Source organism: Dipteris shenzhenensis, chromosome 32, assembly GCF_047967505.1.
Source record: "Dipteris shenzhenensis isolate YYH24624 ecotype China chromosome 32, Dip_SZ_1.0, whole genome shotgun sequence".
Taxonomy (NCBI): domain Eukaryota; kingdom Viridiplantae; phylum Streptophyta; class Polypodiopsida; order Gleicheniales; family Dipteridaceae; genus Dipteris; species Dipteris shenzhenensis.
This window is the reverse complement of record NC_141627.1, coordinates 1,502,606-1,646,784: the sequence shown is the minus strand read 5'-3', so window position 1 is coordinate 1,646,784 and position 144,179 is coordinate 1,502,606. Positions and strand designations below refer to the sequence as shown.

Below are 144,179 nucleotides of genomic sequence, written 5' to 3'. Positions count from 1 at the left end.
GATTGCTTGTTTTTTCACAATCTTCTTTGATTGATCTTGTATAGAGAGCTTTATATTAGACTCATCCTTCTCGTCTCTATCTCATAAAAGTGATGCATTCTTTGATTATATAATTAGTGGCAAAGAATATATAACTAGTGTTACCTCATGGAAGCATGGACACAAAGTTAGATAGAGAGATTCCATGTAAGATTTGCAAGTGTTATCGACTCAAGAGACCATGATGTACGTTAGGCCTAGTGCGAATGATTTTTGCAAGTACTAGAGCTTTTCCTTTGACCATGCATCCTTGTGATTATATCATGTTATTGCATTCTTAGTGTGATTGGAAATGTTATCGTGTGATACCATATGGAGTGTAGCACCTTGCATTTGTGTTGTGATAATTTAGGTATGATTCTGTCATCTTTTGATAAAATACTTGCACGTATCTTTATTACATTGTTTCTTTTCTCATTTGTTCTGCGGACATGACAGTTGCAATTGTAGCTTCCATTATGAGGTCAATGTTTTCCATGATCATGCTTTTTGCTCCAATTGCAATTTGTATTGAGTGAAATTTTGGATCATTTATTCAATCTTGCAACTTTGGGATGTGATTTAGATTGAATATTACATTGGCACTTTTTATTTGTTGCACATTAAATTGTTTGTTAGAATGAGCTCATTGTAGTAGATGTGTGTCATTCCGATGGGTACATAGTATAGTTGTGTCCCATGACAATGAGCTAAGTTACTTTAATTTCACTTATGGCTTCTATATCCATATGATGTTCAAGAATTTGGTGTATATTGAAGCTTCTAGGTGATGTAGAAATGTGTGGAGGAATGAGAAAGCAACAACAATTGCCTAGAAAACTGAGTTACTAATGTGGCATTCCTATAAGAATTATTTCTCTGGCGCCTTGCATTTGCAAATTGAGGAAATTGTGCCATATTTTGGAATAGGAGCATCTTTTTTTTTCCAAATAATTGGAAAATTGCTTATTTGCAAGTTTCGTGGAATCGTTTGATGACTATCATCATCATCATTGAGATTTCATCAATTATCATGATTTCGTCTTTTTCAATTCCAATTATCATCATTTGTTACTAGTAGGGATGCACGAAACATGTTGTGCCGCTTTGGTAGACAAACTAATGATGGGTATTCTCGGGGCATTCACTATGTAAAACCCCTTTACATCATGAGCATTCAATAGAAGAGGTTTTAAGTACCGCTTATGTATGTGTATATTACATAACTCCATAAGAAAATAAAGCCCAATCTGTTGAACTCACATGCTATACAACAAGAAATCAAATGTTTCTTTGAGTTTAATAGAAGCAAAATATAGAGTTGTCACAATACGTGCATGTGAGACTATATGGCTTAGAAAACTATTGTTAGAAATAGATTTTTTAAACCAATAACTAGATACTATGATATCGGTCCAAGACTTATCTAAGAATCTAGTATATTATTCAAGGATGAATGTTACTTGGTGACACCATATTACAAAATTTTGACATCAATAATAATGTTGATGACATATTTACCAAGCACTTGGAAAAGAGATTTTCAGTAAATACCAACAAGCTCTTGGTTTGACTTAGAGCACGGACATTCCCATTAAGGGGGTGTGATGGAATGTAATGTTCATTCCTTCTTCATTCCCCAAAAATCTTCATCTTGAGGGACAACTACTTCATGGTGTTGATCTCAAGGGAAACTATTGAGGATCATTTCAACATTATGTTTTTATTGTGAATAGCAGTCACACAAAAGAGTGCTAAAAAATGAAAAAAGGATTGGAGAACTTAACCTAATCATGTATATACTCATTCTCTACAAGTAATCTAGTGGGCAATTAGTCCTTTGTGGTCTGCTCTCTAAATATTCCCTCTCTCCTCACCTCCACTTTTCTCCTCTCCCTCTTCATATTTTATCATACTCATCAAATAGCATTGATGTGTGCACCATCTTCTCATACTCACTATTTTAGACAATCATTCTCACACCAGAAGTATTTTCCCCATCCCATATCAATCCTCCAAGGTTTGCATTGGCTTCATCTATGGTTGGATGGTCAATGCCAAGGATCTCAAATGAGTACACCATCTTAATGGGTTTCCCAACTTTGTTTTGTAACTGATGTTAATAGCTGGGCCACTTTTCATGCAAGAGGTATGCAAAATCTCCATCATCTTCATATATTTTCCCCATTATGTAAGAAAAAACCACATTGTCTTATAATAGCAATAGAATAGAAAAGAAACCAAATGAAAAAAACCACATCATCTTATAATAGCTCAATAGAATAGAAAAGCAGCCAAATGCGAGTCTAAGTAGCCCCTCCTTATGCCATATCTCCTAGACGTGCTCCTCCAACTTATGAGTGTGTGAGAGTGGACAACATCACTTGACTCCTTTATTACTGCAAGGCTGCTATGACATTTTGGATTTGCATTTTAATTGACCTATCACCTTCTCATAAACTTTGTATGCATCGATTCTTAATGCACCAAATGCTTCCTCCTTTCCCAAATGATGTATTGTAGTACATCATTAAATATTTTTTGGTAAAGCATCTCTAATGTGCTTTGTTGTATAGCATACAATGTTTTTGAGGTGCTTTCATGTGCTCATTACACATTTTCTCCTATATTTGTTTGGCTTAAATCCTATTTTTATGTAAATCTTCATGGAATATAATAAAATCTCCATGATTTTTCCATCTATTAAAGGAAATTTGATTTTAGGTATTTATCTATGTCTTTTCACTTCATGTTGCTCTTTCTTAAGCTCCGTACTTTTAAATCAATCAAAATCGAATCCACAACAACACACAAAAATAGGGTAGAGCAAGAAGAGCTCGTATTGAATCAAGAAATCTTTACGGTAGATCAGAGAAGGAGCACTCCTTGTGTGGAGCTCGAAAAACCCAACCACCGTCGAGCAATCTCACACTCATGCTCACTATCACTCTCATAAAAATGGCACAAGCTCAATGAATCTCACACTCTCACCCTTGAACTTTTTGCCTTCTATGATCTTCTTATCTTCTCCATCTATCTATTCCAGCCTTCGACCCTCTACCTTCTTCTGAAGGTCCCCAAATATGCCTGCTTTTTCTTTCCATTCCATTGGAAAACTAGATTGTGTTGCATGATTTAAAAGCATGTCATACATTCATGTGTACTCATTGGACCATGTAGGCAAATCCATTCAGTGGTTTGGCCAATATCCAAATGGTCATTTCATGATATGGAGGGCATAAAAAGAAGACTCTTTAAAAAGGTTTCAACACGAGTCAGTAAGGAAGATTTCATGTTGAAACTTGATTGAGTCAAGTAGAAAGCTCTAGAGTTAGTGCATGACTTTGCCACCTAAATGACGGTGCTCACCAATCACCATTGACAGTTGAAGACGAAACAATGCTTAACGTGTGGTTGCTGATGAGTAGAGGCAATGGTGCAGAGTTGGGGAACATGGAGAGCATGAATCCAATAATGGCGTATGATAATTGATACACAATGAAATTGCGATTGAGAAGGGGGTCATCCGTGAGCCCAAAAGAAGTGAAAATGCAACCTTCCATGATGTGGATAGCAAAGAGGATGAAGGCAACCTGATGGTAAAAAAAGAAACAACAAAGATAGAAAAAGAGGAGTTGAAAAATCTTCTCAATCTTGGTGCATTAAGGGAATTTCAACTCATATTGAGGCTAGTGTGATCGCCAAATCGCAAGAAACTGCCAAGGATTTGGTGGAAAGAAGAGAAAAAGATAACTACTGAGATCACCAGGGCATTGATAGAAAGTGCCTTTGGTGGAGATAACAAACAAGCCCCAATAGCAATCAAAACAGATCAGAATACAAGGAAGGCACAATGTAATCATACCCATCACCAAAGTAAAGAAATGCTAGACAACAATCACGAAAGAGAAGACATATCAGTGGAGCAAAATAAAGATCAATGTAGCTTGTTATAAATTTTGTGAATTGGATACAATGATTTAATAGGCCAATCATTAGAAATTACTCCCCCCACTGCATAAATTTCTTCCAAGATCCGAGGAGGGTGATCACCCTCTAAAAACAAAATTAAAACACATGAAAGCAAGCACACATTGAAAATACCCCTCTATTGAAATTTTCCATAATTGTTTAGTCCTCTTTTAAACGTATACATGTTTTAATTTTCAATTCAAAAGTCCCTCGTACATTTATATACAATAACTATATTAGATATGTATCTAGAAACCCCCTCCCATTCTAAGTTGCCAAAAGGTCCCCCAAATTGAAAAGAACCCTTCCATTAATAATTTATAAACCTACAATGCTACATGTTATACAGAGTAACCATGGCATTTTCCAAGATCACCCAAAAGCAAGCGACCAATGATAGAGACTCTAATCACCAAAATAGAAGTGACCAAGACAAACATCTATGACTAAGAAGTTCCACAAGCAAGCAACCAATGGTAGATCCAAGATCACCCACAGGCAAGCAACCAGTGGTAGAGACTCTAATCACCCACAAGCAAGACGTTCCCATGACTAATAAGGTCCACAAGCAAGCAACCAATGGTAGATCCAAGATCACCCACAGGCAATCAACCAGTGGTAGAGACTCTAATCATCCACAAGCAAGAAGTTCCAATGACTAAGAAGTTCCACAAGAAAGCAACCAATGGTAGATCCATGATTAAGAAGTTCCACAAGCAAGCAAGCAATGGTAGATCCATGATCATCCACAAGCAAGCAACCAGAAAGTAGAGACTCTAATCACCATAGTAGAAATGACCAAGACAAAGCTCTACAACTAATAATTTCCAATGATCAACATAGTCCTCTTTGATGGAGGCTCCAAAGTCAACATCATCTTATAAGACGTCCAACAAGGGCTCAAGTTGAAGAAGTTGAAACTGTAACCTTTCAAAATTTGTAGGGCAAATAATTGATTGGCGATGTCAAAGGGGATGCTCAAGGATGTATGCATTCAAATAAGTGGTGCTTACTTCACGGTCACATTCATTGTGGTTAAATGAAGAATGAGCATAAGTACCCCGTGCTATTTTATAATCCATTGTTAAATAATGCAAAAAAAACTATTGTAGATGAAGTGAGAACTATTTTATAGAAACGAGAACTAAATGGGACATTTTTTTTATACTGTCAAAAATTGCCATTTTTTACTCATTTTTGAAAAACTAGCTTCTTATCATACATCCCAACAAAAAAACACTGGAAAAATGGAATTCTTGACTTGACTGGATTTGCATGAATACATTAAATTGAGCATGTTCTCCACTAAACCGTTGTACACACAAGGAAGAAAATTAACATGATTGCAATTTATCATATCAAAATAAAAGAAGAAGCTACCCATCATACTCTTTGCATATTTTTCTATCCTCATCAAGCACATATTTTGTAATTCTTGGATGATGCCATCCATCATGCATTGCATCATCATCTATTTGTGAAAGTTAAAATTTGATTTCCATCCTATGACAAAGGCATCTATCATCAGGAAAGTTGATGCTATTATGACTCATAGCTCATGATAGAAGTTGATGATGTTATCAAGTTATGTCGTAAGTTGGAAAACATAGCAATGAGCCATAATATGACTTGAACATGGGCAACTAGATCTATATTTATGCTAGGATTATTGCTTGGTGCTTGTACGATATATGTGTTTGGTTGGATGGAATTTCCTTCTATAAGGAATTTTGTAGTAGATAATGACCCCCTTGCCCAATGTTGAAGTGCATTCAACTACAAATTATAACAAAGTGCCAAAACATCATTGTCGAGCCACTCGTGATCTAAATGTTGAGCTAGAAAGCTCCCAGAATGGAACCTTGTTCAAAAGTTATCGTCATTTTATTATTTCTATATTTGTTATGATGAAATTTGATGATGTTATCGAATTCTATCATAACGTATGACAAAGTTCGATGATATCATTGAGTTTTGTCACAACTTATGACAAAACTCAATGATATCATCAAGTTCTATCACAATTATTCGAAATTTTGATGAGATCATCGACTTTCATCGTAACATTCGCTACAACTTGATGTTGTCATTGAATTTAGGGTTAAATTTATGACAAAATAATTTTTGTCATAAATTTAACCCTAAATTCAATGACAACATCAAGTTGTAGCGAATGTTACGATGATTTGTGATTTTTTAAAGGGTTCAGGGTACTTTTTGGGAGAAAAGCGGACTATGAGACCATGTTCAAAATTAGGAATTTTCAAGTTTTTCTCTAATCGCCTCTCTTTTTTGCAAGATTTTCCCCTAGTCGCCTCTCTTAGAGAGTCGCCTACGATCTTCCAAGCTTGATTTTTTATCTTAGTCACATAAAATTGCCTATGATCTTCCAAGCCTCTCCTAGAGAGTCGCCTGTGATCTTCCAAGCTTGATTTTTTATCTCAACCACATAAAAATTGTAGTTGATAATGATCGAGTGCAAGCATTGTCATCAAAGCCTCAACCTCCCCTTCATGATGAGGTTGGTGAATTTGTTGAGCTGCATGAAGCTATTGAGTAAACTAGAATAGGTTCAACTATTGTACAAGAAGAGACATTACTACCGTTGTTGATAAGACAGGCATAGATTGTATTGATGTTTAGTTAGACATTTGGTTTTTCATATAAATTTTGATATATGGACATATTTTAAGATATTTAAATGATTTGGTTTCTATTTGTCATATGGAATTCCCATTTGGTACATATTTCACACGCACTTCATTTGGTTTCTTGTTATAATATAAATAACAATATCTTTCATGTTCCTTTGATTTGAATTAAATGATGAAATGTTAGGGTGACTTTGTGGATGTAAGATATTTCTTGCAACCTTAAAAATAAAATTCATAATCTAGCATGTGTTTTGAAGATGGTATTCATGTGTAGTAAAGTGTAAAAGCCTAAGTATATGTATCTAGTTCATCTTAAAAAGTTGTGTTGCATAAATTTGTGCCCTTTTGTAGAATCGATTGTTTTTGGAGATGGGCCAATGATAAAATAAAATACTTTTAAAAAGTGGCCAATAATCCTAGGATTTTGAACGGAATATTCTTTTGAGAAGCCATGCAATGTTCTCACTTCATCTGCAAATAGTGATAAAAGTGGTTCACAACTGAGGGGGTGATTTGATTGGAATTTAAAACAAAGGCAAGGAAGTGTAGATACATTCATAATAATGAAGGAATGCATGCCCGAATATCTAGAAGTAGAGAAAGTGTTCACGACGACATTGATGATGACAAGCGACTTACCATGAAGATTTGTCAATAGCAACCATTAATATCAGAGTAGCAACATAGCTACTTTTTGAACCCGAGTCAACAAGGAAGCAGAACCAAGTACCAGGAAACCACGTACCCTAGTTGGCTCAACGACGAGCAAACAAGCGCCAAGAGGTGGATCTCTAATCAACAAGGATAGGCAACAAGTCACCGAAAATATGGTCCAATTAGAGATAGCAGTCTCGAAAGGTTCCCAGGTAGGATCTTAGCAGGAGGTCCATTGTTGCTAGAACCGCTTGGTAGAATAGGAAACACTTTATAAGAGTCGTGATGTAATCAGAGGATCTTAACAGATAGAACCGCCTGGTAGAATAGGAACCACTCTATAAGAGTCGTGATGTAATCAGAGGACGAGCTTCCTGGCTTGGAAGTGTCTTGTACGAGTGGCAAGTTTGAGTGGATTCCTACATTCATGTTTGTAGGAGAGTGAGTGGTCCGCATGAGCCAAGGTGATTGTCTATGTAGACCCTGGCTATTTATATAAGCTAAGGCCTTTGATGAATATAAGTACTTTTGCAATTAGTTACTTTTCTGTTATTTGTTTACTCATCTACGTGTCTTCATACAGTTTCACTCACGCTGGGTTAAGATGGAGTATAATATATGTAGATGCTGCAAGGCAAAAGGTGTGATGTATGCCAACAAGTGGGTGGGCCAAATTTCAAAGGTCAGATGCCACTTAATGCCACCTATCCATGGAAACCCTTTGCAAAATGGTGGTTAAGGTCAATTCAAGGTCATCACACAACCAAGATGCATGGTTGAAGATGCATGGTTGTGGCAACCGATTATCACTAAATGGGATGAAGTGAAAGCCTTGAGGACATCAGGGTTTCTATAAGAGAACACCATATTTAGATTTGAAGGACCAATCGTTACCATGTCATATCAAGAAATTCAGTTCGTCGACTTAGTGATACAAATCATGGTGAAGGAATTTGTCATTCAGCATAAGAAGTCAACAACCTACTACCAAAGGGTGAAGGGATACAAACAAAGTGCGGAAAATATTCTTTGCAAGATCGTGAACGAGCCAATTACCGATTGGGATTATAAACTCCAAATTGTGATTATCACGCACAAGGTTCAAGGTGACCATGAAACAAACCTCATTCCAATTGGCAATGGTTATGGAGGCAATATACTGGTGGGATTCCTTGTTCTATGGTAGTCGTCGAGCATACGAATGGTCAAGAGGAAGCCTTGCAAAAAAGGCTAAACAAATTTTCAAAGATTGATGAATTTCGATTGAGGGAAGCCGATAACAAAGCATAATTCAAAGGGTAAGGAAGGCATAACACGACCATGAAATCAAGAAATGAAAATTTATAGAAGGCATGCTCATTTTGCTTTACAATGCCAAATTTGGGGTAGAAAAGTAGGGCCGTACAAAAACAAGCACTCCTATGGTTCTAGGCTATTGAAGATGTAAAAGACGACGAATTGCCAAAACCAGTCAATGGAATGAAGATCAAAGAATTTTGCCCCCAAAGCGATGGAGGGATCCATGGTACTTCACCAAATGGGCAAAGTTGGGAGCTAGCTGAATGTCAAATCAAGATTAACGACACAAGCGGACGTGATCATGGATGTAAGAGGCACCAAAACTGACCAAGATGGACATGGTGAGTTTAAGACGTGGTGAATTATAAATGAATGGGCAAACATGAAAGTGTAACCTAAGCTCTCCAATAGTTTCTCTCTCCACATATGCATGCATTCTTTTTCACATTCGAAGAAGACAACCTTCATTCACATTTGCATTTGCTCACGTTTGCTCTCGATTTTCTCTTCATTTCCTAATCTTACACAAGCTAAGCCAAATTTGATAGCATAGCGAGCATCTTTTTCAAAAAGCAACAAAAGAGAGAAGACATTGCCGACACCTAAGAAAGCCAAAATGACGAAGAAAATGAAGACAATCAACATTCAACCACCACCAAAATGGAACTAGCCAACCAAACGAGACTACAAGCGTTCAAAGAGATTCTATGGACACAAGATTTTGACCAAACCATGGCAAAAGAGATCATAAGCAAGGCAAAAAAAACATCAAGCCAACAATTTCTATCAGAAGAAATCTTGCTCAAAACACTAGATACATGTGTGCCAAAGCAAGTAGTCCAAAAGGGCTAGAGGAGCACAAGTGAACTGTGGGAAGCTACTAACCATGCACATCAACGATCAGGTCATGAATCTAAAGACAAGCAAACAAAAGCATGCCAAGTTGGGGTCCATCAATACCTACTCACGCCACCAAGAGGAGAAGCTATCACCATTGAGCTGCCAACTACAACAAAGAGTCACCTAGAGAGTAGGTAGTTTGTCCAAAGAATAGAGATCAAAGGACAAGGGGAAATAGCCTTATCTGTCACCTGGACCGATGCCCAGTGAGGGCCACATCGCGAGGAAGGCACTGCACCAGACAAAAGACACACACGGAGTCACGCGCCAACTTTTGGCGGAAGTTCAGCCCAAAGTCCCCGCGGATTCATTCACAAAGGAGTAAGAGCAACATTACACCTGAGATGCCTGGCATGGATTTCACACCAAAGATCAAGGGCGCGAAGTATATGAGTAGTAGACCATTGTAGAAGGGTTGTTATTATTCTGAGTTAAAAAATTGAGTTGTGAGTTTGTGGATTGTTGAGTAGGTATTGACATTGCTAGTTATGTGAGTGGTGGCATTGGCTCAAATGACTAAGGATAGGCGTGTGGTACTTAGTAGATGATGAGTTGGGAGCGTGGGTCTGTAAAAGGTATGGGTGTGCAGAGTTCAACTTACACCGTTTTAGTTAATGGAATGAATAGAACACCCTTTTCTTCAAGAATTGTGTAATCTCCGAGTTACTGATACATAGTTTACTTGCATTCCAATTCGCATTAATCCATTACTCTCCTTGCCTACTGAACAAGCAAACTTCATGCACACCAAGTCTAATTTGCACTAAGTGAATGCTTCCTTAGGCAATCTGGAAATAGGTATATTGCTTCCGTAGAAGTGCAAATCATAGACATTCCGAATGCACGTCCAAACAAATGCAGCCTACATGTTAGCAGCACATGATTCGTAGCTAACAGAGATTCATGTTGCATGACAAGGGAGTAAATTACAGTTTTGTTCTTCCAAGAACGCTATTGACACTACGTCCCAACCACAAGGTGGATTATGACCAGCACCAATTCAACACATGTCATTTTTTTGAAGAGCAGGATACCAAGTGATGCTCATATGTTTCAGATCTGCATGATCATTGATGCCTCCACTCCATTTGACAGAGCTTGATGGTAGCCACATTGACAAAGCACCCACATGCAATTGAATTTGACGATCAGGTTTCTTTGCCTCCATCACAAGACTAATGTTCACCCCACGAGTGAGGCGACAGGTCAAGGTAGCAAAGAAGCCGCGCTGAGTTGTCAAGCATCAATAGGATGCACATGCGCAACCCAGTTCAAATTACTATCTTTAATGGGCTTGTGAAATAAACAAAGACTGCTGAGTGGTTGTCCATTCCTGGGACTGGCTCTGGATGAAGGAAGGGAAGAGATCCCACGTAACTTGTAAGAAGTACATATGGAGGGGGCTGAGGAAATGTATAGGATGCTAAGAGGGTTAAGCCTGAGGGTCAATTCTGATTTTTTAACTTTTTTGTTCCCCCTGCTGTTTATTGACCTATTTTGTCCAAATATATGATCTAGATCTATGAATGGATAACACTGATCAGCTAAGGCTGTGTGGCTTCCCTGGCATGCCCTGACTCGGATGAAGTATAGGCGATGTCCATGGGCTTGTAGCATGCCCATGACACATGGAAGCCATCTTGCTGCCCAAGTGGTAGTGCATTCAAATAATAGATTTGCAATATTTCTCCTAAATCTGCCCAGGTGGAATATATGCAACATGCCTACACGGCAGCCCCAACAAAGCCCATCATGTTGCAGGTGTCCTACCCCTATTTGCTCCTCATATGTGGGCTCAGACGTGGGGCAATACCCTTTTATTCCACCCCCTCTCAATGACCAATATGGTCAAAGAGAAGCCCCATCTACTCCCGTAAAGATCTCTGCATTGTACAAAACAAAGAGAACCGGCCCAGATCACAGGTATAAACACACATTACCTGTCTGTGCTAATGCCACAAAACTGCCAGAATCTTCAAGATACCCCAAGTACAATTGTTAGGACATCCATAGAGTCACAAGCTCAGGCATGCCACACGAGTAATCCATCCTCCAACTAACAGATGATCATCTAGCTGTCCTTTGAGGCTTGGAAATAGCCATCCTCCAACTAACAGATGATCATCTAGCTGTCCTTTGAGGCTTGGAAATACCAACATCCTGCCAAGTACCTCGCATCCTGGTTCTATTTCATCCCGTTGGTACCATCTACAATCTCGATCCTCAAAACCTATACAATGCCATCTCTATAGCTGCTCCAGATAGATTGTCCCCGAAGGACATCCTTCCAAGAACTCTGTAAACTACTCCCAACATCTCCAGGACCAAAAACCATTTACATCGGTGAGGGGCACCCAAGCTGCTACATACTTATTTGCACATTATTTGAGCCCAAAAGCTCTATGATGAATTTGTATAGAAATGTTCCATAAGATAAACACTAAATGCCACAAATTGTGGTGCCATTGGTGATAAGTTCAAAGAAGTGGAAGGTTAACAATTGTATAGTTTCAAAAATAGACATCCACGGTCAACACAACACAAAGGAAGCATGCTTTAACAATTCGTATAGTTCAGATGCCAAATGATGTCCAACTGCTGCCAATTATTTGAGCCTTTTACTTTTTCCAGAGCTGCTTGTCTCCTACAAACTGCAGGAGAGCTTTGAACAGTGCTTTCATCACCTGATGGAATCTTCACTGAGGATGTTCTTTTTGATATATTTTTCCACTTCCACTCAAATTGGCAAGCTGCTACAAGTCCAATGACAGTTTACAAGCTTATCAATTAAAAATCCAGAAAGGGGAGGAATTTGTGCCTTAGGAATTCCAACACATAAACACACACACACACATACACACACAGAGAAGAGACTATAATATATTCAAATCTTACAAGTTAATGTTTTTTAAAAGCGGAAGAAAAAAGGAAGAAGGGAGTTTCTTAAGCGAAAATAAATAACTGCCATCTGGGTTTTGAAAGATACCAGAATCTCTTAGCTGAACCTAGTGCTCACTAAGCTTTGAAATCCCAACTCAAACAACAAACTTTGATAACATAAAGGACAAGACAAAGCGGAAAATAAGAAAAAGAAATGTGTGAGAGAGAGAGAGAGAGAGAGAGAGTCTATTAACGTCCACGGGAGACCAAGAGGTCTATGGTCAATCTTACTTGCTTTTGTGTCCACTTTCACAATCACTTCCTTCTTAATTGTTTGAACTTCGGTATGCACTAAATCCTTGACTATCGAGACCAACTGGGGGGTAGCGGGAGAAGCCTTACATGCCTTTACAGCTTCATCTATATCAATAATTGATTGTCCGGCCCTTCAAGGACCCGAGGTTTAGCTTTCACCTCTTCCAGAATGGCAACTGAGAAGTAGAGAGGTCTGCTCATGCTGGTAGGAAGTGTTTGTTTTGGGGTGGAGGCAGAGGGGGATTTGGAAGAGAGGATAGGCCACTCCATCTTGGCCATGTCTACTTGTACCCCTTGGCTGAAGCTAACCCCTTTGCTGGGCTGGAGGTTCAAACCCAACTCGAGGTGAGGGGAGCGAAGAAAGGTGTTGCTGCTGTTGTCGATGAAATCAGGAGGTGGAGGAGGTGGAGGTTGCTGACTACTGCTGGTAGTGGTTACTGCTAGTGGCGGGTGCTGCTGGCAGCTGGTGGTGGTTGCTACTACTGGCGGCTGCCGACAGCTCTCTAAAAGAAACCAAAGGGACGATTTGCGAGGGCAACAGGAAGGTATGAGCGACGGGCGAACCAGTACGGTGATGGGCGACAAGCGACGAGAGACGGGCGACAGGCGAAGACAGAGAGAGAGAGAGAGAGAGAGAGAGAGAGAGAGAGAGAGAGAGAGAGAGAATCAAATTAAGTTAAATATCAAAAACTAAAGAAACACTAATGTTAATACAAGGAAGTAGAGATACACCAATGCACATACAAGAAAACAAATGAAACACCGACGTAAACACAAGGAGACCTTCACAATCATTTTTTTTAAATTAGTAGTTAGTTATTTATTCATTTTAATCTTAAAATAATAAATATAATAAAATACGACAGTAGTAAAAATCAAAACTAAACAGGCACCTAAGAGCATATGACATCCTAAAATAGAACAAACCTATGTACTAAAAGAAAACGGACTCTGAAGCTCTCCACGTTGGATTTTGATTCGTGTTCAAGGATCCTAAACATATCCAAAGCTGAAATTCCAAAGATATAATGACTAAACGTAGGATAGAGAAAAGTTTCTTAAAACTCTTTCTCTATGGCTTTTAACAGACACAAATCCTTGGAAGAAGAAAGTCGAGGCTTTGTGCCCCTTAAGAAAAGCTCCCTTAGAGCAGTAGTAGGAAGGACAGAAGTATCAATAGTAGCACCAAGTCCTAAATACCACTACAGATTGATGCCTTCTTCCATAAGGTAGCATATCTCCATAGGGTAGGAGTGGGGGCCTTGCCTATAACTGAAGACTACAGACGATGGCACTAGAGTCATTCTAGACGACTAGCCGAGAGAGAGGTTCGCATGGCCTTGTACGCATGCATATCTCAATGGTTAGGGTATCCAGATGGACCACCTATCCCCCTTCCAGTACAGCTTGGATGCCCTATCCCTCCATATCTCACGCGATGAGATCAACCGTATCATATGTTTGGATCTACTCCAACTCTACACATCGCAGACTTGGGGGGGGGGGGGGGAGTTCCCCATACTATTTCCTGAGAGCACCAGAGAATAAAGTGATTATCAGAGCCCAGTTTCTGGAGGACATAAAGGTCTCACATATGCTGAGGATTGCCATCGGATAGATGTGGGCTCATCCCATCAGCTGCCTAATGATTGAGGCTGGGAGCGCCACAGGCATGCCCAGGCAGCAGAGGATATGCAGGCTATGCACACTGGCAGAGGTAAATACAGAGGAGCACTTCTTATGCACTTGCTCAGCTTATTGTGAGATCCAAGAGCGGTACCACTGTCTCTTTCCAGAGGGGCACGGTTTTTGGCCACTCTCCCAATCGATCCACTTTCCCAACCACGTTTGTGTTAGCCTGTATCTAATGAAGATGCGGTGGCACAGAGAGACTTTATTGCAGCAAATAGAGGTGACAGTGCCGCAGGAGACTGATTGTGCACAGCAACATGTCACATACTTCTATGCTTTCGAATCAGCCCCTCGATATAGTGGACTAGAGGAGTGAGCTGACATGAGGACAACATGGATCAACGGAAAAAGACAGCACAAAGCGGTGGAGCCAGGGATACGGAGACCACACATGATGCTGAGGTTAACCAGAGAAGGCACGATGGAGGTCCAGCCTATCCTATCTCTACTCACAGGGGATCATCCGAGCCGAGGCGTTACTCTTGATATGGCCTACTGGATCTACAGAGGTCAAGGAGACCACCTCCCCCCCACAGCGAGAGAGGACTCAACAAACACAGATACAAGACATTTTCGCAGCCCACGGGAGAGCCACCATGGTGCCAGACTATGCATTTTAAGTACTTTAAGTACTAGCTTTGAGTTTTGACCTTTCGCAACATAGCATTCAGCAAGGGCCTTGGCAAGCAACTTTGCCTCAACGCACAATGGCTGGTATGAGTTGCCTTTGGATTGTATTTTGTCTCTTTGCACTCTCTGGGAGTTGCCATGTGCCCTCCCCAAGCAGATGTACCAGAGAGGCTTTTTTGCTATCCCATAGACCTGTTGGTCTTCCGTGGATGTTAATAGAATTTCTTTCTCTCTCATAGGCCTGTCAGGCTTCCCAAAGATGGAAATGTGTATCTCCCTCCCTCTCTCTCTCTCTCTCTCTCTCTCTCTCTCTCGCATTTCTTTTCCTTGTTTTCTGCTTTGTTTCTTCCTTTTTGTTATCGATGTTTTTGTTGTTTGGCTTGGGATTTCAAAGCTTAGTATTTACCCAGGTGCTTAACCCAAGAGACTTTGGACCTCTCAAAACCTAATTGGCAGCATATGCTTCGGTAATGATGAGAACATAAACGTAGCTTTGCTTACTATGTTTTTCTTTTCTCATCTACCCATAATTTTGTTTAAAGTCACTTACAAACTTCTTTTAAAATTATGTTTGTAAGTAACTTAAATTTTAAAAGAAGAGTAAGAATTAAGTTGTAAGATTGGATATGTTCTAGTCCTATGAAGGTATTATTTTTTGTTACCTTAGTGGACATGCAAGTCTATAAGAATTTTTGGGCAGCTGCTGTGCTTCATTGATTTATCTTTTGAGGGTACGTATGCCCCGACAGCTAGCTTATCAAACATGTGTATGAGTCCTTACATATGTTGAGCAGCATGCTTGCCAAGTCTCTTTTGCTTATTTTAAACTACTTCAATGATTTTCACTCTTTTGTCATGCTCTTACACACCCTTCTTGTTAAGTTAGTGGATGTTCCCTCTAGTCTGGCTAGTTTCTTATGTGGATGTATGTTATTTTTCTTAGTCTGGCTAGTTTCTTATGTGGATGTATGTTATTTTTCTTGGGTTGCTAAGCTTTTCCCTTCTCAACCTTTCTTTCTTTTTTGTTCCTTGTCTCTCTTCTTGTTCTTCTTTGCGGTTTATTAGGCCCTTCTTTGACCAAGGGATTCTTGTGCAATTTCTTGAAAGGTTCTTGGTGTGAGGGGGACCTAATAAGAACTTGTGGGTACTTGATTGCACGCTATTGTCGATGGTCTCTAAGTGTATCAAGCAGGCTCTTTAGGGTCCATTGCTCGGCGGTAGCCCTACTAAAAAAAGACAGGAGTATGGTCAACACCGCCCTTTTGCACCTTGGATCATTCACCTCAAGTGGGCCTTGCCTTCAACACCGTCGCGGCTGCTGAAAATTTAAATATTTGCGAATTTCGACTTTCATGACCTACATTCTTCTTATTCTTCCACCCATTGCTTTGCTTTCTGAGAAACTTGTATAGAGATAGATTTGATATTTTAGCTGGATCCGATTTGAATAAATCTCATGATTTTGGGGAAGGTTCTATCAGATGTTCTAATTTTAAGTCAATATTGATTAGTACACAGTATACAAATCAGTATGCAAATAACAATATTATGATCCTCAATAAATTAAGACGTCTTCCGGGGGGAAGAGAGAGAGAGAAAGAGAGAGAGAGAGAGAGAGAGAGAGAGAGAGAGAGAGAGAGGATTAGGTTAAATATCAAAAAGAAAAGAAACACTAATGCTAACACAAGGAAACACGATAAAAAAACAAATGAAACACTAACACAAACACAAACACAAGGAAACCATTATTTTCATTAATGTTTAATCATTACTTAGTTATTTATGTATTTTACTCTAAAAATAATAATAAATTGGGCAAAAGCCAAAATTAAATAGGTACCTAAGAGCAAATGACCTCCAAAAATAGAACAAACCTAAGAACTAAAAATTCAACAATGAAAAATCGAGCAAGAAACATATTTACCCTCACTGTGTGTTGTGAAACCTTGAATAGTACAAATGATCCTCCACGGTCTTCCAGCTCTGGCTGCTTTTGCACCACCTGAAATCTCTCCATTGTGTTGTCTAATTCTGCATGCAACACAGAATCAACACCACACCTAAAATCAATGCTCAATCACTTTATACCAAGGCCCAAATGCCACATAGTTGAGTCATTGCTGGACCAATGACAAGAATTTAATAGTTGTGACTAGTATTCTGAAGTCCAAGACAAAGGCACTAAAGCCAATATTCTTGCTATAAATTGCTTACCTCCATGATAAATATAGCATAATTTTCCATGACTATACTATAACACACGTCCATTGGAACATCCCCATTTAAGGCTCTACATGGATGCAAGTGCATCTATCATTTAGTGTAATTGACAAGAACCTACTTGTGAGTCCTCCAAATCAGGAGAACATAGGGCTGTCATGTGGGCACAAGGAGTAGGTGCCACATGGGAGGATCTGAGGGCAGTTGGCTGCTGATTTGTAGCACTATGCCGTGCATGAAGGATAGCCATGTGGGCAGTTCCATAGGCTGCCATGTGGCTATGGGTGGCCCAACCACATGCATGGGGCCTGGAAAGCCTTGCAAGGGGGGAGGGGGGGATGCGTGGCAAGAGGGACTTAATAGGCCCGAATCTGGTGAGCCAAAAGAAGCAAATCGGCTAGGACAAAGCCACACTCAGTGGGGTCATCCGTGCCAACAACTAGTCAGCAGTTGCAACTGACCAAGCAGACCTAGTGGGGCTCATAACAAACCCATGTGTGGTCGATTACAGACCTGATTGGGTTTGTAGAAACGTGAAAGCCCAATTACCCAATATAGAAAGGGGGGGGGGAGGGAACTAGCCCTCACCCTATAAATAGATAGTTCATGTAGTCACAACCAATAGAGCCACAGAAGCCCAATTGAAAGGCACGCAACCATGGGGAGGGAGACAGCACCAAGAGCACCATGCAGCCCACTTTTGCTACCAGATAGAGCAGCCCTTGGCTGCACATGTGTGGTACACAAAGAGTGCCATCTATACATGGAATTTCGCTTGTCTATTTGGCTGTGCATACTTAGATCTGTGTGTATTCTTTGGGTTTACTTGTGTGCATGAAACCGGCCTTCGATAAACAAAAGGGCAGTGATCTTCTTCTACTCAGTCATAAACTTCATAAATAGCCACAATGCAAGCTTCAGTCACTTAAATCACTTAGCACAACTTAGAAACAAGCTTCAACAACAACAAAGGTGAGGCTAGAATGCCCCTGCTCAATGAAAATAATACACAGTGCACCCACTGGCCCCAAATGCCTTGGCGCCCCTTACGGTATTTATTTAATGCTTCTGAATGGAAATGCTTTACAACAAGGGTTCAACCTTGCATTGTTCCTCTCTGCAAATCCTCTACTTGTCTTCAAGGCATCTAATCCCAATGCACCACTAGAATTCCCACTGGCCAGACATACTCATGCATTCACTTCTGATCTGACACAACTTAGAGGCATTCAGGCATCCAAACCACTGGCAAACTGAGCTCAAGGCAGCCTCAAGGCTATCACATGCATCCACACCGTCCTTAGGCCTTCCACAGGATCACCCTTGCCTTTGGGTGCTTCCTAGAACCTGTTGGAGTCCTGAAAGGACTGCACACAACACGCATGCACTGCAAAAAGCTACAAAGCAAGAAAGAACAAGGAAAAACCAAACCTGGAACCAACTGCTGCTGACTGTGGCAAAGGGGCGAGCTCCTTCCTCGCACCTATCCTCTATCCAAGCTCCCCGCAGGGTGCAAGTGTCTTCTAGCAATCAGGAGAAGAGAGAAATGAAGGTAGAGAGCGGAGGGTGAACAAGAAAGAGCTGTAGAGGAAAGATGGTTCACAGATCTGCCCCAAAATGATTGCCTTGGGATTTGTGCCTGAGTTCTCCTAAGAGAAGGTGCCAAAAGCAATAGGGAAAGTTCCTCCTGCAGCCTGCACTGGTCTAGAACAGCTCCAGAACAGCTCCAGAAGCCACCACGCAGCCAAAAACATGTGCACAAAGGTCCAGCACAGCAAAAGACAACTCCGAACACCTGCTAGAGGCAGCTGAACACGTCTGTACGGATGTCCGTACAGTCCGTATGAAAATTTCCTGAAAGTCCAAAAATGAGTTCTGGCACTTCCTAGAAGTGCGTACTAGCCTTGGAAGAGTCAAAACAGTGTTAAAACTGAAAACAAGCTTGAAACAGCTCAAACAGCTCAAAAACTGCACAAGAACAACTGAAAACGTCCAACACCTCTGGGAGAGTGAGGGGCGAGAGATGGAAGGTGGGGGGAAGGGCATGCATACACATCCTTGACAAATGGCACCTCCTCCTTGCCATTTGCCCCTTCATTAAAGTCCTAACCCCCATACCAAGGACAACGTTGGTTGTCCTTGGGCCCAACTTTTAGACCCCTCTTTTAAAGCCTTTGCCTTGCCCCTAGGACCTAGTGGTGCACCTAGACTTTGCCCTTAGGAACTTCTAGGAAGTGTGCACTTCCTCTAGCCAGTCCCTCACGGCCAAACCATTACAACACTTAACCATGGTTCACCCCGGGTTAAGCGTTGGTTGAGTTACGAAGATACTTTACATCACTTTTCACGTCCTCGTGACATACCCTCCTCTTAAAACGGCAAACTACCTAGGTTGCTGTTGAAAAAGTACAAATAGGCAGAAATAGCCCATACTAGAATATACATCATATGTAAGATACAAACTGCAATGATAATATGGGCTAGGAGAGCTCGAGAGTCCATCCATACATCAATGCATCCTCTATGTCGAGTGTCGCGAACACCCATCATGGAGACCTCACGGCAAAAATATTGTTAGCAAGCAACATCTCGAGTGAGACAATCGGTGCCACCAAGCGATCTCCAGATATATGAGCAGTCTGAATCAAGGAAGGGGAGGTGCTACCCTCCTCTTGAGCACCAGGCAATGCTCCAAATCTCTGCTCTGCTGAACCTATAGGAGCCTGTACCGTAGTTGACGCAAGCTGAAACGCGTCGAGGTAGAGCTGCAAAATCTAAGGTGAGTCTGCCAGGTCACCCTCCTCCATCCACCTCGCATCCAGTGTAGGATAATTCCTGAACTTCACCAGATAGCGACGGGAAACTCTACCTTTTACTTTCTTTCCATATGTGCCAAAATCTGTTCCGGAACCAAGATTTCATCCAACTCTTCCACCTCGGGCTGATCCTCATGTAGCAGGTCAACAGGCACATCACCCTGGAAAGGTTTCAATAAACTCACATAAAAGGCATTGTATATGGTCCAAGTGGCAGGTAGCTTCAGCCTGTAAGCTACGTCATTACCGCGTTCAAAAATCTGAAAAGGACCATAATACCGCATCTTCAGCTTTGTGTACACTTTCATCGTGCCTTTCATCTTCCTGAGTCATGCTTTTTGAAAACGCAGCAGCACCCAATCACCCTCTTTCAAGAGCAACTCGCGGCGATGCTTATCGGCTGCTCGTTTGTGCTTCTCTTGGCTTTTCTGGGGGGCTGTTTTGACCTTCTGGTAAGCAACATCCAAACTTTCCACAAATCGCTTCAAAAATCTTCTCTTTCGTATGCAGAATGGGAGGTACCTTCCGTTCTCCTGCCACAATTTCAAAGGGGGCTTTCCCCGTGGATGAGTGTACAATGTTGTTGTACGCGAACTCAACAAGTGGCAGAAATTGCTCCCATTTCGATTGCTGATCCGAAACATAGCATTTGAGAAGATCAAGGGCAGTGGAATTGGCTTCTTCGGACTGCCCATCAGATTCAGGATGGAAAGAGGATGAGAAATTCAGCGTGGTACCCATATTCTCAAATATACCTCTCCAGAAAAAACTTGTCATCCGCGGGTCTCTATCACTGACAATTGATTGAGGCATCCCGTGATGTTTAAACACATGAGACATAAAGAGTCTCGCCATCTGGTCTGCTGTAATTTTCTTTCTGACGGAAATGAAGTGGGCCTGCTTGCTGAATCTGCAAATAATGGTCCATATCCCATCATGTCCAGATGGTGTACGAGGAAGATCAAAGATAAAATCCATGGCAATACTCTGCCAAGGTTGATCGGGAATAGGTAGAGGCTGCAGCAGTCCAGCCGGCTTCTGCCTGTCATATTTCACCTTTTGGCAGATGATGCATGTCCTGACATATGCCTCAACATCTTTCCTCAATGATGGCCAAAAGAAGTAGTGCTCCACAGCTTTGATGGTGGCATCAATGCCTCTGTGTCCTACATAGGGTGGAGCATGACTCTCTGTCAACACTTTGGGCCTCAACTGTTTCGTGACACACAATCTGCCATGCATCATTAGAAATCCATCTTTGAGAGTATAGTGCTCATGCCTCTGTCCATCAACCAAGTGATCATAAATCCGTGAAAAATCAGCATCATTAGCATATTGATCCTTCATGGCATCAAGCTCATCATGATATGCAATGGTCACTGCTGAAACTTGTGGCTTAACACACACTGCATCTGGAGTGGGCTTGCGTGAGTGCATCTGCAACAACATTCTTCTTCCCATGCACATGCACAATCTGAAAATGAAACATAGAAAGAAAATTTGCCCACCTCATATGCTTCTCAGACAACTTTCTCTGAGTGAGAAAGTACCGCAGTGATTGATGATCGGACTGAACATGAAAATCAGCACCCAAAAGATAATGCTTTCAGTGCTTCCAGGTCGAAAGAGCATGTATGACAGCCAACATCTCTTTCTCATAGATGCCAAAATTCATTTCAGCATCGTGGAGCACTCTACTCTCATATGCCACAACTCTTCCATCCTGCATAAGTACCCCTCTTACGCTGTTCCCACATGCATCTGCTTGGACAGCGAACGGTTTGCGAAGATCTGGCAAAATAATCACAGGATCTGAGCAAAGTCGCTCCTTTAGTAGGTCAAAAGCTGCAATTTCTTTGGGACCCCATCTGAAAGTGACCCCTTTCTTCTGTAAGGCATGTAAAGGAGATGCAATCTCTGCAAAATACCGAATGAACCTCCTGTAGTACGAGCACAAGCCCAGAAAGCTACGTACTTCATGGATGCTCTTCAGGTATGGCCAATTCCTGATGGCCTCTACCTTGGCAGGGTCCATCCTAACTCCATCCTTGGAAACAATGTGCCCGAGAAAATGGATCTCATGCATGAAGAATTCACTTTTCTTGGCATTGACAAGCAACTTATGCTTCCGTAGCTCCTCGAGAACAATTGCCAGGTGCTTCCTATGTTCAGCCTCATGCTGTGAGAACACAATGATATCATCGAAGAAAGTGCCAACAAAGGTTCAGTGCTCTCTAAAAATCCTGTCCATCATTCTGTTGAAGGTGGCAAGAGCATTAGTTAACCCAAATGGCATGACAAGAAACTCATACAGACCAAATGTGGTACGAAATGCTGTTTTGTGAACATCCTCTCACTGAATTCTGATCTGGTGATAACCACTCTTCATATCAATGCGGCTGAACATTCCAAACCCCTGTAACCTATCCAAAATATCATCTATCCGAGGTATAGGGAATCTGTTCTTAATGGTAATCTTATTGAGGGCTCTATAGTCAATCCACATCCGCCAGGATCCATCCTTCTTCTGGACCAAGAGTACGGGTGAGCAGTAAGGTGAAGAGCTGGGCTGAATCAGCCCCTTCTCCAGCAGGTCCTTGACCTGGTTCATAATTTCCTCTTGCTGGGCTGCACTGACCCTGTAAGGAGGTCGGTGAGGAGGACTGCTACCAGGGATTATATCTATCGTGTGGTCTTCTGGCCTTTTAGGGGGCAACTCCGGTGGGAGTTAGAAAAACAGTCCCTAAACTGAAAAAGAAAATCTGTCCGCTGTTTTTCCAGCTTAGAAAAATGAGACTCTTCTTCTACTGACTTCTTTTCAGATGCAAACACTAAGTACGCTGAAAGATGCTTTTTCATTACGTTGCCAATGGCAGAAGCAGATACAATAGGGATGGATTCTCCCTTCAATTTAGCATCCAGAACGTGGGTCTTGCCACGGTGAGTGATTGTGATTGTTTTATTCTTTGTATCCAAAACAGCCCCAACACGAAAGTGCCAAGGTATCCCCAGTAACACATCACAACCATTCAACGGCATAATATAGAACTCTTCTGTGTCCACGTAGCTCTGAATATGCATCTGCAGCTTGCCTATCACCGGAGTAACTGACTGGCTGAGTCCCAGACACGCCATATTTGCATCACACAAAGGACCCATCTCTACTTCATTGGACCCTGTGAGCAGTAAGTCATCGACATAAAGAAGGATGACTAAAATTTCCCCCCCATCCATCTTGATGTAGAGGGTGCTCTCAGTAGGACTATAGTGCAGCCCCTTGCTGGTCAAAAAGGCATGAATCTTGGCATACCATGCACGAGGGGCCTGTTTCAGCCCATACAAAGCTTTGTTTAGCTTGCATACCTGAAGTGCATTTGCTGTAATTTCAAAGCCTGGAGTTTGTTTGACATGAACCTCTTCCAGCAAGTCTCCATTTAAGAAGGCTATTTTTATGTCCACCTGATGAACATTCCACTCAAAATGTGCAGCCATTGCAATAACAGATCGGATGGTGGTCATCCGAGATGTAGGAGCAAAAGTCTTTTCATAATCTATGCCCTTTTTCTGAGCATAGCCTTTAGCAACCAGCCTTGCCTTGTATCTGTCAATGGAGCCATCTAGCTTCCGTTTCACCTTGAAAACCCATCGTGTGCCAATGGCACGTTTACCTGGTGGCAAGTCTACAACATCCCAAGTCTGATTTTTCTTAATGGACTGCAACTCATCGTGCATGGCATTCATCCAATGCACATTGTCCTTTGCTTCTTCGAATGTTGCAGGGTCCTCTTCATCAAGAAGAGTACCTGCATGTGCTGATTCCACTAAATTAGCACCTTCCATGTGCCTTGCTGCACTGCGAGTTCTGTCAGGTAATGGAGCATCAATCTTACTCTCCCTGAGAGTCTGTAACAGCCAGTTTGGGACTGTTTTTGCTGCATGTATGTCTGCAAGTTCTTGCTGCACCACCTGTTCCACTGCCTGTGGAGGTGGCAAGACATCCTGTGGCTGAACTGAAGCATCGGGAGGTGGCTGTAAATTCTGATTTGCATCAGAAATATCAGCAGGGGAACCCAAGGCAATGGGTAGCAACCCCTCAAAAACATCCTCTGAAGAAGAAGGCATATGAAATTGTGAGCTGAATTTTCTGCAAATAACACATCTCTATTGACAATGATTTTGCGTGTAGCAAGACTGTAGAGACGGTACCCCTTGCTTTCTGCACTGTACCCAACAAATATGCACTTAATTGCCTTATCTGACAACTTGTGCCTAAATTCAACTGGCACATGAGCATATGCAAGGCATCCAAAGACTCGGAAATGATCCACTGAAGGCTTTCTCCCATTCCAGACCTCATAGGGAGTTTTTGTTTTCAAAGCCTTAGTGGGAGCCCGATTTAAAATGTAGTTGGCACACATCAGACCTTCAAGCCAAAATTTGTGAGGCATGTGTTTGCTTTTCAGCATACATCTGTCCATCTCCATAAGAGTTCTATTTTTCCTCTCAGCTTTGCCATTTTGCTGAGGGGTCAGCCTCACTGTGAGCTGATGCACAATACCCTTGCCTTTCAGAAAAGCATCAAAATCTGCAGGCAAGTATTCCCCACCTCTATCTGTGCGCAATGTCTGTATCTTGAGTCCAATTTCATTTTCAACCATGGCTGAAAAGTGTTTAAACACCATGAACACTTCTGATTTGCACTTCAGCCCAAAGACCCAAGTGAAATTGGAGTAATCATCAATAAAGATAACAAAGTAGAGATGACCACCCAATGATGGAGTCCTCATGGGACCACAGACATCACTGTGTATAAGCTATAATTTGCGGACAGCTCTAACTGAACCATCCTTTTTGAAGGGAAATCTATGCATCTTGCCTAAAATGCACCCTTCACAGGCATGTGGAGGAGGTATCTCAAGAGGTGGCAATGCATCAACCATAGAGTGCTTCTGAAGTGTCATCAAGCTATTGTAATGCATGTGGCCATATCGGGCATGCCATAATTCTGCATTCTGAATGGCAGCAGTAGGGGTAGAAACTGCAAGAGCATGGGCTGCTCTTTTCTCAAAAAGATCAAGCTGAAAAAGCCCACGCAGCAGAGTACCAGATAATCTTAAGGCATCATCATTTTCCCTGTCTCGGACAGCATATTTGTCATCCTCAAAGATGACCTGAAGTCCAGCTCTGTTAAGAGTGGACACTGAAAGAAGATTCTTGGTGATACTAGGCACATATAAGACATCCGAAAGTCTGAAAACTGAGCCATCAATGGCAGTAAGCTCAACTTCTCTTGTGCCACGTACTGAATATGACGAGTTATTGGCACAAGTGACTTTCTTACCAACGGGAGGTGGATGCATGGAAGTAAAAAGACACTTCCTAGAAGTGATATGCTTGGATGCAACGCTGTCAAAATACCAAGTGTTCAGTGTTTCATTGACACTGAAAGCAGATGCATCCGTAGAAGAGCCATAACTTCAAGTCAAAAATGCATATGTATCATCATTACAAGTGGCTGTACTATCCCGAGAATCAGGAGCAGCCAGCCTAGAATCTGAAATGCAAGATAAAAAGGCATAATCATGTCCAACAAAGTTGGCTATAGCATCCCCACTGTCAGATGCATGAGGAGCTAAATCTGAAACAGCCATACCGGAGCTGTTTTTCTTTTCTTTTGCAAGCCTTTTCCTGCAGTAATGACCTGGCTTTTTGCAGTAATGACAAAAACCCTTCTTTTTGGGCTTACTTGCATCATTTTTAGCCTTTTGTGAAGGCTGTCCTGACCCACTTTACTGATGTCTTTGCCTGTCCCTTTGTTTTTTACTTAAACTTTGAGAGCATAGCTTGTTCACCTGCACGTGAAGCCAAGTTTTTCCTAGTCTGCTCTTCCTGAAGCAGAAGTCCTATCAACTCATGAAAAGTGAGAGGATTTGCACCCCCCCTCAATGATAAGTTCAGCGAGGTATGAAAGCTGAGATAAGACTCAGGAAGAGAATTCAGAGTGGTAGTAATCATCTCTGAATCAGGAATAATCTCATCTATGTTCAATAATTGCTCTCTGAGATCCTGTAGCTTTGTGAGGTGGACTGACATGGAGTCACCCTCTTCCATATGTGTATTACTTAACTCTCTTTTCAAGAAAGATACCCTTGCATCATTCCAAGCGGCATACATGCTTTCTAAGATATCCCACGCTGCCTTCGAGGTCTTACACGACCAGATATAAAGAGCTCGCAGGAGCTAGAGTCTGGGAGCAGAGCGCAGGTCCTCGAGCACGATCTGCTCTGATACCAAATGTGAGTGTTTGGGGAGTGAGCGAGAGAGCAAGAGAGAGTGAGCTTGAGAGCTGAAAGCTTGATAGCTTGGTTGCAATAGAAGAGTGTGTGAGTGTACAACTGAAAGAGTTAGAGATAAGGTTTTGTCCTAGTGACAAAACCTTAGTAGTCACTAACCATAGTTAGTGAACTAACTGCGGTTAAGGGGAAAAACCTCTTAAAGAGGGAAAAGTGCCCCTAACTAGCTTATTAAATTACATTGGTCACTGCTGAATTATATCTATAATTCTAACAATTCTCAACCAACTGAGACATATTGGAAACCCTTGTCTTCGTGCAATAGTCCCGAATCTCCTTTGGCAACCCGCAGCAATATCTTTCAATTGCTCGGACAGTGGCACATGTCTGTAAGAATTCACTGGCAGTAGGGCTTCCCAAAACTTCTTATTGTAGTCCTCCAAATTTCTGCAATTTGCAGCATCCAACCTGTACCAGGCGGTCATGATATCCACCTCAAAAGTGGTAGTGAGCCATGCTGCTGAGAAGACCTGCTTGAATTCGACCCAAGTGGTAGGTGCTCTGCCTTGCAAGAGGAGGTTGGTCCACCATTGGAGCGCATTGCCCTTCAAAAAGGTGGCTGCCTTTCGAACTTTGGAGGATTCTGTGAAGTGTCCACCTGAGTAGGCAGCATCAAACTGTTGCACGAATGTCAAAGCCTTCAATCTATCCTGCATCCCATTGAAAGTCTCAAACTTGACAGTTGCCCCTCCCTCCTTGTAATCTTTCAATTTGCCTTTAGGGGTGAGATTGTCCTAAACGGGGGCTTGTAAAAACGGTGGGGGCATCACTGCTCCCGCATTCTGAGCCATTCCAACCGTACCCATGGTGGGGTTTCCAGGTCCCACTCCCTGCATCTGTGGCATATTCTAAGTATTGCCCATTGTCCCAGGCATTCCTATCTGCATTCTAGGCTGCATTCCAATGTTTGAGTACATCATATTGGCATTTGCAAGGGGCATTCCAGCCATCATAGGTTGCTGGAAATTCTGCATTCCCGGCTGCGTGCTGCCCATAGAGCTACCTGGCATTCCGGGTGCCTCTGCGGATGGTGCCACCATTGCCTGAAAAACTGATCCCCCTCTGAAATATCCTGGATGCATCGTGGGCTGAGGAAGGGCTTGCTGTCCCTGATTGACTGAATGGAAGTTATTGGCATGACCCGCTACAGGGGTGATCAAGGGCATCTCTGACGGCTGTCCACCGAAAGAAACATGCCTAGGGGTCTTCTTATGCTTCTTATGTTTCTTTTGAGATGACTTTTTGCTTCCAGGGGAAGCAACCATAGGGGGAGGAGCTTGCATAATCTCCGTGACAGCATGTTACAACTGCGACAGGGCTCCCGCTACACTTTGCATCCGTAGCTGAAAAAGTGCATTGGGATCAAGCTCCTCTGTCACATCTACCTCATCCTGTGAGTCCTCCGTGGCATGCTCATGAGAGACAGGATGAGTCCCACTGTCTGCTGGTCATCACCCCCGCTGGTACTGTGCTCCTCTTCAAAGCTCTCTGATGCTTTGTCTTCGTCCTGCCCCTCCTGCTCTGAAATGGTCAATGACCTCTCACGGTGTGACATGCTTGCTAAGATTGATGGCTATAGCAACAATTGCACTGAAGGTGTCCTTCACCCAACACTACGAGGGCCCACCTTTGTAGGAAGATGGTGACGATCCCGGCAATGGAACCACTGAAACCGGCCTTGGATAAACAAAAGGGCAGTGATCTTCTTCTACTCAGTCATAAAATTCATAAATAGCCACAATGCAAGCTTCAGTCACTTAAATCACTTAGCACAACTTAGAAACAAGCTTCAACAACAACAAAGGTGAGGCTAGAATGCCCCTGCTCAATGAAAATAATACACAGTGCACCCACTGGCCCCAAATGCCTTGGCGCCCCTTACATATTTATTTAATGCTTCTGAATGGAAATGCTTTACAACAAGGGTTCAACCTTGCACTGTTCCTCTCTACCAATCCTCTACTTGTCTTCAAGGCATCTAATCCCAGTGCACCACTAGAATTCCCACTGGCCAGACATACTCAGGCATTCACTTCTGATCTGACACAACTTAGAGGCATTCAGGCATCCAAACCACTGGCAAACTGAGCTCAAGGCAGCCTCAAGGCTATCACATGCATCCACACCGTCCTTAGGCCTTCCATAGGATCACCCTTGCCTTTGGGTGCTTCCTAGAACCTATTGGAGTCCTGAAAGGACTGCACACAACACGCATGCATTGCAAAAAGCTGCAAAGCAAGAAAGAACAAGGAAAAACCGAACCTGGAACCAACTCCTGCTGATTGTGGCAGAGGGGCGAGCTCCTTCCTCACACCTATCCTCTATCCAAGCTCCCCGCAAGGTGCAGGTTCTTCTAGCAATCAGGGGAAGAGAGAAATGAAGGTAGAGAGCAGAGGGTGAACAAGAAAGAGCTGTAGAGGAAAGATGGTTCACAGATCTACCCTGAAATGATCGCCTCGGGATCTATGCCTGAGTTCTCCTAAGAGAAGGTGCCAAAAGCAACAGGGAAAGTTCCTCCTGCAGCCTGCACTGGTCCAAAACAGCTCCGGAACAGCTCCAAAAGCCACCACGCAGCCAAAAACATGTGAACAAAGGTCCAGCACAGCAAAAGACAACTCCGGGCACCTGCTGGAGGCAACTGAACACGTATGTACGGATTCCGTACTACAGTCCGTATAAAAATTTCTTGAAAGTCCAAAAATGAGTTCTGGCACTTCCTAGAAGTGCGTACTAGCCTTGGAATAGTCAAAACAGTGTTAAAACGGCTGAAAACAGGCTTGAAACAGTTCAAACAGCTCAAAAACTGCACAAGAACAACTGAAAACGTCCAACACCTCTGGGAGAGTGAGGGGAGAGAGATGGAAGGTGGGGGAAGGGCATGCATACACATGCTTGACAAATGGCACCTCCTCCTTGCCATTTTCCCCTTCATTAAAGTCCTAACCCCCATACCAAGAACAACGTTGGTTCTTGGGCCCAACTTTTAGACCCCTCTTTTAAAGCCTTTGCCTTGCCCCTAGGACCTAGTGGTGCACCTAGACTTTGCCCTTAGGAACTTCTAGGAAGTGTGCACTTCCTCTAGCCAGTCCCTCACGGCCAAACCATTACAACACTTAACCATGGTTCACCCTGGGTTAAGCGTTGGTTGAGTTACGAAGATACTTTACATCACTTTTCACGTCCTCGTGATAGTGCACATATCACTATAAATGTGATCTTGGGTGTCGATGATCCTAAGAACATTCCACCATGGAGTTTAGGCTGTAAGAAGCTAGACTCCATTATTTTGCCATAGTATCAGAGCTAGGGAAATGAGAATCTTGGAAGTCATAGCCCAAAAGACCAGCATTAGTGATCCACTGAGGAAGGATACCTTTGCCTGAAGTGAGGAAGGTGACTAGATTAGTTAGGTGTGCTATCTGTCAAGAAATCGGGGACTCTTCTAATAGTGAGAGCAAGAAAAAAATGCTACTATTATGAACAACTTGGATAACTTGTGCAGGATTGCAAGAAGAACAAGGCAAATTAGAAGGACGAGGAGGACTCAGACTCGAAAAAGGAAAACGTGGTAAGGGAATGACAGGAAGGGTGGCTTAAATATTGAAACTAACGACAAGGCCATCTTCACCAGGATGCACGAGGATGAGACTAGCTACTTAGAGCTTTAATGTGAGGAGGTTTGTAATACCGATTGGATCATCAGCTCAAAGTTACACATAGAGATGTTGATTTGGTGGGTACTTCAACGACATGGCTTGCTATAATGGCACACAATGGGAAGATGAGCCAAGATACATTTGCTCTCTGCACCTTATCATAGATATCCTTTTTTTGCTTTGGGATATTTGTTTGTCTTGTAGTTTCAGGAGATAGACAATGGAGGATCAAGACCTTTTAGACAGTCAGAAGGGAAGATCTCACGGTAGAGTCTTTCGGTAATTGTTGTATTTTGGTTGTGGATGTTTGTGCCAATGGACTCTAATGGGAAAATGTGTTGCTTGTTGAATCCAAGTTATTCCTAGCTTGAGAGGTGGATAACGGGATAGCCATATCAATTAGTGTATAGCTTACTCATCAGTGATGTTCACGAGGTGGTCATTCACTATATGGACTCTACAATAGTCATGCCAAGTGCTTCTCGTTCCATAATGTTGAAAGACACTTGGCTGGATTGAGTGAAATCATTGTAGTTTGGCAACACTAACTACCTTCTGTAGGCAAGCGGGTTGTTCTACCCAATGGTGTAGATATAGAATTATCTAGGAATATGGCCAAGAGTTTGGTGTGAAAACTTTGAAAACTATCCATTACAAATCGGTTAAGGTTGATGGACATTTTGCAATACAAATGGCATCACATACAAGCATAACCAGCACATTCAATAGTGAAAGAAATTTTCAGTTGATCTTCCAAGGCGAGCAAGATCTGATATGGCCCTATACCCATCCATGTCTTGCTCCCTATCCAAGATGCTTGTGAAGGCTGCCGTTTAGGCATTCAACTCTAGAAGTGAAAATAGATATAGAGTTTACCATTCTTCTTTCATCCATTGCATAAATAAAACCATCATGTATGAGTCAATCCAATACTTGTTTCACCCTCTTCGCATAGTTTGAATTCATGTGGTACCTCGGTGTCAAATTGGCTCAACGAAGAATCAATGGTTTGCAGTGTTGGCATATATGCCCTGCACCTCCTGTGAGGCCTCAGCTCACTGCATTCTATTTTGTTTCTATGTTTGCACATTTTTGGGGTATTTTGTCATCAGAATATTTACATTAGCCCTTTTTGAAAGGCAAAAAAGTATGGAAAGACAATTCGTTGGAAAAAGTTTGTATGAGAGAGTTGTAGACTTTTCAGCACGCTACAGTTTTAATACACTGCAATTTACATGGTTCAATATTTTCGGTAGTGAAATAATGGTCAGAAGATCTTGGAAAAGCACTTTGGACTGGTTTTTCTGCTCGGATTTCTGTCAAATTCTAAAACGCAGATTTGAGGCCTAGAATAACGGATTTTGGCAGAATGATATCAAGACAAAGTTGTAGGGAATTGAGAGACGGGCAAAAAGTTGTCTTATTGATTATTTCTGGATTCCTCACCGTTTGAGAGACATATGGGTCGCCAAGTAGGGCTGATTATCCAGTGTATTTAAAAAAGTAAGAACAGAAAAAGAAAAAGGAAAAAATGCCAAATCAAGGCTATGACGTTTTCCTGAAAAGCGCGTCTAGATTTGGAAATGCTGATTCGCAATTTAAAAATACAAATTTTCGGAGAAGAAGAGCACATAGATTTAGGAAGAAGCTTTCATGTGCGTTGATTTCGAGGCGAATTGAAAGAGATTCAAATTTTGGAACCAAATCAAGATCGAGATCGAGGTTCCAGGTGCAGATCTCAAGATCGAGATTGAGATTGAGATCGTGACTAAGATTGTGATTAAGATTCGTATTCTACCTTCAACGGAGTTTGACATTGAGATTGTTATTGAGATTGTGATTGAGATACGAGAGGTAGAGCACGGGTGTGGCAGGGCAGTTCCAACAAAGAGTGTTTCCTTTGTAAAGGACTCTTTTGGAAAACTCCATTTCAAATAGTTAATTTATGTGAAATCTCAACTTCTATGACTGGCACCTCACAACTTCTTTATCTTGATGCAATCCCAAGTGTACACTTCTCAGTACAAAGAGGAAAGAGCCTTCATATACTGAAAAAGATCAATAGTTAAGTTAGTGCATATGAGATTTATCAATGGTCGATCGATCTTGTTAAGATGCATTTCTTGAACTTACCACTAGTACAATCAGTTACTACCTAAAACAAATGCTTTTCCCCACTAGAAATCCTCAAGCTCCAATATTTCATTTTCCATATCTTGGAGAAAATGATCCTCCTAGTAGCTCGCAACTTGGGAAAATGTGAGATCTATTGGTATACAGAACTTGGCATTGCTTTCTAGAATTATTACTCCTGCATGCCAGTCATGCGATCCTTATGCATTATTTCAGTTAACTATAGGCAGCATGCCTTTTCCTCCATGGCAATTCAATATCAGAGAGATGGCAAAGAGCTTCCACTGATGTTAATTTAGACATCTTTAAGCATCTCCTTCAGAAATGTTGGCCTCTCATGTGCGCTTGAAACTCAAAAGGGCAATAGTTTAAGTGCTTTAATTGGGGACTTAGCAAAAGTTCGTCAAAGATGATGCTCACACCTGATCCTCCGTGAGCTATGACTTCCTTCATGGTAGCATCAGCAAGATCACTTGTACGGAGTTCTCAACCAATGTTGTGTTGTCTACTGGTATAGCTTAGTACCATGACTTTGAGCATCGTAATTGTCTTTTAAAAATTAATATGGCACAATTGCAATATAAGTAGCATTTGTTAATTCTAGGTATGCACATCAGATTTCTGGACCTTTCTCGGCCACATTACCCATTTATCATTAGGTGTTTCTGGCATCACTTCCTAATCTCTGAGTTCTAGGCTTGGTTGCTATTACAAATACCTAGATGAATCCAGGAACATTCCCAAACTCTTTCTCTAAAAACACAACATAGTGCAGTTTCAATCTCACGATAGTACGGCAGAAGCATATACCTAGATGAATCTAGGAACATTCCCAAACTCATCCTTGAGTGAATTGTTCTTAACTATCTCCATTATCTCGATCACTGGGTGCTAGTGTTCTGCATACCATTTTGTGCCAGCTCAAACCCACTTTGGCCCTCTCAAAACACTTAGTTGGTTTCCCATCCTTTAATACCAGTGATGACAATCCTCAGTGGAGTGTCCCAATCTGTCATAGTATCACACTACCTTGTTCTATAGTGCTCGTATTCAGCTGGCAAGGTCTTGTACCAAGCACGACAGTTGAAGAAAAAGCCTAGAAGGCAATTTTACAACAAGAATAGGAGCCATGTAGGGGATGCATCTGAGAACTCTATGTGATGGATGAATAATAAGATGCCCCTTACACCACAAGTGCAAAGCTATGCAGGTGTTACCAATAGAAGGGTTTTGCACGTAAGTAATTATGTGGGTGAATGGTGGAAATGGCACCTGAAAGTCGGATTTCCCTGAGAAAGCTCTAATGTTGGGAACACGACTATCTGTGTGTGCCTCCCTTATTCTTCATCCATTCAGTCACTCTCACCTACCAGGCATCAGCCGTAGCTCTACTCTATGTAAACTCTAATTCGTTTTTTCTCTTGGGCCTTGGCTGCATGTATTCTAGCACACCCTTGTCTTGAAAACTTTCTGCATGCTGAACTGCATCTGCTTCACTACGGGATTCTTGTGCTTCTACCCGTGTGCTGGCCGATCTGAAGCAAAACCGCACCTAGACGTGTCACATGCTGTAGGTGTGCCGTGGATAAGGGCCTAGCTCTGTTATGTCAGTCTCTATGTTGTCTAGTGACAGCTGACACTGAGAGATGGCACCAGAGCTTTTGCACCTGTGACAAAGAACATTTGCTACTGTTGTCCATACAGAAAAACAGCTTCTGAAAATAGCCCCCTTTCTCTCTGTATTTGCTGAAGATGCCACTAACTGAGTTCTGAGTTGAATGACTGTGTGTTTATTGGAATAAATGGCTCATTGGCCTATGTACAAGCCCCAATGACGAGAGAACAGGGACATGGTACCTGGATAGGATTGGAGGGGCATGAAAGGGGGCTATGTGTGCATCACATATGAATGCCACATGGGCATATCTGGGTGGAGAGGATCATCCATGAGGGCTGTAATGTGGTCAGTATGTGAGCTGAAACATAGGCAGCATGAAAGACTACTGGCATGGCTGTATGCAATAGCATATAGAGCAATAAATGAAACTGCCACGTGGGCAGCAAACAGAGCCTGAAGGAGATGGAGATGGAGATGAGGTCCACTTGAAAAGCGTATCTGCTGCAGACATGGCAGAGATCTGGAGCCATCCACAGTTGACAATTCTAGGGCCCATGTGTGGATAGAATATGGCGCCACATGGACACGATTTCAGGCTAAATAGGGTCCAATAGGATCTTCAGCAGGTCAGTAGACAACAGCACCAGGGTCGGCCAGGCTGGTAAGGTGGCCGTACAGGTCAGTACAGTTCGTCACATAGATAGCAGCATCGGGACAGGATCAGGGCAAGGCCAGCCTGCCCCTGGTCACTTGCTGCAGGGGCCTGGCCGGCCCCTATACAAAGCCTCCAGTAGGGGAGCCTAGGCAATTCACAAGAGCCTCACTAGTGGCTGCAGGTCTTCACCGAGGAAGAAGAGCAGCAGGAGGTCTATGGAAGCAGCATCAGAGCCAACCACTCTATGAAGGATGACCTGTGAAGCTTATATCTGACAAGTATGGAGCATAGTTTGTACCTTTTCTTTATATTGTGCCATGACCAAATGAGAGAATAAAGAGGGTAGATGTTTTCCCAGATCACTAATGTCATATCTGACAAACAAGCAGCTATGCTCTCAATACAAGGCGTTAGACGTAAAGAGTAAAGAGCAGGCTCGAAATGAAGAAATTAACAAGTTCGGAAGAAACATATAGACCTGGATGAGTTCTCAAACTTACCCTGTGAAAAGGAAATGTTTAAGTCCAAGAAATTTTTTTTGACAGTGTGAATTATAAACGTAAGCTATCCAAGATGACAACCCCCTAGACATTGTGGGTTCTCCAAATGAAGAAATAAACAAGTTCAAAGAAATGTATTTACTTGGATGAGTGATCAAACTTATCCTGTATAGAGGAAAATTAAAAAGTCCCAAAAACATTTTGATAGTGCGAATTATAATCGTATTCTATCTAAGGATGAAAATCCCCCTAGACATTGTGGGGTTGAAATCATTGACAATTCTCGTTAAGAAGGGGAATGCAGATCTGGAAAAGGTGAGGGATGAGACATGAGAGTAGGAAGAAGAGAGTGAAAGGTTGGGTACTAAGGGAGATGAGATGGCTCAGCAAGCCCAGGGACTGCTTGAGACCCAGAAATTTGCCAAGGGAACCACTCCTGGGAAATTTTTTAACGTCTGATAATGGTCATTTGCAATTCGCTTACCCTGTTTTCAAGGAAAGAAAAACGTAGGACTTGCAGCACAATACACAACTCACAGTCTATTGCTACTAATGTAGCAGCTATCAAGCAACCACACAAGGCATCTATAAAATTATCAAATGCGTCAACGGCATGTGTTGAAATTCTTGGAAAGCCACGAAAAAAATAACACCGTACAGACAGCACAATGACATAGGAGAATTCGATGAACTCTGGTTTGGAACGTGGGCTATGTGATCTCCCAGTTTTGACAGTTCGACAGAAAGCACGACAGACAAAGGAATCGTGTAATTTGCAAGGCAATGATCACCAAATTGGGGACAATATAGGGCTATACTCAATTTGAATGAACAACCGAGGTGAGGCTAAAAAGATTGGGGAAGTATTCTACCTGCGACGCAAGTTAGAAGTGACACCAACATAGGTTCTGTCAAACCTTGATGATATGAGGCAATAGACGCACCAACTTGCTTCTACGAGGCAAGAGGCGGGGACGACGTCAGACTTGGCAATATCTTGCGCAAGTTGTTGAAAAGTATGTCGAGCCCGATTATCTAGAGTGGGCAATTCATAAGGAAGGCGATCAGGATGCTGAGATAGCGACTGTTTGCTGCGACTGCTGTTGCTCCGAGGAAGGGCAGCCATCGTGGAGTTTCCGAGGATGAGGTGGTATGCTGAAATTCGGCTACGGATCATCGTCACTTTCAACCAACGCTTAGACCGAAGTACGGTGTCATAGAACATGACCATCTCCACACCAATACAACGTGGTAAGCTGCCACGTGGCGCTCCATGCCCACGTGGCACCTCCTCTCTTGGTGCCTTGCTTACGAGGGGTTTCACACCCATAGGCACCCACCGATCTATGAACATCGTACCCTGTCACCAATGAGAATACCTGCCAGTTGTACCATGCTTTCACATGCGCTCGGACGTCGTATAACAGCAACAAGATGAATAGGTTTCATTAGGCCTGCCCCAAATTTTGGGGAAATGTATTAATCAACATAGTTTGTTTCACTAGTCATGTTTCTCCATTTGTTGTTTGTCCCACATGTGATCAATTGTTGATCCGTAAATGGTGGTTGATTCATTTATGATTTGTTCTAGTTTTTTAGAGAGCATGTCTCTTGTAGTATGTTTTTTGGTCTTGATTCGTTGTTGTAATCAATGTTAAGGTTACCCATGATGTACTTGATTGTTTTATCTGGAATTAGCTGGAGCACCTTGTCTATTGATTTTATTAATGATGTTGTCTTTGTTTGTGGTGGTTTGTAAGTGTTTGCTACTGCGATATTATGGTTGTTTGTGGTTTTGAATATAGTTAGTAGGCATTGACATCCGTTGGTATAGACTTCCTTTATGTTTGTTGTTGTCACCGTGTGTTTGAAGTATGTTGAGATTCCCACTCCTGTCGAGCATGCAATGGAATGAAATGTTAGGAGGTTCAGCTTGTTTGATTCTTGGAAGTGTGTTTCTTCTAGACAAATTATGGTCACATTTAATAAGCTTTCAGAAGCAAGCAAATCTTGTGCATGAGACGTTGCAAACCTTGTGGTTAAGCATTGTATGTTGAAAGTGTTAGGTTCTTCTGTGCCGAATTGCCTATGGTCTACTTTCCATTGTGCCTATGTTTGTAATCCTTGTATTTCATCTAGTATAATTTTATCAACTTTGATGTGCTTGTGCTCTAGTGCTGATAATAGATAAAGGTTTGTTGGGTTACGTATACGTGATAATGCAGTGTAAGCCAAGCCATGGTTTCTTATTTTACTTGAGTCGAAGGCAAGTGAGTCCATTGTCAGTCCTTGGGCACGATGTATAGTTCTTGTTGTTGTTGGTTGTATGGGAAATTGTTTTCTACAAACTGTATTCAAGTGGTTTTTTCCGATTCGGAATTCCTTATTAATCTGCAGAATTGGTGTCCATTGTTCTTAAATCCCTTTTCGATAAAGTCTTCTATTTTGTGCTCTTGCATGTGAGCCAATTTTATTCCATTGAATTGCACCCATACAACTAGTGGTTCACTTTCCATGCTCGAATCCTTGAAGACTCCATCTGCTCCATTTACGATACCGTCTGCAACATCCAAGTTCCCTGCACATACCTCCACTATCATGCCTGGTTTTAATCTGAGTTCCCCATGCAAGCCTGCTGTTTTTTTTGGGTCAGTGGGGATCGCTATGTTCCTACTACAAGTTTTATGCTTTATATCAATTGCTTTGATAATGTGAGATTTTGTATTGAGTATCCAGAAGACATAATTGTTGTGGATATCCTTCACCGCATTTGTATAAAAGAGGTGTGGTATTTCTTGTTTGTTTTGTTGCTCCCTCAAGAACATACTATTTAGTAATTGAAGATCTTCTGTTGTTTGTTCGCCAATTTGAATCTTGTTCAATATTTTGAGGAAGTGGTTATTTGTGTAGTCTCGGCGGTGACTCACGTGTCGTGGGGATGTTGAAGGGATGCCGTTGGAGCCTCCACTCCAAGCTACTTGCTTGTGAGAGCAATGCAAGCACACTTGTGTCACGCAAGCGTGTCTTCCGGATTATTGAAGTGTGTTTCTACGAGAAAAAGAGGGAAAGGGGAGAGGGAAGAAGAGAGGGGAGAAGGGGAAGGGCAAGAGAGAGTGAAGGGGGATGGAGTGGCAAACACAAAGGCACTACGAAGGAGACAAGATAACACCCAAAGACACTCTTGAAGAGAAGAGGGAGCTTGTATTCCAAACTTGTGCATATAGCAATGAAGACCAAGGTCAACCATTTGGCCTTTTATACATGTCACCTTTTGAAGGGAGGGCCAACCCTTTTCCTTTTAGCATTCTCCCTTTCTTTACATTAAAAGGCTGTTGGGCCCGTAGGGTGCCAAGGCATATTGTTATCCTTTCTATCTCTCCCTACTAGCGAAAATAGCACTTGTGTTAACCATATAAGAGCGCTTGGGACAAGCCTAGCGTTAGGAGGTGCTCCTAATCAGCTCCCAAATAGCGCTTGTGATAGCCTCGTGCCTGCAAGCCCTAAGCTATTTGGGGCTCAAACTCCCTGAGCTTGTACTGTACTCCTTCCATGGCTACAACTGTTGAAGTAAATCATGAAGCCTAATCACCTCTAATCACTGACTACCCTGCATTCGGCGACTGTACTCCATGGATGTTAACATGCCCCCTTCCTGTTGCCCTCGAATCAACCACGTTGGAGGAGGTGTGTGGAGAGGAGTGTCTAGAGGACTGCATAGCGGTCTAGATGGCATGGAGTTAGCCAAGTTAGGTACGAGCGATACTTCCAAAAGTGGGTGGCGTGCATATCCTCGTACGTGTGGATGTGGTGGCCATGGAGATTGCGGACACAAAGGTAGAGGCGGAGGTCCTGAAACTACGTAGGACCGATGTTGGGGTTGAAGACAATTTGATTGGTCAGATTGTGGAGGTGGTCGTCGATGGGGCGACTGTGGGGGGGGAGGTCACAGAGAAGTAAGAGGAGGAGGCAGTTGAAGTGGACCATTGCTACGATGGTGGGATCGGGTACCGAGCCGTACGTGTCATTGAATCACTAGAGGCGGAAGCAAAATGCCTCCTGAGTCATTTCTTTGGGAAAGTTGTACTTTGGAAAATTGAACAACAAATTAGGGTCCTGCTGCTGCTGGAGCTCTCGAAATTTTGCCAAATTCGATCGTCATTCCATTGGCATGTACAGCGGGTGGATCCGGCGATCGACGTGGCCACTGTGGTAGTATCACCAAAACTGCTCCATTTTGAGGAAGGGAACACACCAGCGAGGCTGTAGACCAACATTGGCATCGGTCCGTGGGACTGCAGCATCAGGGCCGATGTGGTATCCTCCTCTTGTGCGCTTTGGATGTGCGCGTCGCCAGTCATCGAAAGACTAGGTGATGAATCGCGTGAGGGGGCGCACCTCCAAGATTTCATAGAGGTGGAGGTGGGAGCCCTCGAGTTGGCGCTTCCAATGGTGCATAATTGCACTATGTGGCAGTTCTTGGAATGACTGCAAGTTGGGGCGCCGCTGTACATTTTTGGGCGGGGAGGAGGGAGGAGCTTGAGGAACCTCATCATCTTCAATGGGCATGGGCTCCTCCTCTGTATCATCGACCGTCTATACAAAATTGGCTGCCTTGAACAACGTATTAAGAGCCTCTTTAGGGAGGTCGACCAGAGCCGTAGATGAGATGGACAGGGAGGTCTCGTGTTGTGCGATGGTGGTGTTAGAGCCGTTGGAAGAATATTCGGGCAGATTGGTGCGAGAAAGGGGAGGCGGGAGAGGGTGGGTGGCTTGATGGGTGGGCTGTGCGGGATCCAGAGGATGTGGTTGTGGGATTTCGGTAGGGGGGGCGGTAGAATTAAATATTGAGATGGCTTCTTGGCCTTCCTCCTAGACTATTTCCTTGGGATATGCTACATGTATTGTTCCGAAATTGCTCACCAAGGACTCAAGTGAGTCTTGGAGAGCTTGTAACACTCGGTTAAAGAGGATTATAATGCCAAGGGGATTGTAGGTGGTGGAGTGGTAAGCCACAAGAAGCCTTTAGATTGTATTGCGGAGACTCATCCATAGGTCTGCATCCAATTAATGTCGGCTTGCAGACTTTCGGGGGTGCAGACACACGGGCTGAGTTCCTCAGGCTTTGCTAATCACATCATCCTCCATCGAATAACTAGTGGACTCCATGATGATCTGGCACTAGGCTTGGAAATTCAGTAAAATGGGATGGGCGGCAAGAGTTTTGAGGTCAGAGGGGCAGAGAAGAGAGAGACTAGATGGTTGAAGATCTAATGAAAAATAGGACATTGCGAGAATGGGATGGCGGTGATTGGGATTGCGACGACGGAGGATTGTTTGGAGGGCATTAGGAGGGAGTGGGGCTGTGAGATCTAGGTGGAATATAAGATTTTGTGCACGGAGTGCATTTGGAGTGTTTAGGGGATAGTGCATGGTGTGGGTGTGTATGTGGCTAATTGTGCAAAGACCTCCCTGTACATCCAGAATTCTTGTTGCTCACGGTCTTCCAACCCTGTTTTGGGTGATCGAGGGTATGTTGCCGCTCGTTCTGCTCCTGAAGGGACACCGTCAGTGCCCATTCCTGCACCAAGAGATCCTGTAATGTTTGGAGCTGGCATTCGTAGTTCTCCGAAGTCCTGACATGCTGTGCCTCTACCTGCACCTTTTGTTGTAATGCTGTTCTGAGGCCGGGCTCTGCTTTGTTGACCTGGTCCATAAGCGTTTGGACCAGGGATTTGCTAGAGGAGAGCTCATCCTTGAGCTTTGTGACTGCCAACTCTAGCTCTTCAACCTTTGTTCGATACTCCTCTGCTCTGTCTAGGGCTGTTTGCCCTATGGCTTGGGCAACAACCATCATGGTGTGGCTATCGCGCGTAAAGAGTTGTGCCTAGAGGAGGGTTGCTGAGAGTTGTGAGGCCTGTTCTTGCCTCCTTTGGAGAATTGTCTATGCCACCTGTGGGATCTGTGCCATTGCTTTGAATAAATTTTGCTCCATCTGGTCGGCACTAGAGAGTTGTTCGGCTGTCATGTGGTTGTAGCCACTTGGTGCCCGATAGTGGGACACATTGCAAAATTGTAGAGCCTCTATGAGGCTCGCCCATGGAGAGGAGGAGGTGCCGAGACGAAGGAAGTGGTCTCTTCAGGATGGGCTATTGCTGAAGCCGAGACCTGGGGCGCAGCGAGGGTTTGCCGAAATAGCTTGGGCTCCTGGGTGGAGGCCAATCGTGACCGTTTCATCACCAGGTTGGTCATCGACCAAGATGGGCTCTTGTTGTACCCTTTTTCCCTTGTCCTAAGGATGCGCTCGCTGGAATCGTAGTTGACGGCTTAAGAATTATTTCATTTGTCGATCCTCGTACTATGCGAGCAACTGACTTGGGTCCGATTGCGCAAGACGACCGAACAGAGTGACACTAGGCTCTGTTCTTGCTCGCTTGGGCTTGACCTCTGCTTCTTCTGCTCTATTTGTGCCAATCCCATGGCAGACTTTTCGGCCAACTGGTAGGCAGATGCTGCTACAGCATGTGGTAGAGAATTAGCATGTAGAGCATCGGGTTGCCGATGACCTCTCCATGTGTTTTGAGGTCCTCCCTCATTTGATTGCAGAAGTAATCTGCCCAATTCATGACCTGGGGGTCTACCAGCTGCACAACAAAATATTCATCTCGATTGACTGGTGGTGGTCGGTGTGCCTTACTTGCATCAACCTCTGCAAGGCCCTTGTGGGTCTTTTCACCTCTGGCTTGATAATTTCTATGAAATAGATGCGCCCTTTGCTTTTCTTGTGGTCGTAGTGACAGATTTTGCTGAGGGTCGCCTCGGGCATCTTCTTCTTCGTTGCATACTTGTTTCTGACGACCGGCGTGCCTAGGGCGGCTTATACCACGTCCTGATTGAGGTGGTAGAAGTGGGGAGTGCTCGTTGCACCTACTGTTGGCCTAGCTGATTTAGCAAATTGGAGGCCAACTCACCCATATCCAAGCCCTTGGGCTCGTTGGTCTCCTTCTTGATCGTTTCCACACTGGAAGACCTAACTGATGGTGCTACTTCTGATGGAATCGGGGTTTTATCTGAATTATCCTTGTCCATCATATTGTCACTTATACGGATAGCCACCTTGTCACATAGATCGAAGGAGGTAGGATTCATTACCATCCGATGAGAAAGCGGGGCAACAATTGTTTGTCTCTCATCCACTCGTATGGTTCACAACGGGAATTGAGGTGCTTGATTTTGGCTATGTAATCCCGAAGGGATTCCTTGTCGTTTTTCTTCACCTCATATAACTGGTTAATTGGGCTCCATTTATGTCCACTAGGGGCGAACCCCACGATGAAGGCTTTTCTCAGCATCTCCCAGTTGACTTTTTCTTCCGGGGTGAGAACCCTATGCCATTGGCCTGCATTGGTATCCAAGTTGAGACCAAACGCAGTAGCCATTTCTAGATCTCCGGGAGCTCCAAAGGCTTCACATATCTACTTAAATTTCTCCACGTGGGAGATCGGGTCTCCTTCCCCAAGGAATTTGGTCATTAACTTGGAGATGGCTATGGGTCGGCTCCTTGACAGATTTGTGATCCCTACAGGAACACTGGGGTGGGTGGAGGTGGTGTGGCCCCCCTTCCTAGGTCATTCACCAAGATGCGCATTGCCTCATCAGTTAGCACTATTTGGGCAGCTGGCGGAGGCGGTGCCATTGTGGGCCTAACGTGACATAAGGGTGGCCTTAAGCCTGGCCCTGGTGGTGGAATCCATTGAGTTGCTAGTAATGGATGCGCCAAGGCCTACATTCATTAGTGCAATAGGTACAGATGGAAACGGTCAAACTGCTGGAGGGGGTGGGTCATGGGGCATACGCACAGTGGTTCCATGCAATGGACGATAGGGTGGAACTTGTAGAGCCACATAGTTGATGAAAGTCGGTGGCACATGGATGGTTGGGGGTTCATAAGACGCCCCTCCTCGAGAGCCTCTCGCATCTCCTTGGTTGGGGTCTTGTCCTCGAAAGTCCCTCATCCATGGATCTTCATCATCCATGCGTTCCCGTTGAGGGTGCCTTGCGAAGGAGGAGGGTCTTGGGTCCACAAAGGTGGTTTCCGTCCCTGTCTGCATTTCAGGAGCTGGTTGTTGCTGACCTTCCCTTCCCATGGACATGCCGGCGAAGGGGTTCTCCGTGTCTGTCAACTCTATTCGGCCTAAACGTCCGAACATGTTGGAGAATGTACCTCTTAACCTGGATGCTACATAAGGTGTTGGAGAGGTGGGAGAGGCCACACTAGTGAAGGGGGCTTCGAAAGCCCTTGGACACGAGGGGTCTTAAATTACCTTATCCAAGCTCTCCATCTCGTCGCGGAGCTGGATGGATCCTCCTATCGAGGTCCTATTATGGACTGGGAGCTAGGAATCGAGCTTCTGGAGCGAACTGATCCCCAACTAGGGCGAAAGGTGGACTGAGCGTAGCTTGAAGCACTGTCTTCAGGCATGGGATGCTTGGACAAAATTCTTCCAAACCGCAAGTGCATGTATGAGACTTCTAACAGGGCACACTCGAGCTAAACTGTAGTGTAATTTTTATTTTGGACTACCCCAAAGGTATCCCCACAATCATAGGGATAGCTCTATGGCGACGGTCGTAGGGATAGGTTCTCACACTGATCGGTGGGATACCAGTATAGCAACGGGCAGATAGTGCCTCACACACTAGTCGACGGGATAGGTAGTGCCACATGTTCGGCGGGATGAGACGCAGGTCGTATCCCCACAGACGTAGGGATGAGCTTAAGACAAGAGGGATAATGGGGTCGGTGGGATAATGCCTAATGTGCCGTTCAGCGGAATAATTATAGCGACGGGCATGGGGATAGCAAGATGGCAACGATTGCGGGGATGAGCTTACCGCACCGGTCAGCGGAATATATGGATCGGCGGGCATGGGGATAACTAAAGGCACCACCGATGGGATACTGTTATAGCGACGATCGTGGGGATAGGCGCTATGGCGATGAGTCAATGGCTGTCAGATCGGTAGGATAATTAATTCTGACACATTTAATTAGGGCGACGGGTTAGACCGTGGTCAGAAGTTGGGTCGTGGGGATATCGCTATGGCGATGAGTCAACAAAGTTTGACCGACGGGATACGGCTATGGCGATGGTCATAGCGATAGCTCTAAGCCGCCGACCCATGGGGATAGAATAGCGCTATGTCATCGACTAGTTTTTGATGATTTTTGAAGGATTTTGAGTTTCTGTTTAGGTTTTTTGTGCTAGGGGGATGCTATACTACCTAGTCTACCTACTCAATGAAAAGAACTTGAAAGAAAAACAACATTTGAATGCCAAAATGCAAGATTTCTTGAGGGGTGAGTGTTAACACACAAAACAACTTTGAAATTCAGCATGATTCATCATTCTTGGTTGTTTTTTATGAGTTTTGACATCAAAGACTCAGCAATCTTTCAAATTATCTTCCTACCAACTCAAAACACTTAAAAACATAAAAAAACAAGCTTCAAATGATCAACAAGACTTTCCAACGGAAAATGACAATTTTTCTCACTTTTCCATCCAAACTCACACTTCCTCACTCTTTCCTCTCCTAAAACTCCACTATCAAAGCTCCAAGTTAAGCTTGAAGCCTTGGGCAATGGGTAGATTATGGAAGAAAGCAAGTGCAATGCAAAAGCATACCTCCATTCCCCGGCAGTGGTGCCAAAAATGTGTAGTCTCGACGATGACTCACGTGGCATGGGGATGTTGAAGGAATGCTATTGGAGCCTCCACTCCAAGCTACTTCCTTGTGAAAGCAATGCAAGCACGAGCCGTCCACTTGTGTCACACAAGTGGCTTCTGAATTGTCATAGTGTGTTTCCACGAGAGAAAGAGGGAAAGGGGAGAGGGAAGAAGAGGGGGGAAAAGGGAGGGAGAAGGGGAAGGGGAAGAGAGAGTGAAGGGGGATGGAGTGGCAAACAAAAAGGCACTACGAAGGAGACAAGATAACACCCAAAGACACTCTTGAAGAGGAGGGAGCTTGTTTTCCATACTTGTGCATACAGCAATGAAAACCAAAGTCAACCATTTGGCCTTTAATACATGTCACCTTTTGAAGGGAGGGCTAACCCTTTTCCTTTGAGAACTCTCCCTTTCTTTACATTAAAAGCTTCTTGGGCCCGTAGGGTGCCAAGGCATATTGCTATCCTTTCCATCTCTCCCTACTAGCAGAAATAGCACTTGTGTTAACCATATAAGAGGGCTTGGGACAAGTCTGGCGTTAGGAGGTGCTCCTAACTGGCTCCTAAATAGCGCTTGTGTTAGCTTCACACCTCCAAGCCCTAAGCTATTTGGGGCTCAAACTCCCTATGCTTGTACTATACTCCTTCCATGGCTACAGCTGTTGAAGTAAATCATGAAGCCTAATCACCTCTAATCACTGACTACCCTGCATTCGACGACTATACTCTGTGGATGTTAACATTATTTCTTGGTGCATTGGTTGTTGTAGCTCATAATATTTGACGTACTCCTTCCAGAAGGTTGTCATCAAGGTGAATGATGACGTTTGTTGAAGGAATATCCATGAGTATTTTGTAGGGCTTGCTTGGCAAAGGTCACCACAAAGAATAACGTCGACCCGTCCAAATGGCTCTGGGTGGTTGTGCTTAATTTCCCTCATTCGCATGTCTACTACAATGAAAGTATTTAATCCGATGAGGGATACTTTGTCTAGCACTATCAGCTCACCATCTTTGTACTGTATTGATAACTATTGCATCTTTTTTGCTGAAAGGTTCGTGTAGTTGGATGTCAGTAGTGGTAGATGTAGGGCTGTGTGGATCGTTCTTCCACCTATTTGATATGCCTCTCTTCCCGTTTATGCTAGTAATAGCACCCTCGGTGCCTCTATGTTCGTTGCTTGTCTGTGGAAGTGTGAAGCATCGCTTTAACTCCTAGGAAGTAGCCCTAGAGGTATTTGATTAGGGTGAGCTCACGTAGGCCAGGCAGTCTAGATGGGCCTTAGGGTGGAGTCTAGGATGGGGATCATGAATGTGTATGCTCTTGCTTGCAAGAAGCATCACCCTACTTTTTGGAGATGATATTGATGAAGTTTTTTTCAGATGTTGAATCCTAGATTGTTGGAGGTGACTTCAACAATCTAGAGTTTACAAAGGACAAGCAGGCTATTTTCTATGCTCTCATGCGATTAGCCTCCTAGGGATAAGGTTGTTAATCTGAGAGGAGAAGAAGCTACTAGACTCAAAGCTTGCAGACAATACAACCTTGTATGTCAAGGGATCAAGAGTAAGCCTTGAGGCATTCAAGGGGGACTTGTCTATCTACTGTGAGGCCTCCAGTTCTAGCATCAATTGGGCCAAATCTATTGGCTTCTTCATGGGCATAGAGGAGGTTCCAAACAAGGGGGCTGATTTTGGCTTTCATTGGATCATGTGGGGATAGATTGCGAGATACCTTGGCTGCTAGGGTGGCATGGATATCTCAACATAGCATCAGGTTTCCCCAGTTCTAGAAATCGTTTGGAGCAAGCTCTTGTATTGGAGCTTGGCCAAACTCTCCTTGGCAGAAAGAGCACTAGTATAACCAAGTCCTTGCCACAGCCTAGCATATAGCCTCCTACTAGTGTTGAGATGGTTGGTGTGCAACTTCCTTTGGGCAGGATCGAATGGCACTAGAGCCCAAGTGGCATGGCAGACTAAGATCACGCTGCAAGCATGGGGAGGTTTGGGCATCATCGATTAAGAAATGCATAGTAGAGCCCTCTTGGGCAAGTTGGTGGTATGTGGTCTCACCCCAAGTGCAGAGCCCTAGAAGTACCTCCTCTAGTAGGGGCTCCTTGGGAACACTCCTTGCACAGGTGGATAGTGGTAGCAACCCCACGGGTGGATAGTGGTAGCAGCCCCACGAGTGGATTTGTTTAGTAGCACCCCTCACACGGAAGGGATTCCCCCTTATGAGAAGCCTTTTTAGGGTCTAGTAGAGGCTAGCTAGGTGCTCATTTGGACCAACCCCTATTGCAAGGAGGAATTCAAGGTAGTCGATCCTAGAGGTTCAAGACTTAGAAGGGCATGTGATAGGCCAACGAACGCATATTGGATGGGTGCAGTGGGACAGTGGCCTGGCCAGATCCTTTGGGGTGTGGAGACAACTCCCTAGGGACATAGAGACTAGAGGCTAGGCTCTTTTGTTTTTGACAGGGATAGGTATGTAGATAGTAGAGATTGATGCAGTGATCCTCGCCTCTTGTTGGGAAGGGATACGCAGTCCCTAGACCCCTCACTATTGGTCTAGGCAATTATTACGGACAAAGGTAGGCTCTTAGGGTTTCTTTTTTGCGGGATTCCTTGGACTCGTTCATCGCAAATTTATAGGATAGGTCCTAAAGGGATGTTGTAGGCTGAGACAGGGACGGATGGTTCGGATGAGGCAACCTTGGATGGTTTGGAGTGGCAATGGATCAAGATAGTGGGTCCCTTAGGCAAGAGTTGGCACATTGATCCTGACATAATCATGTTAGCCTTGGAGGGAGTAATTTGTCTCTTGTGGCTTTGGGAGGGCCGCTGCCTCCATGATATTGAGTTCGACCCAAGAGAATGGTTTTGGCTAGCTTGAGTAGGGCACTCAAACATGGTAGAGGAGGTGCCCTTTTCTCGTATACGACTCGCCTCAATCAATGCCTTTAATAGTAGGTAGCCACTTGGACACCTAGAGGAAGCGCCACTTGGCTGAAAAGGAGGTTCATCAGGAGGTGATCTCTCATTTTTTGCCTCATATTTGTACTAGCATGAGACCACGGAAGATCTCCTATTTCTTTAGCTACTGGCCCATGGGGGATTGTCTATTAGCCCTTGGCTACATCAGATGCAGGTAGATGGTAGATCATTTTGTTACACAGAGAGAGTCCTGAAGATGATCCCCCATTGCCTATGAGGATGTCCCTTAGCTTAGAGGATCTAGCTAGTAGGCTTTAGGATTGTGGCTTGCATGCAGTGATTTAGCAGGACTTCACTTCGATGGCTCATGAAGGGAGGGCATGCCTTCTTGATTGACCTAGTCTCGCTAGCATACACGGTCTATGGCCAACAGGTATTCTAGTTAGAGATATATGATGCATTCTAAGATCTCTGACACATCATTGTTGGCCAGTTGGGCCACCAGTGCAGCAAGTTGTTGATCGGGCATCGTCTGTTGTGATGGCAAAACGATGGCAAATTTGGCGTTGATGGAGGAGGTGACGATGGCAGCTGGGATAGAGCGGCCCGATTGCATGCATGTATAGCTCTATTAGTGTGTTGGCATCCATGGGGACTTCCTCTGTTGCTTGCAGAGGATCTCTAGCATGCGGACATGCTCTTGTTTGGCATGTTGCTACATGTGTTTGAGGCTTTCCACCTTGTGTGACAGCTAGGAGACCCTAGTCATGAATTCTTGGCGCAGACGTGCCATATGTTGTTCCTACTGGTGCCATATTTTGTTGGCCTATGCTAACTCTTAGTAAAGGTGCTCCGTCTGGTCGACGGCCAGGTATTTGATAAGGTACTGGGTGCAGTGTCGAGCCACCTCAACATTATCAAGCGGGAGCAGATGTGGGAAGTCGACTAGCTCTCAAACCTACCTACCTCTATTGATTAGGATTGCATGGTAAACCTTGCCTCCCTTCCTTTGATTTCATCAATATGCTCTATTTGTAATCATTCACTGTCACTTCCACCTCAAAGCATGTCCATATTCTTGGGGAAATTGTAAATCTGAACCTCATCTCACTGGTCTCCACCTCTTCCTGATCTCCCAAGCCTTCCTCTTTGGAGAGACTTTCAGGTGGCACTCCTACCTCCACATGACATGAAAGAGGATTCTACAATGATATAAGAAGCTAGGATTCATGATCAAATTCCTCCTGCCTCTCTAACCTGGGTGGAGAGAGGAGTTTGTGCTCATAGGTGGGTGGAGCTGAAGGTGTTCCCACCAAAGGTTTTCTCTATATAATCTTCCACCTACTCGAACTGGAGGAGGAGGGAATGGCATCTCATCTTGTCAATATTGATGATGAAAATTGACCTTGTCAATTTGAAGGCCTAGCTTGCACTGGCTGCCTTGACTCAAGAGCTATCCCAACTCTTTGGGGAGTTAGTCCAAACTTGATACCAACTGGGAGTAGTTAGAAGTCTTTATGACTCTTTGAGTTTGAACATCCTAGCCTTTGAAACTTGCCATGTACCTTTTGGGGGTGCTTTTTTCCAACTATCTGTATATGGTTACAAAGACTGAGCTCATCCCTATATTGTTGGCTTTTTTTGTTTGCACCACATTTAGCTATATGCAACATTTTGTTACTAGGTTCATGTAATTCTATCACCATCCTACCTTTCTCTATTGCTACAACCTAATCGCCTTAACACTCACATAGCCTATGCTTTGCCATCCCACCACCCTATTGGTGGGTATTGGGCATGAAACCACCAAGCGACAACATCCGGCACTCATAGTAGCAAAGTTCCCTCAGAAAACAGGTCATTTTTGCTTCCCATGGTTGAAAACCAGTGTAGCACAAGCTGAAAAAGACTCCACGCAACAACTACATGCGAAGATAGCCCTTCCCTAGCTGGAAACAAGCAAAAAACAAGCTTTGGGAAGTATGCAACGAGATGGAAATCACTACTGCAGCAAGAAAAACGAGATTCCTTCCTCTGTTTTGAAGCCACAAGCAACTAGAAGCTCTTTAACAAGCTTCCACATCAACAAGAAAGCAGAGGGCGGCAAGTGGGCAAGGCTTTGACACTAGTTGTGAGCGCACAATGGAAACCTATGGGAAGGGAGAGAAGGAGAAAAACAAGAGCCAATAGTTTTGTGTGGGTGCAGAACACCCTAATCTTCTATGTCATCCATATATATATGTGTTTGAGTATTGTACATAATCGGGGTTAAGGCACAGTGGCCTAACCCCCACACCCAAGCCAAGGCTATGAGCAAGGAACTCTAGAAACAGGCCAAGAAAGATAAAGCGATCATAGCCCAACTTAACGACAAGGGCCGTACGGGTGTGATAAAAGTAGGGAATGGATCAGACAAAGTTATTATCTAGAGCAAGTCCGATGAGGACACGGCTACCGTATCCATGTCCGTATCTTCAGGACGCACCCAGTCGGCACCAGATCCTACACACCCTTGGCTTGAGGAAAAGGTAATGCAAGAGGAGTACCATCGCACAAGTAGAACTCAAACCCAGTGGTTCTTAATGAAATACCCCGACCCTGCTATTGAAAAGCACTGCCTCACAGAGGCACAACAATTTAATGGCTTGTGATTGTCAAGAGATATTTAACATGGATACTATTCACTAACTACCAAGCCCTAAACAGATCCCCTAAAGCCTCTCCCACCCTGAAAATGGTGGATGAGGAAGGTTCGAGAGGCACATCGGTGGGACGGTCTCTCTTCAAGCACAAGATGTTTGGGGAGGGCCGCATCAGGTTGGAGAAGAGGACCCTATGTCCTTCTATGATTTTGAAGGGTTGTAGCCAAAAGGCCAAGAGCGTATCACCCAACCTCGAGATGTGGTAGGGCTAGCTGCATTCTTGTCCATGAAGTAAAATTGCCTATAGCAGCACTATTAAGAGGGAATCCCATCCTTTGGAGAGATCTCTCAGATTGGATGAATGGAAAAATGGTCACTCCTGAAGAAGTGGCCACGGATGTAGCTGAAGCCCCCGCTAAAACCAAACCTTTTAAAGATACAGGTCAAAAACTAGGCCAGTACTTTGAAAGCAACGACACTAATGCTGTACTTTTGATCACCTACCAATACAAGAGTGCTACAGCAATCTTGGATTGAGAAGCGAGTGTTAGCATTGTCACCAAATAGTGCTAGGTCAAGTGGGGAAGGCTTGAACTTGAATCTACCAATCCGATTGTCAAGCTAGCGAGTGGGGCAACAACCCAACCAGTAAGAGTCTTAAGGGATATCAAGATTAAAACTTTCAACCTCACCTATCACGTTTGGTTCGTCGTGATGGATTTCCATGGACAGTCGGAGGGATATGACATCATTTTAGGAAGACCCTTTATGAGTGTAGCAGGTCTAGTCCATGACTGGTCCTCCAATAGAATCTATCTATGCAAGGATACGAATTGTGAGGTTCAACCTTCAGACTTGGAAGGAACACCCTATGATCGATAATCTATTAGCACCTGAGTCCAATACCACACAACGGACTGCCTCTATAAAGGTGTTCCAAGCCTGCAACAATGAGAGGGACGCAGGAGAGGACCGGGATGAATACTGGTATGCTTTGCTTCCAGAACCGGAGTCCTCATAGAATTGGATGCATGTCCTTGCAAGACCATAGACACAGTCGAGAAGCTTGGACATGAATGGCAGTGTATCATTCCAAGGTGCCCTGAGGCTATAGCCGCCTTAAATATGATTAACATCTTGAGGACACACGAATAAAGAAATAAAGAAATACCAAAAGGGGCTCAAGGTTTGGGCACGATTGGGTGTATGTTTCTGAGTAGGAGCAATCTAGCTCCCCTTCTCTTTGTGTTGCTAAAATTGTTTTCTAAGTGGCTAAAATAATGGTACTTGCTTGTTAATAATTATTCACTGCCCTTTAGTTTATCTGAAGGCCGGTTTCAATGTCTCGGAGAATCAACAAGATACTATAATGGTAGTAGCAAATACAACGAACACTGAGAAAGTAATGGCAGAGATTAGGAGGATTGTAGTTGAAGCCGAGCAAGAGACCAAGTGTAAATCCTATCATCGAGGCGCTAGGCATGAGCATTGGCCTTGTGCCTGTGCAAGATATAGAGCTATTGTGGCTCAAGTGGATCACAAGGGAAAAGACATTATTGATGAGTCAACTAGTCCTAGTGACAGTAGGTCCCCGAGTCAAGATGTCGTGCAACAGGACAACGTGTGCTACAAGATTCTGCAAAGTGTTTAAACACTTAAAAACGTGCTAGAAAGTATCAAAAGTATAAACAAGTATCAAAAAGTGCCAAACGTGATAAAAAGTGCTAAAACATGATGAAAAGTGCTAAAATGTGCTCAGAAGTGATTAAACAATACTTACAAGTGCAGTAAAAGTGCTAAAGAGTACTAGGAAATGCCAAAAGAGTACTGAGAACTTACAAGTGCTAAAAAGTGCCAAGAAGCCTCAAATCCTTAGTATTGTTAAGAAGTTCCAAGTGCTCAAGTGTGGCCAAAAAGTGCTTCCAACAAGAGTGTTCCCAGTGTTAAGGGAGTCTTTAAAGACTATATTGCCTTAAAGTGTCTAAAAGTGCAGAAAAGATGCTAAAACTGCTCTGAAAGTGTTATAACAAAGCTTGAAACCAAGTCCAGGATAGCAAAAGGCAAAAGACAAATTAGGAGCACAAATATGTTCAACAAAGTGAGAATACATTATATATCTAACTATTGAATCAATGTTTTTAATATCATATCCTTTGATTGTTTGATAGAGGAATCAACATGGCACCCCAACACCATCTCCTTTGTAGCATCGGTAATAGTCTATGTGCGGCCATGATGCAACATTCATCCTTTCTCAAACACAAGCTTGCAAAACACATTAGGTGGCCAGGTTGTGCGTTACTCAAGGATAGGCCACATGCAACGCGAGCCTTGTCAAGCCTTGCCTATTTTATTTAGAGCCACTATTTCTACCTCTAACTTGCACATGTATCCGCACTTCAAAAGATTGTTTATTGTTGTTTTTAGACTTTCCTTTTTTTGTTTTGGGAGCATGAACATGTGATAGCCCTTCATGTTTGATGTTTTCTTTTACTTTGCATCCTCCAATGCAATAGCTACGTTCTGTGGAGCTTGCTTCTTTTCATTCAATACAACGCTTACCGCATTGGGCATTGTTACTGCCGTATTTAATTTTGCTCTACCCTCTAAACTCTGTAGATGATATTGTCGTCTCATGCTAGACGTATTGCTATGAGAAACAATGTTCAATACATAGTTGTCCTACCTCCAACGAGCCATCTCTCCATACTTTTCACAACACTCTACAAAGTTTGCCCACACCCCCATGTAGTTTTCCTTCTTGAAAGGACTCCAAGTCATTCTACATTGCTCCAAAACGAAACCATGTGCAAAAGCAATGGAGGTTTCATTATTTGAGGGTGGGCACTAAGGTGGGCATTAGTGCCCACCCAATGTCAACTAAGCTATAAGTTCGCAATGGCCAACTCATCATTAACATAGATGTCAACAAGCATACTTGAGGTTACCAAAAATGTCTTCCAAGAAGCCCAAATCCCTTTGAATCACTAAGCAAAACAGTTGTATAGTTCTACACTCTTGTTCGAATGCTCCTTCACTAACAAAACACTCGTATATCTATTTTTGGGAAGAAAAACCCCTCCCTTTTTCGAAGTAAAAAGACAATAAAATTTAGATAAAGTTTCCATGCAACAGACCAAGATTCACCCCAAAAGAAGAAACATAATTGTCTAATAGGAAATTGAAGTGGTATCACAAATTTATTGCTTTTTGAATACACTCTTGTTCGAATACTCCTTCACTAACAAAACACTCTTATATCTATTTTTTGGAAGAAAAACCCCTCCCTTTTTCAGAGCAAAAAGACAAGAAAATTTAGATAAGATTTCCATGCAAGAGACCAAGATTCACCCCCAAAGAAGAAACATACTTTTGAAATAGGAAATTGAAGTGGTATCACAAATTTATTACTTTTTGAAAAGTGAAAATATTGTCATGCTCAAACAATCTCAAAGAAACTTACTCGTAATCTAGTCCATACCAAGAATCAACACAAAAAACACGCATTTTTCCAACCTTTTCTAATATATCCAGTAGACATAACACCTCTCCTTGTCCCTTAGATTACACAATGATGCCACTTTCCCATGCACAAACTGAAGTTCTTTCTTAACAAGCCTCTTATGCGTTACCACATCCCAAACTTGGTGGATTTATGCCCTGGTGGCTAAACTCTTGTTCCTTTAAAATAGCCTTTATTATTTGTAAAGCCTAAAGTGCTTCTCTTACAAACCTCTAAATTACATCCTTGGCCAAACTTAGCACTCTTACATTGCTTATTCAATTATCTATTCCTATTTATTGCTTTTTGAAAAGTGAAAATATTGTCATGCTCAAACAATCTCAAAGAAACTTACTCGTAATCTAGTCCATACCAAGAATCAACACAAAAAACACGCATTTTTCCAACCTTTTCTAATATATCGAGTAGACATAACACCTCTCCTTGTCCCTTAGATTACACAATGATGCCACTTTCCCATGCACAAACTGAAGTTCTTTCTTAACAAGCCTCTTATGCGTTACCACATCCCAAACTTGGTGGATTTATGCCCTGGTGGCTAAACTCTTGTTCCTTTAAAATAGCCTTTATTATTTGTAAAGCCTAAAGTGCTTCTCTTACAAACCTCTAAATTACATCCTTGGCCAAACTTAGCACTCTTACATTGCTTATTCAATTATCTATTCCTATTTGGCGTGCAATATGCCCTCCTTGCAAGTTTTGCAACTTCATAGCCCCACTCTCTTCACTATTTTATTACACAACATTTACCACATCTGGAAAGGCTACTCTAACCATCCATCAACTTCTTGCCTACATCACGCTATTTACAAAAGTGCCACAACAACAATGTAAATCCTCTTGCATGTTGGGGCTTTTATCGGAACAGTGAGAACCCTTCCAACGTTCAAACTCATATAAAACTTATAGGGAAGGGGATCACCAAAGCAAGCCTACCCTCAAGTTCAAAGAAGCTTTTTGCTAAAAGTCACAACACCCTTCAACCATTGAAATGCTAAGAACAAGTCCTCGTCCAAGAAACGAAACCTCCTAGATAATTGCACATGCCTCTTCATTTATCCAAAGAGTCAATCTTGCAAAGGTATCCATAATGAAAAAGATCAACGTGACCGCCTCACTGAATTCAATCTTATCCAAAGCACACATGACCCTCAATTAGTGCGTCCCTGCTATTCTCCTTGCTACCGGCACACCCCCTCACCCTCTTGTTACATGCTCTCTTGCAACCCACCCCACCCATATATAGTGATCCAAGTGTAAAGGAGAGTTTCAAATGAGAGTGGACATTGGGGGGGGGGGAGTCGTTGGCGTAAGAAATAATAAGATAATAAAAGTTTGAAAGAGTGAATGTGGACAAATAGAGCTATGCGTCCTACCAGATCTAGATAAAAATTTATGAAGCGGCACAATTTAATGCCAGTAAAAATAATAGATAGCTATCATATGAAAATATATAATAAGTCTAACTAGCACAGCATATTCATTCAAAAGTACTTCCGACGTCTCGCGCTTAAGGAACTTGAACTTGTATGTGCGGAGCATTTTCAAGGCTGTTAGAAACACCACATGCACAAGAGGATTGCAGATAAAACCGCAATTCCTTACACTCTTTCGGTACTTCCACTTGAAACACATAGAAAGCCCTGACCATGGCCACACCTAGGTGCTCCCAATCTTCATTGTTGTCGAAACGTTTACTGACATAAATGTGGTGCTGTACAAGCTGAGCACCCTTACAGTCTTCTATGACCCAAGTGAGCATTAGACTTACAACACTCTTTCCGCAGGATTCATCCCACAAAACCTTAGAGCATTTTAAGGAGGCCTTTTTGAAGATCCCGTGGTCATGATCGCTGCTGATAGATATGTGACCAAGAAAAGCATTGTATAATAAGCGGCTTGCAGTTACCTCTGACTGGGCCATTCCCGATTTCGCATTAGCAGAATCGGTAAATTTACGAAGATCATAAATTTTATCAAGGTTCATCTTGTGAAAATAACTTACAGCAAAGATGCCTTCTAGCTTTCCAGTTACTTCTATGTTATATTCTCTAAAACTCCATTCCTGGTTGCCTTGGACTTGATATGCTCTGCTTGGAAACTTGAAGGCAATCTCTGGGTTGATATTTCCACAGATTTCTTGATTGTCCTTTTCATCTGGGTCTACCAAGAAGATACAGGTTTCCCCTTTCTGATCATGTACTTTGAGAAGAAGAGAAAAGCCAGAACAGCTTGTTCGCCTCACCTGCAAGTACCAGATTTTCTTTTAAAAATGCACCTACCCATGCTTGCAGAAAGCAAGCCATATTGTGAAGCTTCATATGTACTCTAATATGTTAAAGTAACTTGTGCCATTCCATACGAGGAGAGGATGTTTTTCCATTAAAAAGGGTATCTAAGTGTAACAGTTGACCACAAAACCTTCTCTTCATACTCATCTAAGTTGGTTTCACTTAAAGCCTCTACCCACAATCTTAGAAAACTGGTTTTGAATGTTAGAACAGACAATTCAAAACACGAATGGATTTTCCAGTCTTTGAATCCAAGCAGTTTGCACAATCGAATGCCATCAAACCTGTCACTGGTTTTGAATGTTAGAACAGACAATTCAAAACACGAATGGATTTTCCAGTCTTTGAATCCAAGCAGTTTGCACAATCGAATGCCAATTCAAGAGAAGCAACTGTTGTGCTTCTGTACAACAAAGATTACATCTCTTACGTCACTAGAGAAAAAGATAGTATTCCCATGCAGTGTATGATTGTCACACGCACAGAAGAAGTGACGTGTTTGAGAGTTTGACATGTCTCTGTTAGTTATGAGTTCTGAGATAATTTCTGAAGCGTGAGTATCTAGCTGCTAATTGAAATTGTGGTCATCCAGATGATTGTATGTGTAGCCATGAGGTGAGAACCGTTTCTGAACGTAGTATGTGTAGCCATGACGTGAGAACAGTCGCATGTGTAGCCATGAGGTGAGAACAGTTTCTGATCTACAACGTGATCAATTGCATCCTTTACAAAGAGGGACTTGAGAAAGATGTTGACTGGAGCTCAAATGCAAACGACAGTTTGCTCTTCGTTTCCTGCTACCTCCCACGTCAAGATTAAGAGGGAGATTTTTGTTACACACTTTAAAGTTTAATTCAGTGTTGCTTGATCAAATTCATGGCTGTTAGTCCTGTCAATAGGTTTTATGCCATGCAGAAATGCAAAGCTGTACACAAAAGATAATTTCAAGAATCAAGGTGCATAGCCACAGGGATATTCCCATACTACAGTATATGAGGGATCATGGCACAGTGTTGGCACAAGATGATCATCATCAATTTGTTTGAGAAGAAAAAGAAAGAAAGATATATTAACGTCTGCAGGAGGCCTTCACTGACAGAATAGAATGCTGGCTATATTTTGAAATACCCTTATTTTGCGAGCTATCAGAATTATTTCTTATCAGCTTGTACAACAATTATTCTTGATCTTTGTTAAAATTATGCAGTTCATAAAGGGTGGCAATTCCATCAGATTGCACGAAGCTCCTTATTGCATGCAACTCATTGTCTACACTAAAGCATATCCAGCATCTCATCTCTTTAAGCTGGCAGTCATTTCTTTCTCCCTACCATTGCCCAGCAAGCACAGTCTCTCGTTGATGCATGTGGGCCTAGCCTCCTTGTAATCTTCATCATCCGTACTATCGGATTCGTTTCATGCTTATTTTTATCATTTCCAGGTGTTTTCTATTGAAGCACTTTCAAAATGTAAAATCCAAAATCCAGATGTTTGATAGAGTTCTGAAAAGAAGATGTTCCAAAATGTCTAAAATTATTCATCCATCTCCATCTATGCTACTGCTCACGGATTCTCGTTTGGGGGGCTTAGAGGTGAGCATCAAATCTAGGTGGATGTCCAAAGGGTGGTGTATTGATTCTTCAACTCCTTTACCTCATAAGAGCATCAAAGAGCAAGCCTTAGCTTACTCCAGGAGAAAAGGGTAACTGTAAGCCCCCGTGGGGGAGGGGGGATTTGTTAAGTCTTCCTCAGTCTCAAATTAAGTGTGGCCTTCTTGCTTAGTTGTTGAAGAGCACATGTGTGAGTAGTTTGGTAAAGATTTTGATTCTCATTCATGCACTTTGCCCATGTTTGGCCATTTTTTAGGCACGTCCCTATGTGGGAGCCATAGGTTAGTTGGGCTTATCACAAGGAAGAAAATCAAAGTCCTTTCTATGAAAAAGGATCAACTGCCCTTTTCTTTAGGTTAATTAAGTAAGAAGAGATTAACCTAAGCATGAAGAATAGGTTAATTAGCTTAGATGTCTACACGTACTTTTAGAATTAAGCTTGGAATCAGGAAACAAAATCAGAAAACCCAAATATCTTTCGAATGATAAAATATTCAAGTACAATTTAATATGAGACTGTGTCCAAGACCCGAAGTATAACTAATTGCCCAATGCCCAATGTTCAATGGCAAAACAAACTTCAAAGTACAGATCAACGAACTCCGCCTTTGGGGGTGCCAAGCGAATGGCTCAAAATGGCCTATGGAATGCATAAATGATAATTATATCCCACACCAAACTGCACACCCATGGAGTCTCCAATCACCAGGCTAGAAGTTTTTGATGTACTTACAATGTCAAAGGGTCAATTTAAATTATGATGCTTGGGTCAGATGAAAGAGCAGCCCCCCTCACCACAACGATCCCCCCTCCCGCCTCTTCCCCTAAAACTCCTCCCCTGCCTTTCCTGCTTAGCATAGTCATTTTTTTTCAATTCCTCGCCTCATCCGAAGGAACTCATTTAATTCTGACCTTCAGAAATCTTTGGGACATACTCAGCTCATGATAGTTGACCTGAAATATGTATGAGAGCAGCGTGGTTGTATGTCTGACCTTTAGCTCTTCAAAAGTTGGGACATTGCTTTACTGTTTTGTTGCAGCAGGTAATATTTTATACATTTGATTCTTTTTTTTAGAATTCTTGCTACATTTGGAATTTGTAGCAGAAAATATCCAACATATCAAAATGTTTGAAATTTAAAATGTTCAAATCTTTCAAACGTCTGCTTATAATTACATATCGCCAGATTTTCTGCACTTTTGTGAACAATTCAAGGGAGTGCTTCATGTATGGGGAAGGGACAACGGTAGGTAGGGTGGCTGGCTGACACTATATCTTAAAACAAAAAGTCAAAGCAGGATGATACACGCTCAAAAAATGAATTAAGATAAATTTATTTTGATGATTATTCTCATAGATCAATAAGTAGACTAATCATAGGACTAGCTAGCTTGGAGAGGATTGAACTCCACAACCCTTGCTCCAAAATTCCCAATTAGCCCCTAATGGCATCAATCCCGATGGAACCCGTCATCCGTATTCATTTCATACAAACTGATACCAGCTGGATAGATTCACTCTTGTTGAGTCACTTGGCAGATTGCCGGAAGATTTGGGTTATTGATTGAGGCCAATTGCACATAGATGCACACACATGCCACCTTGTAAGGTCACCAGTTGACTAATTGGCATTGGTTCCACGATAGTCTTTACCCATCTAACATGCTTTCCCTGTCTGTACTTCTTTATGTCTCTTATTTGAGCATAGACAAGAAATCATGACAAAAATGCATAAGAACTGAACCCTCTGATCTTGCTAGGTCCCATGGGTCATGTCTCACTGGCCTCCCAAGGACACTAGCGTATCATCAATCATCATCATCCCCTAAAGGGAAGATGTGTACTGAGATCCTCTAATGTTTATCTACATGCTGAGCATGTCTCATATGCCGGATGCAAAACAAGGGTGAAGGAGGGAGAGAACCATATCCAAAAGCTGCATACATGTATATCCCAAAAAATTGTACATAAGAACCACCACGTCCAGCCTCTCTGATCACCTCGCTCCCTCTAGAGAAATCTCTCCCCAACTCTCATCCTCCAAATACTTCTCAAGGTCCTATTTACACCAACTCTCACATTCCTTAATCAAACAACTCTAACCCCCCTCCCTCGACCATGCACACCCACAGTTAATTACATATCCATAACGGAGGTGGACTTACAAAACAACCCAACGCATCCTCTTACACAATGTCACTAAAACCCACTAACCACCCCCAGTAGCAACAAAATGAGATTTCACATAACAGTACCTAGAGAGGAGGAAAGAACAAACTAAAAATAGACTGAAGAAGTTTACACACACTATTTTGGTTATGCTGATGATGCTCACTCTGCTCTTCATAAATTGGTGGACGAAACACAGAAAGAAGAACGGCACGAACGTAGTCAGAGTGCTACTGGGGGTCCTGGCAGCTGCAAACGCAGGGGGGCAGCGAAGATGCCATGCTGCCGCGAGAGCCATGGAAGGGAAAAGGATAGGAGGGAACAGGTTTGCTAGGATAGTGGAGAGGAAGGAGACAAGGAAGGGGGGAGCGAAGAGTAAGGGACAGGAGGGAAGTAAGAAAGGGAGAGGTCTCGTTGCAGAATGTGAAGTGTTGCAAAAGCCATGTGAGATAGTTCCTTTGATTTGCCAAGGTTACCAGAAAAGAAAGTATGGCCTGGCTTGAAGTAGCTCAGTTAGGATCTAATCTGCTCAAGTCGAAGGAACATCAATGTTATGCAACAGGTCCCAAAAGGTGCCACAAATGTGCTTTAGAATATTATCAAAGTGTAAAACCATTAATCCTACAGCAATAAACTGGCACTGATACAACAGAATGTCCTTCAACCACACAACATAATGTCTTTGGTGCACAGGACAGATGCATAATTTAAGTCCTACTTTCTGCATTGTTCAGTCAATATCCTTCTGAAGCCTGCAAATTTGCATGCAGTATCTTTTTCCAGGTTTATTAGATCCAAGAATATCGGTGCTTCCAAAAACAGATAAGCACATGCACATGGTAATAATGATTTAATAAGTTCTATTTTCTGCATTGTTCAATCAAAATTCTGCTAAAGCCTTAAATTTCCATTCACTATCTTTTTCCAGGTTTACTAGATCCAAGAAAATCTGTGCTTTGAAAAACAGATAAGCATATGCACATCGTAATAATGATTTGACAAACCTACCAGAACTTATCAATGCTCATTCCTTTCAAAATTACAAACTACCTCGTAGCTCAGAATAGAACACTTCCTGAAGTAGAAGAGATAAGAGGAAATATAGATTGGTTACCGTATAGGAGATCAGTAGAGGTGCACTCGTGATGATAACATCGGTTTCATACAAGACTGTGAGACAATAGGTTTGCTGTTCCATCTCACCATAAAATTTCACACAAGCCCCTCCACTGTACACAGGTTGCTCAATACTGCCAGCAAACAGCATTAGTTTCCCACATAGTTTAAAAGGGATGACCTTTTTACTGATTTATGTTACTTTTCAAGGACTTCAGAAAGAAATTAAATAAGTCGATGATCCAGCCTTCCTTTACCTTACAACGCTTTCAAAGTGTCCTTCATTTGAACCTGTCTCAATACGAAGAAGAGGCTGCAATTATAAATACATAATGAGCGCATGATATTGTTTACAAGGACTAAATAAGATGTCAATAACCTAAAAACTCATGTTGAAAGGGTGCAGATTCAAACTGCTTCTGCTTACAATCTTCTGCGATTAAGCATCGATTAACATGCATATTTGGTCTCTTCACAATCACAAACTTACAGTTTACGTGAAGAACATGTGCAATACCCAATAATTAAGCTAAAAAGGGAAACATCATGAAACATTTTGCAAATTAGGTCAGTCTCTATCCTGAGCTACATGTAAACAGAACCAATCTCCTGCTATATACAATGAGTCAAACCCGGATCCTGAGAACAGTCTCTGCTGTCTATGGCTGCCTCAGTTTGTGAATGATCCAGAACCAAACCCTCAGTTTGTCTCTGGCTACTTCAGTTTGTGAATGAACCTATAACCTCCCGATCATCGCGTATGATCCTATAACCTCCCGATCATCGCGTATGGCATGATCGCGATGAGTACATACCAACGATAGAGGATGGTGGATCTCAGCGGAGTTAATGAGTGAACCATATCACTGAAGCACTTGTTGGAGATATCATAGTCAAAGAGTGTGTTGGTGTGAAGTGTTGGTGTGTAGTTCTAGGTGATCTAGTACTAGTCTATGTGTGTGAATCATGTGTGAGTGCCACATGTCATCATGGGACTTATCCCATATGCACTAGGTGCTAGTGTGTGAGTGAGTAGCCTATATAAGGCTTGTACTTCACTTGTCTTGATATACTTGATGAATGAATGAGAGCCTTTCATTATGTCTTCATTTGTTCCTCACACCCTAACCTTCTCTCTCTCTCTCTTCACCATGTTTCTAACATGGTATCAGAGTAGGTTCAACCTTCCATAGCTGCCACGTCACCCTTGCCATCTCACCCTGTTTTACCTCCTCCATAGCTACTCCACCTCCGTTTTCTGTCCTTGCAGCCAGCCACCTTCATTGCTTGCTGGTCGGCACTTCCTGCAACAGGCGCCTACACGTGTGGTTCCTCCAAGTCGTTTTGAAGCCTTCTATCGCCAAATTTAGGGATTCATGTGCTGCTGCTGCATAGCAGCCTTCAACAGAGCCACTTCCGAGCAATTTCCAGCACTCCAGCATACAAATACCAGCCGAATTTCAGCTTGGTGATCTGCTGCAGCAATTCGGAGTCCCTTGCTGAGCAGCCTTACAGATTTCGAGACTTACCTTCGCACTTGGAGCATCCTACAGCTACCGCTTTGCAGATTTCGGACCTGCTGTTGCCCTTTGGAACACCTACACACATCGACTAGTTGCTGAGCGCCCAAAAGAGCACTTCAACAGGTCGACTATTCAGAATATTTCGAAGCATGACAGAGTTTGGGGTTTCAGTTCAGCTGCTCCAACCTGTTTTGAGGACATTTGGAGCTGTCCTAAGCCGTTCTTTCATGGATTACACTGGGTTTTCTGACCTACAGCAGAAAACCCTAATTTTTGCAAGCCTTAAATTTCAGAAATTAGGGCTTTCCTGGTTTTCATCTTCTCTTGGTACAATTGAAGACAAATCTCTGTCCTATCAGGTCTTTGCTGTTTTCAGTGCTCGAGAGACCTCAAATCATGGAAAGACAACCATCTATATTGATGAAAACCATTACAGTCTGCACCATTATGACTGGAATTCTTGGGCTTTCTAGGCCCCTATGCTATGAGTGTTTGTGTTGAGTCAAATAAAGGTTCTCAGCCTTGAGTTCTAAATTGAATGTATTGGGAGTCAATAAGAGGTACTCTGTCCTAGGTTGTCCCCCAAAAATGAATGTATTGTCTTTTACTTTGGTTGATGGTATTGACCACCCAGTTCAGAGTAAGGGGGGATGACGAGTGATGGTTTGCCCTTGCCGGTCGCAAGCTGACTAAGAAGTCACTATCACATGGGAGGTGTTGGATAGTTGGACTTGCTCTTTGCAGTATTGCGGTGGAGGGGGTGTGTGTTGGTGTGAAGTGTTGGTGTGTAGTACTAGGTGATCTAGTACTAGTCTATGTGTGTGAGTCATGTGTGAGTGCCACGTGTCATCATGGGACTTATCCCATATGCACTAGGTGCTAGTGTGTGAGTGAGTAGCCTATATAAGGCTTGTACTTCACTTGTCTTGATATACTTGATGAATGAATGAGAGCCTTTCATTATGTCTTCATTTGTGCATCATTTCCTCACACCCTAACCTTCTCTCTCTCTCTCTCTCTCTCTCTCTCTCTCTCTCCACCATGTTAGAAATCACACGGGAGGTGTTGGATAGTTGGACTTGCTCTTTGCAGTATTGCCGTGGACGGGGGATCGGTCTACTCTTTGCATGTTGGGTCTCACACTCTTTGCTCTGAAGGGGGATGTTGGAGATATCACAGTCAAAGAGTGTGTTGGTGTGAAGTGTTGGTGTGTAGTACTAGGTGATCTAGTACTAGTCTATGTGTGTGAGTCATGTGTGAGTGTCACGAGTCATCATGGGACCTATCCCATATGCACTAGGTGCTAGTGTGTGAGTGAGTAGCCTATATAAGGCTTCTTGTACTTCACTTGTCTTGATATACTTGATGAATGAATGAGAGCCTTTCATTATGTCTTCATTTGTGCATCATTTCCTCACACCCTAACCTTCTCTCTCTCTCTCTCTTCACCATGTTTCTAACAACACTGAGTCAAAGTCTAAAGTGACGTAAATGACAAAGCAGGCAGGAATTTCACTCATGTGGTTCAGCCTGATAATATAACGATTACCAAAGATTACATGCCACAAGAAAATGAAAGAACCCAACCACAAATACCTCAACTGAGCTGAAAATACAGAGAAAGTAGAGTTTACAATAAACCCAAAAAGGTGAAGACATGGCACACACAACATCACCCATAGCTTAGCCAAATATGATGTCTTCAGTTCACTCCTAATGGAAACAAGATGAATTCTATTGGGCCTACCCGACATGAAGGCAAGAAACAAGAAGGGAAGAACAAGACAAATGGGCAAGCGAGATGGAAGCTGAAACCTCAACTTGCTCTTGCAAGGCGACGTTCTGCATGAGGATGCAGCAAGAAAAAGTAAAGATTATGGAAGAGACCGGATACACCAGCACTTGGAGGCTCACAAGCATGCCAAAGCTCGGCAGACTAATGTAGTTGCATTCACCCAGCTTCTCGCAAATGATTGAATGAATCTGTCCGTGCTGGAGTCAGGAATTGAGAGTGAAGCTGAGGAAGCAAGAGGAAGAGTACAGGTGGGCTGAAATGGAGAAAAAGAGAAGGGAAGAGCTTAAGGTGCACTCCTGGATCTAGGTATGATGCATGATCTCATTCTATAATGGTCTTGAGAGGTGGCCCTCCTCCAATGGCTTCACCTACTTTCCACATGGAGCGGGTTCAAGCATGGTTGATTATATCTTGGGATCCCATGCCTTCACATTACACATCACGGACTTCTCTATTTCACCACTCCCCTTGGGCATATCTCTACTTTAGTATCACCACTCCTCGTCTTGCTACACCACCCATTTACACTACTTATCACAACATACACTTCGATTACAGCCTCACACCAAGATATTCCGCATGACTCTACACCCTAGTCACTTATACTGATCACGTATCTCTCTTATAGGACCGGGCCGCTTTGATTAACCAATCACTACACGAGGCTGCCCTTCACACCTTCCCACCAGCTCTAGGGTCCGTGCCATGTAATAGCCGGTACGATGACGAGTGTAAGGCCCTTTCCCAACAACTCTGTCCAAGAATGGCCTACCGAGCCAACCGGACACGTTACACGAGTATCGTCGCCTAGTTCACCAAAAGAAACAAAACTTTATTTGCCAAAACGAGGAGAAATTACTGAACATCTTGTTTACTAATAACTCCAAAGACTTTTGGCGACGGTTTCTTGAACAACGGTCCCTCTCACCACTCATAAATATTCAAGTCTGGCACAACTACGCCTGTACATTATATGACATCCCCGACCAGCTTCACAATGGTCGAGCGAAGGATCATGAGGGTTTATGCACCAACTTTGTTGCATACGGGATTGATATCCTAGCAAAGCTATTCAATGAAGCAGTTTGTCTCGGTTTCCCACGCACATGGACCCTCAACACTATCACACCTATCACAAGGCAAGGAATCCTATGAGTCCAAGTAACTGCACGACCATTATGATTGGGCGTGTCATGTCCAAAATATAAGCCTCAGCACTTGATTTGGAGGTCGGCCACTATGCAAAGATGCAAGGACTCAGAGCCAAGAGACAGGTAGGCTTTCAACGCGATCGTGGGACTATGGACCACATACTTACACTGAGGAGTGTTATGGAGGAGGCCAGAGCACAGAAACAGGGTCTATTGCTGCTTTGTCGATTTTCGCAAAGCCTTCTACACAGTACCACAAGCACGTCTCATCAAGCGGTGCAAGAGCTGCGCTGTGCCCAGGAGATAGTTTAGGCTGTTATGGCACTTTACAAGAGGGTTTCCAGCAAAGTTCGTACGGATGGGGGATGGACAGATGAGATCATGAGCACCATTGGGGTCAAACAAGATTGATCGCTGTCACTGACCTTGTTTGGTCTTTACATCGACAAGCTTGAGTCTTTATGAGAACGCTAGGAGGAGCTGGTTGCTCTCTCGCCAGCTTCATGCTCCAATTCTGTTGTATGCTGATGTTGTGATACTCTTATCGTCGCCTGCTGAGGGGCTCTAGAGACATCTAGATGCGTTACTGGCTTTGTTGCGGGTCCCATGGTTTGAAGATCAACCTTGGTAAAACCAAGGTTATGATCTTGAACACCTCCACGGCAGCCGCACACACATAGCAATTCATGCTTGACAGAGCATCAATTGAGATTGTCTCAGCATACACTTACCTAGGGGTTCTATTCTTTGGACCTATCTTCACGATAAGGCCGGCACTGTAGGCCTGTCTGAGTAGAGGATATGCTTCCCTTGCCCAATTGGAGAGACAGTGCTTCCATTCACATTTTCAGGACTGACAGACCAAGGTTCTTCTCTTTTACTCCTTGGTCCAACCTATGGTCATATACGGCAACACTTGCTGGGGGGCATATCTATCCAACACAGAGTGGACCCAAGTGGAGAGATTACATGTTCTCTTGTAGTCACGGATGATTCAAGCTGAGTTTGGGGCTTTCCCATTGCAGCTAGATGCGGCATTTCAGACCATCATTTCTCTATACCGCATGCGAGCATTGGCTCCTATACTACAGGGGATCAGGGATGCTCGTATGTACACACATGCTGATGGTTTGAGAGATTGGGTTTCCATATAGACATACTGCCTCCCTTTCCGTACAACATTGATGCCTCGTTTGGACCATTTCAAGGCAACGAGTTCAACCCGGTCTGGGAGGATCTCTTACAGCTACACACATTCAGGACTTGGTTCAGGTTGGCACAAACAGAGCTTCTTGTGAAGCTCAGTTTCTATCAGGACCACTACCTGCACATTTCTGAGGAGGGTCTCATTATCCCACCAGGGTACACCTTCACTCACCACACTCACTCAAGATTGCCATTGGATAGTTCCGCGTGTCATGGCACCGACTCCGTATCGAGAGTGGACGATCAAATGGGATCCCCGGAGAGAGCCATATCTGCACACACTGTGATCGGCATGAGGTAGAATCAGAGGAGCACTTCATCTTCTGTTGCCCAGTCTCCTATGAGATCCGTGGACAACACCGCTGTCTTTTCAGAGACGGATTCGAGGGCCTCTCCAAACTCCTTTCATACCCAAACCAGAGATGCTTGGCTGCTTTCATTCACGAGGCGGTCCGACACAGCGAGTGGCTCATCAAATCACGGAGACTGGAGCGGGGGGCCTTACTGTAGAATCCCGTAGGATAGAATAGATGCATCTTGCAAGAGGTGTGAGAGCACAATGAAAGAAAGATGGTAGTTCTCTATTATGATTGTGAGAGAGAGATCTCTCTCTTATAGAAAGGGGGAGAAGGTAATACCTTCCCTACATAAGTGGCAATCAGCCCCTACATCAGTGGGAATCAATCCCTACATCAGTGGGATTGCCTTTGTCTTACATCATCACTTAGGTCACACACTAGACACATCATAGCACTTGATGTGCCTTTACAACACACACAAACACACATGTGACTCCCCTAGATGCACACATGCACCATAGAGCAAGCCCTTGATCATACTTATCCCAACATACCCTCCCTCAAGGGTTTGCCTCTTGCAGTGTCAAGGATACATCTAGTCTCATAGTTTCTCATGCCATCTCATGGTGGCATGAGAAACTATGATAAATCTATGGCTAGGATCTCATGCTAGCAAGGGTTCCCAAGGGTGTGAGGTTCACAGAAATGGAATAAACAAAACACATATCACATAGCCTACATCATATGGTGACCAGAGGTGATTTACATAACATATTCTTTTTGGAGTACTACTCCAGGCAGAGAACCTCAAAATTTGACCAAGTGATGATAAACAAAAAAGTGCTTAAAGAGCATAGTCTTCATAGGAGGCCTCATCTTGTGGAGGCACATCAACTGAAAGTAGATTGGCAGTTTCTGACTTTGTAGTTGCTTCCTTTTTGGCTTTACAATACTTTTCATGGTGATTGTTTTTGCCACAATGTTTGCGAGGATTGATCTTGAAGCAATCTTTTGAGAGGTGATTAGTCTTCCCACAATGTTTGCAAGGTGAAAACTTCCCCTTTTGAGTTTTTATGGCAAGATTTTTCAAAGTGGTAACAACATGATCATAATCTTCAGGCATACTTTTGAGCAACACTGCCATTGCATCATCTGTAGTGATTGGAGAGTTGATAGAAGCAAGTTGAGTCATGAGACTCCGCATATAATTGACATGGGCAGCCAAAGAAGTGCCACTAGCCATCTTCAATTCAAAGAAAACAATCTTAAGTGACAATTTTGAGATGTGAGAGCTAGCACCAAAAATAATGTCAAGCTTCTGCCAAGCTTCAGAAGGAGACTCTAAATCAAAAATATGATGAATATAGTGATCTCCTAAGCCAAGAGCAATGATGCCATAGGCTTTCTCCTCTCTAGCAGGATCTCTTGCCGGATGTGTCGGAGCTGAGGATTCTCCAACATTAGAGACTGTTGAAGAAGTAGCTGAAGCAGGTTTGACAAGCCCCCAGAGGTTTTCCCTCATCAGTGCAAACTTAACCTTCATCTGCCATGTGTGAAAGCCTTTATCATTGAACTTATCCATATTCAAGATGATAGCCATGAGAGGGTCTAACCCAAAATGGGCAGTGTCTACTCTCTTACAAGGCTAGAAAGAGTTGAAGAGCTTCAAAATACAAGCATTTAGAGTAGCAAAGACTTGTAACCAAATTCCATACTACAAAACATAATGGAAATGATGCTTCCACTTGCATGCTTCATACAGGTGGCTAAATGAAAGTATTCCAAGCAAATCCAGGTATAGCAACTTAAAGGAAAGTTGTAGCCACAGTTGTACTAATGCTATTCAACATTTTAAAATATCAGAAATGCTAAAGTAGCATCTAATGTAGCATCAAACTCACAACATTGTCAAAACTGTCCAAAACAGAGACCAGAACTTGGAGGGTGCAATTCTCACAGCTCATAGCTCTATTCAAGGGGATTTTTACGCAGGAAGAAGGGCCTTATACCAGAGAAGGGCTACCAGCAAGGAAAGTCGCAATGTTGTGTCAGGTCGCCATAGCCAAGCTTGAGAAGACCGACTGGTTTTTCGTCGTTTTCTCCTCCATCTGTTGTCCAAATGAGCTCAGATTTCAGCAGCAGCTTGCCCTCAGTGTCGTCCAGCACGGGCTCAGAGGAATTTGCAGATAGGTAGGTATAGAGGCGGAATTGCACGAATGTTCGTCGAGGAGTGTGAGTGTTGGCATTGCGCATACAGACGAAATTTCACCAAATGCTTGCAGCTGGAATTTCGCCCATACGTGAGGAGTTTGCAGCTCAAAGGGTTTGGGCAATGGTCATTTGTAGTCAGAGAACAGAGCTCTCAAAGATTTTGGAAAGGAGGAGGAAAATGGCGAAGATGAAGAAACTTGTAGTTTATGCTTGAGATAGCATCTAATGCTAGGCTAGGCTAGATCTAGATCTAGAACCTAAAGCTCTGATACCAAGTGTAGAATCCCGTAGGATAGAATAGATGCATCTTGCAAGAGGTGTGAGAGCACAATGAAAGAAAGATGGTAGTTCTCTATTATGATTGTGAGAGAGACGTCTCTCTCTTATAGAAAGGAGGAGAAGGTAATACCTTCCCTACATAAGAGGCAATCAGCCCCTACATCAGTGGGAATCAATCCCTACATCAATGGGATTGCCTTTGTCTTACATCATCACTTAGGTCACACAACACTAGACACATCATAGCACTTGATGTGCCTTTACAACACACACAAACACACATGTGACTCCCCTAGATGCACACATGCACCATAGAGCAAGCCCTTGATCATACTTATCCCAACACTTACCTAGTCCATCCCATAGTATGATCATTGAGTTCTTCCGGTCAAAGCATGTTACCTCCCCGGCCATAGATAGTAGGAGAGACAAGCGCCCCGAGATCGAGATGCGGCACACTCGACAGAGGACAGACAAACTGAGCACACTCACCAATTATTCTTCCATTTTCAAACCTAGGGTACGGCCAACGGGGGTTACCATGGCCGTTGGATAACTACCAGGAGGGCACGATGGACCTCTCATCCAAATAGCAGACAGTGATCTATCATGGGCTTCTTGCCTATACTACCTAGTTCATCAACGGGTGTATCTTAACGTTTGATCAGACTACATCTTCCATGGGGATGTTGATGCCAAGCATGTTTTTTTATAACTAGGGTGACATGTATGATGATATTTTCGACTAGCATGGGTCAGGATGCTCACTTCGTAGCTCCATCCCTTTACTCACTGTATTAGGTTTTCTATCAGTCTCATAGACCCATCGGTCTTTAGCAGACTTTAATAAACTTTCTTTTTTTCTCTCTGTCTTTCTTTCTTTCTTTCTCCATCGATCTGCAAGATAAATAGGAATACGAGACCCTCAAGATCAAAATATGGAATGTGGAGGGATGGAATCTAGACAAGGTCATTGCATTAGAAGATGAAGTGTTGGAGACAGACATACTCATAGTGTTGGAAACATGGGACCACGAGGGAAATGAATCCCCAAAAATCAAGGGGTTCTTGAAGACATCAATGTGGAATACAAAAACACACATGGGGGGAAGAGGTTTTGGTGGGATTGCATGCTACATTAGCATGACATGGCAGAAATCAGCGAGAGTGATAAAGAAGGAACCACATGTGATTAGAACTAGCAGCAAAAGAGGGAAATATAAAGTTGGCAGCGTGCTATTTTGCACCCCTGCAATCACCCATATACAAACAAAACAGCCATCTATCCCGAGAGGACCCTCTTATGCACTTGAGAGAAGACATAGCTCAGTTCTCTAAAGAGCAGGTAATTATCCTCGCCGGAGACTTCAACGCAAGGACAGGATCATTACAAGGGATCGTTACAGTGGAAGGGAAAGATCCCATTTGGATGGAGGAAATGGAAGAGGACAATGCAGAAAGAAAAGGCTGGAAAAGGACATCCAGAGATACGGGGAAATCACCCAAATGGGAAGGCAACTCCTCGCCCTATGTGGATGCTTTGGAATGCAAATTTGCAATGGCACCCCGTACTTCAAAGAAACGGAGATATACACATGCAAAACTCCTCAAGGGTGGAGCGTAGTTGATTATGTGATCATGAACCCGCATGAAAGACACATACTTGAGCACTTCAAGATTGAAGAGGAGTCTATCGATTCTGATCACAGAGCATTATCTATGGGCATCGTAGGGACAAAGCATATAGTAAAAAAACAGGAAATTCCTGCACAACCCAGGCTGAGATTGGATTATAAAAAGGCACACATATATGAACAGAAACTAGAAGAAGAAATATCACGTTGTCAGACACCTTCCACATGCCAAGAAATGAGTGAATGCATGACAGACTTACTGCAGAAAATAGCTCATGAATGCTTTACAAAAAGCAAGGGGAGGAGCAAAGGCATGCCCTGCAACCACTGGTATGATCAGGAATGCAGAGTAGCAAAAAAAGCATGGACAACAGCAGACACAACCGAGAAGGAGGACAAAGCTAGAGCCTACAGAAAGTTGGTAAGAAACAAAAAAAGAGAGTTTCTCAAGAGCAAACAAATTGAGAGCTTTGATGAGCTTAAGCAAAATTTTTCCAAAAGCTACATGGCAGCATATCCCAAGAGAGGAAAGCATCATGGGAAGACATGATAGATTTCGTCAAAGGCCTCTATGAGAGAGAGGGAGAAGAGAGGGTCAATAATAACTTTTCCATTAAAGCTGTAAATGCTGTCATAATAGAGTAAGATGTGGGAAAGGGTCTGAAAAAGCTCTCAAATGGAAAGGCTCCAGACACACAAGGGCTAGTTGCTGAAATGCTGAAATGGATTAAATTTTTATTGGGAGATCCAGTTTATACAAGACAAGCGTGGCATCGTTATGTCTCAATCCAAGTATGTGCAGAAGATCTTGGATAGGTTCAACATGCATGATTGTAAGTCTATAGCCACTCCCATGGAGCCGGGGCTGAAGCTTACTATGTATGATGCAAGTGAATCAGTGAATGTCACACTTTACAGCCAGGCGTTGGATGCCTCATCGATTTGTGCAATACACGGCCCGATATTCAGTATGCAGTATCTCAGGTGAGCAGATATATGCACAGCCCAAAGACAACACAATGGCAGGCTGTAAAACGCATCTTCCGTTATTTGCAAGGCACAAAGTCTTATGGCTTGATGTTTCCCAGGGGAGGTGACTTGCAGATGCATGCTTACACTGATTCAGATTGGGCTAGAGACTATTATACCAGGTAGTCCAGTGGTAATTGTTTCTTTTTGGGTAAAGCTTGCATTTCTTGGCCGAGCAAGAAGCAATCTACAGTGGCTACTTCCTCATGTGAAGCTGAGTACAGGGCAGCTTTCACAGGACAGTTGAATGTGTGTGGCCGCGACGTTTGTTCGCTGATCTTCGTCTCTTATTGGAGGGTCCTTCTCCAATTCTCATTGATAGTTAGAGTGCTATAGCAAAGGCAAAGAATCCTATGTTTCATGCTCGCACGAAGCACATTGAGGTTCATTATCATTATGTCAGAGAGAAGTTGCATGCAGGGGAGATCAGTATGATCTATGTGTCAATACATGACAATGTTGCAGACATCTTCACCAAAGCACTTCCCCGCGAGAAGTTTGAGACATTTTGCAGTGCCCTAAACTATCTCCTTTTGGTGATTGATCACTACCTTGTACACCACATTGGACTGCAGGGGGGTGTTGGAATTATTATTATATTCTAGGTAGTGGCCAATGTATTGTAATAAGTAGGTTAGGGGCACTTTTCCCTCTATGAGGTTTTCCCCCCTAACCATAGTCTAATCCCTAACTACAGTTAGTGGATAAGATAGGGTTTTTTCACTTAGACAAAACCTCTCACTTACAGTCCACTATTCAGTACACTTACATTCAGCTCACTCTCTCTCTCACTCTTGCTCTCCTTTTGTTCACAATACTCTCATTGGCTTCTTTAATTCAGAATGGGGAGGAGGTCTAGACGCATCAAGATCTTCTTCAGGAAGTTGTTCATGCTAGTAGGTAGCTATATATCTTTACTGATCAGCAAGCAACCTACGGTCTCTTTGATGCAGGCCAAATATTGGGCTGCTTGCTGCTATACATCTTCTTAAGTACATTCGAGGTAGTTAAGATTATGGCTTCAGGTCTAGCTCTCATTGGCTTTTGTGATTCAGAATGGGGAGGAGCTCTAAATGCATGGAGGTCTTCTTTAGGAAGTTGTTTCATGCTGTTAGGTAGCTATATTTCTTACCGAGCAACAAGCAACCTATGGTCTATTTGATGGAGGGGAAATATTGGGCTGCTTGCATTGCAACTAGGTAGCTATATTTCTTATTGAGCAACAAGCAACCTATGGTCTCTTTGATGGAGGCGAAATATTGGGCTGCTTGCATTGCAACCTGCGAAGTGAGTATGGCTAGGGTATGTTTCAACCCGTCCTCCATCTGGCAAAGTTTGCAACCAAATAACAATCTTGAGGAGTCAAATCCTAACAATAACTCTAGATTACTTGGACCATAAGCTCACAATGAGCTCTCAGCTTCCATGTGTAGTCTTGTAATGTCCTCTCCTTAGCTGCGGCCTCCATCTGACTCTAAATCTATAGGTCGTGTTGAGGAATCCTCCTTCAGGTTACTATTGCCAGCCAAGTGCCTAGAGGAATCCAAGCACTCACCGCTGTCATTCACGTTCACAAAAGTTTTCGATGCCTCATGTGACCACATCTCAATGTCAGATTTCCTTACTGTGACACCAAGGTCTGCATATCTCACTTGGAGATGTCACCAAGAAAATCTCACCACTGACCACCACATTAGCCGTATTCTTTGACTCCTTTGAATTTGAGTCGGACCCCTTCTTGTTCTTCTAATTCGCATTCTTCTTTCTGTAATCCCTTTGCAAAATGACCTGTGTATCACAATAGAAGCACTTCTTCTTCTTTCTTTTCTTCACGTTTTCTTCATTTGAAGAGTCCTCTCCATCATCTACTTTGTCCTTCTTGGGCTTGCCTTTGCCAGGCTTTGTTAGAAATGACTCAACAAAGGGTACGCACAGCGGAAGACTGATAGTATGGCCCAGGAGCTCACATAGTGTGGTGTGGGGTGTGGAATCACAAACTTCTTAAACTTACGTGCATAGATGTGCAATCCAGTAAATAGACAATGCTCAGAGACAAATATAGAAGCAACACTTCATATTTCCATCCGTCCACAAAGTAGGACAGGATACAATACCAAAAGGGTCTCCTACTAGATGTCAAGCACTTCTAGATCTCTGAGCCCGCGTGCTCCACCTCGAGCAAATGTAGACTTTGTCTAGAGTGATCCTCTCCACTTTGCTGTCCGGAACCTCAGCCTAGGTGGGCAAGCCCTTCTCAACTTAGTCTGCAGGTTCTCTGTACCTCCTTCACCTCCTGGATATAGGCTTAAGGTAGGTCTAGTGCTGCTCCTATCTGTTGGCTGAAGTGCTGCTCCAGAAGATGTATATTGATGATCACAACACCTCGCTGCCCTAGAGGACAGCCAAGGTCCAGCGTCTAGGGAACTCAGTCCGCAGCACACCTTCCACTCTCCTTCACCCCTAGTGTGAGGCCCAAGGGAGTGGCTTCTGGCAGCTCCTGTCTCTTGCTGAATAGTTGGATGATTTATGAGGCCCAAGGCCTCTCCTTTTATAGGGCACAAGGCCCTTTCAAATGGACCAACCAGCCAGCCCTAACTGGGCCGACTGGACCGACCTGGTTGGTGACCCAACCGACCTGGTTCACTCAGCCCAGCCCCATTAGGGCCCTTTGCTGGCCCCTTCCAGTGCGGGGTCCAGCCCATAGGCCCCGCCCTTCTGCAGGTCGCAATCCTGCCCACAAGGCACGCCTCTGCTCTTGCTATACTGCGCCATGTGCCAGCTCTGCTTGCAGGTCGTGTCCTTGCCTGAAGAACAACACCTGGAAACCAGAGCATAAAACTAGCGCAATATCTCTCAACCACCTACCAATCCTTGTAGAAGCGATAACTTTTGATATGAAAGTCGGATTGATACAATGTTTAAACAAAACTTGTAGCTCTCGATTTGCTCTACAACATTCCTTCAGAAAGCACGCCAAAATTCTGTGTGTAGCTCTATATATGGTCTCTACACTGCTCGGCTATCTTTGAAGACTAAGTAGCCTCCGTGGCTCTCTTGTGCGAGGATCTCATCGAAAAAAAACCCTGAGACCTCCCAAATCATTTTGTCCATTTAAAACACGACCTCCATAGCTTTTTGGCACAACTCCCTCTAAAATCCACTCTTCATGCAAAAAACAACCTCAGATCTATTTGAGCTGACATGCACTCTGTTTTTCAGTTTTTTCTAAAGATGTTTCTAGAGTCTAAGTAAACCACATGACTACATGTAGCTAACCCACACTGCCTAGATTTGCACCTGGCAGTGCTAATCCCACCTACCTACTGGTTCTCCCACGTGTGATATCTATATCATGTACCATATCTACTGTGATTTCTTGAGCTCCAAAAATAGGCCCATCACTGGTGCAGTCACTGTCGGTGTAGTCGTTGTGGCTAGAGTTACAGTGAGTTGAGGCATTAACTCTCTGCACGTCGCAATCTCCCATCTCCCTCAACACCAAATGGCTATGGACTTTCATCTTCCACAATGGGTAATTGGTCCATCCAACTTGCTTGTTTCTCCAAAATTAGGAATAGCATATCTTGTGGCCATGACAATGGACTGAAAAGAGAGATTTAGAAAGTCGTAGACCATGATTGAACTTGAGCCTCCCTTGCAAGGGTACCGTCCTTCAGATGTTGAAGATGATTCCCCCAAGCTGTGAATCAAGGTTGTCCTTTTGCAAGCTCCTTGCCCTCAAGCTCCACTTCTTGTAAACTTCCGTGAGGGCTCTGATACCATGTTAGAAAACAAAGGGTATGTGCGACGGAAAGACTAACAAAGCGCCCACACAGGGGTGTTAACATAGAATCCAAACTTCATTACTTATGTGTACTTAACAGACATGAACAGTCAGTGCACAAGAGAGATAGGGAACCAACAAAGCTTATATTTACGTCGACGGACACAATACAAAATGTATGCCCAGTGTCTGACCCTCTAGTAGCAGAGCGCTACCTGGATGTGGACCCCTTTGCACAAGTAACAATTGTTCTGCTACCTCCATGGCACTCTCAAAACACTTAGCCTGGATGAGCTTAGGTGGGCCTCGTTGCCATGCCCTACAAAACACACCTTCAGGCTGATCCTCTCGGACAGGCACTAGTAGTGCTTCACCTTGGTTGCTTGATCTCCTTGCTGCTCTGGAACGCAGCCAATGATGAGGCCCAAGCTCCCCCTATGATCCATCCTTGCTGCCTTGAATGTCAGCCTATGATGAGGTCTCCTTCTGTGTCTGCAGCAATCAGCCTCCTTCTGTGCTCTTCTAAGTACCTTGAATGAAGGCCGTAGTATCTGGCAAGCCCCCATGTACATCCATCATGGATGAAGGGGATGGTCGAACATGGCATTGGTCCACTCGTCTGTCTGATGTGGCCTTGCCAAGTGTCACACAGGCATGCACTGACCATGTCACTCACTCTAGGGCAGCCTGTCAAATGCAGGTATTGCATCTATGGTGTGTGTTTGATGCATTTTTATTGGGCAAAATGTGTCCGGTGCTAGGTTTGGCTTCTTCTGCAGATCGTTTTCTCTACATTGACACATAATTATTTCTTTAAGTCATCTATAATTCTCAGCTAAAGCTTTGTAGTTTCCATACTATTCTTCTCTGCAATTGTTACAAAGGTTTACCTTTGCCAACATCTTACAGGGAAGCCTCAAGGACTCAAATACTCACACTCAGATTTGAGTGTGCACTTCTTGAAAGAAGACTAAGGTAGAGGTCTTCTAGATTGAATTGCACTCCACACACAAACATAGGTGGGATAGATGCGCGCGCACGCGCAAACACACATGCATGTGAATTGTGCAATGAAAATGCTAGCACTAGCTAGAATGAAAGCATACAAATGAATGTGTAGGAATTGATTGCAAAATACACAATGAACCTTAGCAAATCCTAGCTGACGAAGTGAGGAGATGAGAGGGAGAAGCTTCTAGTGGCTTCTCACGAAAGCCAAGGCTTAAGCTCTCCTCTTTCTCTCTTTCTCTTTCCATGCTTTGTTTCTCTCTTTCCTTTGATTCTTCCTCTCCCCTATGACATGATATGATATGATACGACATGTTTTGTATTCGATTTTGCTTGAGCTATTGAGCTCTTTATTTCAGCATAGTATAGTACTCAGCAAGGGCCTTAGCGTGCCCTTTGCTCCAACCCTTTGTGGCTTGTATGAGTTTTTTCCTTTTATGGTGTTTTTCGCACTTTGTCCCATAGGCCCGCGAGGCCGCCTCCTGTGGACATTAATATATCTTTCTTTTCTTTCTCTCTCCTTCTCCACCAAGCAGCCCAAGCTTCCACGTCCCCTCTTTCTCCCTCTCCCTCTTCAACAAGCTCCCTCCATATCTCTCCCCCTCCATCTCCCTCTCCCTCTGTACTATGACCATTTCTTGAGAGTATCGGAGGTTGGCCTCATAATCAGACCCTAGTATCTTGAGGATAGAGGAGTCTCACATGCACTGAGGATTGCCATTGGATAGATGCGAGTCTTCTCCCATCAATTGAGGATTGAGGCAAGGAGAGCTGCAGGCATACCCAAAGAGCAGCCGACTTGTATGCTATGCACGATGGGTCAGGTCAAGACGGAGGAGCACTTTCTTTGTATGTGTCCCGCCTACTACGAGATCCGAGGGCGCTACCATTGCCTTTTTCAAGAGGGACACGGGTTTGGCCCACTCTCACCACTGATCCACTTCCAAGATCAGGTTTGTATTGGGCTCTACCTGATGGAGATGCGGAGACACAGAGACACTATTACGACGGATCAGAGAGCAGCATGATGCGACCACCACGTCACAGGTCACTGAGGTGGATCGAGTGCAGAGGCAGGTCATCGACTTCTATGCATTTGAGTTAGCTCCAGGGCACTCGAAAGTAGAGGAGGAGCCAGCTGACGTGAGAGATAGATGGGTCAATAGAGGGAGTCGACACGACACCACTACTAGACGAGGGACACGGGGATCCCACATGTGACAGGAGACCAGAGCACACACGATTGAGGCTCGACCTATCTCAGCTCTCCTTAGACAGAGACGTGGCATTACACTTGACATAGCCCATCGGATCCAGAGATCGAGGAGACCATGTCTCCCACCACTGCGCCAGACAGCTCGACAGATGCAGATACGTGAGCTCTTTGTGTCACACCAGAGAGCTATCACGGAGAGTGGATACATGGAGCCAGATCATGTTCTTGGAGCATTAGCCCTGAGCGCTTGACATGCCTCACTCATGTTACACACTATTTGGCTTTTCTGGCCTGACTTGATATGATGCACTACATTAGTATTTCAGTTTATGTGTTTTCTAGTACTCAGCGAGGGCCTTAGCGAGCCCTTCGTCCCAGTCCACAGTGGCTTGTATGAGTTTACTTTGTTTCCGCACTTTTGTCCCATAGGCCCGCGAGACCTCCCACGGACGTTAATATATCTTTCTTTCTTTCTTTCTCCCTCTCCCTCTCACTCTCCATCTCTCCCTCTCTATTAAGCTTCCTCCCTCTCCATCAAGCTCCCGCTCCATCTCCATCAAGCTCCCTCTCCATCTCTTCTCTTCTCCATTAAGCTCCCTCTCCCTCTTCATCAAGCTCTCCCTCCATCTCCATCAAGCTCCCTCTTCATCTCTCTCTCCATCAATCTCCCTCTTCACCTATAATAACTTTGTGAGTGTTATATACACTCACAAGAGACTCTCACTCTATAACTGATGTTTTGGTGTTCACCTTTTGGTGTGTGTTTGTCCCATAGGCCCGTGAGGTCTCCCAAGGATGTTAATATATATTTCTTTATTTCTTTTCTTTCTCCATCTCTTCTCCATAAAGCTCTCTCTTCTTGAGGGACATAACAGACTGGCTGATTTGCTACATAAGGCGTCACCCTCAGCTTTAGGAACATTTGTATCTAAGCTTTTCAAGCACAGAAACTCACCTAGACATAAAGGTAGTTTCTCTTATTACCCTCCCGTTTGAGGGAGGAGTCTTTATGTATGTAAGGTTTTGTATTGTTTCAGGTCCCATAGGCCGATTTTTGGTCTTCAGAGGACGATAATATATTCTTCTTCTTCTTCTTCTTCTTCATCTCCCTCGGGTCGCTCCATCAAGCTCCCCCTCCATCTCCATATTCCTCTCCATCAAGCTCCTCCTCCATCAAGCTCTCTCTCCCTCTCTCTCTCTCTCCCTCTTCCTTACTCTCCATCTGTCTCCATCTCCATCTCCATCTCCATCCCTCTCTTTCTCCATCTTCATCTCTCTCCGATCACACCAGCTGCAAATAGAAACAGGGGGATGGAAAAAGATGCCAAGGGAGAGTAGAATATGCCAACTATGTGATCAAGGTATGGTTGAAACAGAAGAACACATGGTAATGATATGCCCTCACTATGCACACATTAGGGAAGAGTTCAATCACCTCCTTGAGGGACATAACAAACTGGCTGATTTGCTGCATAAAGGGTCACCTTCAGCTTTAGGAACATTTGTGTATAAGCTCTTCAAGCATAGGAATCCACCTGAATCCTAGAAGGTGGTTTCTCTTTCCACCCTCCCATCTTCGGGAGGAGCTTTCATGTACTTGTGATATTGTATTGCTCAGGTCCCATAGGCCGGTTTTGGTCTTCAGAGGACGATAATATATTCTTCTTCTTCTTCTTCTCCCTTTCACCAAGTATCAATATTCAAGCCTCTCTCTCTCTCTTCCCCACCATACCGCCAACTATTCATGAAGCCTTTGCCTTGCATTGTGCCTACTTTGAGAGAATTAAAGAAAAAACCAATGTTTGCAAGTGGCATTGTAAGTATTGTCCCAAGGTCCAAATTAATAGTGTGACTCACCTTCTTATCCATTTGTGTAAGGTAGGTAGGCAATCTGGACCTTGCAAGGGAATTCCCAATGATATTTATAAAGAATGTTGTAAGACGTATCTACCCTTGAGGAAAAGGAAGAACACCTCTACGGTACAAGAGGAGATGGTGTGTCTGGACATTTCTTCATCCAAAGCAGAGGAAGAGGTCTCTCAATCCATATCCGTTGCCTCCATCAAGGTTGCTACCTTCTCCGTCACGACATTAAAGAGAACAAAGATAAGTGACATTCCAAGCAGAAGGCAATTCACTCTTTCCCAAGCCACAAGTAGCCTCTCCAGTCCATTGTCATTTCTCAAGGAGTGGTAAAGACAAGCTGAAATAGAGATTAGCCGCATTGGCATTGAGTGTAATCTCTCTTTCTATGTGCTTCGATGCGACTGGTGGCGAAGAATGGTGAAAGTCATAACCTCGGTTAGTCCATGTGAACGGTGGGGATAGAGTTAGCTACAATGGCATGCGCACCAAGAAGCTTGATCAAGCGATGGAGAAACAAGTCTCTCGAGCTTGTGCGTGTCGGGTGTGCTAAGTATGGATGCTCCATTCTCTTTCATGGATGGTGTCATACAAAGAAGAGAAGCATCATCAACATTCTTGTTTCTTGTCCGCTTGGCACATACTTCTTGCGGGTTGTAGATGCGGGAGGGAAGAGAGGAAGAACTATCGGTTGCTTTATCTATCGCCATATTTAGGATGCTGTACTTGAGGTAAATTTTAAGAGCCATGTAACTTGTTTAAATTCTTTGATCTCCAAAAGCCATCTACTTTTTCTTCTTGAATCTTACAAGTTGAAACTTGTCATGTAGGTCAGCTCCACAATGTGGTGCAAGTCGTGGTGGAAAATGCCTCCAATTGGAGGTCCCTGGGTCGCATACTTGAAAAAGAGTTTGCCTCAATAGTGTGGACTCCATGTGCAAGTCATTGCCTTGACCTTCTCATGGAGGCATAGTCACAAGAAACGTTTCGTCCATTTCGTTGTTTCGAGGTTTCGACAGGTTTTGTTTCGTTTTGTTTCGAATCTTCGGACGAAACGGATAGGTTTCGAAATTATACTTGATAAATACAAGGATAGGGGCAGATAAGACATGTTATATTCAAGTTTAGAGTGAACAAAGAGAAATACAAGTGTCAAGTGACAAGTCCTTAGTCAAGACACCCAGTGTCTAGCCTCTAGGTAATCCAAAACACAAACACATTCAGAAGTCAAGTCTCCTTTCTCAAGTTTCAAATTTAGACCAATTAATATTTATGGAGTCAAAACTTAAAAGCATATTGACATTGGACATTGGATTCTAGATCTAGAGATATGAACATCATTGATTCATTGAAATTTGAATCTAGATATATGAGTACTTTCCAAAATGTCAAGTAAATATAAGTTCCCAAAATAGACATATGAAATAATAAGTTCCCAAAGTGACGAGTTGTAAGCTCAAACTTCAAAGTTCCAAAAATGAGTAGCATGAGTGATGACAAATCATAATTTGAAACTACTCAGTGCTCACTACTCTCTCTACCAAGTTCACTATCACTATCTGCATCTTCATCTGTGGATTCTGTGCCATCGGAACTCTCTTCCTCCTCTACCCTTGCTAACATCTCCTCAAAGGAATCACTACTATGACCACTAGTAGCAAGGGTACGACCACGATCTCGTCGGCGTCTATAACAACGTGGTGAAGATGAAGTGCCAATGCTTGCAATCAAGGGTGGTGCACTAGTAGATGCTTGTGCAATAACCCTTGATTGCGAACGTGTGACGCGTCGAAAGCGTGCCTCATCCTCTCGAAGGAAATCATATGCTATATCCTCATCGCTACGCCTTTGGATGAATGATATATCAATATTCTCCCCTCGAGCCAAGCCTTGCTCAAGCTTTCTTAGAACTTCAAGATCAACCTCTTTCACCTTCCAATGTAACACTTCAGCCCCTTCAGCCCCACTGGTACTTTCTTTGTCTTTGAACCGCTCCAAGAGACGAAGGTTGGCATTTACATATACCAACCTATCAAGCTGTGATGTGCTCAATCTGTAACATGATACATCACATAAAACGTAAATATTTGAACTAAAACAAGATTGAAAATGCATCTAGAATCTAGATTCTAATTAGTCATGATTCGTAAAATTGGAGAAGACTCAAGACTCAAGAAATGCATCCAACCATTCATAACTTATAAGTTGGATTACCTATTTCTTTTCTTAGTATGGATGTCCGCACATATGCTCCATATGCGCTCAGCTGATCCACTAGTACAATCCTGTGATAAAACTCGAAGAGCTAATCTTTGCAAAGTGGGAGTAAATCGCCCATTTATCTCCCACCATGATACAGCAAATTTCCTTTGCTCTAGACTCATAGCCAAATCTCGCCTAAATTGACTACGGTCATGAACATAGAGGACAGACTCTCTTTCAATCCTATAAGATGAGTCATGGACATTGCTTTAGTGTTAGATAGGAATTAGGATAATGATTCATGAAGTAGACTTTAAAGGCATGCATGCCAGAGTCAAAAGAGGTTGCAAGTAAAAGCTAATTGATCGTACAATATACTAGAGTCTAGAATCAAGAATCAAGATACTTAGAGGTTAGTACTCACATTCCTTGCTCTTCAGAGGGGATAACTGTATCCACATAGGATGTCCATCCATTCATAAGAACAATATCGGACCAATGACTTTCCTGCTTGTACAATGGATGCACCATGTAGGAAACAATATGGATTGGTTTATGAAACCAGTTCCATCTTTTTGTCCATATGGCACGAAGATCATCCACCCTGTAAATTGCAATATATTAAATTTCAATACTATGTATAAATAAACATTCTCTAAATTCTATGTAGCAACTCATGAGTCATGATAGAATCACTAAAGAGTTTGCATACCTATGACTTGAGAGAGATCTACAATTGAGCATACTCTCTTTAAGCTTTTGCATGTAGTGATAAAGATGACTCATTGTACTTCCCTCATGGTCAAATAATCTTAAAATGAAGTACAAAGGTGCAATGGCAGCCTTTATGGCTGCAGCTTCTTGTCCAAGATGTATGAAGTGATTGTACATGCCTCCGCTTTGCAGCTTCCTCTCCAAGCTTCCCACTCTTCACTACAAACGAGACGCCTAAGCGCATCTTTCGTTTGTGTCATCCTACAAGCGCATCTTTCGTTTGAATACATAAGTATTAAGAATTGAAAATTGAAATTAACTCTCAATTGGCTAGCTAAAAAAGGATGTTGACTTACCTTTGAAGAACAAGAAAGAGATAGCCAAATCTTGTCTTAGATGGCTTCACAAGATCATACTTGCATACTGCTCCGAAAAGAGCTAATGCAATGCTCTTTCTTGTTATGAACTTGATGATTTGGCTCGCTTTATTAAGAGTAGATTGCAACCAATCCAACTTGGCAATGTCCTCCATCATCAAGTCCATCGAGTGAGAAGCACATGGAGTCCAAACAATGCTTTTAGAATCTCTCTCAACCAATTCTCCCATCTTGGCACAATTGGAGCCATTGTCAGTAATAATTTGGACCACATTTTGTGGCCCAACCTCCTCAATGGCATTTTTAATGTGTCCATAAATCCATTCCCCAGTGATACTCAAGCCAGGGGTGGAGGCATCAACTACACGAAGTAATGTAGTGCCAGCACAAGATGAGACCAAGATATTTATCATGTGGCGCCGCCGCTGGCCACATATGGCAAGTCACAAGAATCAAGATCCATAAGTAAATCATACATTTGTTGTTAATACTAAAATCAGCCACCACAAATCTTACCAAAGAGTCAAGAGTGAAGGGTTGTACTTATAACTTACAGTGTCACTCCATCCATCTGACACGATGCTACAACCATATCGCTCCCAAAAAGCTCTCAAACCCACAAGCTCCTCTTGAATCTGCCTCACTTGGTTTGTCAAGTGGGTAGTTCTCAAGGACTCAGAATTTGCTGGTTGTAGACCTGTAGCTCCTGCTGCGACTGCTGCCACAAGTGCACGATGGAACTTTTGGTATGCTGGACATCGAGCTATGTTGAAAGCAAGGTTGCATTGATAGAAGTAACGATGCTCAGCTATTTGAGCCTCTTGCTTCAACTTTGGAGCAAAGCTAGCATCAAGGGTGATTTGGCGCCTTGGCAGCTCTCTTCCCCTCTTTCTTGTTGTTACAGCCTTGAGATGAATATGGGAGGATGTTGGGATCCTCTCATGACCCACAGCAACACTAACAAAGCTTGATGAATGTGGAGAAGCCACAACATGCGAGGGAGCTTCATCTGCATTGACATTGGGTAAAGACTCACCAATGTTAGAAGACTCCGGGGTGATATGAACTTGGGAAGAAGCCCCAGTATTACTTTGAGAAGACACTTGAACTGAGGTTCTTGTTGAAGTAGAGGCCCCTCTTTTCAGGGCTTCACTTTCCTTGGCTTCTTGCACCTTCCCATCAATTATCTCCGAAGGCAAAGGTAGAAGGAGCAAAGACCGGACCTCTTCAAACTTTGATGGCAATCCACCATGGGCCAAAAAAATACCTTCTGGAACATGAGTGCAGCCATGTGTTCCTTGTGCTCTCTCCCAAATGTAATGTGCCTTCACCCGGTTTGATGCTCCTCGAATTGTTTCCCCACGATACTTGCAAACCACACATTTTGTGCCAGAAGTACCATATTTGCTAATGAGAACTGAATCTTGCCAAACATCACGCTGAGTGGGAGACTTGCAAGGAGGCATGATGAAAAAGGCCTTGAAATTTGGGAAGAAACAGAGAATTGAGGCAAATTGGGCTGTTGCTCCTTGATCCAGGACCCAGGTGCTGCTCCTTGAGCAGTACCAAAAAACAGCAGCAACAAAGGGGATGGTGGGCAGGACTGTCGATGGCAGCAAGTTGCAGGCCCTAGGCGTGGACGGTGGGAGTCGATTGCAGGTCGTTGATGGCGTCAGAGCGTGGGAGTCGATTGCAAGCCTTGTGTTAGTGGTGGCTAGCAGCAGCCTGCAGGTCAACAGAGCAGCGGCAGTGCAACATGCTAGGCTCTAGCACATATGCTAGCCCACGGGCCACGAGCCACAAGCTCACGTGAGCGTAGGAAGCATAGGGAGCAGAAGCGGGCTGCGGACTGGAGAGGATGCTGAGCAACGAAATCAGGCCGGGAGGATCGCAATCGATTCGCGAAGGGCATAAACGGAAAAACGGGCAAAAACGCCTTTTTGAGATTTGGGCGAAACATGCGTTTCGTTGGGAGCATTTCGTATTGTTTCGAAACGTTTCGGCACGAAACGTTTCGTCCTGTTTCGACAAGACGAAACGCGTTTTCATGTGACACTGCATGGAGGACACATGTGAAGACCATTGTGAGTGATGCTTGCTCTATTGTGAGCTTCATCAACTCAAAAGACACAAGCTTCTTGCCATTTTTTGTACCTACTCCGAGTTGGAGTTGAAGAAGCTATCAAAGACACGCTTTTTCATGATGTCGAAAACAAGCTTTAAAAGACGGTTGTGTCCGATGCGTTTAAAGAATGGTTGGAAAGAGAGCCAAGTGCCACTGAAGAACATGCTAAAAACATTCAACGGCTTTGCTTGAAAGTTAAAAGAGACTTTTTGACAAGTGGTGAAGGCCATTGTTACTATTATTACGTCTTGGTATAAAAGTATTGTGTATGACGGACATGAACGGAGCTACTTTAGGGTTCTTCCATCACTTCATGAAAGAGGCGATTATGAGATTAGGTCTCTACCATTCTAGATACGGATGTTAGTCCATCATGGTAAGTTCATAACCTACAATGCTAATGTCGATTCTATAAATGTAAATGCTAATTATTAATCCTTAGAGTCTTTATTTTCTTTGAACATTAGTGATATCTTGGATATCACACCAAAGCATGATGACATCCTCTTTGATGTCAACAATCCGCCGACTCATATGTGGTTTTACTGCCCTCATACAGATTTTGTCAGGCCCTTGCCCATGACCACCCGCAAAAAGAAGTATCTTTTGGTAGCCACTCAGTATGTCACTAAGTGGGCTGAAGCTATCGCCCTCCCCGCTGCAAATGGTAAGGCAGTTTCAAATTTCATATTTGAACGTATCTACACAAGGTTTGGGACACCCATGGAAATTGTCTCTGACCATGGGAGTCCATTCTTAAATGAAGCAGTGGAGTTACTCATGGATCGCATGGATATTAATCATCACACTTCTAGCATCTATTATCCGGCATCCATGGGTCAAACAGAGTGGACCAATGGCCTCCTTTGTAAAACCATGGGAAAAATGGCTGCAGGGAATAGGAGCCAGTGGGATCAGAAGGTCACTGAAGCCGTGTGGGCTTACGCTTTCAAGGCTCCATCTCTCTTTACAGATGGGGACTTGTACTCCGATAGAGATGCATATCTTTCAAAAGCATTGCAGGGGTTTTTTCTTCAAGAACTCATAAACTATAATGACCAAAGAGGAACCACATTTGCTTCCATTGAATGTCTTGAAAGAGAGACTCCTTGGTGAAACCTCTTTTTTGGTGAGAGTCTTTTAGCTATCAATTGCCCTACTTGCAAAAAGTCGCCATGAGGATTATTGCATAGGTAATTAGAAATCTAAAGCTCTAAACTAAATTATATCTCTAGTAACTCGTTTACTTAACATTAATGTGGGATGTTTGCAAATACATTAGGATTGCTCGTTGGGTGCGTATTGGTCCGCTTACTCTCTCAAACACATAAAAATACACAATAAACTTAGCACGAAATAATTGGAGCGACTTATTATTGTTGCTCTAACTTGTGTATGTTGTGCAACATGCAAGAGATGCATATGATTAGACCGATAGACTTTTCAAATTCCTATCTTGTGACTCTAGATTGCTCTCTATAGTATATACTTGAGCACAATGGTACTTATTACTTGTTGTTGTAAGTCCTAAGTTCTAACTACAACACACATCTCAAATATTTTGGTAAATGTGGATGAGTACAAGCTATAGGTAAATAAGCTTAGGAGGGTCACCAGAGAGCGCGATCCAACAGGATCGGATTTTCATGGACCTCAACTTGGAGTTGGAAGACCTCTATCAAAATTCATAATTTATGTCAAAAGAACTGAAGATATATCATTATAAAAAGTAGTTATGACATAAAGTAGTGAGTACAAAAAGCGAGACCAAGATTCAGTATTGATGCAAAAAGTTTTACTAGAGATAGAGTCTAGGACCCTAGACTCAGGTCCTAAGTACTCGTATCACTGTCGAATCCAAAACTATTATCATGATTTATAATTCATGTCAAAAGAACTGAAGATGCATCATTATAAAAAGTAGTTATGACATAAAGTAGTGAGTACAAAAAGGGAGACCAAGACATGTCGAATCCAGAACTATGATCATTTCACCAGAGGATGATGAGGATCCATGAGACCTGTCACCATAGTCACTCTCATTAAGAGCATTGCCCTCCTCATCATACTCCGGCTTTATAGCCACAGGGATTTCCTCAGCAACACTCTGATGAGGACCCATGAGACCTCTCACTAAGAAAATTGCCCTCCTCATCATACTCCAGCTCTCTAGCCAAAGGGGTATGCTCAGCAAAACACGGATGTGGTCGATGTGCTTCCGGAGCTGCGTCTCCAAATGATGATAAGGATCCATGAGGCCCCTCACCATAGTCACCTTCATTAAGAATATTGTCCTCCTCATCATACTCCGGCTCTCTAGTCACAGGGGTTTCCTCAGCAACACTCCAAAGGAGAATGATGACTCATGAGACCTCTTACTATAGTCACCCTAACTAAGAAAATTACCGTTCTCATCATACTCTGGCTCTCTAGCCACAGGGTTTTTTCTTTCCGATATGTGACATCTGTCTTTTCTTAAGCTCATGTTGTGGAGTTCTCATGTGACTGTCATTTAGCATAGTGCACTCATACATCGCTATTCACTGCAGTACATCCTATGACATCCACACACCACTGCACGGTGCACTCCGTGCGATTCACTGCACTAGAACATTGCAACACTCATGCTTCTCACACCAGTGGGCTTTGACCTCTGATAACACCTCCGGAAGGATAGGAACCCCTCCCCTCAGACAGTTTATGGCGATCATGGTGGGACACTGCTTGTGTTGAGTAGCAAGAGGGAAGTGGAGTTCTAGGATCCTAGAGGAGAGAGTTCTTATGCCGAGTAGTTTTGATACCCTTGAAGAAGTGAGTGAGAGAAATCTTGGGACAGCTTCAGAGACACTCTTTGGAGAGTTACACCCTTCTCTTGCGAAGAAATAGACAGTTTTGTGAAATGAATCCATACTAGATGAGCATGGCAGATCACTGGCCGTGTCACATTATATGCAGTGGTCTAGATGGGAGGTGGGACCTGCTTCCACTGTAGTTCCTGGAAGGCTTTTAGGCACCTTTCAAAAGATCAGAGACTCTTATCAGTTGGCCACCTCAGAGGGAGTGCAGCTAGCATACAGCAGATAAAGGCATCCATACCAACAGAGTGGATAGATACAAATGACTTACCGATCACAGAGTCCACTTGGTTGGGAGCTTTCGGGGACGGGTGTCCCTTTACAGATCATTGCCTTGCAAGATGCACATGAGGAGACCCTTGTCTTTGATGTTTAGTTGAGAGGCAGACTTCTCCGATCCTTAGATGATATTCTTTTGGAGGTTGCCTTCCAGCCTATTAGGATTGCAGGGTACATGGAGTGGGGCACGGATTCACAGTGGTATCTTGATCCTGATCCCGTTCTCCTAGAACTTGGGTCTTGGAGACTCTAGTTATATGGTGTTTCTCCCATACAGATGATGATGAGGATCCATGGGACTCCTCACCATAGTCACCCTCACTAAGAACATCGCCCTCCTCATCATACTCCGGCTCTCTAGCCACATGGGTTTCGTCAACAACACTCCAAAGGATGATAAGGACCCATGAGACCCCTTACTATAGTCACCCTCACTAAGAACATTTTCCTTCTCATCATATTGCGACTCTCTAGCTACAAAAGTGTCCTCAGCAACAACAGATGTGATTGATGTGCTCTCGTAGCTATGTCTCACATAGGTTAGGGACCTGGGTAGTCCGGATGTCCTAACACGGGCTGCAAATGCTCCGTCCCCATGAGTGCAAACAGTGAACCCTTTTTCCAATATAAGTGCGTGACACTCGTTGAGCTATCTCCTCCAGCTCCAAGTATAGTTTTTTAAAAATTTAGTCCTGCTCTGGATCGCGCTCATAGGTGGCACGCCTAAGCTTATTCGTCGATAGCTTGCACTCATCCACATTTACTTGAAAATTTAAGATATGGGTTGTAGTTAGAACTTAGGACTTACAACTTACAAATGTCAAGTACCGTTGTGCTTAAGTATATACTATCAAAAGCAATCATGAGTCACAAGATAAGAATTTGAAAAGTCTACCTCTCTAGCCAAATGCATCTTATCTATGTTATGCAACATATGCAAGTTAGAGCGACAATAACATGTCGCTACAATTGTTTCGTGCTAAGTTTGTTGCGTATCTTTGTGTGTATGAGAGAGTAAGTGGACCAACGAGTAATCCTAATGTTTATGCAACATCCCACATTAATGTTAAGTAAACGAGTTACGAAAGATATGAATTTAAAATTTCGATTTAGTCTTAGAGCTTTAGATTTCTAATTACTTATGCAAGAAGCCTAATGGCTACTCTTTGTAAGTGGGACAATTGATAGCCAAAAGACTCCCACAAAAAAAGAGGTTTGACTAAAGACTCCAACCACACAATGAAAGTAAATGCGGTTCCTCTTTGGTTATTATAGTTTAGAGCTTTAGATTTCTAATTACTTCTACAAGAAGCCTCATGGCTACTTTTTGTAAGTGGGGCAATTGATAGCCAAAAGACTCCCACAGAAAAAGAGATTTGATTAAAGACTCCAAGCATACAATGGAAGTAAATGCGGCTCCTCTTTGGTCATTATAGTTTATGAGTTCTTGAAGAAAAGACCCATGCAATGCTTTTGGAAGATATGCATCTCTACCGGAGTATGTAAAGAGAGATGGGGCCTTGAAAGCGGGATGCATGAGGATAGCAAAACCACGGATGGGTCTATAGTTATGAGTTCTTGAAGAAAAGACCCATGCAATGCTTTTGGAAGATATGCATCTCTACCGGAGTACAAGTCCCCATCTGTAAAGAGAGATGGGGCCTTGAAAGTGAGATGCATGAGGGTAGCAAAACCACGGATGGGTCGGGTCGTTTCATCCACTTCCACCTCTTGTTGACATGAAAGAGGATGTCATCACGCTTTGGTGTGATATCCAAGATATCACTAATGTTTAAAGAAAATAAAGATAAATTAGACTTTAGAGATTATTAAGTAACATTCACAATCAAATAATTGACATTAGCACTGTAGGTTATGAACTTACCATGATGGACTAATATGCGTATCTAGAATGATAGAGGCGTTAATCTTCGCAATGGCCTCTTTAATGAAGTGATAGAGAAGTCCTCAAGTAGCTCCCTCCATGTCCATCGTGCGCAATACTTTGTACAAGGGCGTAATGACAGTGACAATCGTCTTCCCCGCTTGCCAAAATGTCTCTTTCAAGCAAAGCCATTGAATGTTTATAGCTTCTTGTTGAGTGGCACTTGACTCTCCTTTCAACCATTCTTTGAACTCATTGGAAACAATTGTCTTTTGAAGCTTGTTTTGGACATCATAAAGCCGTAGAGGAGTAGCCATATAGCGACAAAACGTGTCTTTGATGGCTAGGTATGAAAGATGAGAAGAAGTTTGTTATTTGAGTTGATGGAGCTCATAATGAAGCAAGCTTCTCTCACAATGGTCTTCACCCATATTTACCTATGTCTTTTATGAGAAGGTGACGATAGATAAAGCAGCCGATAGTTCTTCCTCCCTTCCTGTCCACATCTATAACCCGCAAGAACTATGTGCCAAGAGGGCAATAAACAAGAATGTTGATGATGCCCATCTTCTTTCTATCAAACGATCGGTAAGAAAGAATGGAGCATCCATGCTTGGCCTACTTGGCACACATGAGCTCGAGAGACTATTGATTCTCTCTCTCTCTTCATTAAGCTTCTTGGTATGCAATCATTGTAGCTAACTCTATCCCACCCTTGACATGGACCAACCAAGGCTATGACATTAATTAATCTTCGCCACCGGTTACATCTAAGTACATGAAAAGAGAGATTACACTCAATGACGATGCGGGAAGTCTCTATTTCAGCTTGTCTTTGTCACTCCTTAAGGAATGACAATGGATCGGAGAGGCAACCCATGGCTTGGGAAAGAGTGGATCGTCTCCTTCTGGGTATGTCACTAGTCTTTGTTTTCTTGATGGAGGCAACGGATATGGATTGAGAGACCTCTTCCTCCACTTTGGATGAAGAAATGTCCGGGCATATCATCTTCTCTTGTGCCGTAGAGGCGTTCTTCCTTTTCCTAAGGGTAGGTACTTCTTCATAACATTCTTTATAAATGTTTGTGGGAATGACCTTGCATGATCCGGGTTACCTACCCAACTGACACAAATGGATAAGAAGCCGGTTACACTAGTAGTTTAGACCTTGGAGCAATACTTCCAATACTACTTGTAAACATTGGACTTTTCTTCATTCCCTCATAGTAGGCACAATGCAAGGCAAAGGCTTCATGAATAGTCGAAGAGAGAGAGAGAGAGAGAGAGAGGCTTGAATCTTGATGCTTGGTGGAAGAAAGAGAGAGATGGAGATGAAGATGGAGAAGGAGAGAGATGGAGATGGAGATGAAGATATGATATGATATGATATGATATGATTGTATTAACGTCCTCGTGAGACCCTTCAGGATCTATGGGACAGTGATCACTATCAACAAGTAGTGATTGTTTACATCCATTGAAAGAAAATAGCATAAATAAAAGCATAAATGTGCTATGCAGTGAGTACTTGTTGTGCTAGCCTATGTGCTAGACCAAGTACTTTGTTGCAATTTTCTAAATTTTCCTTTATGTAGTTGCCTAGCTCTTTGGCTGGCCACTCCAGTAGGGATTTCAGGTTGCTTCTATTGCCTCTATAACATTCTCTGATTTGCGCATATGCTTGACACGTTAGGAGTACATGCTGCTCATTTTCTACTTCTCGTGCGGGGCAGATTTTACATACTCTTTCCTCTCTTGGTACCCTAGGTCTTGCCCATCTTCCTCTCTCCACCTCGAGATCATGTGAGCTGGTTCTGATTTTGCAGATTAAATGTCTTTTAAATATTGATATGTCTTCCCCGATGTATTTCTGCATTCCATAGCTGTCCATCGGATTCATTTCCTGCTTATAAAATTGCATTTTTGCAACCTGTTCTTGCCATAGCTTCTGTAGCATTCTCTGCGTCACTATTCTTGATTTCCCATGCATCTTCGGGGATATCAGCAGCGGTTATACCCCATAATTCCATCCATTTTGTGCCATCCAGCAATTCGCGTAGCTTCCATTGCTTTGAGTGGTATCCTATTGGCATCCATCTTTCCAACTTTGTTGAGGTATGCCATGAATTGGCACAATGCCTCTCCTTCGAGAGGTATCATATCTGTCTCAGCCAACAAGATGGGGTACGGTGTTTGTGCTTTCGCCCCTAACTCCCCTATGAGAAATCGTTTATGCAAAGTCTCTATTCGGTTCCAGTAGGCCCTAGAGAGCCCAAGTGCCCAGGCTGAGCACCTGTAAAGGACCACTGTTTGTACGAGCATGGTATACAAAAACTCTCATTTCCCAATTCCATAGGTGTGCCTTTCTGCACTTGTTTTGGAAGCTATATAAAGCTTTCAAACCTCCCAGGATTCTTCTTTCCACACATGCATTCCACTTGTAAGTGTCTGCGAATTCCAGCCCCAAATATTTGTATGTAGTGACACCGTCCAGAGACTCCCTCTCAAAAGTGCAATCAACTTGTTTATTATGAGTCCCAATCACCATCACTTTTGTCTTGATATGTTGACTTGCATTCTTGAGTGTTTGCAGAATTTTCCCAGTGTATCCAAATGTGTTTGCATCTCTTTCTTGCTTTTTCCGAAGAAGGCTACATCATCTGCGTAAATAAGCAATAAGAGGGCATAGCCTGCAATCTGGACACCTTTGCCGGTGTGTGTTCTCATCCACTCTTCCAATTCATCGACGAACAGACCAAAGAGAGTTGGTGAGAGGGGGCAGCCTTTGTCATTGCTTATGATGACTTTTCCTTCAGAGTATGAGCCATCTACAAGTGGTTGCGCTAATTCAGCTAATACTCTCTCATATAACCTGTATGTGGCTTCTTTGATCTCCTGAGGGACTTCGAGCTTTACCAGTCTTAACCATAGCTTTTTGCGTGGAACTGTGTCAAATGCTTTCTTAAAGTCTACAAAGCAACAATAGACTACTTCTTTCTTATTCTTGACCCCCTCCGTTGCAGCCCGTATGGCAACCAAGTGGTCTATTGTCGAATGTTTAGGACGAAACCCTGCCTAGGATGGTGCCCTGGCTCCTTGCTCTTCCGCCCATTTGCTGAGTTTTTGTTCAATTATTGTGCCATATAACTTGGCCATTAGGCTACTCACCATGATGGTGCGGTAGTTTTTGGCCACCTTGCTGTCCCCGCTCTTATGGATTGGTACGATCCTGCTAAGCTGCCATTCCTTGGGAAAGCCTTCTTCTAAGGCTCGATTCATGAGTGTAGTGAGCATTTTCTTTGTCTTCTCACCCCATGCCCAAATCTATCATGTCAAATTCAGCTTTCAACTCAGCTTTGAAATCTGCAATTCTTTACCATTTGACCATGTGAGCAGCATGTCATCTACATAAACCAAAATATCCCCCCCATCCTTCTTGATGTAGAGGGTGCTTTCCGTGGGACTATTATGTGACCCCTTTCTTGTCAGGAATGCATCAATCTTGGCATACCATGCACGTGGGGCTTGTTTCAGCCCATATAAAGCTTTGTTTAGCTTGCAAACCTGAAGTGCATTGCCAGAAAGTTCAAATCCAGGAGGTTGTTTGACATGAACCTCTTCCTGCAAGTCCCCATTAAGGAAAGCTGCTTTTATGTCCAACTGATGGACATTCCAAACAAAATTTGCAGCCATGGCAATAACTGACCTTATGGTGGTCATTCAGAATGTAGGAGCAAAAGTCTCCTCATAATCTATGCCCTTCTTCTGTGCATAGCCTTTGGCAACCAACCTTGCTTGTACCTATCAATGGACCCATCTGGCTTCCTTTTCACTTTAAAACCCCACTTCGTACCAATGATATGCTCACCTGGTGGCAAATCCACAACATCCCAAGTCTAATTTTTCTCAATGGACTGCAATTCATTGTGCATGGCATGCATCCAATGCACATTATCCTTTGCTTCTTCAAAAGAGTCAGGTTCTTCTTTATCAAGAAGAGTACTTGCATAAGCTGTCTCAACTTAAAGAGCCCCCCCTGCGTGCCTTACTGCACTACGAGTCCTGCCAGGCAATGGGGCCTCAAGCCTACTCTCCCTGAGGGTCTGTAGCAACCAATTCGGGACTGTTTTGACTGCGTGTATCTCTTGAATCTCTTGCCTGAAAACTTCATCCACACCCTGCGGAGGTACAAAATCAGCCTGTGGCTGAATCGGGGCATGTGATGAGGAGAAGGTTACTGTAAATTCTGATTTTCAGCATGATCCTTAGGTGGGGAACCAAATGCTATAGGAAGCATCCCCTCAAAAACATCATCTAAAGAAGCTGGAATTGTAAATTCAGCATGTGTATGTGCTGAAAATATAACATCTCTACTCACAAAAATCTTACGAGAAGTAGAATTGTAGAGACGATAGCCTTTGCTTTGTGCATTGTACCCAGCAAAAATGCATTAAGTGCCTTATCCAACAACTTATGTCGCAACTCCACAGGCACGTGGGCCATAGTTGCCAACGGAAACGGAAGAAACGAAAACGGCAAAACCGGGGAAACATAGTTTCCGGCCGAAATGGCAATAAGGTACAATTTATGTATAAAAAATTATTTTTTTATATAATACAATTATCAATAGAGTGCAAATTATACATAATACAATTCTCTATACTTGAATCATTATGCATGCTTGTATGATTCTAAATTCCTATGATGATTGATCTATCTAGTATCATCTATTATCCATGAATAATGCTTCAACAATCAACATGTGTCATGAACTAAGTTCTAACTTCTAACTTCTAACTTTGAAGTTACAACAATCTGAAGTTTGAGAGGGAGGATGGAGAGATGAGAGGGAGGCTGGAGAGGTGAGAAAGGATGGAGAGGTAGAAGGAGGACAGGGAGGTGAAAGAGGATGGAGAGGTAGGAGTCGGAGGAGGATGAGAGGTAGAAGGAGGATGGAGAGGTAAGAAGGGATGGAGAGCTGAGAGTAGGCTGAGGATGGAGAGCAGCTACCAGCCTACAAGATGGAGGGATGGAGAGGAGAGCAAGCTGCGGGTGCCAGGGCCCAGGAATCAAATGACAAAGATGGAGAGGCTGGAAAGCAGCAGGATGGAGAGCAGCAACACGGGAGGCGACGAAAACGACGACAGGAGGCGACAAATCAACAAAAAACATTTTACCGTTTTCGTTTTCAGGCCAGAAACGGCCATTTCTAGTAACTATGACGTGGACATATGCAACACAACCAAAAACTCTGAAGTGATCCACTAAAGGCTTTCTCCCATGCCATGCCTCATAGGGAGTGATTGTCTTCAAAGCCTTTGTGGGAGCCCGATTCAAAACATAGTTTGCACACATGAGGTCTTCGAGCCAAAACCTGTGAGGCAACTTTTTACTAGTAAGTATGCATCTATCCATCTCCATAAGAGTGCTCAGCTTTGCCATTTTGTTGAGGTGTAAGCCTCACTGTAAGCAGATGCGTGATGCCTTTCTTCTTCAAAAATGCCTCAAACTCATGAGACATATACTCCCCCCCTCTATGTGTGCGAAGAGTCTGCACCTTGAGTCCTGTCTCATTATCAACCATAGCCACAAAGTGTTTGAAATGCATAAACACTTCTAATTTTGCCTTAAGACCATAGACCCAAGTGTAATTCGTGAAGTCATCTATGAATGTAACATAATAGAGATAACCACCAAAAGCACGTGTCCTCATGGGACCACAGACATCACTGTGAATAAGCTGTAATTTACGTGTAGCTCTCACTACACCATCCTTCTTAAAAGAAAATCTATGCATCTTGCCAAGGATGCAACCTTAACATGCATGAGGAGGAGGTGACTCCAAAGGAGACAATGCATCAACCATAGCATGCTTCTGAAGTGTCATTAAGCTGCCATAGCTCATGTGCCCATACCTGGCATGCCATAACTCTGCATTCTGCATCGCAGCAGTGGAAGTGCTCATTGAAAGTGCAAGATCGGATCTTTTATCATATATGTCAAGCTGAAAAAGACCTCGATACAAAGTGCCGGACAACATCAAAGCATAGTCATTCTCTTTGACTCTGACTGCACAGTTAGCATCATCGAATATAACCTGAAATCCTCCTCTATTGAGAGAGGACACTGAAAGCAAATTCTTCTTTATACCTGGCACATAGAGAACATCTGAAATTCTGAAATATGTGCCATCAGTGGATGTAAGGATGATGTCCCCCACTCCACACACTGAATAAGAATAATTATTTGCACAAGTCACCTTCTTTTTAGTAGGTGGAGGATGCAGAGATGCAAAAAGGCTCTTCTTAGAAGTGATGTGCTTGGAAGCACCACTATCAAAATACCAAGTATTCAGTGTCTCATTGACACTGAGAGAGCATGCATCCCTTGAAGGATCATAACTGCAAGTCAAGAAAGCATAAGGATCATCCTTAATAGTGGCTGTAGCATCTGAACTACCCACTGAAGAATCTGAAATGCAAGACAAAAAGGCATAGTGCTCTTCCACCACAAAGTTGGCTGTAACATCTCCTCCATCATGTGCATGAGGAGCTGATGCATCTAATACAGCCATACCTGTTTCTTTTCTTTAGCTATGTGCATCTTGCACTCACCAATATAATGACCTGGCTTCTTGTAGTAGTGACAAATGCCCTTCTTTTTAGGCTTATCTGCACCACCCTTAGCCTTATAAGAGGGCGTGGAAACCAAGATAGGACTCAGGAAGAGAATTCAGAGTGGTGGTAATCATCTCTAAATCCGGAATAACTTCATCAATATTCAACAACTGCTCCCTCAAATCCTGAAGCTTTGTGAGGTGAGTATTCATGGAATCTCCCTCATCCATATGCGTATGAGAAAGCTCTCTTCAGGAAGGAAACTCTGGCATCATTTATTGCTGCAAACATACTCTCTAATATCTCCCAAGCTACCTTTGAGGTCTTGCATGACCGAATGTGAGGAATAATGAACCTCTTGACAGAAAGAGAAATCACAGATAGAGCTTGTGCATCCCTAGAATCCTATCTTTTCTGCTCTGCTGTGGGAGCCACTGGAGCAGCAGCTCCAATTACTTGTGCTGCAGTTTGACCTCTACCCCTGCCTCCAGCTGTAGGAGTGACAGGTGTAGCCACAAAATCTGGCCTTGCTTCATCTCCATTGACATAATCCCAAAGATGTCTGCCAACCAAGATGTTGCAAGCCATAAAACTCCACAAGGAATAGTTGGTGCCATCCAACTTATCCTCCTGTGAGGACTCCAAACACCGCATTGGGGTTGTTCTGAGCCATTTTTGCCAGATAAACTCAAAAACACAGCAACTGAACAAGTAAAATCCCAACCTGGGATGCAAAATGCACAACCAAAATCTGCCAAAGAAAATCTTCCCACAATGACAAATACTGTCACAGCCTATCAAAGGCTCGAAATGCACCACAATGCTCTACAAATGCCCAAAATCCTGAAAGAAAATCTGCAAAAAGTGGCAAAAGTCTGCAAATTGACTCACACTAAGTCGAAAACTGCTTGCAAACCTCCCAAATGGTCTTTCACCTGCCAAATTGCATCCGAATGCCAAAAGGCCCAATTTCTTTAGGGAAATTGCATCCAAAAGAGGGCAAATTAGCTAAAACCCCCAAAAATGCCTGAAATTGTAGTTCACAACCTAAAGCCCCAAATTTTGGGGTGAAATTGAGCAAATGTCACTCAACTTTCAAGTCTCCTACAAAAAGCCCCAAATTTCCAATTTGTCTGCCAAAGCCCCAAATGTGCTCAACACCTGCAAATGTGCACAAATCTACCCCCAAATTTGCTTGAATCTGAGCCAAACAATGGCTTAATGCAAAAATGCGCCTTCAAGAAGACAAAAGCCAGCAAATTGTATGGACTGCTACAGCTCACCAAAATAGTACTGTGTACATCAACCGTGCTCAAATGCCTCGAAAACTCAAATGTACGAAAACAGCCGTATGGCTGTACGGTGCAGTAGCGGGAGCTACAACTGTACGGATGACAGTACGGACTGTACAACACAGGTGTACGAAAAATGTTCAACGAGCAGCAGATTGAATGTGGCACTAATGCAAACTGACAAGTACGGCCGACAGTGCGGACAACTTGTACGGGCAGACTGTACGAAATCCATACGCTTGTACGGACGACGGGTACAGGAGATGAACGGCAGAACTGCAGCAGTACAGCGGGATTGTACGGCCTGACGCGCAAGTACGAAATCCGTAGTGATGTACGGATGGCGGCAGATCTCGTACGGACAACAGGGTCTCGGGCAGGGAGCAAGAACGGTGAACAGGAGCTAGGAGCTTGGGCAGAAGGAGCTGGTCCAAGAGCTTGTCCTGCTCTGATACCAAATGTGAATAAAAGGAGAGCAAGAGTGAGAGAGAGAGTGAGCTGAACGTAAGTGTACTAAATAGTGGACTGAAATGAAGTAAGTACAAAAGAGAAGTGAGAGGTTTTGTCTAAGTGACAAAACCCTATCTTATCCACTAACAGTAGTTAGGGATTAGACTGTGGTTAGGGGAAAATCCTCATAGAGGGAAAAGTGCCCCTAACCTACTTATTACAATACATTGGCCACTGCGTAGAATATGATAATAATTCTAACAAGTATCCTCTCAGCTAGACCTGAAGCCATAATCTTGATTCTTAACTACCTCGAATGTACTCAAGAAGATATATAGCAACCAGCCATGGTTCTACCTTTGTTCCATTAAAAATTATCTCAGAAAACCAATTGTAAAACTGATGTCACGCATTGTATTAGAGAGCTCAGACTGCCAATCAACCTCCGATATATAGTGATATCCACCAATGGGGGATTGTCCTTGGATATCTTAGCGTGTAGCTCCACGGGAATTGAAGCTGGTTGCATTCCTGCATCTTATAAACCTCCAGAATCTCTCTAGAGTATTTCTGCTGAGAGATGAAGATACTCTTTTATATAGACAAGATTGGTACACACCAATGCCATCCATAAGCATTCAGAGATTTTTTGGTACACCGTCACCATCCTCTACAAGGCACTGCTTGGTCTCGCTTGTGTGAGTGATGATTCAAACCCTTGCACATGTATTCCAATGTAATGATCTTAGATCCACCAGTCTTAAAGAGCTGTAGCAATGCCTTTTCTGGGTCATGTGTCTAATGACACCACTATCCGCATATGAAACAGCCTATAGTTCTATCACGACATTAGCAATAATGGGTATCTAAATGATGAGGAATCACTATTGCTCTTTGTCTCCTCTTGGGATTTGTTCTTGGCTTCTTTCTGTACTTTTTGTGGGCTGCCTTCTTTCGGTGCTCTTTGGCATATTATGGACCATTTTCTTGCAGTAGAAGCACTTGACCTTCTTCTTCTTCGAATCTGAAAATCCCTCTTCCTGACTGTTCTTTCTGAAATCCCTCTTGCTGACTGTTCTTTTCGAAGAGCCTTGCTTTCTCTTATCCTTGCCCTTGCCCTTGCCCTTTGCCTAAGCAATGAAAGCTTTGCCTATCATTGCCTTCATACATCTTCATCTGTAACTCTTCCTCAAGCGTCATGACCCAATCTCCTAAAAAACGGACTTGATAGTTGTGGGGCAACATGCTAAACACAAGCTTTGTCTTGCTATCCAGAAATTCCCAATTGAAGCCGGCTTATTTCTCAAAACCTTTATCTTTGAGGAACTCCTACACACAGTCACCTCTCCCATCATGAGTACAGCTGGTTCTCGAGATTCAATAATTCATCGACCTATTGGTCTCATACCCATCCTCTTCAAAATAATCCACATCACGAGGACACGGAGCCATTTGGATCAAAAGTATCACAAATTCCTTCATTGATGAGGCCGCATATGAATTTGTATCCAGTTCCTCCCATGCCTACAACACAACTAACTCTGGAGACACCGCCATGTCACCTGTCTCCTTTGGGTGGGGCTTTGCAACACTCACCTTGCACAATCTCCATGAAGTCAAAGACTCTTGACCTTGATCTTCCGCAAGAATAGTTAGGTCCATCAAGCTTAGCATCCCAAAAGTTCGGGATAATTAAGACTTTGTTGCTGCTGCCATTTCAGCTTCACTTCTTGCTGCAAATAGAGCAACTTTGAATTGAGAACTTACTGCTATCCAAAAAGCAGCCAACTGAGGTTACCTCTTTCAATCCAAATGCTGCATGAATCACGTGAACGAGACATGTGGGTTTTCCGCCCACTTTGCTACAGCTTTCTTCTCAAGGGTAACCGTTTCGGCTACCCTCATGGAGCAGCAGCAGAGAGCCAGTAAGGCTCTCAACATCAGAGTACGCAGGATCCCACGCACTGAGGCTACACCGATGGTAGATGCGACTGCGTTCGTGGCCGCTACCCTCGGTGTGGCTGAGCACAGGATAGAGAGGGCATGGCGGGTGGGGAGAGATCCCAACCGAGAGCAACCCCTGATCATACGATTCCATGACACTCAGGCACGACTTTCAGCTCCACGACGCAGGTCAGTCCTTCGAGATCAGCCAGCGATCTCTATGGATGAGGACCTCACACCTCTACAGGTTGAGGAGAGGCGCTCTTTGCTGCAGCAGCGGGATCAGGCCCGAAAGGAGGGGAAGTGGGCACTGGTACGAGAGGGACGACTTCTTACAAGCCCCTGTAGGGCACCTGCACCCTCCGCTACATAGGGAAGCGGGGTCTATGAGACTCAGATATCCAAGACCCTGTCTTGCACCATTTGGAACTGTAATGGTACCTTATGGTCAGAACCAGGGAACTTCTCGGAATCCTACACAGGCCACAACATAGTCTTCTATACAGAGACACATCAGAGTCCAGAGCGCCCTCTTCCAATAGTCAGCGGATATACATGGGAGTCTGGCTACAGAGATGAGACGAGGGGTACAAGAGGAGTTCGAGGTTCAGGTGGAGTTGCGGTCCCTTCGGGGGATCATTTCAGTAGAGCAGAGAGATACACATTCCAGATTTCTTTGGATCTGGATACGACACATGGACAGCCGGGATTTGTTTGTCGCAGTTTGCTACTTCCCCCTGGAGACCTCCCACTTTGCCACAGATATTCAAGGTGATGATGAGACATCCCCATTTGCTGCCCTTTATCAGTCCATCGTTGACTTTTCTAGCCGCGGAGAAGTCCTTCTAGTGGGGGACTTCAACGCGAGGACAAGGGCCCGTCAGGTACCACTTCTTGACTTCAGAGATGATTCCACTCTACTGGCAAAAGTTGACCTTGAGGAGGCAGGTATGCTACAGGTTTCGGCTGATAGGCGAGGTCCATTCTCATCTTATAGGCAAGCCCTATTAGACCTAGGCAAGATACATGATCTCATTATCTATAATGGTCTTGACAGATGGCCCGCTTCAGGTGGTTTCACATGCTTTCCACATGGGGGGGGCTCCAGTGTTGTTGATTACATCATGGGATCCCCTGTCTTCACATCTCGCATTACTGACTTCACTGTAGCACCTCTCCCCCAAGGGGCTGATCATACATACCTTTTCTTTCGCATCTCCACCTCCCTTCGCACAGCATCTTCCACCCCACTCAATGCTTACTCCACCTACCACGATATACGCTTTGATCGAGATCACTCACCTTCTTACTCTGGCCGTCTGTACATACTTCTCACTTATATTCACTTCATACCCCTTTTAGAGGATCGTGCTGCCCTTGTCACCCCACACCACCCGCTCCACCCGCCCACCACCCCCTGGAACTGTACCCTATAATAGTTCGTACAATGATGAGTGTAAGGCCTTACGCCGTCAACTCAGATTCGAAACCAAAAACAGTCTTCCAAGCGCACCAGATACGCTACGTGAATACCGTAGACTGGTACGGAGAAAGAAACTAGACTTCGTTCGTCGAAACGAGGAGGAGCTACTGAACATTTTGTTTAGTAACAACTCTAAGGACTTCTGGCGGAGATTTCTAGAAGGACGGTCCCCTCCGTCACTCACTGACACCCAGATCTGGTTTGATTATGCACGCACACTTTATGACATCCCAAATCAGCCAGTCCCTAACCCCTCACACATGCCTCGTCCCACATCCTGCACCCTCTTCACTAGAGGAGGGGTAAAGGATGCCGTAATGAAACTTCATAATGGCCGAGCGAAGGATCATGAGGGCCTATGCACTGAGTTCATTGCATATGGAATTAACCTCCTAGCCCCGATCTTAGCAAAGCTTTTTAATGAAGCGGTTTGTTTGGGATTTCCACACACTTGGACCATTAACACTATCTCACCCATCCACAAGGCAGGGGATCCCATGAGCCCGGAGAACTACAGGACCATTATGATTGGACATGTCATGTCCAAGATTTATGCATCAGTACTTGACTCCGAGGTTAGCAGACTTGCAGAGTGTCGAGGACTTAGAGCAACAGGACAAACCGGATTCCGGCGTGATCATGGAACCATGGACCACATTCTCACGCTCAGATGTGCTTCAGAGACACCTAGATGCACTACAATCCTTTTGTGAGTCTCATGATTTGAAGGTCGTCCTCGGTAAAACCAAGGTCATGATCTTCATTACATCTCAAGCCATCATGCGTCAGGAGCAATTTCTGTTGAGATAGTTTCATCATACACTTATCTTGGGGTTATCTTCTCCAGACCGAGCTTCACTATGAGACCCGCGATGCAGGCACGTGATGCAGGCACGCTTGAGTAGAGGGTATGCCTCATTGGCCAGGCTAGAGAGGCAGTGCTTCCGCTCGCACTTTCAAGATCCACGCACCAAGGGGTTGCTTTTTAACTCCTTAGCTCGCCCGACGGGGATATACGGCAGCCCTTGTTGGGAGCCAAACTTGTCGGATACAGAGTGGGCCCATGTGGAGCGGCTACAGGTTCTCATGTTATCACAGATGATTCATGGTAAGTCATCCGTTCCTCACCAGATCATTCAGGTTGAGTTTGGGTCACCCCCTTTACAGCTAGATGCTGCATTTCAGGTCATCACATATCTGTACCGAGTTAGGGAATATGGGGATTATTCCTCAGGGCGTAGCAGGCTACCATGGATAGCTCTATCCTCTTCTATGACACTTGCAACAAAAGGAGATCAGAGGTGCTGGTATGCACGTACAGAGAGATGGTTTGAGCGACTGGGGCTCCACATGGATAGACTACCTCCCTTCCAGTATAGCATGGATGCTCCGTTCTCTCCCCTCTTATCACACGAGGTCAACCAGGTTATCCGTGAGGATCTACTGCAGCTACACACTTTTCAGACCTGGTTGGAACCGAGTGAACTCCCAGTGAAGCTTAGCTTCCACAGAGATCACTTCTTACATATCACAACGGAGGGTTTCATTGACCCACCAGGATACACACAGATTCACCTACCCCACTCGCTAAGGATCTCTCTTGGGCAGTTCCGGGTCCCTTCACACAGACTTCGCATCGAGAGCGGTAGAGCAGAGCGACTACCCAGGGAGCGGCGCATATGCACACTGTGTGACATACAGGAGGTTGAGACAGAGGAGCATTTCATCTTCAGGTGTCCTGTGTACTATGAGATCCGAGGACGTTTCCACTGCCTCTTCAGGAATAGTTATGGGATTTTAGCCCATTTCCTCTCCTACCCAGACCAACGGTGTTTGGTAGGTTTCATTCATGAGGCACTTAGACACCGCGAGAGGATACTCCAAGCACGGAGACAGGAGCAGACTTCTTCCTCGGTTGATCCCTCTCAGAGCACGGAGTTCTTTTAGCTAGATCACATGGACCCCAACGACACGAGGCCTCGACATGACCGTGACCTGGAGCCCGTGACCCGATAGCTCAGACAGAGGGTCGACACACAGATCACACTTGGAGACATCCCCTCCTTGTTTAGAGTTGGAGCCCGACCGACGGGGGTCACAATAGCCCTAGTTAGACGCAGAGCTACGACCAGGAGACGTGCCAGGACCGCACCTTTGAGTGGCCAACAGCACTCTATTGCCGACTTCATGCCTCCACTGCCTCACCCATCCTCATATCTTGCTGTTGCTGGGGATGATGATGATATTAATGATGATGCTGAGATTGATATATAGTCGACCATCGACATGACTATGTTGTACTTAGGACTTAGTACTGCCATTCTGCATTTTTGCATTTTTTGCATTTTGCATTTTGCATTGGTATGGATGCTCGTTTAGTAGCTCCACTACCACAGCTCGCTCGTTTAGTAGCTCCACTACCACAGCTCGTTGTATCAGGATTTTCAGAGTCTCATAGACCCATCGGTCTTCCGAAGACTTTAATAAACTTTCTTTCTTTCTTTCTTTCTGCACATCTAGCGCTCCTTGCTCTAGAACCAGTTCGCCATGGTGCTGGCTGAAGTAGGTCATCCCCTCAAGCTCCAATATGGCAAAGCAACCTCGTGGATCTGATAGGATTTGGCAAGGAGATAGAGAAGTTGATCTGTATAGATGCTGCCCAAAGCAGGCTGAATAGAGGCCCCACCACGATCCAAGAATAAAGCCACAATCTCCTTTCTACTGGCTTACAGTAGCCTTCAACAACTCTCTTATGGCGGGAGGAATGATACACAATGTGTTCCCAACCATGAGCATAATGCTTGAGGTCACTTGCTGTCACAAAAGGCTAAGTGAGAGAACTACTAGACTGTGATAAAGAAGGGAGTAAAAGCGCCTTTAGGCAATAAAGAAGGCATACATTGGCCAGTCAGCCCTAGATGCATACGTAGCCTGAGTGCCATGCAACATCAACAGATCTGCAACATCATCAGATCAGGCTGCCACATCACCAGCCAGCCTGATCTGAGAACCGTGGATGCAAAGCGTGTTCCACATCATCAGTCCATCCCCTGGCTGATGCCATCCTACCTTAATTATCACATATAGGTGAATGTCCAAAGGGTGAAAGGACCATCACATCCCATACTATAAAAACAATGATGTAAAGAAATTAGGGAAGAACCATAAGAAAATCTAAACAGATATAAACAAGCTGCCCATGGGGATTGGCTGCAATATAAGTTGTGCTGATTTTGCTGTTTTAAAAAACCTGTCATGAAAATCAAGTTTCTTGGAAATGATGTGATTCTCTCCGCAGGATGAAAATAATTCATAAGATGCTGTCAATCAGTTCTACAGATAACTCCTTAATAAATGACTGACTAACCTTGTTGAAACCATTCTCGTCATGACCTTGGCACTACATTCACAATTTGAAGTTCTGAACTTGACCACAAACGCATTTTCAAAAGCTCAAACTTGACTGCCAAGACACAATATGTTACCGAACTGTCTCTAGCATTCTGCATAGCACTTTCCTTTCTTTTTACAATCAGGGTTGAGAAAATATACAATGCAAGATGAGATGGATGAGAAACACAATTATGGAAATACTCAAGCTGGCAAATTCTGGGTTGAGATACACCCATTGGTTTCCTTTGCAGAGAGATAAAAAAGCTTGTGAGCATGATGTAGACAACATGATTTCAGTAGATTGCAGTTCAGGTCTTCAAAAAGATCATAGTGCTGATCTATCCCTTCCTAAATTTTTCCTTCTATGTTTTTGACTTCAGAAAACAGGGCAGGCAAACATTAATATGGCAAGTCATGAATATGCCAATGCATTTTCATACCCATAAATTGGGGGTTAGAATAATACAAACTTGAAGATTTTGGCATGATATGTTACTCCATGGGCTTCTTGAAACAGTTTCTCCCCTGATATACATCTCCTTCCCGAAACCCTAAGAAAGTTCTCAATTTATTATATTGAAGAATGACTGATTCAGATAGACCAACAGTGACATTCTACATGTCAGAGAATTTACACCAGAAGGAAAACGTTCTCCTAAGGGAAAAAAGGAAATAAAAAGGTCTATGCAACATCTCTTCAAGTTTCTAAATCAAGCAAATGAATTTACTTGGTTGAAGTCGGAGAAAAACGGAAGCTCCACTGGATAGTGTTGAGCAGAGGGCCAGCACTCAGCTACAAGATTCCACCAACTGCACATGAATACATTAATTGACAATGAAGCATCCCATTTTCTTGACCTTCACCCAAAAGACTGTACTAAGTTACAGTCGAACCACAGAACTGATCTTTTGTTTTTTTTTCTAAAGAAAAGAAAACCCTATTAATGCTTGAAAACACCATACAAAACAGCTTCCGAGAATGGTAAGTACAATGTAAAAGAAGCTGGTTGTCAGCTAGAGGAAGACCAGCCTGTTTCCGGAGCTCCCAGCTCACTCCCTAGGAAACCTCCAAAACAAGGGCTAACAAGGGTGGTGGTCTATACATCCAGCGACACCCCTAGGGGAAAGGGTGTAAAAGATTCCTGAAGACCAAGCCTTGCAAAAACGCTCCCGCCTTTCAACGGTCGCTCTCAATCCTGGAGTACCATGTTTTTCTTGTCCCCAAAAAAAAAGAGCTTTCTGTTAATGCTTGAAAACAAAAAAACCATACCCTAGAGCCAAAGTCACCAACGAGGGACCTCATGATCCGGGATTCTGGGGAGGTCAATAAACCAAGACTTGCCTAGATGGCCCAATATCCTGATCAATTGTGCCAGTGTAATGCATTAAGTCTAGGCTCCCATCCATCTTTGGGTCTCCCTCTGATGGTGACTGGAGAAGTCCCCCCATCCCTACTCTGAAGAAACTGACTCAACCACTGCCGTGCCGCATCATGACCCGCAGAGGGACACCTGTCCTAGAGAGCTGCCCATCCACCTGCCGTCTACCGAAGTCTATAGAGCAGCCCTCAGTGCCTCTGGTATGGCTGTGTCAATCTCCCTCATCCGGCGGCCGACTCCTCACAACTGAGAGAGAGCCCTTAGACATGCCTTGGGATCGAATGGGAGTCTGCGTCAAGCCCAAAATGGCCTGCCTGGTTCGCTGTCCCACTGAGCCCAACCTGTGTGTGTCCGCTATCCAAGCATAAAGCCATCCTGATCCCGAACCTCCTAGTGCCAAATGAGGGGCTGGTGCTCAAACTCCTCTCTGCACCCAAGTGGGGGCCGTATCAGAGAAGAGCCACCAATGGGACTGCTACCACTAACCGCCTATACGTGGGGTATTCCTAAGAAGCCCCCTCTGTAGAAGGAGCTTCCAAGGCTCTGTACTTGGGATGAGGCCATGAACCATCACTTACCCAAAAGGGCTCTGCTCTGCATCTCTGAATCAATGATGCCCAAGCCACCACGAGTCTACAGTATGATGATTGTCTGCCAAGCAACCCTGGACCTGGTGTTCCTCATGCCATCCGAACCGGCCTAGAGGAAATTCCTCACCAGGCGCCTGAGTTGTCCCATGCAGTCGCTATGAAAACACCAGCAAGAAGCGATGTACCAAGCTATGGCTAATAGAATCTCGTTGGCCACAAGAGCCCTTCCAACTAGAGAGTTTGGCCGAGCTCCAATAAAGAAGATTCCATCGTACGCTCTCCAAAACCAAGGCAATCTGCTGCTCTGCTATAATGTCGATCCCAGTCTGACAACCCAAATATGTCATCCGCCCCCGCGGGATCCACTGAAAACCAAAGGCAGTACCCCAGTCTCGAACCTCTTGGGGCTCCTCCGCCCCTGTGAAGAAGCCGATAAATGTGCCCTTGAGGAATCACAGTATATGGCCAGAGCTCCCCTTACAGCCTCTAGGCTCGATGATGACCCCTCCACATACAACGACATGTCATCTACAAACTCTAGTCCAAGAGCTCCTCCTCGACCTTGTCAATCCCGCAGCCTTGGAGCGTAGGAAATAGCCAAGCGTCTTGGCTACAAAGAGAGAGAGGAAGGGAGGTGAGGGAGCAACCTTGTCGTACCGAGCGGGAAAGAGAGAAGGCCCCACCAGTGTGGCCTCCAATGAGCATCTGGCTAGAGCTCCCTGAGTAATCCCCTCGATCCACCGGTCTAGGAAACCCAATCGGTGCATAGTACCCTCTAATAAAGACCATTCCACCCTATCATAGGCCTTCTCGAAAGATGGCTAGGGGCTATGACTCCTCCTTGCCCAGTGTACGGCCTCCTAGAAGGTGAAAATATTATCCAAGATGATGCATTCCTGAACAAAGCATGTCGTGGATGATGTCAAAGAGATTGGGACGCAACCGCAAGCTCAAGTTCTTGGCTAAGCTCTTGTATGCGGTGCCAACAAGGATGATCGACCTCCGCTGGTGAATATCGGACCTGTCTCCTCCCTTCATGATCAAGCAAATCCAACCCCAGCTCAACGAGTAAGGGAGTGAGCCGAACTCCTGACAAGCCTGCCTCAACGGGGTGACAATAAGCTCCCCAAAACTCTGAAGATAACAGGAGTCAGACCATCGTCCCCCCGGCACTCTTGGGGAGGGAGGACCTTGAGGGCCTCCCATAGCTCCTCATCTGTGAACAGTGTCTCTAGCTGTTTGCTCACACTAAACGAGACCACTGGTGGAACCTGGTCCCAAACTGCCTCCCTGACTAAGAGAATTGAGGGAGTCTCCAACTCTAGACCTTGGCTAAGATCTTGTATGCGGTGTCAACACGGATGATCGGCCTCCACTAGCGAATATCAGGCCTGTCTCCTCCCTTTAGGATCAAGCAAATCCAACCCCAGCTCAACGAGTGAGGGAGTGAGTCGAAATCCTAACAAGCCTGCCTCTGCGGTGTGACAATAACCTCCCAAAAACTCGAAAAGAGTGAGACCATCGTCCCCCAGGCACTTCTGGGGAGGGAGGGCCTTAAGGGCCTCCCACAGCTCCTCATCCGTGACCGATGTCTCTAGCTGTCTGCTCATGCTAAAAAAGACCAATGATGGAACCTGGTCCCAAACTACCTCCCTGCCTAAGAGGATTGAGGGAGTCTCCAACTCTAACTAGAACAACAGCCTGAAATGGCCAAAAAGGGCCTGCTTTTATAAGCAAGGGCCAGCAGCCTGGTCAGCCAAAACCGACCAGCCAGTCGGTTGTGTTGGCCCAAGGTTGGCTGGTTCCCAGCCCTATATAAAGGGGCCTTCAGCCCCCTTTTCACTCACTCATCTTCCTCAGTTCAGGACTCAGCTCCCAGCCTCCAGCAACGCTTCCAGCCAGCATAGGTGTGAGGTTTGGGTGTCCTATTTCCGCAGCATAGTTCCATCTCCCGCATGCCGTAGTTAAGGGGAGTGGGTCACGTGCACCCCTACACTAGGGAGCGTGGTGACACACAGTCTAACCCATTTTTTGTATGCCATGACCCTGTTGTGAGCCCTAGTCCATGGACGAGTCACGCATGAGCTACAAGGGGTCGTTCCCAGTTCCCAAAGTCACCAGCCACGGCGGAGCAGTTCGGGTCGCCAGTGCAAAGCATTGCTAGGTATCCACCTAGCAACAAGTTCGGAAGAGGCGAATGTCACATGCACCAGGGTCAATCCCAGGTGGCAGTGACAACTGGCTGCCTAGCCTGCCTGAAATGGCCAAAAAGGGCCTGCTTTTGTAGGCAAGGGCCAGCAACCTGGTCAGCCAAAACCGACCAGCCAATCAGTTGTGTTGGCCCAAGGTTGGCTGGTTCCCAGACCTATATAAAGGGGCCTTCAGCCCCCTTTTCACTCACTCAACTTCCTCAATTCAGGACTTAGCTCCCAGCCTCCAACAGCGCTTCCAGCGAGCATAGGTGCGAGGTTTGGGTGTCCTATTTCTGCAGCATAGTTCCATCTCCCGCATGTTGTAGTTAGGGGAGTGGTCTCAGCACAGTTTTGTATGCCGATTTGGCAACCATGTATAAATAAAGCAGTGCATTATAGTTAGGTAAGCTTGAGTTAGCCTTTTATATTCATCTATTTTCCGCACAGCAAGTCTCCGCATGTTACATGCCAGATCTCTGCAACTGCCTGCTGCACCTCCTCATCCTGAAGGAGCTCGTTTGCGATGTGGACCCCCCTTTGGGGAAGACCTCTATGGGACTGATCCAAGAGTAGCAGCACAACGGAATGGTCAGGTAACGTGGTGCCTGCCAGAATCCCTGTAGAGCCCCCTCTATACAGCGCCCAATCCCCAACATAAAACTTTTCCAGGCACTCCAGCAGCCCATCGTGTCTCCTCTGTCCAAAATAAACGTGGAGGCTGCCTGGGATCCTAGAAAACTCCGCCTCCCTCCACGGATTTCTACCATTGACCGCAAAGATGGAACCGCTCCCACGTGGTCATCTCTGCTACAGGCATCTCTGCGTAAGAAGCACCTCCTTGTTTGTCCTCAACAAACTCTAGATTGTTGAAGTCGCCCCCAACAGAAAATTGTTCCAGGCGCTCCAGCAGTCCATCGTGTCTCATTCAAGATGCCAATCCTGAACTCACCCATGCAGAGGCCCATCCCAACTACACGACCTGTAATAAGCTCCCCTTGATCATACACCTTAGGAGCTACTGTCCGAGATGCTGAAATGCAAACACCTCCGCTACAGTCTACAGCAAGAGGCCACACCTTTGAGCCTCTCCCCGGAAGCATGTGATGGTAATGGATGATATCTGCGGTTGAAAACATATGGTCTTGAACCATAAGAAAATCCACTATTCGTCTCTTGCCGTACTGCGGTTGGCTCCGTGTGCGATCATGGAGACCGTGCACATTCCAGCTGACCATGGCCTAGCTCATGGGGAGGATGACATAGTGAACAAGGTTGCAACACAATCTCGGACTTCTGAGATTTTGGGGGGGGGGGGGGCCTTGGAAGGGGAGTAGCTCGTATCTGTGCATCTGTGCACAAGAGGCATGACGCTGCAATTCCTACCTTCCGAGCCCACTGCATCATGAAGGAAACGTCTACCCTAAGCTTGTCAACACACTACTGAAGCGTCCAATAGGTCGGATGCGAGATCTCCACCTCTAGGGACAAACGGATCACGTCAACTGCCAAGCCCTCTCCCGAGTGCGATGCGAAAAGCCAAGCTGATAAATGGCAGAGTTTGTGGTTGAGCCACAGGTCGATCCCCTGTGGCAGAGTCTGTGGTTGAGCCACAGGTCGATCCCCTGTGGCAGAGTCTGTGGCTGAGCCACAGGTCGATCCCCTGTGGGCCCATCCACTCCTCCATCATGCAATACATATGCTCACTCATCATCTAGTTGAACAAAGATGGGGTCCACTGCTCCTCTCCGGTGGAGGCAAAGGGAAGTCCCCAAAAAGAACGAGTGCGAGAGCCGACCACACCGATAGAGCCCCCCTTGAGAGGCTGTATGACCTCAAGATAATTCCACGGTCCCAGTCTCTAGAACTCCCTCGGCAATGGCTGCCCAAGGCGCAGTCTTAGACCCGGTGGTGGCTGAAAGAAACGACCCACCATTTTGGACGTGGTCGAAGAGGCTGTGTCCTGGGTAGATCTCTCCGCCTGAAGGGGCGGTGGGAAGAGAGGCTCGGCTTTCCCCCTACCCATGGGATGAGGGACCACCTCCGGCCTGGATGAGCAGCTGGAGGCAAAGGAGGGGAAAGGGGCTGTTGTAGCAAAAGGGGGAGGGGAGGGGGAGCGTGAGGGGGTGGGGCAGGGGAGAGGGAAGGCCACGTGGTGAAGGAAACTACAGCAAGAGGTGCGGGCAAAGGGGAGTAAGGATGCGAGGGGGGGGGGGGGGGATAGCTAGTGGAAGAGGAGGCAATCGCTGAACCTACTGCAACTCAAGTGCCCCTCTGTTGCATCGGCCCCTGTGGTCCCAAGGCCGGGCAACAGGGGGCCTGGTAGATGGGGCAGCTGACGTCGGAAGCTCAAAGGATCCCGCAGCCTGCTACTGTACCTAAGGATGTGTGCCCTGGGCCCCAGTCCACTGTGGGTACTCCGGAAGATCAAACAAAGTCTCATCCTCTGGCATCTAAGGGCATGTGGAGGGGGTGCTCCTAGGTGCATATCCTGCGCTTGGGAAGTAGCCTCACTCTATGCCCGCAACTTCTCCTTGACTTTGCCTTTCTTCTACAGTTCTGTTCACCTTGCTTTCTGTGCTTTTTCTTTTTCTTTCCAGCTTTGGTCCACTTCCCTTCAGATGGCTCCACCCAAGGGGTCTGGGACTCATGCTGCTAGTGATGTTGTCTGCGTGCATGCTGGGGTCTCTCTGCATGTGGTGCACTCTGCTATCCCAGGTGCACCTGCGAGGAAGGGGGAGCGACCATCTCTGACCTCTAGGACAATCGTGTGCCACGTGTCCCATCAGACGGTATCGAGGGCATTGACGTCGAAAGCTCGAAGGATCCCGCACCCTGCTACTGTACCTATGGATGTGTGCCTTGGGCCCCAATCCACTTGGGGTACTCCGGAAGATCTAACAAAGTCTCATCCTATGGCGTCTAAGGGCGTGTGGAGGGGGTGCTTCCTGGGTGCACATCCTGCACCTAGGAAGTGGCCTCACTCTCTGCCCACAACTTCTCCTTTGCCTTTGTCTTTCCTCTACAGTTGTTCACCTTGCTTTCTATGCCTTTCTTTTTCTTTCCAGCTTTGGTCCACTTCCCTTCAGATGGCTCCACCCAAGGGGTCTGGGACTCATGCTGCAAGTGCTGCTGTCTGCGCGCATGCTGGGGTCAGACCAGCCTGTCAGCTTTGATCAAGAAAAGGGGGTGAAGAAAAAAAAAATAACAGTTAGCAGCGATACCATGCCTACAAGAGTGGGAGTAGAAGACACATGGGGAAAACAAGCTTTGGAGACAGCTATGGCAGCCCTGTCAGTAGGGACAGCACATAAAGGTACCACAGATGTACTCACATGTCTCAACAAAATCTGCCTCGTGCTGATAGAAGAAATAGACAGCTTGGAGGCCACCAATGTGGCCCTATTGGCTGAGAAAGCGCATGTTGACAAAACACTGGCTGAGATTCGGAAACAAGGTGGGAAGATACAAGAAGAATGGAGGAAGGAGAAGGCCAAGAAAGAAGAATGGGAGAAGGAGAGAGCAGAATGGGAAAATGAGCAGACCAAGCTACAAGACCAATTACTCACATTGGGGACTGAGCTACAACAAATGAAGGGCAAGCAAATAACATCAGATGGAGGCAGCGAAGTTATGGATGAGCTCAAGCAGAAAATGCAGCTCTTAAGAAAGCGATGGAGGCCATGCAGACTACCATGAATGGTAAGCATGCTGAGTTCGCACAACAGCTCAACAAGGGGAAAGAAGTGATGCTTGAATGGACAGAAGTTGTTAAAAAGGGATCAGCAGCTCCCAAAAAAGAGTTCATTTCTGAGACACTAGAGAAAGGCCGGTAAAGTAATGAATGTCCTAGTTAGAGGTTTCACAATGGGAGATACCCCAATGGCAGATGCTCAAGCCCTATTTGCCAAGCTGGGAGTCAACCTTACATGTGAGACAGCTTGAAGGGTAGGGAAGACGGAGATACCAACAAGACCATTAGTGCTGAAACTCCGGACTGCAATCAATAAGTCCAACCTCATGAGCATGCAAGCATCCCTGGAGGGGACCAAAATCTACTTGGGAGGAATAAGCAAGTGGGCTTACTTGACTTCACATATGAGAGAGACCCCCACATGATGCCAGAGTTAGATGCAGCAGAACTTGGGATTCGGAGACTTTCTGTAGATACTTCACATGTGACAGCATACGGGTAACACCTGCTTGAGTTGGGAGCTGTCCAGAGACTTTCTGTAGATACTTCACATGTGACAGCATACGGGCGACACCTGCTTGAGTTGGGAGCTGTCCACGACCTCATCATCTACAATGGCCTTCAGAGATGGCCATCATCTGTGGGATTCACATGCTTCCCACATGGAGGCGGGACTAGCATAGTGGACTACCTACTGGGCCCATTGGCTTTTGTCTCACCGATACATGACCTCACCATACCCCCCCCCCAACTTGGAGCCAACCACTCATATCTGGCCTTCGATGTTCGTGCTACTACACCAGGCACAGGGAGAGTTCCTACCGCTATCCGGACCCAGACCCAGACCCACTTTGACCGTGCCCTTGATCCAGTGTATGTGTGTCACTTAGCCAGAGAACTTCCAGCCTTAGTGGAGGCTGATTTAGACCTCGCCCACGCCTCAGCCACCCTTGTCACAATGATACAAGATGCTGCCACCAAATCCTTTCCTACGACCCGATCTTCACAGGTACAAGATGGGAAGATGCCTCAAAACCCCTAGTTAGATGATGAATGCACAGAGATGAGAGCCCACCTCACACGGAAGCGAGCCTTGGGTCAGTTATGAGGCACACAGGATCTTTCAGCAGTTGACACACCGCAAGAGACGAGCCTTCCTCACACATAGGATGGATGAGATGATTAGATCATTTCGCAGAGGAGACCCAACCACAAGGTAGGGATTCTTCTCGGAGAAGAAGCCACCCATCCCCATCACGGATCCGGGCGTGTGGCACACTTATGCATGCTCCTTATATGATGTCCCGAGGCAGACACCGCCAGACATGTCCTCTATGCCCAGGCCCACTACCTGTCATCTATTCACTACGCAAAATGTGCAGGCTGCACTTCGCCGACTCCACAACCGGAAAGCGCAGGATCACGAAGGCCTTCGGACAGAGCACTTCGCACATGGGCAGGAGGTCCTAGCACCGATCCTTGCACATATGTTTAACCTTGCAGTTTGTCACGGCTTCCCACCAGCATGGAGCACCACTACTATCGTACCGGTACACAAAGCAGGAAACCTCATGGACACCGGGAACTATCGCACCCTCATGATTGGCCACACACTGGCCAAGATCTATGGATCGGTACTAGAGAGAGAGATCATCAGTCATACAGAGGCACGAGGGCAGTGAGCACTAGGGCAAGCAGGATTCAGGAGACAGCACTCTACTCTAGACCACATCTGCACTCTGAGGGCTATCATTGAGGAGGCGAGGTCCAAACATCAGAGAGTACACACATGCTTCGTAGACTTTCGAAAAGCCTTTGACACTGTTCCACGATCCCGCATGATCAGAAGACTACAAGAGATGCAGATCCCAAAGATGGTGATTTGGGGTGTGATGAGCTTATATGAGGCAGGGTCCGTGCCCCAAGCGGTCTATCGGATTGGGTCGAGAGCGCCATTGGGGTGAAGCAGGGCTGCCCTCTCTCACCGACTCTCTTTGGACTCTACATTGATAAGATCGCATCTTTCATAGATCGCCTAGGTGGCAAGGGCTCATTATTAGGGGATCTCCTCATATAGATATTGTTATATGCCGATGATATAGTCCTTATATCCTCTTCAGCGGAGGGGCTACAGAGAGATCTGGAGGCATTAGAGGTGTTTTGCAGAGAGAGAGATCTGACGGTCAACCTTGGGAAAACTAAGATTATGATCTTCAACACCTCACGAGCAGTGACTAACCGACTTACTTTCACCTATCGTGGTGAACCAGTAGAGATAAAGCAGTCATACACATATTTGGGAGCAGTCTTCACAGGACCCATCTTCACGATGAAACATGCAGCCCAGGCACAACTCACATGAGGGCGTAGTGCTTTGGCTAGACTAGAGCGGCAATGTTTCCAGGCACACTTCCAAGATCCACCGACGAAGCGCTGGCTTTTCAACACACTAATGCGGCCGACTGTCATATATGTAGCACCTTTCTGGGGGTGGGGGTGCGATCTTCCGAGGACAGACTGAAGGAGCTTCGAGCCGCTACAGGTGGCCGCTACAGGTGACGATGGGATCCAGGATGATCCGATGTAAGCCCTCAATTCCACATGAGATAGTACAGGCAGAGTTCGCCATGACACCTCTCCAAGTTGATGCCATCTTTCAGATAGTGACTTTCATCCATAGAGCCTGGGACTTACCCCATTGGAGACTTCCGAGGTTGGCCCTAGAGTCATCCAGACGACTCGCAGAGAGCGGGGCAGACACATGGTATGCACACATATCTACATGGCTTGCCAAGCACAGTATCCAGATGGACAGGCTTCCCCCCTTTCGGTACAGCATGGATGCACCTCCTAAGTCGATCCCGCAAGATGAGATCAACCGTATCATACAGTTAGACCTCCTCCAGCTTCACACATCCCGGACTTGGGGGGGGGACCAGGAGCTTCCCACCAAGACCCAATTTTATCACGGCCACTTCCTGAGAGTATCAAAGGAGGGATTCATTATCAGACCCCCAATATCTCGAGGATAGAGGAGTATCTCATGCACTGAGGATTGCCATTGGTCAGATGCAGGTTTCATCCCATCAGCTGAGGATTGAGGCAAGGAGAGCAACGGGTATACCTAGAGAGCAGCGGGTCTGCACGCTATGTACACTGGGGGCGGTCGAGACAAAGGAGCATTTTCTTTGTGCTTGACCAACCTACGATGAGATTCAGGGACGCTACCACTGTCTCTACCTAGAGGGGAGTGGCTTCGGTCCTTTGTCACGACTAATCCATTTCCATGACTAGGTCTGTATCAAGCTTTATCTGATGGAGATGCGGCGACACAGGGAGGCGCTTCTACGACAGATCAAAGAGCAACAGGGGATGGTCAGACCACTACAAAACATAGAGGGTGACCGGGCACAGCAGCACGTCACAGACTTCTATACATTTGAGTCAACCCCCGGACACAGTGGAGTGGAGGAAGAGGAGCTAGCCGATATGAGGATGAGCAGCCGGCACAATACCACCGAGAGAGGGGCGCAGAGGCCACATGTGCAACAGAAAGCCCCCAGAGTACACTCTATTGAGGTCCAACCTATCACAGCTTTCCTCAGGGAAGACTGACAAAGACGAGGGGTCACTCTAGACATAGCCCAGAGAGTCCAGAGAGCAAGGAGACCGCGCCCCCCACCGCAGCGCGAGACAGCTCGATAGACGCAGATACAAGACATTTTTGCAGCCCACCAAAGAGCCATCACTGTACCAGGGTTCGGTTTCGTCCCAACGCCTGGATAGATTGATTCATAGGATTATGATTCTGTTAGCATAGACTAGTATTCAGTAGTACTCAACAAGGGTCCTAGCGTACCCTTTGCTTCAGCCCACTGAGGCTTGTATGAGTTCGCTTTTCTATGCACTTTCTCCCATAGGCCCACGAGGTCTCCCGTGGACGTTAATATTTCTTTCTTTCTTTCTTTCTCTGCATGTGGAGCACTCTGCTATCCCAGGTGCCCCTACGAGAAAGGGGAGCGACCGTCTCTGTCCTCTAGGACAATCGCATGCCACGTGTCCCATCAAACGATATCAAAGGCACTGGCCCAATAACCCTAAGATCTCCACCCGCTGACCAAGCTCGACCCCGTCTAGTGTCTCGAGGTAGATCTCCTTTGGGAGAGACTCCGCGCACTTCACCACTAGTCAAAGTCTGGGGATCCCAACATCCACTACAACTGACGCTAATGTATCTGGTGGGGACTTCAGCACCATGCCAAACTCTCGACCTATGGATAGGAGCATGGCTTGGTATACTCTCAAGAGCCCCGAGAAGCAGAGAGTCATTGGAAAGCGGGGAATGCAATGTGTCGTGTCCATGTCCTCCACTGTGAATCCATGGTACCACGGGAAAAGATACACCATGTGCGGGTCCAGGAAGATAGGGCTCTACTCAATAAGGGCCCGGGTAGTCTCTGATGAGCGTTGCTGTCGGTGAAAGATTCCCTACCATAGATGGTGGCATCCTTGATGTGGTCACCTTCCAGTGCTAAGCTCGCGTGGATCCATTAACGCACATGTCGCCTCGTAGGAGTAAGGCCCACAATCATGCCTACCACTGCTTTATCTTACAATGATTGAACTGCTTTTTGACCTATTTCTTATCTTCCGGAGAGAGGAGAACCTTAACGGCCATTGGATTCGAGGGTGCTGCCATAAGAGCCCCTCAAGCCAGACCAAGGTCACGGACAAGAAAAATCTCTCCAAGATGAGCAAAGAGCCACCGCTGAGGAAAGGGAAGGGGGCGGAAGGAGAGAGAAAATAAAAAAGTGAAGGACAGCCGCCTCCACTGACTGAGGCACATGCTGCCAAAAAGGTAGGGAGAAAGTTGAAACGATAAGGGGGCTGCAAAAACCTTTGGCGAAGGAGCTTCCCACATCTAGGTAGCACCGAACGCTGCCTAGAAGCAGGCTGTGAAGGGATGAGGCACCTCAAGAAGGCGCAGCCAACCCTAAGGCTAGCAAACAACCCCCACACAAGGGGCATCCACCACCAGGCCCAAGCGAGGGCCCAAGCTTGGCACGAGGGCTCCCGTAGCCAACGCAGGCTGGCAAGGAGGCCCTATGTGCCACGAAGGTGCACCCTAGGTGCCCATGGTGCCTAGACTCTACGGCGGGGCAGATCCGAGGCCAGAAGGGCTTGCGAGGCACTCCAACAAGGCCGGGGGGCACTGTGAGTTTGCGCAACAAGGGGAAGGGGGCGGGAAGAGGACTAGAGGGGAAAGAGAGGCAAAGAGGAAGAAGAGGCAAAGGGAGAAGGGGAGGAGCAGCGGGGATTGCAGGAGCTCAAGCAGTTCGGCCTTACAACGCTTGACTCATCATTGTGGCTGTTTGTAGGTGTCGCCAAAAGCAAAAGGCTGGCTGTAGAGAATGGGGCTCCGCTCCACGAGAGCCTTAACTCGACGAGGAAGACACCTCTTCCATGGATGGTGACCACCTAGATGTGGTTTCCTTCTAGTGCCAAGCTGGCCTGGATCCAATCTCTCACATGTCTCTTCGAGGGAGTGAGGCCGACTATTCTGCCCACAACTACCCTGTTCTGAAGTGATTCCACTGCTTGCTTCACATGTTGCTTGTCACCTAGTGAAAGGAAAACTTTAACGAGTCCCCTTCTAGTGCCAAGCTAGCCTGGATCCAATCTCTCACCTGTCTCCTCCATGGAGTGCTGCCCACAACTACCCTGTCCTGAAGTGATTCCACTACTTGCTTCACCTATTGCTTGTCACTTGGCGAAAGGAGAACTTTGACAGCTAGGGGATTCGAGGTGTTGCCATGGAGCCCCTCTAGCCAAACCAAGGGTTTCCACCAAAAATCTCTACCACCAAAAACAAGCAAAAAACGCTACACCCTGTATTGAGACGAAAGGGTGGAAAAGAAAGTGAAGGGACTGGCTCTCTACTAAATACAATTGGTGCAAGTCCTAAGCCAAAGAAAAGCCTAAAAGAAGGAAAAGGGGCAGCCACCAAAGGCCAGCCACAACCAAAGAGCACCCCTGCACTCCCTCTACAAGAGCCCCTGGCGTGGTTGCTCTAAATATAAGACTAAGGGCGAGTGATCTGACATTGTCATACCTACCAAAATCCTAGTGGATCCTTCTTTTGTATAAAACCCAGTCACCCATATAAAATCTGTCAAACCTCTCCAAGAGTCCATCATCATAGTGTAGACCAAAGATAACCTTATGCTCCCCATGGTCCTAGCGAGCGCAAAGCATCGTGCCCTCTACTAGCAAAGTTGAGCTGCTCCACATGCCTCTCCATGGTAGAAAATGTAATGCTTCCCAACTTGGCCTCCTCGAGCCTAGTTGTTCATGTCACCTCCAACACCCAAGAGTCGACATCTGGTAAACACTCAACAAGCTCACGTCAGAAGGGTATCCTCTCCTATTGGCATGCTAATGCATGGATGTTAATAAGGATCCTGAGGCATTCAAGATCTAGATCAATTGGATCTAGTCACTTGTAGCCACATTCGGAAGGAGCCAATAGCTACACGAGGCCTAGGGATGGGAGCCATCAAGCAATCAACAATCTACCAGTGCAAGGCATGCCAAGAGAGAAGGTTAGTTCCAACTTTCGCCTTGTTCCCATACATGATCTACATGTTTTATCGAGCCCAACCATCGTCCCATGAAAGCTAGCATCTACTCCCTAAAGAAAGATCAAAGACCTGTGGGATCATACCTCATTGTTCACTGCTACAAAAAGGAAGCCCCACAGGCCAATTCAGCCTTGTTGCCTAAGGCGCCCAGCAAACAATCCTTCCCAAGACAAACACAAATCACTATGATCTCCAATTTGTGGAGATAATCACACGAAACGTCCATCAAAATTCCAAGGCTCAACTCTCCTTAAAAGTCCTCATAGAATGACTTCCCTAGTAGGAGCATGAGCGAAGAGGTCAAAGAAGCAAGGTGTGGAAGGGAAGGGGAACAAGGGATCAGAAGGTGGGTCAAACAAGCCACCCCCCTATGTGGGAGGAGAGGAAAAGGATTCGAGGGAAACAAGAGGGGGGGAAAGACAGGGGGAAGCTACCAAGTCCAAAAACACACAAAGGGGGGGGGGGAGGGGGCGGAAGATTTTGGGGTAGATGAAGAGATAAAAGGAAGAGGATGCTCCCCTACATCTGTCACCCAAAAGTGAACCCTAGGAGAACCCAAGAAAGAATTTGCAAGATCAAAACTTGCCCCCACAGGTGGGAAAACAGGAACAGCAGCAGCTCTATGAAGCCAAGATGAAATAAGAGAAATTACCAAGGATGCAAAATTGCACCCTCTAAGTTTCACTCGCGTAGATAAGCATGTGCGTTAGAAGAATTCAGAATGCCATGAAACAAGAAATGAATGTCGTTGTCAAGATTAACACTTGAAAAGGTTGCCCTTCCACCTGGAAAAATGTGATAGGATGCAAGTGGGTGCACAAAAGCAAGGCCAAAGCAAATGGATCCATTGAAAATACAAGGCAATACTACTTGCCAAAAGGTACTCCCAAGAAGAGTAGGTTGATTTTTAAGAAACTCTTACATTCGTTGCACTGGCAACACACTTCTCATGCCCCTGTGGTGGACGGATGTCAAATCAGCCTCCTTAAATCGAGACTTGGATAAGGTCTATATGCAGCAGCCACTTGGTTTTGAAAAGAATGAACGAGAGCACAACTTGTCACCTTATGGAATTAAGCACGCACCTAGATCCAAGATATGTGCTTATTTCAGACATTTGGCATGACAAAGGCTTTAATTTTAAAAAATAATATACAGCTTCATTCCTCTCATTCTCTATGTGAATGATGTCATCGTTACACGGAATCAATGACGTGACAGATTTGGGACAGCTGCATTATTTTTTGGGCATAGAAGTATAGGAGCACACTAATGGGACTTTTGTCACAATCAAACAGTATATGCTAAAGCTTGCTGGAAAACCCACATGTAGCATAACAAACCAATTTCGACTCCCTTGGAGATAGGATTGAAATTGGATGCTGATGTTAATAAGCTAGATGTGGATGCCATTTTGTATATACAGTTAGAGGGCAGCTTGATTTATCTTATGACCGCTAGACTTGTCATTTAAAAGCTGTGAATTGTGTAAGTCAATACATGGCACATCCTAAGTCCAGCCATTGGCTGGCAGCCAAAAGAATCCTTCGCTAGATTAAAGGTACTACACATGTTGGGACTTTTTATGGGCTAAGTCCAGCTCTGACTGCAGCTCTAACTGACGCCGGCATGCCTAAATGGTCAAATCTAAACTCCAGTGGGATGTGTGTCACTGGCATACAATTTAAAAACAAGGCCATCTGCTGAATTTCGTGACTTCTCTGCAAATTTCAATACACGAAAAGTGCTAGCACTAAAGACCAGAACTGATCAAACAGAGTGCTTACGCTCTCTTTCACGTTTTGTTGTTGTAGAGAGTCACATTTTCATCACTTTAGCAAGCTCAGTGACACAAACTCTGAAAGAATGAACCAAAAAAACAGCTGTAGTAGACACAACCGCATCTAATAATTAGAAATGGACATACTGATTCTGTGCAGCTGGAAAAGTAGGACCTTGCTTGGTCTCAAAGACCCAGCCAGGAGCAAAGATTGCAGCCGAGACACCAGCCTCTCTAGCAGCCTTTAATGCAACATTGCTCTACAATAGGATGCCAAAAGAAAACGCATTTAAGAGAAAGAACACATAATAACCATTTGTGTTTCGTCCCAAAATCAGGAAGGAATTACCTTGAAGCCACCTCCTCCAAACGTATTTCTTCCAAAAACATCAACACCCATATACACATCAAAACGCCTTGGACCAGCTTTGATAGCAGACTCTCGTGGATAATGTGCCTGCGAAAGCAATTGGGAGTTGATGCAAGGAGTGGTAGACTGCATGGCATTCAGAAGAAAGTATCTGTTCCTTTAGCGATGATTACCTTCCAAGTGTAATTCGTAAAGATTCCATCACATAAATCAAAAAAACATTTATTCTCGTCATTCAGACGATCTTGCCAGTTTAGCTTTCCATTCTTCGTGACACTGTCATACCTGTCATTACGTTGAAAATTAAGGTCACGAAGGTGACGTTTGCAGAAAAAAGTAAGCGGAATAAGTAATAAGGAATTACCAGATGACCACCGAGCCTGGCACCCTCTCATGCGTGTAAATGGTAAGTAACTTTACAAATTCCAGGAGATTATCTAAATGCTCGCTCTTTACCTCGTTTTCAATATTTATCTGTTGCCAGATTTTAAAATGTCACGATGTCATGGCATGGAATAACATATATTTAAAGAGACAAAAGATTAGCTTGTGATAGGAGTAAGCCCTATTCAAGCGTACCAGCCATCCATCAAATCCCAACCGCGCTGCAAGGTTAGCCAATAGAGCAGCATACATGTCCGCCGCCTCTTTCGATGCCAGCAGTCGATTGCATACAGCTTTTCCGTTGTCCCACTCGGTAATGAAGGTGCCCAACACCTGAATGCAACCAATTATCTATTTCAGATGAATGGATCCCTGAGCTAAAAAAGAGCGGGTTTCCAGCTAGAACTGCTTCCACCAATGGCTCAACGCGTGGGCTTAGTAACTCACTTGTACACCGTGTTTATGGGCTGTGTTTATCCAACAAGGGGGAGGCAATGTCACCAGCGAGTGCGAAAAGTAGACGAAAATGTCGATCAAATGCCAATGCCACAGCGAATAGGCCTCACTGTTCCCACTGCCTTGAATCCATTTATCGTTCTGATATCCCCCCATCATATCATGGCAGACCAGAAGCCTGGGGCGTTGTTCTTGTGAGGAGGGCTTTCTGGAGGGGGAAAGAGGGATGGAACATTGGTTGAAGGCGAAATGAAAGGAGTCAAAATAGGAAGGATCGGCGAGCTGATCAAGGGAAATAAGCGGGAAAGAAACGGGCAAACCTGGAGGAGGAAAATCATCCATGGAGGAGATGATGGAGTGAGAATCTGTTGATGCAATGCCAAGCAACCTGAACAGTGAGCGTATGGAATGTAAGAGGGGCACCATCACCTCACAAAAGTTTTGCCATATGGGAAAGAGGCCTTTTTCCATGTAGTTATATTCAACATCATGAGTTTCTAGAGAGGAGGCCCGCGTACCCGGCTAGAGGAGGCCCATGTACCCAACCAGGTGCGGTTAGGGGCTAGCCGACAATCCCTTGCCCCTAGCCGCACCTGGTTGGGTACGTGGGCCTCCTCTGTAGAAACTCATGATGTTGAATATAACTACATGGGAAAAGGCCTAATGTGGTAATCTGTCTAAAACTTGCTATGCACCACAACACAACTCACGAGTACCACATACCTCTTAATGTCATTGGCGTTTTCAGATGTGTATGCACAAATGAGCCTTTCAATAAGGAATAACTTTTCAAATAGTAGTCATCCATAGAGACTAGAGTCCATTCGTTCAAGGATCCCTTGCTTTCGCGGTCTATGGAACGTGCACTATTTCGTTTTGTTTTTCGAGAGCCAAGTTTTCTCTCTGAGGCACTTACACCCATGGAGAACTCTTTGGTGGTCTATGGAAAGTGCACTCATAGGCGTCCATTCATTCAAGGATCACTCGCTTTCGCCGTCTATGGAACGTGCACTCAAAGATGCCCATCTCTTGGCAACACACAGATGGGTGACAGATTGAATAGGAGGTGTTCTTTAATGATGGGTGTGCATCTTGTTACACACACATGACCCATGACCAAACCTTCCCGTCCTACATGACTCCACGTCCTGCCCTTCCTTAAGGAGCCAAGCTTGGGCTACTTAATGATGGGCACCCTTCAAATCTCCTAATCAACTCTGTGTTTAGGGTCCCGCAAATTACAAGACCATTGCAGCTGTTGGGTGGTGTGTAAGGGGGTCCCTATGGGTGGGCACTCAATTTTAATTACCATGATGGGCACCTAGCACACATGGGTGCACCATTCAAGACTACCCAAGACCCTTTTTGGGTGCCTGCACCTTGAGTTGTACTTGGGCACCCTTTGGCGGTGTGTAAACAACCTAGTTGATTCCTCACGCTTGCCCATTTAGTTATGAGAGATGGGCAGTTGTGCTTACACATAGTGCGAACGAACAAGGTCACAAGTCCCATGTTTGTCAGCACGTAGGCTAGTGTTACCAAATCACAAAACTTGGAGTTTCAAAATTTGGAAGATTTATCTTTAGAAGATTTTAAAGCTAAAATATAATTAAATTGCCAAATTTCTTACAAAACTGAGAGAATATTTTTTACAAGTGAAAATGACATTCATTGTATACATTTTGCAAGTTTTCTTTGAACACTGAGGTAGGCTTTAGCTTATTGGTTGAGCTCTTGCCTTCATCCAATGGGGTCCATGGTTCAAAGCATGGGCGGAGGAGTCTAGCTGCCCAAGCTTTTGTCCACCCGCTTTTTAAGGATCCAATCATTTTCTACCACATGGTGTCCCATGCCATGCCCATACTTGCCCAACTTTGGGTAACCTCCCTAATTTTTATCCTCGTAAGGGACTATGGATTCATGCTAGCTTTTTACTAATTTGGGCCCAGGGTCCTTTTTCATCCCATTTAAGACTACCTTAAATTATACTTAAGATTCATTATTATTTAATGTTGTCTTCACATGAGAGGTTAAAGTTTTACAAATGTATGGTAGTGGGTTCTATTCCATGGTCCCCCTACATTTATTGGCCCTCCCCCTTTTTCACCTCCCTCCTTTCATCTTACTTTCACTTGCTCTTTCCTCTCCCAATTTACTCATGTGTCTTTCCCTTTTACATGTTATTGGAAGATTTTATATTATCAGCACTACCTCCTTAGGCAAAGTACTATAGTAGAGGATTAAAAGTCCTTTGTGAATTTCCATGTGTAATTGTTTAAATAGTTAATTAAGCAGTGTGTTTTATGAGATCCTACAAAAATTACCTTTTAATAGCCAAACTCCCTTTAAGAAATAGTTTGCTTTCTCTTTTGTAGCTAAAAGCACTTGCTTTACCACTATACTAAGAGGTAGTGCCCACGCATCAATTTATGTTACTTTACATTTTTTAGATATGGAAACTTAGTCGTTGTGCCACCTTGTTTACTAATCAAGGCCCATGGCCTCTTTTCCTTTGCTTTTAGTCAAGTTCACCCATTTAAGAAAGTGGCTAGCAAATATTGCAGTGGTAAGAGTTGATCGTTCTTAAGCAATTTTGTGGCATCTTAGCCACTCTCTTTCATTAAAAATATGTAGGGTCAACAAGCTCATCCTTTAAGAAAGAGGTTAGCCAATAATGCATGTTAGGAGTTTTCATAACAACTACTCTTACCTTCATTAAAAGCAAGCATGGCCATATTGGTTTAGTCACCTTGTTGTTGTGTAGTCGTTGGGTTATTGAAGTCACCATCTCAAAATCCACAAGTATCCATTACGTGACTATAGCTTGGGGGTCTTAGACGCTTTGAGATTGGAACTAGAATTTGATCTCTCATATTTCATTGTTCTTGCTTACAAGTAGCCTATGTGCTTCCAAACAATCTAGTACCTAGAGAGGTGCCTTTTGATTACCTAGACCCTACTGATTCCTTGGGACCTACTTTTGTAGAAGGATTACCTGGGACCTACACTCTAAGGTTGGTGATAGAAAATGTCACAATTTGCCTAAGGTTCTTCCATGACACGTAGCACCTTACTCTCATCTCTCCGATAATAGTGCTTTATTCTCAATTATACTTGTTGAGCACTTAGGCTTCGTTCTCAACTAAGCTATAGTTTTGGCTAAATATTCACTAGTAATGTGTTGGGCCACCCTCTTATCTACACAAACAAGGCCTCCAAGTGAGCTACACCCCCTTGCCTCTCGCGGCTTGCTCTTTGCCCTCCTGCCTATTTGCCGAAGACCGCACGATGCCCCTTCTGCATCACTTGACACCATAGCCATTGTATAGATGGTTGTCGTACTACCCACCTCCCAAGGGAATACTACAGCCCGTGATCAAGTCCGACAAGCAAGAGCTACACCTGTGTCTGAGATTTGCCCCCAAGCCTCTACAAACAGCAGCCAAAGCTCACATTGGTGCATCGAGCTCCAGTAAGCTTTCATCTTTTGGATTCTTCATAGCGAACTTCAGCCCTAGTGCACAGGGGCTTGCAAGGAGTGACCAACTAGCAAAGTCCTTTCTTTGACGCTCCAGCCAATCCATTCCGACCCTCATTCGTTGAAGGCAGCCTCGAGTGCATATTGTGCTTCAAAAAGGCTTGGCAGCTCACCTTGTGCATTCCATTGCCCCTTCCAAGATTGAGAGCTTGAGCTTGCTTGTGAAAGCACTCTGGTTTGGTTTCCCCTTCAACAAATCTTCCTCTGCTGAATCTCCTTTAAGTTGCTCCCTATTCCAAGGTTCAGATAGAGGCTTCTTTCTCTTGGGCTATGAGGAGGTCAAGATGTTTCTTGGCAGATCTTCTCCTCATGGGCACTTTTGTTTCCTTCACTTTTCACCTTCCTCTTCCCAATTCCCACCTTTTAGCGAGTGGTGCACTTTATTGCTTACTTAGGTGATCGAGATTTTTGGTGGCGACCTTTGGTCTGATTAAAGGGGCTCTATGGCAACACCATCAATTCCCACAACTATCAAAGTTTTTCTTTCACCATCAAATAAGAAATAGATACAGTAGGTAGTGAATCTTCTACAAGATAGGGCAATAGATACATTAGGTAGTGAATCTTCTACCGTTAGATAAGAAATAAATACAATAGGTAGTGAATCTTCTACAAGACAAGGCAATAGTTGGCCTCACTCCATGGAGGAGACAGATATGGGACTCCGTGGAGGAGACAAATATGGGACTAGATCTAGGCCAGCTTGGAACGAGATGATGGTGACCACATCCAAGAGGTCACTATCTACAGATGCGGTGTTTTCCTCCTCTAGCTTGGCTCTCCGGATACTGCTCTAGCTCTCGTGGAGAGAAACCCTATTCTCTGGGCATATCTTATCTCTTGGTATCATGGATTCACAGTGGAGGACATGGATTCGACTCACCATGTTCCCTGCTTTCTAGTGACACTCCACTTCCCAGGGCCTCCGAGGGAATATAGGTCCATCCTTCCTTCCATTGGGCAGGCTTTTGGCATAGTTTTAGAGTACGGAAGTGGTGACAGACGACGAGGTTCCTCGACTCAAACTCGTGGTAGAGCACCTAGATACCCTCTCAGAGGTTATTCTCTTGGATAGCTTGGAGGGAGGTAATTTTTGCAAGCGATTGGAGGTCTCTGGTTTACTAGGTCAGTGTTTAGGGTGCAGGTAGAGGGGGGACCTAGCTAGAGATTAGCTAGATATTGTACGAGAGTCTTGAACAGGGCACACCCCTCCTCATAGGAGACACAGGGATAACATAGTGACACAAGAGAGGATGGGACTGGGAGGCCACCCAGGCAGACACAACAGTAATTTGAGTGACAATAGGGTGAGTCCCAGACCCCCTGAGTTGAGCCTTTGGAAGAAAGGTGGACCAAGGTGGGGAAAATGAAGCAAAGCAAACGGGCTAGAAAGAATCAACGTCAATGCACCACCTGTAAGAGGCGAGCATAGGCAGCTATGCAGTCATAAGGAGATTAGGTTAGTAGGCATACCACGAGATCCAAAGAGAGAGCCCTTGATTTCAAGATATTTGTTAGGCCCCTCTAGAGGAGAGACTTTTTGCCCACCACAGGATCCTCTATAATAACAAGAGTAGGCACCAGCAAAGACTCCCAATGCACCAATGCCCACCACCCCCTTGACTCACCCTTCTCAGAGTTTAGAGGGGGAGCCTCAGAGGCTACATGTGCCATAGTCGCTGTGACCTACTGCGATAGCATGGTAGATCCCATGCAAACGCCTTTCTCGTCCCCCTTGGATCTGCTAGGCCCCTCTTTGTAGCCCCATTCTATGCCTCCCCCACCCTTGCCTTCGCCATCTACTCCTCCTATGGTAATTACCCTCACCACCCACCCCCTTGTAGCCCCTTCTCCTTCCCCTCGGATAGCAACAGCCTCACCCGGGGCCTCTTCCTCATGCACCTTGCCACGTATGGTAGTAGACCCCTCTTTTGCAAGTAAGGGTAAGGCAAAGGCTTCCATGTTGGCCTCTCTCCAAGTGCTTTGGCCACACAGGATTCAACTTCTTCTTACACTTTCGAGGCGAGGGGTTCCGATAGTAAGTCCTCAGTCCTTCGCATGCAGACTGGGAGGCCTCTACCAAGGGAGTTTTGGTGGTTGGGATATTGGAACTATTTGGAGATCTCGGATAGATACCCCGTGCCCCTAGAGTTGACCATTTTGATTCTACAGCCCTGAAAAGGGGGCATTAGGGTGGTAGGATCTCGCACCTAACCAATTCAAATCCTCCATTTCGCCTCTACAAGGGTGGAGAAGTGGACTCTAGAGCTTTACGACGTGATGATGGAGCACCAGGTGTACCAAATGACGGATGAGTGGATGGGACCTCATCTTTGGCTTGCTCATGTTGGTTCCACATATTTTTAGCTTGGTTTTTCCCCAGCGAAGCCAGGGTCAGAGGCTTGGTAGTAGAAGTGATCCACTTGCCACCAGAGACAATTTTCACGGAGATCCACTACAAGATGCTCTAGCAATGTGTTGACCTTTTTGACATAGATATTTCTTTTATGCAGTATTTGGCATGGTAGGGATTGTGCTAGTAGCGACACTGGTCCGTCGGCGCATGGATTCAGATTACTCTAACTCTAAACCCTTGACAATGTTGCTGAAGTCCAATTTCCTAGAGCAGGCTCCCACACATGGGCAAGCGTTGTTCACTGTCATCCCATCTCCATGAGTTTGACGATGGAAAGTTTGAATATGCACGAGCTTCATGATTGTGCATGTAGCCAACCACCGCAGTACCTGATTTGCTGACAATAATTGCAGTTACCTCTAGTAGGTAGACCAGTAGACTTTCTCTTGATTCAAGAGTACATGTCCTCAACATCAGACATCACATGCCATCATTGCCTTCTCCCTCGCCCCATTAGTTGGCAGGAGCGTGAGGAGTATGCATCTTGGTATCCTAGGCAATGGCCCCAGAGGTATTTGCACAAGGTGAGCTCATTCCATTCCATTCAGTGTGGATGGTCCTTTAGGCATGAGAGGCCCAACAGATCAATATCCTAAATGTGTAGGCACCCATTTGTTTTAGACAACACCCTGCAGCTTTCTAGCGGGCAGCTCACACGCTGCCTCCTAGAGGTGGACTCATGGATTGTTGGAGGAGACTTCAACAATCTTGAGTTCATGGAGGATAAGCAGGGAGGAGCCTCTTTCATAGAGATGCGAGCTAGGGAGAGGAGTACCTAGGAGCAGTTCATTTTTACAATCAGTGGTAGGGATCCATGGCGAGAGCTTGAGCTTACTAGGCTTCCAGGTAGCTTGCAGCTCTCCTTTGGCCAGCGCCACGGCATGATGGGGTGTTGGAGCTCTTGGAAAAATTTTATATTAGTGATTGGGGCTATACTCCATGGTGGCTCCACTAGCATTTTAGTTGGTACTATGATGTTAGACCATTCTCCAATAGTTCTTCACTTGGAGCAGCCCTACCGTGGACTCCCTCAAAAGTGGGTCCATACACCATACGATCTCTTACAGGACGACATCCAACATTTGATACCCAAGTGATTGGTTGTTTCTAATCCTTGTCATGGCAAAGAAGAATGGCAAGTTGCAAGTCTACATCAATTACATGGTTACTATCAAAGACCATCAAACACCCATTTCTACTACTGTTCACAAACGTGATCATGGAAAAAATGTATGCATTTATGGATGGATACAATGGGTACAATCAAATAATACTAGCCAAATAAGAACAAATGAAGATCACCTCCATCACCAAATGGAGGGAATACTCAAGTAAAGTGATGCCAATTGGGTTGAGGAATGCATCGATGACATTTCATGCTTCATGGTAGAGACCTTCTAGGAGTCTATTGATGAATCTTTTGCAATATTGTTTGTTGCTGATTTGTTAATCTAGAGCATGGAGTAAGAAGATTGGAATCTCTATAGAAGGTGTTCCAAAAATGTGGGGAGACGATTATTTCCCTCAATCCATACAAGTGCATGTTTTGTGTTTTCCCTAGGGTGTTGCTAGGACATCTACGTTGAAGGCATCATGATCCAAAAATCCAAGATAGATGTCATACAAAAGATGAAAGATCCAAACAAATTTATTATTTGAGCAAGTGCATTTTTTAATGGTATTTCTTAGCTTTTATCAATGATTCATCAAGAAGTTCATAGGAGTCAATGAACTAGTTGATGAGGAAAAAAATGTTTCAATGGACCAAAGAGTAAAGCAAAGCCTTCTAGATCCTAGAAGTGAGGGTGATCAAGGCACTCATCCTCCAAAGGCTCTACTAGAATCTAATATTCCATGTGCATTTTGATGTATTAGGGATGGCAATTGGGTCCCCATCTTGGCTCAACCCAAAGTGAACCTAGATTTCTCAATTCATGACACAAGTTGAATATTCTCATCAATGGAGATGAACTAGTCAATGACCAAGTGAGAAGCTCTAGGGATGGTGCATAGTGTCCAAAATTTTGATACCACCTCTTGGGCAACCAATTCATCTTCTATGTGGATCATCAAGTGCACTATACTTGATCAACAAGACCATCATGTAGCTGGCATTTAATTTGGTGGATGCTATTGCTCCATGAAGTCAACTTCAAGATCATCCACAAGATGGGTCATCACATCGTGGAGCCAACTACTTATCTCACACCAAAGATAAGAAATTGAGCAAAGGGATTGATCATGGTAAGCTCACCCATTTGAATACAAGCATAAAGAGATCATCCAAATTCTCTCAATGATGATGTTCCCTAAAGATACAAAAGGGACAAATGACAAAGGATTGTGCTAAAATGATAGTACTTGCTCATAGGTGGCTATTTGTATGAAAAAGGGGGGGGAGATGGTCCTTTGCTAATGCATGGGTAAACATGATGGAGGAAGACCATCAAGGGCTTGCCAGTGGTGGTAACTTCTTTACCAAGGTCACTACTTTAAAGATCCTAAGTGTAGGATTATGGTGGAGCACTATCTATGCCAATGTGGTAAAGCAATATAAAAATTGTGATGTGTGTCAATGAATAAAGAGACTAACCTTCCAAGATTAGATGTTGTTGCAACCAACCTCTTCATGGGAAAAGTTGGAATTTGACTTCATTGGTCCATTGAACATGGTGACAACAAGTACATCATGGTGGCAACTGACTATTTCACCGAATGGGATGAAGCAAAAGCCTCAACATATCCCATAGCATACCATGACCTTGTACGAGAGTGTCATCTACCATTTTAGGTGTCTCATCAGGATTAGGTCTGACCAAGGGATTTATTTCACCAATTCAGTCATTAGCGTGATAACAAAGGACTTCCTCATCTAAACAAGAAAGTGACGACCTACCATTTGCATGCAAATGGCCAGAGGCCAAAGCAACAAATAATTTTTGAAGACAATTCTCCACAAGATAGTGAATGAGAACCAAAATGACTTGCATGATAAGTTGTAGAATCTAGATAGCACTCTAGGCCTATGGAATGGAATTCAAGGTTTCAACAATGCATACCCCATTCTTCCTGGCCTTTGTACCAATGGAATTTCTTATGCCACAACACATGAATGGCCAAGAAGAAGCTATCCAAAGAGATAGGATGAATTTTCCAGGATTGGTGATGTTAGGATGAGGGTAGCCTAGACACAAGTCACAATCCAAGAAAGATGAAAAGCATGGACTCAAGGTGCAATCAAGCAAAGAAGAAAGGAATGGCATGGCTGCCAAATCAATAAAGGAGCCTTCAACGATGGCATGTTGGTGCTATTGCATAGTACTCATTGGGAGACATGAACCAAATCCTACAACAACTAGCATGGGTAGGACCCTACCACATCAAAAAGTTCTTCAATGGTCATTATGGAGGCCTAGAAGGTAGCAAATTGCCCAAGCAAATCAAGGGACAAAGATCAAGGTGTTTTGGCCACAAGCGAAATTTGTTTAGACTAACTTCATTGAGAATGCCCTAAGCGCCAAACTGGGTGCCAACCCAAAGGAGCCATTACATATGGAATCAAGATTAAGGGTCATTCATGTTGAATCATGATTAAGGGGAGTTTAAAAGTTAGGCATAGACTCTCAAGAAGGTACTGCCTTAAATGGTTATAATTTTGAGTGGTAGGGCCTAATTATAGAAATATAGGGGGAGAAAATTGACCATTAATAGGTCGTTGGGTAGGCAAGTGCATTAATTATGCATGTATAAACCCCCCAAAGGCAATAGAACTCACTTTCTAGATTCCCAAGCCAAGTGAGATCTCTAACTCTTTTGTATCCACATTTTCCAAGCCCTCATCTATGCTCTCTAGCCTCCACCCCACATCCACCATGAATGCTAGATAGCCACAATGTGCAATGACACAAAGTTGAAGGGCATATTCCAAGTACACCAAAGATAGAGAAGTCAAAGTTCCTCGAGTTACACCTACCCACAGTTTGCTAATGGCCCACCATATTCTTGAATTGTCTTCACCTTGCCAGGCAAAACAAATGTCATGAGCTACCCTATAGTGAAGCCTTTGATTGAAGCCTACCCATCTAGGACGTTGACTCATATAACAACCAAGCATGGTTACCATAATGGACAAGATTGACAATGACAAATCTAACCTAACAATAGTCAATTTCAATGCTTTGTTCAACTATAGTGCATAGCTACAAGGGTAGGGCTATGCCATCAATGAAGAAAAAATATAAAACACCAACACATTATTTTGATTTTTGTCAAAAAGAATTTAGATGAAGACATTCAACAAATGCGTGCCAATGTCGGTGCAAAAATATTTGAATATCATAGGAGGGGCACTAGTCAATTGGGTAGAGCTTGTAGCTCTAAAAATCAATGATTGGGTTGCCCAAATCCAATCAAGGAAATAGAATCCAATCAAGATGGCCAAGGTTGAGCGAGTTGGAGCCCACCTGTGCCTGTTAGCATGAAGTGCCAAGGAGTTGAATAGCCAACCACACTACTTTCAGCTATGAATGCGCTAGATGAATTTTTTGGGGATTTGCCCAATAAAAATGAGGAGCAAGTGAAAATTCCACTCATCAAACCAAGGCTAGAGTAGTAGCACCAAAAAAAGTAATAAGCACCTCTAGCAGCTCTAGCACAATAGCCCACACAGCTAACCCAAGAAGACAAGGGAAAAGCGATTGCTGAATCCCAAATTCGTTAAGTCAATCAAGCCATGAGAGAAGGACCATTGGTGCCATGTCCAAAACTGACCAATGATGTTGACAATTGAGCACAAATGGTTCCCATGCAAATTGCCAATGGCTCCTCCTCCCCAACTTGACATCTGTACATGTAATTAACTTGATCTCACCTAGTACCAGAATGTATATGCACTAAAGGCTAACTAAGAAATTCCTACCACCATCAGGGGTTGTAGATCATGAAGGTTAGAGGAGGAGAATGAATTGTTGCATGCAACATGCATGAATCTCATGTTCCATGTCACCAAGAAATTCCCGCCACCATCGGGTCTTGTAGATTTGTTAACTACCTGTGCTAACATTGTTACATTTTGCACCTTCTAGTAAATTCTGTAATATGTGCAATGTGCTCATGAATTTTGTTAGAAGATGCCTTGGAGCCATAGGCCTAAGAGAACTTGCACAAGGAGTAGCATGGAGTAGGAGGCTCCAATGGAATTCCTTCAAGATCCCCATGACACATGAGTCATGCTAGAGACTACACATTTTTGGCATTGTTGCTTGGGAGTTCAAGGTATGCTTTTGCTTGCAGCTACTTCTTCCATTATCTCCCATTGCCCAATACTTAGTAGCTAGGTGAAAATTACTTGGTTTTGGTGTTTTGAGAGAGTAATGAGCTAAGAAAATGAGGAAAGTGAGTGAGAAGGAAGGTAGGAAGTCATTTTGAGTTAGTTTTTGATGCTTTTTGAGGTTTCAAGGTGCACAAATCTAGGAAATCATTGCTAAACCTTGTATGCAGTCCCATTCTTAGAAAAAGCTAAAAAATGATGATATGGGTGTGTGTTTCAAGGTCTTGGAAATGACAATAGTGCTCTTTTGCCTATTTGCTCTAAACTTGCTTGGTCTTTGTTGTTTTTTGTTACTATATGTTTGTAAGTAGGTAGAAAAGTACTCCTTAAGAATTGCACAGAATCCATAGAAGCTCTCAAAATCTCATGTTTGTAGGTAGAAAAGTACTCTCTAAGCACTGCACAGAAGCATAGAAGTTTTAAAATTCCATCAGCAATGAAGTCTGGGAGAGACACAATGGGTTAATCCTAACCTAGCATACATTGCATTATAACCAGTGCATGTTAGGTCAATTGGCATATTGCATTAGTCTTTGACCATGCTGGGATAGCCATTAACCATGATGGGTTACACTCTGTCACCAAGTGACACCTTGACACGTGATAAGATTTGCTAGCTGGTGCACCAAATATGATCCAAAATAGGGGTAAACCCTCAATTCAATGCACGTGGGATTATTAACTCAACACATGCTGCATTAACAACCTAGTGCATGCTGCATTGACCACCGTAACCCAGTGCACGTTAGGCTAGCTGGTCATCATTGTAAGGGTCAAAGTACATTGTCTCATTTTGATCATTAAGTGATCCATTATGCACAAAATCTCCATCAACCACCCAAAATCATTGAGTTGAAACTTCAAAAAGTTGATAAGGGGGTGAAAATGTGAGTATAAAAGTGGCCACTCTTGAAAGGTTGTGAATCCAAATAACCATCAAATCATGCCGAAAGCACTACAAATTTCCCACGTGGCCCTTAAAATTGCCAAAAATAGCAACACAATGCATTAAGCTTAACCTAGCACATGCGGCATTAAAATGCAACACACGTTGAGTTATCAATCTAGTGCACTTTGAGTTATGAGAGTTGTGTATTGTACAGTCTTTACTTTGATTTTAATGTTTGTTTTTCTACCTAAGGCTGGCAGTCATCTCTCTTGTGAGATTTGTGTGCTGTAGTCTTGGTTTCAATATTCATGTTTGCATGTTTGCATTCGAAGCTAGCCCTCATCTCTTTTATGAGAGTTGTGTGTTGTAGTCTTCACTTTGATTTTAATGTTTGTTGTTTATCTAAGGCTGCCACTCATCTTTCTTTACGAGAGTTGTGTGTTGTAGTTTCAATTTTTATAAACTCTTAGTTTGGCACTCATCTCTCTTATCAATCTTGAGAGTTGTGTGTTGCAGTCTCAGTTTAGAGATGTTTTCATAGACTCTTAGTCTAGCTCTCATATCTCCCTTGAGAGTTGTGTGCTGCAGTCTAAGCTTGATATGATGTGATGTGTTCATATACACTATGGGTTTGGCACTCAATTGTTCCTTGATAGTTGTGTATGTTGTAGCTAAAGCGTAGCTAAAGCCTAGTATTAGATGTACATGAATGGTTAGTCAACACATTCACAAGGTCTCATAAATAGATTTGTTATGATTTGATTGTATTTTTAGATGAGTAAAAATGTAGCTTGAGCATCTATGAATTTGCATGCTTTGTTATTTGTCATTGCTGGCATTGAATCCGTTTTGAATTTTGTGTTGTAGCTTCATTGTTCCACTCCATGGTGCACACAAGAGAGAGGATAAGGCATGATCTCACTAAACTTCAAAAGAAGGTGTTGAAGAAAGAGAATGTGCATTTCTTAATGAATGTTGATCAGGACATCATTGAAACCGCTTTCAACTACGGTGAAAGTGGCATGCAAAATCTTGCACAAATGATGGTGGTTGAGGGTGGAGTGAGGGCATTGTGTAAATGATTTCCAAATGCTTTTTTAGGACAATTTGGAGATCAATTCATGCATCACTTTGCGTTTGAGAGTCGGCGATGTCTTGGTCAAATAGATCAAGACGTCATTGCCTGTGACACAAAGTGGGAGGGTCCCGCCATAGAAGCTAGAGTCACATACATAAAAAATGCATGGCGAGCCTTCAAGGGCAAGGGAGCTACCTCATCCTCCATTCCACCTGTGCACCCACCTCCTTAAGTATCGTTGCATCCCCAAGTACCATTGCACCCCCCCCCCCCTCCATAACCACAACTCCTGCATCCCCTACATCCATTGCATCCCCTGCATCCACAACCACAGCCATTGCATCCACTGCCATAGCCATTGCATCCCCCACATCCACAGCCACAACCACTGATTTCCTTTTTGCACATGGTCCCCCACCCCCTATATCACCATATCCACACACTTATGTTCCAAAATTAGTTGCACATCGCCCAAAGAGGCCACATCATGAGTTCACACCTTTTCCACATCCCTCTACATAGCTAGACAAGTTTTCGTCTCCTTCGTACTCACAATATTTGCACCCACAACCCCCTTGCCTTCACCAGTAGACACACCACTAAAATAACATAATGAACTTGTTGAAGTGAGAATGCCACAACAGCTAGCACTCATGCTTCTCCAATGACGAGGTGTGCGCTTCTCTAATGACAAGTTGTGGGCATGGGTAGATCTGGCAATGTTAGCATGTGCCACAATTCCATTAGCTCGTTCGATCCCCATAAAATTTATGCCTGCAAGGTGTTCAAGCACTTCAAGACAACAGAGGATTTGTAGATGAAAGCATTGATGAAAGCCACATACTTGGGGGATGTCACACACCCTAGCATCATTTGAGCTATAGGTCTAGTATGTGATACTAATCCATTAATAATATTCCCCTTTTGGAATGGAAATCATTTGGATAGATGGATGAACTATCTCGGACATGATGGAAAGAGGCCCTCTCCAGTGGGACACAAAGATGATGCAAAAAGGGCTGTTAGAGCTCCACATGTCCGTCGTCATGTTTTTGATCTTCTAAGTGTACTTGTACACACTATTCATTACATGCACCAACATAACATCCTACATAATGATTTGCATGCGCAAAACATTATGCTTCATTTCTCAGAGTCATACAAAGAAGTGTGTTTAGGCATTTGTGATTGGGGAATGATGACACCGATGAGAACCAACAAAGCACTATTTGGCATTGAAGAGTAATAGTCCCATGACTATTACATCTTTTGCTCAAAGATTTTGCCACGTAGCTTTGGAGTGCCTTTCAACTAATACCCTACCTTTTAGTATGACACAAGACGTGTATGCCATGTCCCACCATATTCTTAAGATGATAGATCTTTGTGTACCATCGACTTATACTAGTCCTACACAAGCTTTGATCGAGCGACTGACTGTGGAGCCAGGATTGTGTCTTGGAGCTAGATGGGCCCAAGAGGATGGTAAAGAATGAGAAGGGAGAGTGGTATGAAGAGATTAGGGTTTGCTCTCCCTTCAAAAGGGGACATGTATAAAAGGCCAAATGGTTGACTTTGGTCTTCATTGTTGTATGCACAAGTTTAGAATACAAGCTCCCTCTTCTCTTCCGAGAGTGTCTTTGGGTGTTATCTTGTTTCCTTTGTAGTGCCTTTGTGTCTGCCACTCCATCCCCATTCACTCTCCTCTTCCCTTCTCCTTCTCTGTCCCTTCTCCCCTCTCCCCCTTCCCTTTCTCTCTCGTGGAAACACATTGCAAAAATCTGGGAGCCGCTTGAATGACACATGCAGATGGCTCATGCTTTGCATTGCTCTCACAAGGAGTAGCTTGGAGTGGAGGCTCCATCGGAATTCCTTCAAGATCCCCACAACACGTGAGTCACTGTTGAGACTACACATCTTTAGTGCCATTGCAGGGGAGTTCAAGGTATGCTTTTGCATTGCACTTACCTTCGCTCGTAATCTACGCATTACACGTTGTTTCAAGCTTAACTTGGAGCTTTGTTAGTGGAGTTATAGAGTGGAATGAGTGAAGAAGTGTGTCTTTGGATGAAAAACATATAAAAGTTGCATTTTCTGTTGGAAAGCATTTTTGATCATTTGAAGCTTGCTTTTTATGTTTTTTAGTGTTTTGAGTTGGTAGGAAGATAGTTTGAAAGATTGCTAGGGAGTGTATGGTGTCAAAACTCACAAAAAACAACAAAAAATGATGAATCATGCTGAAAATCAGAGTGGTTTTGAGTATTGACAGTCACCTCTTTAAGAAATCTCTCATTTTGCATTCAAATGTTGTTTTTCTTTCTTGTTTTTTGTATTGAGTTGGTAGACTAGGTAGTTTAGTATCCCCCCATCACAAAAAACCTTGAATAGAAACTCCAAAATTATCAAGAATCATAAAAAACCAGTTGATGGCACTGCACGTTCCTATCCCCACGGGTCGTCGCCTTAGCGCTATCCCATCGGTCAAACTTGTGTTGACCCGTTGACTTAGTCCTATCCCAATGACCTGACACATGTTAGTACCTAACTCGTTGCCCTAATTAATTACTGCCCAATCAGTTATCTCACCAGTCAAACATGCATTAACCCAGTGCCATAAGGCTATCCCATTGATTGTTGCCTTAGCTCTATCCCCATGGGTCATTGCTTTAGCTCTATCCCATCGGTCAAACATGCATTGACTCATTGCTTTAGCTCTATCCCGTCGGCCGTTGCCTTAATTCTATCCCACTGACTTGCTATCCCCATGGGTCATTGCCATAGTCGTATTCCCATGGGTCGTTGCCTTAGCCCTATCCCCACGGTCATAGTAGGGATAGCTTTGGGAACACAAAAATCAGGAAAAAGCACACAGGGGCTACTGCCCCTTGACCTCGCGTTGAGGCGGGCTCAACCTACGATTGGGGCCTCAACTGTGCCAATGAACACATGATCTTGAGATCAGGAAGAGTCCTACAAGCTCACCTTGAGCCTAAAGACAGTGCCTCAAATACCATCTTGTCCACCTCCATACCTGGCTTGGCATCCTTAGGGTTAGCAAGCTCAAAAGTTGGTTCTCAATCATTGCAAGAACCACCACCAGGTGAATTATCTAGCTTGAAAGAGTCCTAAGTTAGGACAGAGACATGGGTGAACCCTCTAATGTTCGAGCCTCAGTAGCTCTAAACTCCATCCTTGATGATCTTCACTCTCCTAACTACAACAGCAACTACATTAAGGGAAACCTTTTCCAACATCATGGGAAGGTTTGGATTTACAGAACCGACCTGCTGAACCCATTTGCTCGGCAGACTAGAGCACCAGAAGAGCCTCAAGTACTTGCCCAACCATCGATGTCATAAGAGCCTCAAATACTCACCCAACCACTGATGTCAGAAGCAATACTCAGGGAACCAAGGCCCACGATACCTAATGGCAATCAACCCCCATCGTACCAATTCTTTGATGATAGACAATCCTATGGGGATGGATTTGGACCCACATTCTCACAAGGGTCCCAAATGCTAGAGCAAAGGGTGCAGAGGAGTAACCTTGAAGACCCACAATTAAGACCCTATGATGCTTCCTTGGCAACAAAACACAAGAGATATTCCCTACCCAACAAGTACCTCTTATAGGCCTATGCCTGCAGGGAACATACCACTCCCTAGAGGACCTCCAGTCCAACCTGTTAGGCCCAACCCGACCCAAGTCACAATGCAAATGCCTAGTGGGCCTGGATCCTCCCATCCCAACCTCATGCCATCAAATCCATGGAACCCTTCATGAGGACCACCAATGCACGGGACAAGGTCCACCATTCCACAACCTCCTCCTGTATCACAAACGGTCCTTATGGACGAAGCTATGAAAATCCTAGTGCAAGTGCTAGGAAGTGGGGGGGGCATTCCACCACCAATGTTTCCAAAAAGGGATACTGTGATGCCAAAAATTGATATTTTTAATTTGGCATTAGTATTGTTTTTCTCTATGTGAGTTTGAGTATAAAGTGATAGCCTAGCAGCTCTCACTTATTTCTATTTTCTAAGATATTGTATGGGATTGAGAGGATGAGTGGAATGGATCATTGTAAATACCATAGGTATGAATTATAAATACCTTGGTATGGGGTGTGGGGGTTAAAGGTCACTGTGCCTTTACCCCGGTTATGTACAATACTCAAACACATATATAAATGAATGAAAAAGAAGATTAGGGTGGTTTGCACCCACCAAAACTTGTGGCTCTCTGTTTCTCTCTCTCCCTCTTCCATTCTTGCTTCTGTTGAGAGCACTCTCAACTGGTATCAGAGCCCGGGTGATCTAGCTGAGCGTGCATGAATGCTTGAAGCTCAGCAGCTCTGTGGGAGGAAGGAGAAGCTCTGTGGGAAGCTTTGTGGGTGACTTTACTTGCATCCGAGTGTGCAGAGACCTTGGAGGAACCTTTGGAAAAGTCACTTTGGCTTTGCAAAGTGGTTTTGAGAGCTGTTAAGAGTTTTCAAAGAAAAAGTCGTTTTTTGAGCTTTTCCCTGTTCCGTTCGATGACAGAGACTCCGTATTGACTTGTAGAGGCAACTATTGCTTGCTTTTGGTGTCCACTTTACTTCAGGAGCTTGGAAACACTTTCATTCTTGAATCTAGGATCATTTCATTGGATTTCTGGCTCACTGTGTCAGTTTCTGCGTTTTTTGCCCGGGTGTTGGAACTCAAGTTTGGAGCAACCATTTGCAGATCTGTCAGTTCCGGTGGACTCAGAAGTCCTAAAACTTCTATGTTGCTCATCATTCGCACTCTGGTGGAGTTTACAAACAGCTATGTTTCCAAAAACGTTTTTCAGTCCGTGTGTTGGACCCAGTGATTGAGACCACGGTTTCCAAACCCGTCTGTCCCATTGCATTCCGGACGCCCAAAAACCCCTACCTATCAGTTCTTGTGCGATTCGGTGGAGGATTTTCAGAGTTATAGATCTCTGTGTATTTGATTTCGTCTCTCTGTTATGCATTTTTCATTCTAAGGTTTTGAAACCTTAGATTTATGCCACATGGCAGTGGATAAGTGTTGACTCCCATTTCTCACTCATCGGTTAGGATTTTGGAGTTTCGGCAGAAGAGAGATATTTGCAGATTTTCTTGCTAAGTCCGATTATGCAATGGCACCCATGTTTTGAGGCATCTCAGGTTCTTTTTTCAGTAGCAGTCATTATCGTGGGACTATGATTTCTTGAGCATACCTTATGCAGATCACTCTGCGAGCAGTGTGCGCTCATTCATGGTGTGCATTGGGTTGCAGTGGATGATTTATAGGCCATTTAGATGCATTGCAGTCCTTATTGGATGCGCTGATAGGCCCAAATTGCCTTGTGGGATGCTGTTTTTATGGACGCTTTGCACATGGATGCTATTTTATGCTGAGGGACAGCTTTGCAGGTGATGCACTGATAGTGCTATGCTCTCTTGGATGAGATATTATTGATGCATATGCCAGTGGACGGTGTTTATGCTTGAGTCATTTGGCACTTATTGGCATTTTCTTTTGGGCCAGATTTGCTCATATGGATGCATAGTATATGCACATGAGTCAGATTCATCTTTTTTTAATGCTTTGAGCTTTGAGTTTTGGTGATATTTCAGTCTATTGTGGCATACACATTTGGGTGCACCTGGTATTTGGTGTGATTCTCTCTTGTAGGTACTAGCATTTGGGATTTTGTTTCATTTGCATCATGGCATCCTCTTCCATGTCTGAAAAGGAGTTTTTCAACATTAAAAAGTTTGATGGGACAAACTTTTCTTTGTGGAAAGAACAAATAAGGGATGTGCTTATTCAAAAGAAGCAGATTAAACCCTTGGCAGGGATTGAAGCTAAGCCTGCAAATATGTCTGAGGATGATTGGAATGAGTTGGATGCATTAGCAAAATCTACTATTAGACTTCATCTTGCAGAGTCAGTTTATTTCACAGTAGTAAATGAGTAGACTACGGAAGATTTGTGGAAGAAACTGTGTGCCACTTATGAGAAGGAAACTGCCTCTAATAAAGTTTACCTCATGAAGAGGTTGTTTGAGCTACAGATGACGGAAGGGGTCTCCATTGCTTCTCACTTGAATGAATTCAATATTATTTTCAGCCAGCTTCAGGCTCAAAAGATGAATTTTGATGCGGAGACTAAGGCAATATTTCTCTTATGTTCTAGGTCTGGGTCACAATTGGTCAATATGCCACTACAATCACCTAGTACTAAGGCCATTTAGGTGAATAGGAACTCAGTTCCAAGTGCTAGGTCTAGGAAGTCCTACCTCTCTGCTTACATATGGAAGTCCTAGGTGAAAATAGGTCATCAGTCCTCATCCGGCACACTCAACAAATCACAGCTACATCAGCCTAAGGGCTCTTAGTTAGGAAGATAAGCTACAAACACTATGGAAAGTCATTACACCAATCAACATCAACAACAAATCCCATTAGCAGAGCCAAAATAGAATAGGGCACTGACTTATGCCTAAGTCAACAGGGTCTTGAATTTGAGTTCATACATGGAATGACATGTGGTTCTCCACAAGTAGCTCTTGAGAATGCATTCAACTCCAGGGTGAAGGTGATTACACCAATATGGGTTTGGATGAGTTTCTTGTGACCCTCAAAGCTTTTTTCACATTCTTTTACTAATATCACCATTAACTATCTAGCTTCTACTCATCCTCTTTTCTTTATTTTTCTTTTCTTTCAGTTCTAGCTTGGAAGCCTTTCCTAGAATCTCCCTTCTATATACCTCTTCAGCCATAGTCCTCATTTTAGGGGTTTGTATGGTGTGTTATCAGCTCCTCTTGATTTAATGACTCAGACAAACAAAGCTCCAGATGGTGTCACAACCTTATTAGGCTCAAATACTTCCAAGCAAAGCCCTCAATGAAATATAATACATAAAATGGAGTTTAAAGGAACTTCAATACAAAGAAGCAAGACAAAATGTCATGCACAACTCTGGACATTCAAACATGGCATGTCAAAGACATAGTCTGATGAGAATCCATTAGAAGTCCCACTCAAATCAAATATGGGACTTAAGAGGACCATGAAAATGCACTTTACTTACTAGGATCTTACATCAATCCCTACTAACATCTTCTTCCTTATAACTTACCCCGTATCTTTTTTTCTTTCTTTTTCTTATTTCTTCTTTGAATGGTGACAAGTACTCAACTCGGCTCGCTCAAATCATGAGGTGCTAGTTCCAGAAGAATCATGCAGCCATACTTCCAAAAAACATTCCATAACAAGGAGCCACTGCATCCCTCTGCTGCAATGGATCAAAAGAATGTTCAGCCCAGTGCACACAAAAGACTACTTTGCATTATCTTCATTGAAAACACTCCAGCAACCATGAACATTGCATGATCCAAAGGATTGGATTGAGATCATGAAGGGGGCCATGTTAACAGATTGGTTAACAATATGCCACCACTGGTGAGTGATGTGATGTGATTTCATGGATAGTGGCAAGTTTGTAGAGCCAAGCTTATGTCTTGGAGCTAGATGGGCCCAAGAGGATGGTAAAAGAATGAGAAGGGAGAGTGGTATAAAGAGATTAGGGTTGACCCTCCCTTCAAAAGGTGACATGTATAAAAGGCCAAATGGTTGACTTTGGTCTTCGTTGTTGTATGCACAAGTTTGGAATACAAGCCCCCTCTTCTTTTCCAAGAGTGTCTTTGGGCATTCTCTTATTTCCTTTGTAGTGCCTTTGTGTTTGCCACTCCATCCCCATTCACTCTCCTCTTCCCTTCTCCTTCTCCCTCTCTTCTCCCCTCTCTTCTCCCTTCCCCCCCTTCCCTCTTTCTCTCGTGGAAACACATTGCAACAAT

At 44.2% G+C, this 144,179-nt stretch overlaps 2 protein-coding genes across 4 annotated transcripts; both read right to left on the bottom strand.

Annotated features, from left to right (window-relative positions):
• Positions 1–11,901: 11,901 nt before the first annotated feature.
• Positions 11,902–36,153, bottom strand: LOC147880162 (Excinuclease ABC, C subunit, N-terminal). Of its 2 annotated transcripts, none has more exons than XM_087371243.1 (3): positions 35,838–36,153; positions 16,939–17,045; positions 11,902–12,250 (listed from the first exon to the last, which is right to left on the bottom strand). In XM_087371243.1, exons 1-3 carry the CDS (start codon positions 36,140–36,142, stop codon positions 12,054–12,056), a joined length of 609 nt encoding a protein of 202 aa, XP_087227369.1. In that variant the 5' UTR covers positions 36,143–36,153; the 3' UTR covers positions 11,902–12,053. The 2 variants fall into 2 exon arrangements, with proteins under 2 accessions (XP_087227369.1, XP_087227370.1); XM_087371244.1 differs by having other exon boundaries at positions 11,902–12,247.
• An 18,996-nt stretch (positions 36,154–55,149) lies between these two features.
• On the bottom strand, positions 55,150–123,508 carry LOC147880161 (cytosolic endo-beta-N-acetylglucosaminidase 1-like). 2 transcript variants are annotated; one of them, XM_087370978.1, is made up of 11 exons: positions 123,067–123,508; positions 122,815–122,952; positions 122,600–122,709; positions 122,409–122,520; positions 122,215–122,322; positions 122,013–122,125; positions 106,321–106,402; positions 106,063–106,143; positions 61,236–61,291; positions 60,977–61,112; positions 55,150–56,036 (listed from the first exon to the last, which is right to left on the bottom strand). In XM_087370978.1, the coding sequence occupies exons 1-11, from the start codon at positions 123,499–123,501 to the stop codon at positions 55,302–55,304; spliced, it is 2,106 nt and encodes a 701-aa protein (XP_087227104.1). In that variant the 5' UTR covers positions 123,502–123,508; the 3' UTR covers positions 55,150–55,301. The 2 variants fall into 2 exon arrangements, with proteins under 2 accessions (XP_087227104.1, XP_087227105.1); XM_087370979.1 differs by lacking the exon at positions 106,063–106,143.
• Between the last annotated feature and the right edge of the window lie 20,671 nt (positions 123,509–144,179).

Excerpts from the sequence above, each read along its gene's own strand:
- LOC147880161 (XM_087370978.1), bottom strand. The coding sequence starts at position 123,501 with ATGGTGCCCCTCTTACATTCCATACGCTCACTGTTCAGGTTGCTTGGC. Across the intron at positions 122,953-123,066 it reads CCCATAAACACGGTGTACAA|GTGTTGGGCACCTTCATTAC; the intron begins GTGAGTTACTAA and ends GGTTGCATTCAG. Across the intron at positions 106,403-122,012 it reads TTTCCAGCTGCACAGAATCA|TTGGTGGAATCTTGTAGCTG; the intron begins GTATGTCCATTT and ends ATTCATGTGCAG.
- LOC147880162 (XM_087371243.1), bottom strand. The coding sequence starts at position 36,142 with ATGATCCGTAGCCGAATTTCAGCATACCACCTCATCCTCGGAAACTCC. Across the intron at positions 17,046-35,837 it reads ACTTCTAACTTGCGTCGCAG|AATTAGACAACACAATGGAG; the intron begins GTAGAATACTTC and ends TGTTGCATGCAG. Across the intron at positions 12,251-16,938 it reads TTTCACAACACACAGTGAGG|CAGCTTGCCAATTTGAGTGG; the intron begins GTAAATATGTTT and ends TTGGACTTGTAG.